The 127473-nt window shown below is 36.2% G+C and overlaps 6 protein-coding genes across 10 annotated transcripts; 1 reads left to right on the top strand and 5 right to left on the bottom strand.

Moving 5' to 3' along the window:
* Nucleotides 1-19036: 19036 nt before the first annotated feature.
* Nucleotides 19037-32035, top strand: LOC126379899 (paraplegin). Of its 2 annotated transcripts, XM_050028889.1 has the most exons (16): nt 19037-19129; nt 19212-19415; nt 19632-19781; nt 20120-20248; nt 20358-20495; nt 21044-21137; nt 21298-21431; nt 21509-21673; nt 21747-21898; nt 23911-24133; nt 24755-24888; nt 25065-25201; nt 25743-25945; nt 26023-26142; nt 31172-31357; nt 31432-32035. In XM_050028889.1, exons 2-16 carry the CDS (start codon nt 19236-19238, stop codon nt 31636-31638), a joined length of 2352 nt encoding a protein of 783 aa, XP_049884846.1. In that variant the 5' UTR covers nt 19037-19129; nt 19212-19235; the 3' UTR covers nt 31639-32035. The 2 variants fall into 2 exon arrangements, with proteins under 2 accessions (XP_049884846.1, XP_049884845.1); XM_050028888.1 differs by lacking the exon at nt 19037-19129 and having other exon boundaries at nt 19145-19415.
* LOC126379901 (uncharacterized) lies at nt 27970-31144 on the bottom strand. Of its 2 annotated transcripts, none has more exons than XM_050028893.1 (2): nt 29306-31144; nt 27970-28092 (listed from the first exon to the last, which is right to left on the bottom strand). In XM_050028893.1, the coding sequence occupies exons 1-2, from the start codon at nt 30881-30883 to the stop codon at nt 28075-28077; spliced, it is 1596 nt and encodes a 531-aa protein (XP_049884850.1). In that variant the 5' UTR covers nt 30884-31144; the 3' UTR covers nt 27970-28074. The 2 variants fall into 2 exon arrangements, with proteins under 2 accessions (XP_049884850.1, XP_049884849.1); XM_050028892.1 differs by lacking the exon at nt 27970-28092 and adding an exon at nt 29060-29193.
* A 207-nt stretch (nt 32036-32242) lies between the features above and the next one.
* LOC126379898 (uncharacterized) lies at nt 32243-79471 on the bottom strand. 2 transcript variants are annotated; one of them, XM_050028887.1, is made up of 11 exons: nt 78979-79471; nt 78043-78091; nt 61984-62171; nt 59732-59795; nt 56362-56558; nt 53546-53677; nt 50756-50926; nt 40075-40315; nt 38011-39021; nt 37440-37742; nt 32243-37117 (listed from the first exon to the last, which is right to left on the bottom strand). In XM_050028887.1, exons 1-11 carry the CDS (start codon nt 79096-79098, stop codon nt 37101-37103), a joined length of 2493 nt encoding a protein of 830 aa, XP_049884844.1. In that variant the 5' UTR covers nt 79099-79471; the 3' UTR covers nt 32243-37100. The 2 variants fall into 2 exon arrangements, with proteins under 2 accessions (XP_049884844.1, XP_049884842.1); XM_050028885.1 differs by having other exon boundaries at nt 37450-37742.
* A 5231-nt stretch (nt 79472-84702) lies between these two features.
* Nucleotides 84703-96651, bottom strand: LOC126379897 (uncharacterized). 2 transcript variants are annotated; one of them, XM_050028883.1, is made up of 4 exons: nt 96575-96651; nt 94599-95859; nt 91722-93603; nt 84703-87608 (listed from the first exon to the last, which is right to left on the bottom strand). In XM_050028883.1, exons 1-4 carry the CDS (start codon nt 96624-96626, stop codon nt 85419-85421), a joined length of 5385 nt encoding a protein of 1794 aa, XP_049884840.1. In that variant the 5' UTR covers nt 96627-96651; the 3' UTR covers nt 84703-85418. The 2 variants fall into 2 exon arrangements, with proteins under 2 accessions (XP_049884840.1, XP_049884841.1); XM_050028884.1 differs by lacking the exon at nt 96575-96651 and adding an exon at nt 96176-96359.
* A 4553-nt stretch (nt 96652-101204) lies between these two features.
* Nucleotides 101205-112847, bottom strand: LOC126380615 (protein SCAI). The gene is made up of 10 exons (XM_050030146.1): nt 112744-112847; nt 112482-112664; nt 111642-111995; nt 111326-111561; nt 110801-110992; nt 110357-110623; nt 110078-110248; nt 102856-103058; nt 101644-101692; nt 101205-101299 (listed from the first exon to the last, which is right to left on the bottom strand). The coding sequence occupies exons 1-10, from the start codon at nt 112845-112847 to the stop codon at nt 101205-101207; spliced, it is 1854 nt and encodes a 617-aa protein (XP_049886103.1).
* A 759-nt stretch (nt 112848-113606) lies between these two features.
* Nucleotides 113607-127111, bottom strand: LOC126380614 (uncharacterized). The gene is made up of 2 exons (XM_050030145.1): nt 127096-127111; nt 113607-114028 (listed from the first exon to the last, which is right to left on the bottom strand). The coding sequence occupies exons 1-2, from the start codon at nt 127109-127111 to the stop codon at nt 113607-113609; spliced, it is 438 nt and encodes a 145-aa protein (XP_049886102.1).
* Between the last annotated feature and the right edge of the window lie 362 nt (nt 127112-127473).

Raw genomic sequence — 127473 nt, 5'->3', positions numbered from 1 at the left:
AAGGAGCATCCGTTTGTTACAGGAAAATGAGATTGGATCCGTTGGTTTATAGGAATAGGAAATCTTGAGTAAGTAATACAGATATTTTTACTATACCCCTAGCTATGATCCGTGACTTTGATCGCATGTAATAAAAATATAATGTTGATTTGATTTATTTGAGTACGGCTTATTTCCAGCCTAAGTTGAACTCTGATTATTATGCAAACGCCTTCACTGCGGGCTCAGTTTGATGGCGTTGTGTTGTGTTTTAGTTTGATTTTAGTAACACGATCTCAATTGCATTCTATAGACAGTAAGTTGTTTTTATTTTACTATTAACCAGTCTAAATTCTTTATTAGACAAACTTGTATAAGTATATGTAATGTAAATCTGGTAGGATTAGGTTGTTTTTCGGCAATTAAATCTACTGAGTAGTGTAAACTTTTCAAAAGTTTTCGTCTTATATTACTTATTTTTTTTATTATCATCTTCCTACATAGTGTTAACCCGTTTACACAGAGACCGCTTATGACATGCATGTGCGGGTTTTACAGAAGCGGCTGCCAATCTGACCATCTAACCTTACCTATATACTTACTTACATAACTGTTTCAATATAAATAAATTAAGAATGATTATTGCTGAACACATCCTTGAGGGGAGACTTGTGCCCTGCAGTGGGACGTAGGTTTATAGGCTGTTTATGTTATGTATGTATTGTTTTGTCTTTAAGTTCCATGTCCTCTGGAACTCTCATGTCTTATTGATAGATACTCAATATTTATTGCTCTACATATATACGTATATTATGTATATCGGACACTATAAAATGTACGTATACACAGCACATTTACCGTTATGTTAAATTGATTTCGAAAAAAAATGCCGTAAGGATGTACAACCAAACACGCAAGTCAGTACACATGATTTACTATTATATTACTATTTTGAGCTGTTAATTTTAACGTTCTCGTACATCCGTGTCGCTGTATCATAAATCATGATAGTAAAGGGTGATGATGGCCCATCGATAAAAATACAGGGTGTTAGTGACATACATACATACATACATAAACTCACGCCCGTAATCCCTAATGGGGTGGGCAGAGCCACAAGTAATCAAAGACAACTTGCAGCCACTGTTGATACGAACATCGTAACGAAAACTTTGAGGGATGATTCCGACTATGATTCCGAGTTGATCAAGTAAAATTTGCCATCACAAAAATATGAAACTGAAAGTAATAAAAAGAAACATAAAGGAATCATGAATTTTGGACGGAAAATTCCACTTGATATCAACTCAAAAGCATGGTCTGACTCATCCCCCCAGTATTCGTTACTATGTCACTAACACCTGTATAATGACGCTACTAGCTACCAGGGTTGATGAGGCTGGTATTCCACCTCACAACCCACACGATAAGAAGAAGATGAAGCTATTCTTAAATACTCTATTAATAATACAATCTTCTATACTCAACCTCCTTAACCGGCTACCCAGAAGAAGGGTAATATTTTCAAAGATGTAAAATCTTTTATTCGATTAATAAGGGCCTTTCCAGGCTACGTTTCCCAAAAAAATATAGATGACGCTATTTAAATTTAACGTGATAATTACCTATTTTCTCATTGCTCGAGGTAAGTACGTAATTATTCAAAAATATAATCTAATGGCAGAGCCATAAATAAAATAAAATGTTTCTTGGTATTTAGATAACAAATACTGAGAATTATTGAGGACAGAAGAGGCAAGATGATTGGACACCTAATAAGACACGACGAATTCATTAAAAACATCATAGAAGGAAAGCTAGAAGGAAAGAGAGGAAGGGGAAGACCAAGAAGAGCTTACATGGAACAGATTAAAGAAAAGGTTAACGTCGTGTCTTATAGGGAAGTCAAGGAATTGGCCTTTGATAGACTGGAATGGAAAATGCTACACCGACAAGAGCGTGGCTCTTAAATTGATGATGATGAGATAACATACGTAAGTATTATGTTGCTTCTCTTTATTTTGATCAGAATAATAATGGATGGAAGATGTGTTGTGCCTGGGTGTAATAAATAGTCATTATTTATACCCAAAAACAAAGATAAAAGATTCATATGTCTGTTATCCATGAAATTAGACGGTTAAACCAAGGCAAATCTGTACAGCGCCATCTAGTAGCTTGGTGAGTCCCCTGTATGTTTTTAGCATTTAAATACCTAGGTACTTGCACAAAATATCTTGTAATATATATATTAAGCATGTATTGCATTGATATTGCTTTTGTAATCGATGCCATTGCAGATAAAACAAATAAAAATATATCAGAACTTTTTTTTTTCTTTTTATTGCAGCAACTGTGTGTTATTCCCGCTCTGTATGAGGTTATCGTGATCCATACTGTTTTACTGTTGCAAAATATAATTCAATATTAAATTTAAATATGATAACAAATAGAACGTATTTTTTAACAATTTAAATGCATATTATTCGTTAAACGCTAATTAACGAAATTAATATTTCAAGTAGATACTGGATTAAGTTTAATAATTGCTAACGGACTCTTTAACTTCCGTTAATTTTCCACTAGTCTGTGAATTCTTAATTATATATCGACTATTTGACAAAGAATACTTCACGGGCTGCACTGAGATAGTGATGAATAACTGCATTTTGATCTCTAAACAATTAATATCTCAAACCCTTATGAAAAATCCTTAAGTATATTATTATTATACACCCTGTAACTAGGTAAACTACTAACGCAATGACTTTTAAAATGCAATTTCTATCACGAGTGAACGATTAATGTTAACTTGCGTTAAAATTAATCTTCCATATGAACACTTTAACTTTGAACGAAGGTAACTTTTTTATACTGGATTGGCGATTAACGAAGTGAACTATTTGATTAAAGGTCACAGATATGTTTAGTCAATCTAATAGAAAATAAGAAGCTACATTTTTTTACGTGACTTATTGTAGATTTTCCGCAAATGGCATTAACTACTTGGCCGGACAGATGGGGAGCATTGACAGCTCTCACCCGGTACAAAATTTAAGACAACAGGTCTGAGAGTGCCCAGTTGGGCGCGAAAATAAAAACTACAACTGATAGAATAGGAGTAGCAGAAATATAGGAACTCTTGGTAACGGGAGGTCAGTTGTATTCGTACCGCGCCTGGCCTAATAAAAATAAGTTCACGTCAACATGTTAAAGTCGATTGGAGGTGCGATAGGGACCACTTAAATTATTTTTCGTGGCGCCTTTACTAACCACGAGCGTGCTCGAGCAACCACGTGGACAGTGTGCGCCGACACTCGGGGAAAGTTACGAGTCCACGAGTGACGGAGAAACACACCAATACCGGTGTACCCACGAACAGTATCGATAATAATCTCTATTACAAGGTAATAAGATCTAACGTAGCGGAAACCATGTCAGGAAAAGCGTTGAAATATGGCGTGTGGAAATGGACACTTAAATTGGAGGTGCAAGTAGACAACTCACCCCCGTTACGAGCGGCGCGATGCCGACCGGTGGGCCTACCGGGCCGACCGGGCCGCGTGCTCCCGGACCACAACAATGACAGACATCAACATGCAGGAACACAAACCAACTCCAAACAAACAACACACATTACAGGAAGGAGCCAAAACACTTAAAAGGAAAGCGACAGAAAGACACAAAACACATAATTTGCCATAGTTGTATATTCCGACGCACCATCTCACGTTATCACCGAGCGCGGGCAACTCGTGAAACTTTTTTTTATTATTGAAAGCAACTTTTTCCGAGGAAACTTTACCGGCGGAACGCTGCAAGCAGAGTGAGCCTCAATGCCGCAGTATCGCAATTAATAGGGGTGGAGTATGCACGTCCGCGTTACAGGTTTATCGATAAAGTAATTTCTTACATCTGTCGGTAAACAAACAAAAACACTGCTGGGCACATGCCCCTTCATAATATAATGGAGCCCACTGCATCACGCTCCTCCACTGCACGTTGATAATAAAATTATAAGTAAGTGTTTAAAAAAACTACTGTCATATATAATAAAAAGATCCGTTTTTAATCTTGGTTTATGTTCTTAGTTAGAACAAAACACAAAATTGAATTGTAAAAGTAGTTAAGTACAATCTTTTACATCAGCAGGGTCGAGTAGGTATATCGTATCGACAAGGGTCCCGTGCTGGGCCGAGGGTGGCCATCACTACGCGGCGCGCGCACCTAGCGCACCACCTCGTCCCCCGCCCGTTTCAGTTTTGATAACAAAGAACCGCACACATTTAAACTTCTCATTAATTTTTAGTTGTACTGCAGTGGAATAGAATTCACACCTTCTTTACATCCTGCTCGGGGCCGGCTGACCCCATCTTGGCAGCGCGTGTTTTATTTATATTGCCTGCTCGGCGCGGCCGCCTCAGCGATTCTCCTCGGTTTGATTTCAAGCCGCGCGTTCGATTCGAGCTTAGGAAAGGTTTCTTGACCTGCTTCATTGATGGCTCAATTTTATTAAAAGTACCAGCATAGCACGCGATTTATTACCTCGGAGGTCGGGACTTGGGTCTCGTTGTAAACTCTGTAATTAAAAAATCTTCTTCTATCGTATAGGTTGTGAGGTGGATTACCAACTTCGTCAACCCTGATGCCAGGGTTATTATTGAGCCGCCACAGGCCCCTGACATGACTCATGTAACGACTACGTACTTACATCAGTAAGTAATAACCGGGACCAACGGCTTAACGTGCCTTCCGAAGCACGGATCATCTTACTGTAATGTCCTAACCAAACTAGGGATCACAAAGTGATTTTTGTGATTTGTCCCTACCGGGATTTGAACCCGGGGCCTCCGGATCGTGAGCACAATGCTCAACCACTGGACCACTGAGGCCGCACTACTGGACCACTGGATTAGAAAATTACTAAGTAATTTAAATAACTCTAGTAGAATTTCCGGAATTCACATCTGTAGATTAACGCATTATCGCTCATTAGTGATAACATAAACTTAATAACTAGATAACTCCTCCCACCGAATAAAAACAATAGCGGCAGCGGACATTTTTCATCAAGGTATTGTGGCACTGTAACCTCCGCAGACTGCCGGTGGCTGTAACCCTGGCGACAACTTTTAATATTGAATTAAAAAGAACAACAGATTTTCAACTTTTAATAGCTTTTTCTTGCCACAATGTGGAATGAAAATTTCATTTTTAAGGTTTCTTAAAGGCATTGAAGTTCATAAATTGTTCGTTGGCAGCGTTTAAGGCACGTAGTGCACGAATAATAAACATTTTACATGGCCGGAAGCAATCCAAAGTACCTACAGAATATTAGCAAAGAGCCTCATTGTTGTAAGCTGTTATTACTCCATTAACTACTACTATTTTCTACGGGAAAGCTGCTTGTTTGATGAACTATTAAATTGACTGTTCAAGAGGGTAGGTACTTTAGTATAAAACGTATTTTTTCCATGCGTATTATCAGCGTAAATGCAAGTTAAATCGTTCCTTTTGGAACATATTTTAACCCTAAATAACGTTAATCGATAACTCGTAATAGAAAATGCAATTTATATCTCATTGCGTAAGTAATTTAATTATAAAAAAGTTGGTTAGGCAATAATTTAAAAATGTATAAAATAAACTTTTCTTTTCTTTTCATTACTTGCAGTATTAATTATTTAAAGATCAAAATTACAGTCATTCATCACTATCAGGTGTCATTTATAATGACAGGTACTCGTAAATGAAGCGCGGTGTGATCCGCGGATTATTTGGCATATAGTAGATAGATACCTGTAATTGTCGATTAAATATGGGATTTGTTGAAAATTAACAAAAATTAACCTAGTGGACCCAGTGTTGTAACTCTTCGGTATCTAATCAAATGAAAGGTTCGGGACTATGGAATGCAATCCCGATCAAGCAAATTCAAGATCCCGAAATTTTCGAGATCTCGTCTAGTTCATAAAAAAATCTAAAGTTAGTATGGCTGAAAACGATGAAAACTGCTTGTTTGTGATAGTGAGGTCAATAAAAACAAAATATTTATTGAAAGAAAACAAAAACCTTCATTTTTCAATATTAATAACTAAATAATTAAGTTTTCTTTGGAAATCAGCATAATCAAAACAAAAAGTAGAACTCAAGGAGATTCGCCCAATCCCGTCAATCTCAAATGAAGTGTCATCATATAATGCTTCGAGATTGATCCCGAAAAATTTGACGAGATCTCGCGAGATCGGAATTGCATTTCCTATTCGGGACGTAGTAATTCAAAATATACATTTTTCCCCAGTTCTTCTTAATTCTTGACCTCATTATTTTTACGCAAATTGGCAAAAAAGTGTAAAAACAAGTTATGCAATGGAATGCGGTAATGTCAGATGCCAATTTCAGAGGAAGGTTGCATTTCTTGTCTGATATACAGAGTGACCTACGATAAAATTTAGTTCTGAAAGGAGGTAAAATTAGACTGAGAAACGGCAAAAAGAGTGAAATTATTTTTATTTCAACGCGATCGACCTATTACTATATAATAAGTACTTAAATCGATTATTTGTGGAAAGAAAAACTTTGATTGCCAAAAAAACCGTGAATATTTTCTAAATCCACTTATTGTAATTTTCGTTTAATTTCACTTTCCTTTCGGGACTGCACTTTATCGTGGGACATACTATATATCTTCACCATTGTTTTACTAACTAGTCTATCATTGGACATAGGCTTCCCTCAAAGCATACATAATACTAGTTATTCACTGGATCTTAGTTACCCTGAGATATGTGCATCCTGTAGGCTTATTTTCTAAATCGGTGAATAACTGAGATCTTTCAAACATCAAAAAATATTCTTTTTAAAACGTATTTATCAACGAAATATATAAAAATATAAGCATTAACTACTTGGCCGGCCAAATGGGGAGCGCTGAGGCTGGGCTCTCACCCGGTTTTAAGAGGGTGCCCAGTTGGCCGCGAACCTCGGCTCAGGGCGTCGTCTGAGAGGAAAATCGTCGACCACGCCGGCGGAGTCGGTATCGGGGTCCTGAAGTGTTTGGTGTCGCCAACTGATTGGCCGCCTTCTAATTATGATTATTTTTTAAGTAGTCCTGTATTTAATATTAAAAAGAGATATTTAATTAAGAAATAAGTCGTATCCTGACTTGTCAGTCAGTTGAATTCCTAAATAGGTATGTTTATTTGTGGTCTGAGTATAACCCCGATACCGACCCCGCCGGCGTGGTCGACGATTTCCCTCATTCAGCGCTTATCGCTATCGACCCACTAGGGTCGATTAATTCTTTCAAATATTTTTCCTCTCAGACGACGCCCTGAGCCGAGGTTCGCGCCCAACTGGGCACCCTCAGGCCTGTTGTCTTAAACGTTGTACCTACCGGGTGAGAGCCTTCAGCGCTCCCCATTTGTCCGGCCAAGTAGTTAATGCCATCTGCGGCAAATCTACAATATGTCACGTCAAATAAAAAAAAAATAAAAAAAAAGGTCTGAGTATATTTGACCATGTGATTAATTAAAATGATGCAAAACTGAAACATTGGCAGCCAAGTACGAGTACCTCACCTCGTCCTGCGTTGACTGTAGGCAGAGTGCTCTTCTGTATTGTGTAGATACCAACATACAGGCGTTCATTAAATTAATGTAATTAATAAAATATGTGTATTGCTTTTAAGATAATTAGATTCAGTACCGAAGTGGTAACAAATTAAACGGATTTAATCATTCTCCTCGTGTTGTGAGATCAACCGAGCTCCTCAACGTTATGGTGTCAGGGTAATTATTGGGGCCATGAAACGACTACATCAAGGGGGTTAAAATGGCCGCATCGAAGCAATTAATCTAAAAAAAACATTATTGCAATTTGACATTTGCGCATATTAAAGTAAATGGGCAATGCAAACAAATGTCAAATAGCAATATTGCTTTCTTAGATGAATTGCTTCGATGTGGCCATTTTAACCCCCCAGTAATTAGTAACCGGGACCGGGACTGGGCAGGGGATTTAATTACTTATCATGGAATATTTGTTTTTTGAATAAGCGTGTAGATTGAACTAACGTACGCGCACAATCCCTTTCGGGATCGTCACACCCACAAGTTGTCAGAACTCAACTACTTATAGGTACTTACCTGTTACACTATGCCACTCCACACGATGTCATGTTTCTAGTAGCGATGCGCGAAGATGAACGATTCTTTCGGATGGGTAGGTATAAAATTATAACAAAAAGCTATCCCAATTATTCGAATAAAAAAGAAAATTGGAATGAAATTGCATCATTCAAATAAAATTTCATCGTCCGCATAAAATAATGAAATGAAACTGCGTAAAATAAATAAATAAAACAAAAGTGGTTATTAATTCCTTTGATTCTTAAATAAGTATTTTAAGCGGTTTTGGTTACAATATTAACGGCATTTGAAGCTATTTGAAACCAATTGATGGCATTAAAGGAATTAATGACATGTTGCAAACGTTAAGTGACAAAAAAATCATTCCAATGAATTATTTCGGTTCAAATATTCGATTATCATTCGAATAATGAATGATCTTTCGAGTAACATGTGAGTATCGAATCATTCGAATAGATAATTCGATTGTTATTTTTTGGAACAATTGCCCATCACAACACGTAGACATCCAAAAAAGCAGTCGAGTAAATAACTCGCATGATGAATCGATACCCACTTACTTAAATACACAAAATAAGTAAGTATACTCAAGTACCTATATAATTAAAATATTTAATATTTTAATCCGGTTTACATACTTAATGGTGCTAATTCCTGTAAATACCATCTAATTTTATTTTAAGTTATATCTGTCATTTTCTTATCCGCCGAAAAGGAAAGGGACGGGTAATCGACAAGCATAAAATTAATGGAACACACGTCAATTTTAAGCACAAATCTAAACCAACCGTCTAAAAATTTTACATCCGTCAATAACCCGTCACAGTTAAGTAGACAGCACGTCAAACGGATTGCATACCAGCGAGGTACCCTTTGATTCGCCCGGGTTATTCATTCATTTACTCATTCTTCCTAAAATTAAGAGCTGTGAATCATCCGTCCCTTTCCTTTTCGACGGATATGAAAATGACGGATATAACTTAAAATAAAATTAGGCGGTGTCTGCAGGAATCGGGGCCTATATTTAATTATGGATTTTTATTAATAAAAGTTTGCTAATTGATATAAATGGTTACCACAGCAACAGCCACGAATACTTGAATAGTAAATGTGAGAAGGGACAGTTATCAAGTGAGGAGTGTATACGTTTTAAGAAGCTCATTATTGTTAATGAAAGAATAAATATTATAGTGAAAATCTTTTTCATTGGACCAGAGCAAAACATAAATATCTACATCATTGATATAAGATCCTAGTGTGTATAAGATCTTAAGCAAAAATGCTATGTTTTATATTATGTAGGTATACAGCTGCTGTTGATGTACCATACTTAATCAATATAATTATTATTAAACAGAACGATCAGTTCAGTGTAATTATTTTCTAGAAGATAACATTTTACAATCGTCACATTGCGAGGTAAAAATCAGATCTCTCAAAGTGCGTAAGCTAATGTCGTTACGTTCATTAGCATAGTGATGTATCAGTCGATATTAGGTGGATCAATTCTATTCTATCTAACAATATATATGCATATATAAAAATGAATTGCTGTTCTTTAGTCTTGCTAAAACTCGAGAACGACTAAACCGATTTGGCTAATTTAGTCTTGAAATATTCGTCTATGTTCATCGGGTCATCTAGTACTTAAATAAATAAATGTTTTATTATTTTATTGACGCTGATGAAGATATCCGTAGAGGTTGACACCGAACAACGAAGTTGAGCAGTGTTCAGAAGTTAGCTAAATTGCATACGATAATGACAAGAGACAACAACATTATGTCAATCGTTTTCATCTTGGCTAAGGCCTAGATGCGGTCAGTTATTGAACAGTAGGAACGTAAGGATAGGTAACGGCCTCCGTGATTCAGTTTAACGTTGGCCTCACGATCCGGAGGACATAACATATACAGCCTATATACGTCCCACTGCTGGGCAAGGGCCACCCCTCAATCAACCGGAGGGGGTATTGAGCATACTCCACCACGCTGCTCGTCTCTATACTTACTAAACACGCTACGTCTAATAACCGCGATCAACGCCTTAATTAGTCCTTCGAAGCACGCAATCATCTACTGTTTCGGTAAATCAGGTGATTGAAGCCTGCAAAGTCCTCAGAAAATGACTTCGACAATGTCTCCATCGGAAATCAAACCCGGAACGCCGATGTCATGTCCGGAGGACACATCCACCAAAAATCACTTTGTGGCTGTGCCTGGTTTGGTCAGGTCGTTTGATCGTTGTTCGGAAAGCATGTTAAGTAGTCAGACTCGGCTACTATTTACTTACTTACTTAAGTAAGTAACCCAGACACCAGGGTTGATAAGATCGGTCATTGATCTACACATCCCACATGAGCGAAGAAGATACGATATGTACGAATACACAACGTGAAGTCGAATAGGTATTGAATAGATATAGGTGTTAAAGCCCGCAGTAAGCCTCGCCTAATGACGTAAGACAATAAGCAAGCCACGGCTTCCGGAGTTGGCTACTAGCCCAAACACCTGTAGTGTAGCTTCATGCTAGAATACGTTTCTTGTCAATTCCTATTCTTACGATCGCGTGAAATTCGTCAAATATCCTTATCGGGGTGAATAGAACCACAAGTCATTAATAAGACAACCTGCAGCCACTTTTGACAGTTATTCACCACAGGATGGTGCATGCTGTGACGACTTGTAATTGAACTTGTGATGCTTGTAATTTCGCACGTGTAGTGTGTAGTTTCGCTTTAATAAATAGGTAAATATCAAATGACCAAATATTTTATACTTCACTCCACTCGTCCACAAACTTTACGACCCACCTGAAGGGTAAAAAATCAAATTTCGACTATCATGCAAGAAGATCCCTTCTTATAACAGAAAACCTAAAAACCTTAGTATGATCGGCTATTTATAAACAAAAAATACTTTTGTATGCAGTGTTTTAAAAGTAATATAAAAATTGCAGTATATCACATAAAATAGGTATACATTACCGGTTAAGTAGCTATGGAATTTGAGAAGCAGTAGAGCTATCGTAGTTATGTGTTTGCAGGTGTAGTAGTTAAAGAAAGTGGAGTTGAACCGGCGACAGCGGTTTATACAAAATGCGCGTTAGGGTCTTTCCATCCTCTTTCTTGTATTCCGTGGCCATTACAACTAACTACCTAAGTACATGTTTGTTCTTCCGGTTTATCCTATAAGTCAGTATTAAAGGTAAAAGCCGTTGTTTGGTAATACATATAATAAATTTGCGGCTTCTTCTTCTATAGTGTGGGTTGTGAGGTGGAGTACCAACTTCATCACCCCTGGTGTCAGGGTTACTATTGAGCCGCCAAAGGCCCCTGACGTGGCTCATATAACGACTACTTATTTACATCAGTAAGTAGTAACCGGGACCAACGGCTTAACGTGCCTTCCGAAGCACGGATCAGCTTACTTTCGGACAATCTGGTGATAAGCCAGTAATGTCCTAACCAAACTAGGGACCACAAAGTAATTTTTGTGATATGCCCCCACCGGGAATCGAATCCGGGACCTCTGGATCGTGAGCCCAACGCTCAACCACTGGACCACAGAGGTCGTTTTGTTTGGGCTATGAAATCACAAATTAGATCTAGGACACGTCAGCGAATATTTCACTAAAATGTGAAGTAAATTCACATTCAATCGTATGGTACAGTTTGAAATAAAAGACGGCCGGCACAACTCTACGGGCCGGCAACTCTCATTAGTGCTCTGTAGAATTTCCTCTAAAGGTACGTACGTGAAAGTGCCTAAATATTTTACTGAATTCAAAAGTAATTTAATGGTTAAACAGTGATGTATGGGGAGAGAATGTAAAAAGTCGCAAACGTATGTTTATTACCTAATCTTTAGGCAGGTAAGATCAGAGTATAAAAAGAATTTGAAAAAGGAAAGTAGTGTGTCCAGTGCCCTTACTATTAAAGTGTTTTTACCATGGGAACATTCCCGTATAAACCTTTGATAGTCGTTATCTATGTATAATATATATTATTACAAAAAGTAAATACAAAGACAACATTTAAAACGTTTTTTTTTTTACTCAGGCGGGTCTTGAACCCGCAGCTCTTGTCAAGCCGGAACGAGCGTGTTAACCATTAAACCACCGGGTTACCCCGCATCTCTCTTATTACCTATAGGTACGGTTGCTTATTCTGTACCTTTCTTTCTAACGATTATGATAGCCTTATTTAGGATTGTAACCGAATGGGCCAAAATTCCCAATGATATTTGACTTCCGACAGAAGACAGGTGGGCGCCAAACTACTCGTTGACCCTCAGCTTGCTTCCCTGATGTGCCTGTGTGTGCCTGAAAGACGAAATGTATTTATTCTCATACATGCTTCTTTGATGATGACGAAATCAGTCTCTTTATAGTTTTTAATAACATAAAACGACAGCGTGTTAAAAATCTCTCTATCATTATTTATGAGCTGCGCTCTGGTCGGTGGAGTAATCACCATTCTTCTCTCCTTTCCGCCAAATCCTTCACCTCCTAAGCTGGTACGCCCCAACATGTACCATCTCTTTTATTTGCTTTAAAACACGTTTTATTTTATAACTATTAAGTTCTGTACGTATGTAGAGCACTTATGTAAAAAAAAACGAAACAATGAACTTGGTGCTAGGTGCACGGCGCCGCCACCTCTTATCTAAAGACGTCATTCAAAGATTAGGTAACTATTTAAAACTAACGCGCCTGGCAGCCAGGATGATGTATCTAGGAGCTGTCACATTATCATAAAATGCCATGACTAAAAGTATATTTTTTTTTATTTATATAATTTATATTTTATGTTCTTATATATTCAAAAATGGCTCAATAAATTAAATGTTCACTACAAAAACCACAGCAACAGGTCAGTGGACAGTCATGTTTAACCGTGTGTAGCTAAGTAGGTACATACGTAAACAATGTAACTAGGTACAAAATTAAAAACCATTATATCAATAATTCCGGTGTAAAAAGTAAACCAAGTAATTACTGACGATTAATCAAGTAAATAGCAATTACCTAGAAATACATTTGCTCCACGCCCCATATCGGTTCGTATTCAGGGTGAATTCGAGCGGAACGTACAACGTCGACTCAGATTCTACAAATGAGTGAGCGAGTTGCACGCTAGATGCAATTAAATTTTTTTTCTTGAGGGCAGCTTTTACTGTGGTGTATCAAACCTAAGTTTTCACTCATTTAAGACCAACTGTTCTTGTAGTGGCATTGAAGAGCTGTTCATAATTCTTGTAGCACATTACGCTGCACTGATGTCTTGTCTATGTAAATATAACATACCTGTTCTAACCTTTGATAATCCTAGTTCTAAGTCTTGTATTGCTTATTGTAGACCCTTTTTCCCTCCCTACTTTCCAGTGTGTCGTATAATGCCACTACACCACAATCTTTCAATAGCTACAATTTGTTTGCTTTCTTCTTCGCTATTTTAAAGCAATCTCCGTCTTCCCGTGATCTGGAAAACTGCCAGACTTTTTACCTATTGGGACCTAATTACCTATCTTCACACGCATACTGCATTTTACCTTTAACCTGTAGAGGCTATATAAGTAGTTGTCAGTCAAAATCACTTGGTTAGTCCACAATATGTGGTCCAAGCGGTTTTCACTGACGATTATTTGTACAGCCACTACGCCATTTCGACCCTCAGCTGACCCTGTGTACGTCATCTTAAAACCTGTCAATATTCCGCACCTTCAATCTTCGACATTTCTTTTCTTGTAGGCACGTGAAGTGCACTCTCCGTCTGTGGAGTTTCTCCGCAAGCACCTTCGTCGTTCCTGTTAGTGAAGTGAACCAACATTTAAAGTCACGCAGCGGAATTTTAAGTCTTAATTCGGCACTAGCTTCTTTAACCGAGCCCGTCCTTGACTCTCGCAAGTTGTCGCCGATGTATCAGATAGGTACAAGCACTCTCAAAACTTGTCTTTCATCTTTTCTTGTGGGAGGTGGTAATTTTTCGGTTTAAATCCGGCACCGATTACCATCTGACGCGTAAAAACCTGTTCTTTGAAGACAGGAAAACCCGCTGAATAGATATTCGGTTCCGTATCTCACGGATTTCGTCTTGTCATGTGTATTTTAGTTATACCAGATACTCGGTCGTCATACACCTTGTCTGCTGTCTAGTAAGGACTACAGAGCTCCACGGCGACTGCAAGAGCCGCTATCACCAGCTATTGATACGAAACGCACGCGCGTGCAGATGAGGTTGACATTTAACCCAGTTACTCCTGAAACTATTTATGGTCTCCGGATTTCGTAATTTTTCAATATGTGTTTTATTGTGGTGCCAAAGTCTTCGGAAAAATAGTGAATAAAATCTATCTCTTCTGGGAAAGCGGGAAAATCATGGCCGTTTAAACGCCCAGTAGGAATATCCACTACTAACATACACAAGGAAATATAGCTGTATTAAAATACAATTTAAGTTTTCTTGGGCACTTTTATTTGCAACATAAACATTTTAACTGTAATATGATAATATTTCTACTATTCGGCAGTGTGATATGTAAGAAAACATGCTTTGGGGTGCAGAGAAACAGTACATTTTTTACAAAAATAATTAGTTTTTTTCTTGCATACAGCACACCTCAGCTGATTTTCTTTATATTCCACCAGATGCTCCATTCTGTCATAACGGGACGTTTCACGATAGTTTCTTGACGTTGGACGTGGACCACGCTTTTCCGTTTTTTGATACGTCTCCAGAGTTCTCCAGTAAGCTTCTTGCTACCGCCCTGCGATAAGTCAGATGATAATATTCGCCACTATCAGCCTTGTACAACTGCCAAGCATTGTGAACAGCCATGTCGAGGCAATGACACATCAATGGAAAATACAATTTTCCCCCCTGATGCTGGTCCTATATTTTGGTCAGCTCAATCTCGATTTTTTGCCCCTCTGGGAATCTATGTGCATTGTGACGGTTCCTTCACTGATATTTTTGATTACGTGGCACTGTCACGGCTATAAGAGGTGTATCACATTCGGTAGGTGCAGTGACATCTGATATAATCTGTTCTGGGGGATCCGCAGCTTCATCAATAGATACAATGCCTGTACATCTTCTTTAGGCTATCGTAGACAAAGGCAATTCATGTTCAATGTCAAAAAATTCGTCGTCTGAATAGATCAGGTCTGCTTGAGCTTTCAGCTGAGATCCTGAAAAACCCAACAATTTGAATCAATATATAAAAACTAATAAATAACTGTGTAATGGTAATAAATGTATTATGAACAAATGTATAACTATTTCGCTTACTAGCTTACCTAGAAGATTATGCCAAGTTACAACTTCTTCGCCTCCAGAATCCTCATCAGTTATATCAGCGTTCGCATTTTCAGGTGGTAAAATAGCTACGCCACTTGGCAATTGATCGTTATCGTCAATACACTCCAGATCTTCGATAATTTCAATCAATCTCAACGGTTTCATATAGCGCGGCCTGGAAAACATAACAGACGTTGATTCTCCTACTGGGCGTTTAAACGACCATAAACTTTCAAGATCAAAATTGATATAAAAAACTCTTGTAAGATACTTTATTTTCCATTTCTTGACTAATATGTACTTACGTCTCAATAAAGCTATAAGTAATAAACAATAATATCTCGAAAAACTAATAAAAACTTACCTCTTAGAAGCCATATTTCGAAATATTTTATTAACTGTCACTTAAAACCGCAAAATTAATTGAAAATAGGCACACAAATAGCATAAACAAGTTACTGTCATGAAGTTTAATTAACACTAAGGAGAATAACGCAGAGATAACTAGTGTAGAAAACATTAATTCTACAAATAATCGAGGGTAGATTTGATAAGTATTGGCGGGCGTTTAAAAGGCCAGTAGGGGAATCTGGGTTAAGTCGGATAACACGTTGTTGCCTTTCTTCCTTTACTGTAGTCCGTTCAATAATGTTGTAAAATGAGTAAAAATATTTAAAAACATTTTTGCAACAGAAACATCGCCAATAAGTTATGCTCGTAGACCGTATCTGTTTGCAATAGCGATCAGAAATTGAAGGCTTTCGAAATATGGAATGCAACAAATAACATCTGCAAAATTCTATTTCTAAGTTGAAAAGTGTACCTGGGTACTGGTCCACCTACGTGCGTAACGTACCTATATGCCTACGTATCTTCTCTATTATCTACGTACTACGTATCAAGTGGAATTTTCCGTCGCAACAGTATGGAACGGAAAATAATTTAAAAAGCACTAAAATTTTCCTGAATTTTCCTAAGAGAAAATCCACTTGATATCAACTCAGAATCATGGTCTAAATTTTAATCATCCCCCTCAGTATTTGTTACGATGTCACATACACAAGTGCATATAAGTAGATAGGGCGTTAGTGACATCGTAACAAATACTGAGGGGGATGATTCCGCTAATTACTCTAAGTTAATGTCAAGTTGAATTATTTTCATTATAATTTTAAAAAAATACATGAATTTTCATCCTTCTCAATCTTAGTCTACGAATAAATAATAAATTTATTCGTAGGTCTTAGTAGTTCTCAGTATTCGTTACGATGTCACTAACACGCTGTACAACAAGAACCGCCAGGGTGGCTGCAAATAGTCTTCTGACGACATGCACGACAATGCAAGTGATTCTGCCTACATTATTTTTATTACATATGGCGCGGCGTGAGTTACATCTGTATGAGTTTGTAGATATACGAGATAGATCCTGTAAGCTTTTCACAATTCAGTGGGCACTTGTGCAACAGACGTGAAAATACTGTGAAACTACCATTTAAGTACAATGTATGCTCCACAGGGCTCCACAAACGAAATTCCTACATGTTGATGCAAGCTTTGTTTGAATGAGTCGGTGAACTGTAACAATTTACCCTTTGAGCGTAGCGGATTCTAATTGTTTTGCTAAGCCTCATAAAGGCACGCCACTAGTAGGTTCGTACTTACCAATGATAAATACTGCTTTTGTCTGCATGTAGGTAACCTACCTATTAACAATTTAAGGTTTCATACAAAATCCCGCTACCGCCTCCATAAGCATGTCCCCCTTTCTCGGATCTGTTTTTGTGTTTTTTTTACGTTTTGTCGTAGGTATTTAGGTACCGTGAATGTTTGATGCATAATCTATGCTAATGAGCAGTTCTTCATCGCGTTAGTAAGCATCCGATCTGTAGTAGTCGTAAGCATGTTGATTTCTTTCCGATTGCCTAAAGAAGGCTTTTGGAAGGGGTAATGCCATCTGGCGGACGATAGCGGCTCTTATGTAGCTGTTAGTGCGAAACTGTAAATTACTCTCATGAAACGGGATAAATTGCAAATGAGTTGCACGCACGCGCAAACCGTCCGCAATGCGGTGCGTCACCAAAAAATTTAAACCGCGATATTGAAACAAGTGTACCTACATCGGGACAGATATTTCAAACATAAACCATAGTTAATTAATAAGCTTCGTTTCTGTCGCAGTAATTAGATATTTTAGTAAGTAATGCATGTATCGGGCAGTAGAGTTACGTAGTATTATTTCTTATTTTATAGTATAAGTAGGTATTTATTATTAATTTGTTTTTGACTTGCTTCTCGTTAGAGCTATTATTAATCACATACGTTTGGTTGCGCGATTACGAAGTCACAGCAGTGGCTGCATACCTACTTATTATTTACCAAATCCAGAAACCAATTTAAAGGCGCCTTTATAATTACCGTCTCACTGGTGCCAAAATCACAGACGAAAATATTGTTTTTATAGTAAAATATTTATTTACCTACCTACAGTTCTAGAAGATGACATTCTTATTCCGGTCAAATAATTGTTTAAGTAAGTATACCTACCTATTATTTAGTGCACGCCGAGTCCCGAGAGTGAACAGACGATAGCTTGCAGGCCCTTTGGTAAGATATTGGTGTTTGGTCACCAAACACACAGGTTCAAGCACAAGTCCATCGACATGTGCTTGAACCTTTATATAACTACTAGCTTTTACCCGCGACTTCGTCCGCGTGGCGTGTTATAAAAGGGAGATCTTTGTGTGTGTGGGAGAAAGGTTAAAAAATGCTTAATTTTATTATTTTTAAATGAGGTTACAGTATAAGTACCTAGTTAAATAATTAATTGTTATTAATTTTTAAATTATTAGTTTATGATAATTTGGTTTAATATAAATTTAGGAAAATACGATCAGAGGAGGCTAACCCTGAAGTACCTATAAGCTTTTGTCTGGAATTCAGAGATGAGATGTTTTTTTCATACAAATGTTTTTTCCCGCTAATTCCCGTTCCCGTGGGAATTTCGAGAATTCCTTTCTTAGTGCACCTCTGCAGTACCTAAGCTACGTCCCTTCCAAATTTCAAGTGCCTACGTTTAGCCGTCTAGGCTGTGCGTTGATATGTCAGTCAGTCAGTTTCTCCTTTTATTATTTAGTTAGAGGCAAACAGTTACAGGTACTTACATAACCAGAAGGCGAATTGCTTCAAAAAATATATCAATGGTGATGAACGTGAAGGTGAAACAAACCAAATTTCTTTCTTTCCTTATTTATTTACTCGGGTCACTAAGGTTGACGATAGAATAGAACCAGACGACATCAATTTATCGATGATCAATCGACTGGTAGTACAACAATCCTAATATCTCAAAAATCTAAGGATTTCTTTGACTCCCGCCTCAAAACAGAAATTCACATTACAGTAAAACAGCAATAGCTAGCTTGCTAACTATCGGCAAGTTGCATACGATGGAAACTTGATGGATACAGTTGCAATGTAAACTACTCTAGTAAACAAAATTGTTCAAACTTATTCGAAAGTCAAAATAATGTAGTGCAATCTACCTACAGCCAGTTACATAATATTATACACATGAAATGTAGCATGTAAGGGTGCCAGGAGCCAAGCCAGAGCAGACCCATACCATAAAAAAGAACAAGTATCCAGGCCATGGAATTAAAAAAAAAGAAAACGTGACGTTTGACGTTTTGATGAAGAGGTTGGTTTTTCTATCTTTTGGAGTTCAGAATAAAAATATTGTATTGTAAATCTTTATAATGTACTTTTGACCTTATTTACAGTAAGTCACGCTACAAAGAGTGAAAATGTTGTCTATAAAAAGATTAAGGACACTATCTGCATCAAAAATTAAATCAAAGACACTCTTTGATTTGAGAAACAATGTAAATGAGAAGCAAATAAATAAACAGTGTTACACAAGTTTAGTTAATTTCTGTAAATCTATATCAGTTTTACATAATCTGACAAACAAGTCAAAACATCCAGTAAGTACAGTTGAATACAGTTTTGACTAATTATACTATTGTAACCCATTATAAAACATGCATGACCATTTTTCTTAAATATTGTGAAATAGTCTGAATTTCAGAATTTAAATTGCAGAAAGCTATTTATAAAAAGTTTAGTTATATAATTACTACCTGTATCATTACTATTGTAATGAAACTATTAAACCAGGGTGAAAATTATTCTGTTTCCAGACACTGTGCCAGTTTAACGCAGAATACAAAGCAGCCTGTGCATTGCTGCAGCGGTCCAACCTCCCTGGTCCAACCTCGATGTGGAACAATATAGGAGTCAGAGGACTGCATACTACACCAACAAACTATGAGAAAGATCCCAATGACAAGGCAAGTTACAAAGCAGCTGGCATTTGAGATTAAGGCTAAAGCGTTATGTTAAGAATTTCATTGTGTTCCTAATTGTTATATCTGTTCGGTGTATTATTCTATTCTATCTTTAAACAGCATCATGAAGGTTCGATATTCTTATTGATTACTTATATTTCATGATATTTCATCAATATTTCTGTTAATTATACTTAATTTTGGTATTATTTGGATTTGGTAATGGTTAAAGCTATGTGAAATGAATTTGAGTTATTTGAGCCTTTGCAAATTATTTAATTTTTGATGGGTTCATGCTTTCTTTGCGATATGAATATGAAAAATATTTTGTATTTTTTTAGGATAAAAAGAAGAAGGAGGATGAAAACATGCAACCGCTTTTCGTAAAGACTATGTTTTGGTTGTTTACAAGCTGTTTTCTTATAGTGCTTAGCTCATTTCTCGTACCAAGTGACAATGCACAAAGTGAGGTAAGGAAATTACTATATTTTTTAAATAGCTTTAGTTTATTATAATTTAATGTAAAATTCTGACAGATTCTATCACATGAGTAAGCATGCATGCACCTTTTTTCAACAGCTGATTCGATATGTATCTTGGAACGAATTTGTTTACACTATGCTGTCTAAAGGAGAAGTTGAAGAACTTATAGTCAGGCCGGATGTAGAGGTGGTGACTATCATTTTACACGAAGGTGCAATTATTAAAGGGAAAAAGGTAAGTGTTTTATTCCACTTCCTGTCTGTATCATTGTCTACTTGTGTCTACCCAAAGCCAATGCTTTGACTTCTTTAAAAGACAAATTGTTTGCCTTCTCTTTAATTAAAAAAGAAACATAATTATTTTTTATCTGTTTTCTTTGTATGTTCCTTGTATCTGTTTTATTGTGTACAAATAAATAATTATGTAATATAATGATGCTACTGATACTATTAACCCGCAACATGATTTGTCTTAGTAAGTGTCTAGATTTTACGTCTTACAAAAAATAGTAAACATGTTGTAAGTAAATGTTAAACTAAGCTCTTTTTATTATAAATAATAACAAGTTGTTACATTTAATAGTGATCATTCCTACCATTTGCCAGAAACTGAAGTACAATATGTATCACTCAATACAATTATGATTATGTAAGTGTTTATAGTGTACCATTACCAGTATAGCCGAGGAAAAGAAGCTGCAAGAAAAACCTCGACACAAGGCCATAGACATTCTTAAATGTCCACTAATGTTTAATTGTTAAACATGTTGTTCATATTTTTAGGCAAACTTCAGAATTTATCACATGAATGTTGGTGATATTCATCGATTTGAAGAGAAGCTTCGTGCAACTGAGAAAAATTTGGGTGTTAAAGAAGGTGTGTACAAATTCAAATTCCTGTTATTTACGTATTATCATATTTTTACTTATTTTTAGTACCTACTACAGTTGCATGTTGTAGTCTCAGGTGGTCCACTATGTTTAATTATTAAAATTATGTGGTGAATTGATAATGTTTTGGTTTACTGTTTTTCCAGGAGTTCGTGTAATATATGATAGAAATGGCAGTGTAGCAGGGAAATTAATTACAACTCTTTTGATAGCTGCCATTATACTCTCTTTCTTGTACTCTACGAAGAGTTTAAAAATGAATATTAACCTCGGAGGTTTTGTAAGTAATATAAAAAATGCAAGACAATACTATCATATTGTTTCTAATATTTATACTGACTTTTTTATTATTTATAGAATCAATTAAGTCGTGCTAAGTTTACACTAGTAGACTCGATGACTGGACAAGGTAAAGGTGTTAAATTCGAAGATGTTGCTGGACTAAAAGAGGCCAAGATTGAAGTAATGGAGTTTGTGGACTACTTGAAACGGCCTGACCGTTATAAAAGTTTAGGTGCTAAGGTAAGCAGTTAAATAAGTTACAAAATAAACCATTTGTGACTAAAATGTATTAAGAACTCAAGTGGAATTTCAGGTGCCCAAAGGAGCATTGTTGTTAGGGCCTCCGGGCTGTGGCAAAACTCTGTTAGCTAAGGCAGTGGCATCTGAAGCCAATGTTCCTTTCCTTTCTATGAATGGTTCCGAGTTTATTGAAATGATTGGTGGTCTTGGAGCTGCCAGAGTCAGGTATGTAATTTTTGTTAGCACTCCATATACTTTTCACAATCTGCACAAAAATTCTCATGTACACTTGAGACATTGCCTGGCTACTGCACACACAAATCTCATTCTTGTGTGCCGCTTTACGCCGCGCTTGCGAGCGAAACTCACGTGCTTCCTTACATTACAGCACGGTTTAAATAGACAAAACTGGCCGACAACACGCAACAACAGCAAATCTTGGAGGTAATCCAAGCTTGCATCAATGTGGAGCAGTGTTTTCATACACTTCTCATCAAAAAAATCGAAACACTTCCGTTTTCATTGTTTCTGTCCGAATTTAACACAAAAAAGAATTCATACGATGAAAAAAAATACATAAATGTATAGCTGGCAGTTTGGCCATTACAGTAATAAGCGAAAATTCTAAATTCAAAATTAGAATTTCATTTGTTTATCTTATAAACGAAATGAATCACTGTTTTGAGACAAATGTGTGTTTAGGGTTGGAGTACATTTAGCGTTTAAAAACTAAAAATTGGCGCCTATCCTTAAACTTTTTGTTTTTTATTTCAATACTGTGACTTTGGGACGTCTGAAAAAAGGTTTTTTTTCTAAAACGTATGGATACTTCGCCCACAGAAGCCGCCCAAGTTGTGGCATTGCTGGATTCTGGCCTTAGTCAGCGTGTTGTGGCTGCAAGACTGCATCTAAGCCTGTCATCTGTTCATAGAGTCTATAAACGTTATCGGGAGACTGGTTTGTTCACGCGCCGTTCAGGATCTGGCAGGAATCGGGTCACTTCTGAGCGAGATGATCGATTTATTGTAACAACTTCTTTAAGAAATCGACGCCTTAACGCTTTTCAACTGCAGCAGCGGCTTCGTGTTGTACGAAGGGTGGCTGTAAGTGACTCTACAATTAGAAGAAGGTTGAAGGATCGTGGACTGGTACCGCATAAGCCAGCAAATGGGCCGAAATTAACTGCAGACCATCGAAGAGCGCGCCTTAACTTTGCACGTGAGCACCTAAATTGGTCATACCTACAGTGGAGCAAAGTTCTCTTTTCTGATGAGTGTAAAATTATGCTGTATGGTAACGACGGAAGGAACAAGGTCTACAGAAGAGACGGAGAACGCTATGCACAATGCTGCATTGAAGAAAAGGTCAGCTATGGTGGCGGTTCGTGGACGGTTTGGGGAGGAATCAGCGCCGACGGTAAGACAGAGCTTGCTTTCGTGTCTGGGCCACGTCTGCCTGCACTAAACTGTCATCGGTACGTCGAAGAGTGTCTCGAGCCTCATGAGATGCCCTATGCACATTTTATTGGCAACGGCTTCATATTCATGCACGACAATGCTAGGGCTCACACCGCGGGCGTCGTACGAGATTATCTTAACGAAGTCGATATCTCTATTATGGAATGACCAGCAAGAAGCCCGGACATGAATCCCATTAAACATCTGTGGGATGAATTAAAGAGACGAATTCGAGCAAGAGATCCTGGCCCAGAAACACTTAGCCAGCTGCAAGATGCAATCCAAGAGGAATGGGACAATATACCACAGCATGTGATCGTGACTCTCATCCGATCGATGAAGAACCGTATGGAAGCAGTAATTAGAGCTCGGGGAGGGAATACAAGTTATTAAATAAACGTTTTTTAGCTTTTTTTTTCATTTACGTGTGTTGTTTTATCCATTTCCTTTATACTCCATACGGAATAAATATGACTCATTTAACAAAATACGAAACCTATGAAAAATTCATATAAATTTAGAACATTAACATTAAGATTTGATAAGCTCATATTACTCACTATTAAACGACATTTAACATTTATTCCTAAATGTACACATTTTTCTGATAATCCTGACAAAACGTAAACTTGCAAGGTGTTTCGATTTTTTTGATGAGAAGTGTATAATTAATTGCGATCTATGCTCTAGGGACAAGTTAAGTTAGATTTAATTCCCAAAACCTCTAATCCTGGAACTTGTTTCGGGACAAGAAGTTACGAAATTCTGCAATCATTTCAGAGACTTGTTCAAAGAAGCAAGTTCTAGAGCTCCATGCATCGTTTACATCGACGAAATGGACGCCGTGGGTCGTGCTAGGTCAACGGGACCCACCTCATTTGGCCCTGGTGGGGGAGAGGGAGAGCAGACCTTGAATCAGCTCCTTGTAGAAATGGACGGCATGAAGAGCAGAGATGGTGTTGTGGTGCTGGCTTCTACCAATAGAGCCGATGTACTAGACAAGGTATCTATTAGCTTACATGGTCTATTACAGGTCTATTATTTTTTTTATACATTGATATATAATGATCATAAAGGCGAAAAGTTATTGACTCACTCACTTGTCACAAAACGTCAGAAACTACAAGTGCTAGGAAACTCAAATTTTACATAGGGATTCCTTTTAGGAGGTTGAAGCCCACAAAGACGGCATTTTGCGAAATTCAACTGCTAAGAGGGTAAAAAGCGGTGGCAGACTTGGATGATTGCAAAATTTCTATAGTTTAAATAGTAGGGTTTCGAACGAAGTCGCGGGTAATAGCTAGTCCGTTTATATATTATATTTATTTTATATCATCTGTGTGGGTACTTAGTTCATTTTGCGATGGATTTACCTCTTGACTACCCCAATCTTATGTTATGTTGTTGAATTATTTTCTAATCCTAAATAAAAATAATAATGCTGTAAATAGTGGTTAAAGTTAATGCTCATGTGTTATTTACATTAAAATGCATCTTACCTACATCTCATTACATTTTCTTGATTATGTCTCTTTCATACTAGGCTGTGTACTATATTACCATCCTGCTGTCATTTCGATTAAGCTATATTTAATGAGCTATAGATATTTACATTATTTTTCAGGCACTTCTTAGACCAGGTCGATTTGACCGTCACATACTTATCGACTTACCCACTTTGCAAGAGAGAGAAGAAATATTTCAGAGGCATTTAAATAACATAGTGCTAGAGGAACTTCCACCTTTCTATGTGAAGAGGTAATCAAATGTACCATGTTATGTACCTTGTGTTTGTACTGTACATTTATAACTTATTTTATTTTATGGATTGTATTTATTTTGTGCTATGAATATGGTTTCAATAGTACATTCACAGGATATAATACTTCATTTTATACTGTATGTATTGATAATGTAATTGTTGCTATTCACAGATTAGCATATTTGACGCCAGGGTTCAGTGGTGCTGATATAGCTAACGTCTGCAATGAGGCAGCTCTGCACGCGGCGAGGCACAAACAAAATAAAGTCAAAGCAGCCGACCTTGATTACGCTATCGAAAGGGTTGTTGGTAGGATAACCATTATACACTGGATTATAGAAATTCTATAACAGCTTCAATTTGTATTCAAAACTAAAATGTGGACTAAGAAATTGGCTAGTTCTGTTGCCGGGTTAAAAACCCGTCTACAAATAACTGTATAAAAAAAATAATGATTGTATGCAATAAGGTTTCATTTTGGAGAAGGTATCCCGGAGTCAGAGCAAAGAGTAGGCTAGTTTCCAACTAGACAATTCAGTTACTTTCTACTAAACGTCCAAACACGAAATTACTATGGAATTTGTGTGAAAAAGCACACTGTGACGTCATAGAAAAGCGTGATAAAATGTCGGACTTATTATTAAGTTTTTCTTGATTTTGCTAGTTTTATATCTGTCCGTTATTTAGTCATCAGAATTTCATAATTGATCTTGAACCTAGTACATAACCCAATTGTTCCAAATGCCCGGTAACAAAACTTGAGTAGAATTTTTTTATCTACCAGTGTAAATGTATGTATCTCTTGCTTAAAGTGTATTTATTTATTTCACTTAGAAAAATCTTGATGCAGGTGGTACGGAGAAGCGCAGCCATGCAATGTCGCCAGTTGAGAAAAAGATAGTTGCTTACCACGAGTCGGGGCATGCGCTAGTGGGCTGGTTGTTGGAACACACCGATGCCTTGCTGAAGGTCACTATAGTGCCACGAACTAACATGGCGTTGGGATTCGCTCAATACACTACGTCGGATCAAAAACTTTACTCCAAAGAAGAAGTATGTACTCTGCGCATATTTATGAACACAGTATATGGATTTTACTTTGTACTATAATTATGTAAATTTCATTTTAGCTTTTTGACCGGATGTGTATGGCTCTCGGCGGGCGAGCAGCAGAGGCTATAACATTTAACTCTATCACAAGCGGAGCGCAAAACGATCTAGAAAAAGTAACGAAAATTGCTTATGCCCAGGTGAATATTCATTATTTTATCCACCTATTTCAATAGTAAGTTGTACTCCAAAAGTTTGGGGCAGAATAAATAATGGTATATCATAATGTACAAGTACTCTTCTGATCTATCACTGGGGCTACTTATTTGTACTGCTCTTGTACAGGTTAAAGAATATTAAAAGGCAATATAGAATAGTTTGTTTCCTTAGAATGACCCAACCGGAAATCCAAGTATTAATCCTGGTTTGGAGGTCAAATCCTCATTACCATAATCCATACATGTATTGTAGCGTGTTAGCCGGTCCTTTTGGTTATAAAATCATACGACGACTTCAATGTAATTAATATCTTTTATTAATATAAACAACACAAGGTAAGTACAATGAGACGACCAAAGAGAATGACATAGACAATCGCGACAGCTGTAGTGATGTGCGTAACTAATAGTGACGTATACAACATCCCCCTTATCAGAAAGAAGTAAAATGATTACAATTTTACAGCTTGACTTGACTTAACACTATAGTTTAACAGTAGCTTATTGACCAGCTAAGACAGACAATTTGTAATTACAATTAAGACACAATATGTTTAACTTAGTCTATACTATTACTAATACTAGACAGCTAAATTTACAGACAGTCCTTCACAGTCATAACAAATATATATATGTATATTTTTTATAAATCTAACTGTCTTGGTGGTCTTATGACTCTTCCACTCCGAGTGCGCATTTGAACCGGGGTAGTATGCTCTTCAATAGACGGAGCTACTGTATGTGACACAGGAGACGTTCTGACATTTGGACTCTTTTGTGACCCTTCAGAAAATTCCATTTGTGGTATCTGTGGTGGCTTCAAAATATGCTGTCTATTTCTTCTTCCTATAAATCCATCAGACCCTTCAATTGTATAGGACCTAGGCTGATCGCATTTAAACTTGACGGTGCCTGTAGTCCATAGCGAATCTGGCATTTTCTTAAAATAGACTTTATCTCCTTCTTTTAGTTCTGGCAATACTTTAGTCTTTCTGTCGTAATAATCTTTCATTTTCTTCTTATTTTCTTCCTTTGTCTTGACATAATCTTGAAATTTGATTGTTTTAGGTTTTAAGTTATTTGTGACTGTAGGCAATTGTGTTCTCAGCGAACGTGACATTAACAGTTGTGCTGGAGATGGTAGATTTCCTCTAGGTGTATTCCTGAATTGAAGCAAAGCAAGATATGGGTCTGTTCCTGATTCGTCTGACTTAGTAAGAAAACGTTTACATATCTTGACTGCTGACTCTACCAATCCATTTGACCTTGGTATGTATGGACTTGACGTGTTATGGTGTATTCCCCATTCAAAAATAAAATTCTTAAATTCTGCAGAGTTAAATGGTGGACCATTGTCTGAGAATAACTCTACTGGTATCCCATGTCGACTGAAGATACTCTTAAGACAAACAATTACTGTTTTGGCGTTAGTACTTGCCACTGACATCAATTCAATATAATTCGAGTAATAATCTTGGACGACTATGAATTTTTTAGACTTATAATCCATGAAATCAACACCAACTTTTTCCCATGGAAGCAATGAGACATCATGTGGAAGAAGCGGTTCAGGAGCATTTGAGCTTCTATGTGACAAGCAAGTATGACATGACTCGACAAGATTTTTTATATCTGTTGACATGAATGGCCAAAATACATGACCTCTGACAAACGCTTTAGACCTTTCAATTCCTAGATGACCACTGTGTATTATTTTCAAGATATCTGGCCTTAATTTTTTAGGTATGACTATACTGTTACTTCTGAAGATTAGATCATTTTCTGTATGTAGATCAAATCTATATTGCCAATATTCCTGTACATCTTTGTGAACTTGAGCTTTACTCGACGGCCATCCTTCTTTACAGTATTTTTTCAAAATCTGTAGACTTTCATCTTCATTAGTGCCTTTGATTAGCCATTGTAGACGTTCTGGAGAGACAGGTAATGACTTAATAAGTAAATTGACATGCACGACCACATCATCATCTAATTCATCTGTGCTTGTTTCTGACAGTGGTGCTCTAGACAATGTATCAGCAATATACATGTGACTGCCTTTCTTGTAGACTACATTTAGACTATATGACTGTATTTTCAACATCATCCTCTGTAGACGTGTTGGGACTTCGACTAAAGGCTTTTTAAATAATGTTATTAACGGAGCATGATCTGTTTCGACCATTACAGTTTGTCCATATATAAATTGGTGGAACTTGACGCAGGCAAAGACTATTGCATATAGTTCCTTCTCTATTTGAGCCATTCTTTGCTGTGACTCCGTTAAGGTTTTTGACGCATAATAGACAGGATGTTGATTTTGTAACAACACTGCTCCGACAGCACAGCTACTAGCATCACTTTGTATGACAATAGGATCATTGACATTAAAATGTGACAAGACTGGGACCTGACATATTAATTGTTTTAGATGACAAAATGTCGCTTCATGATTAGCATTCCACTGCCAATCAGTAGACTTCTTTAGTAACTGACGTAGAATTTCTGTCTCACATGCCATATTTTTAATAAAAGGACTTAAGTAATTAAGCATGCCTAGAAATCTTTGTAAATCTTTTAGACAAGTAGGAGAGGGCATCTCTTGGATTGCTCTGACTTTATCCGGATCGACTGTGATTCCGACTGCTGAAAATATATGACCCAGGTATTTAATACTCTCCTTGGCAAATGAACATTTTTCTTTATTAAATTTGACATTGTATTCCTTGGCTCTGTTGAATACCATATTAAGGCGTTCATTATGCTCTTGTAGTGTTTGTCCACTGACTAAAATATCATCGCTGTATACTGCCACTCCTGGTATGTCACCAAATATTTCTGTCATTATTCTATGAAAGTACTCAGGGGCACAGTTGACTCCATATGGAAGACGTTTGAAGCGATAACGACCAAATGGCGTATTAAATGTTGTGAGGTAAGAACTCTTCTCACTCAATTTACACATCCAAAATCCACTACTGGCATCTAAAGTTGAGTAGAATTTTGCACCAGCGACCTTGGCGCGAACCATGTCTACGGACGGAATAGGATAATGAGTTCTGTTAATCGCCTGATTTAGATTACGGGGGTCTAGACATACCCGTAATTGACCATTCTTCTTTTCGACTAAAATCAAAGAACTCACCCACTCAGTTGGCTCTGTGACCTTGACAATGACATCCATGTTTTCCATTTTCTCCAATTCTTCTTGAAGCCTTTGATGTAGAGCGAATGGTACCTTCCTTGGTGCATCGACTTTTGGCTTGACATCAGGATTTGTACTTATGACACACTCACCAGGAAGACATCCAAGACCGGTAAAAACAGAATTATTATATTCAATTAGTTTAGACAAATTTATATCTTGTGACTGACTTGACTGTGACTGACTTGACTGTGACTGACTTGACTGTACTGACTGACTTTTCATGGCTTCAGGACAAATTACATGACATGACTTTGACTCGTTTTGATTTGTTTCAAATGACAATTGACTATCATTATTTTCTGACATGTGACTATTTGTAGACTCGACACAAAAAACTCTTTTTATTAATCCAATTTCTGAGCAAGTAATTTTACCTAACACAGTTGGAGAATTCACATTTGCAATAACAAAATTAATTTGTTTTGTCATGTAGGTGCCATTCAATTGTAATTTACATTGTAAATTTTGTTGACCTAGTACTTCTAGACTATTACCAGTGTATGACTTAATTTTAATATCAGTTTTAGACAATACCTTTTTGATATTAAGTGAATCATAGACGTTTTTTGACATTATGTTGACATCACTGCCTGTATCAATAATACAATTCACTTGTGACTTATTTATGTTTATATTTATTGTCCACTCACTTGACGATGACGACTGTATATGACCAATGAATAAATCTTGTTTTTCTGACTGTACCTGATGGGTGTTGTTATCTGACTCGACATACTTGACTGACTTCGACTTGGACCGACAACATACTGCAAAATGACCGACTTTATTGCAATTTCTGCAGACTTGAGACAATGCTGGACACTTGTGACGATGGACTTGATTACATTTTGTACAGACTTCCTTTTTTGACTGTTGTTGTTGACTTTTATTTCTTGTATTTGACTTAGACCTTGACTGAGTTTTATTATACATGACTGAACTTTGTTCTGCTGTCAATGCATCTGTCTGATGTCTTGAAGCTAGCATGGCTTTTGCCACTTCTAAGGCCTTGTCAAGATCTAGCTTGTCTTCAAGCAAAAGTCTTTCTCGGATATAGTTGTACTTTTGATGCATGTTGCATATGAACATTATTTTGACAAGACGTTCCTGCAGTTTTCCTAGCTCGCAGTTTTGAGACCTTAGTTTTAGTGCACATGCAAAATCATCCAGCGACTCGTTTTCACTTTGTTTATATGTGAAAAAATTGTGACATTCATAAGTTAGGTTAGCTTTTGGGGCAAAATGATTTTGAAACAACTCGATGAGCTCGTCGTATTTAACTTTGTCTTCGTCTTTTCCGAACGTGTTAAATACATCCACACCTTTTTCCCCAATGACATGTAAAAATAAAGCTACCTTTCTGCCATCGCTTTCTTCATCCATGCCGGACGCGCGCATGTAAAATTTGAAGGATTGCACCCATTTCTTCCATTGTTGTGCTAAATTACCAGTCATCAACATGGGCTGCGGACATGACATTCCCGATAATTTCTTGGGTTTTTGATCTTCCGACATGTTTGTTAGCGGCGAGGCGGCGACTTGTTGACATTACTTATTTCACGACGATGTGAATCCAGTTCACTTACACTTCTGACACCATGTATTGTAGCGTGTTAGCCGGTCCTTTTGGTTATAAAATCATACGACGACTTCAATGTAATTAATATCTTTTATTAATATAAACAACACAAGGTAAGTACAATGAGACGACCAAAGAGAATGACATAGACAATCGCGACAGCTGTAGTGATGTGCGTAACTAATAGTGACGTATACAACAATACATTTTATAAATTTAACCAGGTGAGGATTTACGGCATGTCTCCGACTGTGGGCTTGGTCTCCTTCCCGGACTTGAAGGATCGTGGAAAGAGTCCCTTTAGTAAAACTCTTAAAAACCTCATAGACCTCGAAGCGAGAAAACTCATTGCGCAAGCGTACTACAGGACAGAAGAGCTCTTACGGTCGAATCAGGAGTTATTAAAATCGGTACGTAGCAATGACTGTTGAACAAAAGGAGTAAGATTTAATGTATTTTTTTCAACATGAATGTCATATTTCAGCTTTCAGAGGAGCTACTGAAAAAAGAAACTCTTAACTTCGAACAAGTACAGGCAATTTTGGGTCCCCCGCCGTTCCCGAAAAAGAAATACATAGATCCGGTTGAGTTTGAAAATAGTCTTAAAAACTTGGAAACAGCCGCCACGGCTGAGGAGACCGCCTCCATCGGCGCAGCTTCAGCGAAACCGCCGCCCGAAGCAGGCCTGTAGTTATCTATTTATTTAACCTTATAAAGGTGATTACAAATTGGAGCATTTTTAATTTTGATGTAATGAAATTATTAATATATTCGAGTCCCTGCAACAAGAGACTGGTAACATTCGCTGAGCAGATTTGAAATAGGGCCTTTAGCAGCATGTTCAAATATACAAAACATGTAATACTTTTTATGGCGAAAATACCATTCTCTACTAGAACTTCCGTCTCTAGTATCTAAAACTGCGTTTGCAACTAAACTTAATGTGCTTGAAATCAAATAGTAAACACATTATGCTATGCTACAGTTTGTATGCACTTTTATAATATTTTGTAAAGTACGTATATTATGTGTAAATCCATAAGATTATTAACTAGTCGCAATCTAATAAATACTTAATCATGATTATAGACAGTATTTTTTTTTTGCCTTCCACCCATTGTTTCATAGATTCCCTCGAAACGTTCCGAATTTATAGCGAATTGATAATTTAAATGACTTCGTTCTGATAATCTACATACGTTCTTACAGATAACTTGCTGATAAAATAATAATGTCGAACGTAATTACAAGAGGAACGTGGATGTTGTCAAGTATGGAAGTAATTTACTACAATAAACCTTTAGGGAAACGACTTTATTCACAATCAAAAGGGTAAGACACACGGAGCAAACACCAATTCTTGACAGTTTTGTAATAGATAGGTATACCAAGAAATTACATGTTACAGCTATAAAGTTATATCTAGAAGACTACGCAGTATAATGTGTACAATAAGTTTAGGACTACTAAAACTTACATTAACACAAGACTACCTGAATATTAATATCAAAGAAATCGCAGTCTTTAAATGTAATTAAACATTATAAGTCGTAACGGGACAGTTATTCCCAAACATTACAATAGGTTTAATATCACTAATAAAAATATAAATTCGAAGATAATAATACGCCTGCATTCCAGATGGTCAGTTTTTTTATGATAAAAGCTCTTAGGTGTGTATGTGAGCTGATAAAAAATAAATAAAATAAGCAAATAGAATAAAACATTTATTTTTAAAATGAAATTTTAAGTACGACAACAATATTGCACTAATTTGTAAATAATTGGAACTTTTGTTAGAGCCTTGCGTGACTTAATAAAATAATATTTAATTGTAAAATAATCGTTACTACATTGAATTAAATTATTGGCTCGTAACAATACTGTTTTATTGTGAATCACAACATATATTCGATAAAAATAGATCGTGGTATTTTCTAACAAATAATAAAGGTTTGAACAAATTTTGTAATAATACTAGTAATCTAAAAAAAAGTAACTATGTCTTATAAAGTAACTTAAAATCACCTTTTAAAATATAATGCCTTACTCATCTACAATGTTTTTAAAACAATCAAGGTAATTGGGCGCATTAACTGAATGTGGTATTGAAATTGGATGTATTTGTAGAAAGTTGAACTATAGAACGAACGTTTAAAAAACAGAATTACCAAAATTCCCAATAACTGAAATAAGCGTAGAAACAAATTGACAAATAATAATGAGTGTCAATGTAACTTGTCTAACATAAAATTAGATTTTACTATGTATTACAAATGAATAATAATAAACAGGACTAGTATGCTCCCCTATGCTGCTCTTACCAAGCACGAGTATATAAGATTATTATCGCCAGGAAGCCAACATAAATGCCCTGATACCTGATTTGAAAACAAAATTCACTTGTAGTTTTCTTAATGACATCTGAGGAAAATCAATGCTTTTACGCATTGTGTTTCGATTATTCGGTTGAAATGCGTCTTCAAATAATAACTATATCTTTTAAAATCTACTAATTCCATTTTCTTTATTATAGAGCAACAGTGAAATTATTTATATCATTCTTACCCTACTTTTCGTTATTTTGGTATGCGTTTGTGAAAATGAAGTCTACTTTATTTCTTACTTTAAGGTTATCACGGACTTATGTTGGCGATAGTACATGACTAACACAACAAGAGTTTCACAGGCTCGTATAGATTTTATTGAAAAAAAATAAAAGATGTAAATAGGTACCTTACTAGCAAGCAGCACATTATATTTTAAAAGATACTGATGCAGTTAACGACCCTACTCAATTTTAGATGAAACTGGTTAGATGTAATTCAAGTAACTATTTAAAGCAAAAAATCGAATCAGCCGGTAAAAAATATTATAACAATCACTGAAATATGATGTGTAAAATCGTTTGTTGGACGCATATTAAAAATTATAATGAAATTTTCATTGTACGCAAACTCGATGACAATCAATGGATAATAAAATACTAAGTCAAGTTTTTGAGCACAATGGTTCCCTACTTTTTAATTGGTATGTGATAAAGTAGCTTATAAAGTATTTACAAATTATTTACCATCGTAATATTAATAGTCGGACATATTTAACAAGTTTGTAAATAGCAACCTATTTATGTCCCTAAAATGATAAGGGAATGGCAACAAAACACATTAAATTACAAAACAAACATATTTTATACCAATGAAAAAAAAACGCACATAAATCAAAAAGCTATACAAATTTAGCGACAGTTATGGCAGTCAAGACAGATTCAAGATTGATTATGACCATACTTTACAATCTAAGATCTTACCTACTAAATAGCTTAGACCAAGAAATGAACAACTAACAGTGACAATTTCTGGAGTGAAAGGCCCTACTGGCCACGGGAATGTGATGCTTCCTGACCACGCCACTATTACAAATTTATTTTTCTAATTTATTATTTGAAATAGTGCAAAACAACAATTTCAACAAGTCAGTTTCAAACAGTAGTCTCGAAAATGTATATCGATAGAATCGATGAAAAAAAACATGCGACTGCCAGAGAAAGGGAGTTCCTTATCTTTCATACAATTAAACCACCTATTTTTAAAAACCATAATAGACTTGGCGCGTTAATTCACATACTGATTAGAAAGTATAAATGGAAAAGTATACCATTACTTGCCATAATTATGAACATCCATTTATTATTCAAACTCATAATTTTAAAAACACAACTTGGATGAGATAAGTACCTAAAGTTATTATGAACAAGACGATGTATTGATTATTTTAGATTTGGATTAGGTTAGTTTCGTTACCAAATTGGTTAAGTTAGTATGCTGATAACAACAGCCCACGAAGCGACCGTGCCGCGGGAGCGGCCAGCGAGTGCCAGACCCGAATTCTATCAATTCCAATTATGATTGCTGTTATGCATTTAAATTTTTAAGTGTTTTTATGCTTTTTAATCTTTATGTGTATTAAATTATTTATATTAAAGATATATTTTTTAACAATTTAGATTCAATGAGAAAACGTAATTATTACGCCTTTTATCGTCGTTTGCCAGGTAGCGTGGGCTAGGAAGTATGCTTTCCAGCCACGCCAATTTGGTCAACTATACAGAATTTTCAGGAGTACTGATGGTACCGACATAATATTATCGTTGTTTGTGTGCCAAGTGGTCGTAGCATTGCCTGTCCTGGCGTGGCTAGGAAGTATCAAACTCATAGCGGCCTGGTTAGTCAAGTTGTACAGATTCTGCTAATAACATGTACGTATATTATAGGATGTAACATCTATCGGTTCATGGAGGTACAGTTCTACAATCTGAACATTTATTTAATTAAGTAGTGGTACAACTATTAACCACTACACCTAATTACTAGCATAATCCGCGAAGAGTTACACAGAGTGAAAAAATAGTTTATTATCTGTATAGATGGACATAAGTTATTAGTTCCGCTCTGAATGGTTTCTGAAAGTTTATAGTATACAACTGGGAAATATGGGTAATCGAAAAACTACCACATAAAACAGTTACAACATTCTAACAGAAATTTTAAATTTTCCAATAACATTGTAATAAAATATTTATTTTTCTTCGTCATCCCACCATCAACATTGTTTTGGCGAGGTCAACATTGCTCACACAGAAGGTTTCTAACTATTCACTTTAGTATACATTTAAAAACTTGATTTATCTATAGCCCAGTAACTGTCTCCACGATGCCACTGCCAATTACATATTTTAGCATTTTATTCGTGAACGTTAATAAAACATTGTGATAAAATGTCAACATCCCTCTAATTTAATACACGTAATAGAAATTGAAAAATATTAATCCACGGTCATCATTATACACTTTCATATGTTTAAATCGTCAATTGTCGTCTATGTACTATACATATACGAGTACTATAGTGGTCACAAACAAATCTATGTCGAAACAGTACATTCTAATAAAACTACTACTATTGTATAAACTTAACGTATTGTGATAGTTTTGTGACTACGGATAAGAACAATTCTCCCTGCTTTGTGACCACTATTTATTGTTCTAATGAAGACAAAATTTAGCTACAGCCAAGTTGATTAAATGAAAAAAGGAATCAATAAAGCTGCTCACTGCATGATGTAAGGAGCAGCGTAAGACAAACTGTTTTTTTCTTTAGAATTGGGGCATCAATTTGTGTTTCACACGTTTAATACTGAATTAGTCTTACAAGATAAATAATAATCGAACTCAATACTTAACCGTTCGCTCAAAAAGAGCGACTACTTAAATTTTATCTAATTCCAATAAGTACTTAAAACTATGACTATTTAACTTTCAAATACCAAAAGTTACTGATTATGAGACTCTAATCCTTTATTGTGAACTTTTATGTTCATGGGATTTTTTCAAGCAAATTGCACATTTTTTTTGTATTTGGTATAACATAACGTGGAAATAATTTGTTATAAATAAAAAAAGTAATTTTAATTCTAATTTTATAACCCTAGACTGTGAAAGATTTTTTATGAGACAATATGGCAAATCTAGACTCCTTAACCAACAACACATCAATAAAAAAATAAGATATAATTCATCAAACTCGTAGAAGTAATTTGTACTTAGGTGTAAAAGAAACCTAATGAGTTGTCCAATCGTAATGTAGCCAGATAATTTATTTGTGTAAATGTGACCAAACATATACATAATAAATATATCTCCAAAGAATTCAACATTCTCAATGTCTCAAATAACCTGGCAACATATTAGACAACACAAAGATTACCCAATAAAATGGACTTTGAGCGATATTTCGGCTTTTGGTGATAAAACTTAATTAATGAATATCACAAATAGCCAACGAATACAAACAGAACACCAAAACATTTTATTGTGATTTTTTGTCCAAAAATATGAACAACATGTTCTTGCGAATATTTACTAGACGAAAACTTATAATTTTGAACTCGCGAATATCCTTGCATTGATTACTTATCAATTGTGTTGTTCATATCTCAGAGCCGTTGTAATGTTCAGAAAATGAGTGAATATAAGCGTAAGAAAGCCTGAACATTGGCTGTACTATGTGTACCGTCTATAGCGATATCATTTGAGCATTTTAGCCTCCCACAGTTGTTTGTTTATTCATTTAGATTCTGACGACTTCATCGCTTCAGTAGGATGAAACACCTGTAAAAGAGATGTATTGTTAAATAAGATTTCAAATATGAAATATAAAAATGCGTGCTAATTATTATTTTATATGCAACAACATGTGTAAAATTACAAGCACTCAAGAGTCAAGACGCATGTACAAAGTTTAATGTAGACGTCTCGATTTGCGGAGTTGCAAATTCGGAACGTTCGCAAATCGCACAGTATAATGATATGTTTAATAAATCTGATATTTTTCAATAAAAAATTGTGAAGTTTTAATAAAAAAGAATTATGATTTTGAAAGAAAGTGCAAACAAAAGGTACAAACAAAAAGCGACAACGGACATGGAAGCACCTGTCATCACCTCAACGGGGAGTGAGCTTCTGCGCGGGAGTTGTTGCAGCGTCCTCTCTTGCACGCTGTAGGTGGCCTTCGCGAGCCACTGCTGGCAGGTTACTATGGGGTTCGGTTTCCTGCGGCCGCCGTTGACGCTGTGCCGCAGCGCGCCCAGTGCTGCCAGCCCGCGGAACTCCGACGGAGCAACCGGCGCCGGGGCAGAGCCCCTACGCCGAGACCAACATTCTTTCCCCGACAGCGTACGCCGCAATAATTGTGGAATGGCCGCTGTCATTTCACGCATCTTCTTTTCTTTTGGCGCTACAATAAATAAAAAATAAATATAGTATAGTCCGCTTCATTGCCGATCCGATAAGTGTAAGAAAACATATAGTATTCAGTTGTTTATCACACTGGTCACGATGAAATCAATTAAGAGATTATGTCCTCTTCGAAACGATGTACTACCGTGCGAACGTCAGCCTGGTGACACGTAATCCACCTCCCATTCTAGTGGGGATACCGCGTGAGTTACGTATGTTGCTGAGATTAACTTTATAATAAGGTATAAGAACACATATAAACTTACTGTATGCGACAGTGTCGGTGGGCATCGATTTCCTACGGCGAAGAAGCTGATCCGAAGAGATTATTCCAAGCTGTACTGAAGTCAAGTTGTCTCTAAGCTGACTTCCTAACCCAGGCGATTCGCGCCGAGGCCCCCCCGAGCCCCTTATCAACGGATCAAGATTCTCTTTCTCTAAATTATGTGAACACTCAGTTACATCTACATTATTATTTTCAGAAGCGTCATCGTTATCAGTCTTATCAGTATCATTTCTCTTGAATATATTGCTAAATTTGCCCTCTTTCTTCTCGAACTTTCCAATGTCAGTCTTGGAATATCGGGACGGGTATATGGCGTCCTCATTGCTCGTGTGCAAGGGGCGAGCGGCGAGTGCGTGTGCACGGGCAATCGTTTCCAACGGTGGGAAGGTTTGTTGACGAATCAATTTCCATGTTCCGCCTTCTTTCAACACTGTGTTGAGCCTCGTGGCCTGGACCGGGGTCGTGATGGAGGCTATCGAAGAGTCGGGTAACAGTTTCTCAGTGCTGAGCACCTTCTCTGCGGCGGCGTGCCCGTGCTCGCAGTGTCCACGCACGCTCAGCTGCGAGTGGATGGAGTGCTCGCTGCCCGCCAGGCTGCCGTTACCGCGGCGCGACTCCGCCAGGGACGACGTCACGCTCTTATCCCTGCTCTTGTACTTAGAGTCCTGGAACACATTCAGTGGTACTGAGAACCGTCTCAGTTGTTCCTTCAGTCCTCCTTGTTTGGTAGGGTTCAACGAACTCCTGCGCAGTGGCAAGAGCAACTCGGAACTGCCGGAGATGTTAGTCCCGGAGCACGTCTCTAGATCGTCATCGACCATGTCCGCGTCTGATATCTCTGTTCTTGTTTCTTCAGCAATTTCTTGTGCCACCAACGTTTCCCATTTACTCTGGTTGTACAGTAGATTTTCAAGCATCTGTGCCGATAAATCGTTTTGAAGAAATCTGTGCCATTCTGTTATGAGGGGCGTGACGACGAATTTGAAGAATCCTGAAAAGAGTTGTAATTAATTATTTAATATATGAAAGAAAACGTAATATAAAAAGAGACTGAAATGTAAGAATGTATTACAAATCAATATATAGACCTTTATTGAAACTGAAGTGGGTAATTATACGCCTTTTCCATGATACCTGCAATCCGCACTGTCAATGGCCTCAGCTCGTAATGACAATGCAACAGGTTTATTACGTTTGTTCATAACAGTTTTCCGATAGCAATTTCTTCAATTTCAATAATTCTTTCCCTATAATAAGTTATCCGTGTATTGTATTATAAATACATATTTGTAAAAGCGAATGCATATATTGATTTTATGTTATAAATTGAAGTTTGTGTGGAAGAAATTGCTGTTTAGCAATTAGGCCGTCTATTCTGCTTATGATATCTTTTTCGACCGTTCTGTATGTTATGTTATGTGCAATAAATAATTAATTGATTGATTGTAAGTGCTTACAATTATTGTATTCGAGATTTTTTTATATTTCTATTTTATTTAGCGTATGCATGTGCGTAACGAATTTCCTATAAGAATCCAATATTGTTGATTATTATTATGATATAATATCTGTATTGTTCTACTTGTGCACCTAAACAATCAAATACAATTCAACTATTGTAGAGTTCACAGTAATGTTTATATGATTGAAAAGTACAATAGGCGTCGACTAGTCTGCACACTGCAGGTGTCCATTGGGATTCAATTTAACCGATTAGGTATATCTATATGTCGTGTGACCATAACGTTATGGACACAAATGGTTGATTCAATTACAGAAAAACACACATGTGCCTGCTATAATATGTACGAAGCAATAAAAAGAGATTCGTATGGTTTCGATTGCCGAACAGCTTTCTTTTTCTATTCAGACTTAGTCGTAACAACAACGTATAAACGACCTATTTACGTCCCACTGCTGGGCACAGACCCCTCTCTATCAACCGGGGAGGGTACAGAGTATATTCCACCACGTTACTCTAATAGGGGTAGTCAGGACTCACGGTATATTATGAGTAGTTACGATAAACAAATGAATGTGATACCTGTTTGAATCTTCGGTATCGAGGTGGTGTGTCGGTCGCAGAGGGCGGTGACCGGTAAGTTCAGCCGTCTCTCGTAGTCGCCTTGCCTGAAGAACTCTTCACACACCTTGAGGCTCCACTTCCGGCTGATCTCCCAAGGGCGGCAAGGATTTGATATGTCGGCGCACTTGAGGGCTATCTGCAGGATCAAGTGTCGATGCTCCCTCTTCGTCATGTCAAGGGTATTGGTGTCGAGGTGCCCCTGGAATGCAAACAGTTTTCACTCGGACATACTACTCTAATGACAAAACGTTACACGCTAATTTTTCGGCCGCTTTAATAAAAATAGCAGCATAAATGATTCAAATGATCCAGTAATCTTAAACATGATCGCTGTCCACCAACAAACAAAATTCGCAGATAGAGGGACACAGATAGAAAAAATATTTATGTGCTGCCAGCTGCTTCACGTATTTGCTAGTTGATTCATAATAAATGAAATAAAAAAGCTCCCGAGTATAAAACTACAATTGCAAGTCCAAGTACAAAGCTATTCTTGAATGATTTGACGTCTTTTGAGATGACGTCTACAAGACAAGTGCTTTTTAAACACGTGCACTCGTGGTATGCAAAAAGTGTTAACTTAAAAGCGGTGTTTTGGATAAATTAACTTATTAGACCTGTAAGGCTCCGTTGCGTGATTCCAACAGTAAGGCGACGGCAAGCCGCATGTATAATGGACAGGCAAGATTCGACTAATGCACTGCGGTAACTACCTCAGACCAGACGCAAAACAGAACGAAAATTATTTTTCACAATTGCAATAAACACCAAAAGAATTTAGTTTGAAATGTGAACGTTGGAACTATATTAACAAAACAATGCATTTGTTTGCAAAGAAACTGTCAGAAACAAAAATCTATATTTAGAGATTCGCGACAATGTGGAATGTCGTAACTGATATAATTTTAGATCGGCAGTAAGACGTCGGTCGCAAAATCGGTTTTGATGAGTTTGTGGATCATAATCGTGATGTGTTTGTAGAGTTGTTTGCGAGACAATCGTCACAATTTACGCGCCGCAGGGGACCACTTTTGGTGCTCCACGCGCTAAATATATAGTGACTCAAATACAAACACATCTACAGTACTCATAGTAATAGAACGTATTACGTTTCTCTAAATCAAGGTTTAAAGAAATGTTTCTGTAATAGTATCCCGTCTATGCTTCAAGCTTAATTAAGTTCCGTCTGAAGCCTTTCTGCGTATTATCTGCACGCACTACAATATACGCGAAACTCCTCGTGGCGCTCGACTCGAATATACCTACCACTCGTGAAACCTCGCCTTATTTGATAATATTGTTCTGTATAAAACTTACTTTTTATATCTATACGAACTTAAATAGAATAAGTACGAACTCAAATCGTCAGCTTCAAAAGAATATTGCCTCTCTCTCTATTATGGTTGAAATTTACCGGACACACAGAACACGACATCAATAAGATTGACTAACAACTTCGGTTTAGCCAACTCTGGGCGATCCCGCCCGGAATTTAAAATCAGTAACAGGTGTTTGATTTTTAAAATATCTCTGAAGTACTTAGATTATTTGTTACATGATTGAAAAAAAAAACTTTATAGCCTTTTTAAAAAAAGAGAGTGAATATGAATGTTAGAGATAACAAAATGAACTCGGTTTCTATGAATATTTAGTAACGATTTTAAATCAGCAAGATTGTATTGATAAAGCGAGTTATAAAAGGAATTAAAGGATAAAACCAACGTATTTTCAAATTTCCACACGCTGGTAAGTCACTAACTGCGGTGACAAATATACCTCATCAAAGATTAACCGTGTTATCTAAGTGGGACTTTCAGCGTTACACCTAGACCACACTTCGCGACATCTGTATTAGGTATAACGTCGAGGTTCCTGCTTTAAAAAAAAGTTATTTCTGTACTAAACTTGTTGACAGAGAACTGTAGTATGATGTGTGTCAATCTAACACTTATAGACAGATTGTTCTTTGTTTTTTCAAAAATACGTCAGTATGAATTATAATAAAAATAAGTATGCCCTCTGTATGTACGAGCTAATCACGAGATGCGTTTTTTACTGTATGTGATCTACAATCCTGTAAGAATCCCATACGGTAAACATTATATCGCGGCGAAGTCGAATCGAGTTACTAGTCTATGAAAAATGACTTTAAAGATGTGTCCAAAACTGTAGTCGACTTGTAACTGCGTAATATGACAAATAACACTGCATTTCAAATTCTGAGCAGCCGGGCTTACGTACGTACGGGCACGCGGCTCTAGTTGCGAAACCAAAGTTGCGAAACGTAGGTTATCTTTATCCTACAACGACACGTGCGAATGAACGGCTCACGCTTTGCATTGCCACCATATTGTGCAAACTCACATGATACTCACACTTGTCCTACTCAAAAATATAAACCAACTTGGCCTTCGCAACAACCGCGCCCCTCGTTATTTTCAGCCCACTTCTGCTTGACTTGGTAGAAGCTGTGGATAATCCTAATGAAGGCGCCACCATCCCCTTTGAAATAAGTAACCATTGTTTATTTATGTCACCGGCTATAAGTCGATGTAAGGTTCAAAGTGGTTTGAAACGAATAAGTGGTTACTCCGAAGTATCGATGCAAATACATGGTAATTAAATTATTTATAGGAGACAGCTAAGTAATTAAGCCTTACATATCGACTAAGTCGAGCGTAAAATACTAACCCACAAGAAAAAAAGTTAGATTACGAGACGGTACCTAACTATACTTTCTAAATCGTAGTAGGCAATACTAACCGACGACATTTTATATAAAAACAGCTGTTTACAACACATGAGTCAGTCTAACGGACATAGATTTCTAAATATAAGTTGCGTCAAAAATACTCGCCAATAAATTATTTACTAATACGCGTTTTGAAAACATACGCGCAAATATGTTTACTTTCAGCGTGTGACAGATAATGGACTCTGTCATTCTTATCAGTTATCACGAGTCCGCTTCGGCGTAGTCACCATGGCAACCAATAATCCTGCTCATGTCAGCCCTCCTTTCAGAGCTTTCCCGCTTTCAAGATAAACATACTCAGTTAAACAAAAATGTCCTTTAAAAATTAGCAGAAACAAATTTCTGCGATAGATATTCCTACAGAGATTAATGAATCACAAGAAAACAACCGGCTGATAGTTTTCGTTTAAGGATAAATTGAGAGATTACCACTCCCAACGCCTTTATACGTCCGTCATGTAAAACATAACGCAATAGTCGGCTTAATCGGATTCTGCGACATGCTCGGGAAGAGGAGAGAATTAAAAATGGACTATGATAGCACATTGAAATGTAGGTATGACTTTGCGTATGTTTTTCTTTAATGTGAAGGAAAATTCTATCGGAAAAAATTATATCATCTTCTACCGTTTCTCACGGGGTCCGTTACCTAACCTGAAGATTTGACAAGGCCAGTTATTTACAAAAGGGACTGTCTGTCTCACCTTATAGCCTCGAAGGAAATCCCAGCTCAATAACTACAGGTCAAGCCACGTACTTCCGAAATGTATGTCTCAAAAATGTGGGTTCCTTGCGATGTTTTCCTACACCGCTAAGCAAGTGATAGTCATTTTTGATCCAAACATGAAATAGAAACCAAATTCTAAAATCGTTGGATTAGCTTAATGACTGTATTTGGCTTACATTTCTGCATGTTAGCCATAAAATACACTACCATATTAGGCCTGTGTGTTTATCTAAATACGTAGACTTTACTATTTATAATGCAATTTTACTAGTTAATTAAAATCACCTTTTAGATTCGCGTATCGATATATGTTGTAAATATTATCGTCTAAGGTATGAATCTTTATTAATTCGCCAGTTAATAAGCGGTGACCTTTAGTCAGGAAACTTTATGATGAAGTCCTTTCCGACGGGAGTGTGGATGGCGATTACCTGGAAACTGAGTAATTAATTAATCTTCTAAACTGAGTAATTAGTTCTATCTAAACCTTCGAATATTATGAGTACCTACACGTTCTTCATACATAAACTCACTATCGCAAACTCTAATGGTGTCAGAGGCAGATCTAAAACTACTTGACTGGACAATGGAGTAGTTTCCAACTAGTCAAATCAGTTACTTTTTAAACGTCAAAACACGAAATCACTACTGATTTGTATGAAAAAGCTACCTGTGACGTCATAGAAAAACGTGACAAAATTTCGCACTTATTAATACATTTTGCATTATTAAAATTCATAAATAAATTAAATAGAAAACTTCTTTCTCACCTTTAGATCTGTTTTATTTAGTAATCAGAATTTCATAACTTATCTATGACCTAGGAAACTACCCAATTTGCAGCCATTTTAGATATAAAGTTCTGAGATGATTATGAATTTTATGGTGACAGGTCATACACCATACATAACTTTCGTGCACACAAATAGTACACAAGTTATAATATTATCGTAAATACAGGGTCGTGTTGCTAACCTCCATTTCAAGTATGTAATATCGTTAGTGGCATTGGTTTAACGTATAATCTAACTAAAGGCTTGTTAGCAATGACAGTTACCAGTAAAGGTTAGTTTTCATTTCCTAAAAAATATTGACAATAAAAGCTTCATAATGTACTCGTATTTATGCTTAAAAAATCTGCTAGTGACTATGTTCTTTACCTGACCCAGTTCTTGACGTGAAGTACAAATTTAATATTTGATACGATTCGATTTTCATGTGAAAAGGAAATGCATTTACAGCTGTTACGGAATGTAAGGACTTAGCAAATACAAACAGTGATTCTTCTTCTTTCGTGTGGGTTAAAAGTTTAATCGACCGACCTCAGCAACCCGGGCGTTAGGGTTATTATAATTATAATCGAGCCGTCACAGGCCCCTGACATGACTCATGTGGCGACATAGTAGCCGGTAGTAGTAGTAAAACAATAATAATTTACTAATAGTAATGTTTACAATATTAACTTATAACAAGTGACGATGCTACACTTCCTGCCATGTGGCTTGTCTCGCGTGCGGATTAGCTCTGCTTGTGGCACACGGGAAATGTTTTTCATACTCTATAGGTATACGAACAGAGTACGTAATGAAAAACGTTAACGTGCTGAGTATTTACCGTCACGCGCCGTATTAACAGCGAATACTGAATTGTATCTACAAAGCAATAAATACTAAAACGCTTTATTGCACTTATGTGCAATAGTCAATTTATTATTGACTAATTAAACACAATCGGCAGCCCTATTACTAAATAGCAATTTTGTACAGGCAACTTTTGATTGAAGTGAATATATCGGTGTCCGAATTATAATCTTATGGGCGCTATCTGCAGTTGGACGAAGGGTACCTCACTCGATTGCAGAACCAACTTGTTACCGGCAACCAAATTCCGAATAATTTCCCGCTGGTGGCGCAACCATGGTGTCCTAGTGAGATAGGGCGGTAATCGTTGTTACTAACTACTTGTGGCTCGGATATACCCCAATAGGGGTTACAAACAAATTACCTGCTTACAGACTTGGTAATTTGTATATCGGGTGTAACGACAGACAATTTTGTAGGTAGCCTGAACTTGACCATGGGAATGCCAGCTTTCTTAGGTAGTTAATTACGTTGATTATTTTTTCACCGTAGCGGGGGCAATTTACTAAATGACCGAAGTTCCGCTTGAACGTTACTAACGCGGCAGTTCATATTTGTGATAACAGCTAAACAAACTGTTGCCCGATGACGCACTCCGTAACATCTACACTCGAGCCCTTTGCGATATTTCCAGATTTATATTCATAAAGAAAGCAAATATTTATATAATAAACATCGTTTCTCGAAAAAAAAAAGATCATCAAAGCTGAGAATAACGACGAACAAAAATAACAGAAATGTACTACGAGAATTTTAAAGCGATTAGTTCGAAGCCACTTGTTGGCTCAACTGGAACTAAATAAGCGAGAAATTCAACACAGTGAGGCTACTGCAGCCGTCACATATAATTAAAATCCATTTTGTGTTGGTCTGCAGGAACTTTTCCATTTAGTCGTGTGGTGAATTGAGTGACAGACTGTTTAAAATTCCTTAGCTAAGTTAGCTTCACCGAGGGTAGAGATTTGCACTAACTCAATTTGGCGAGAAGTGTTTTAGGTTGATCTGCAAAATGAGTTTAATACGTTTTTGCCTAGTTTAAAAGAAAAATGACGAGCACAAAAATAGATTTCTTGTGGCTGTCTACATTGAGAATAAAAATAAAGCTACGATATTTAAACGACATTGGCCCTGCTATTCTAGTTGACAGAGCGAATATACGTAGATTGTTGCGTTTTGTTTGACCATTTCCTCTACATCAGCCCCTAAGTACGAGTAAAATATAGCAAGTATTAAACCACCAAACGATGTTGGTACCTACTTAGTAATAAATTTAAAATTGTAGTCACCTGTAACGTTGAAAACTTCAACTATAAATAACTTGGTGTGCAATATAAACTTGCGGTAGCTTCTGGAGTTGTCTTTCAAACGGGAATCGATTTGCACCAAGAAACTTCATATCACAGTAACAAATAAATGACAAGCGGCGCAAGAAGGGCCACGTGACAAGTCGGAGGCTGCTGTTAAGTATATTTTGCATATTTGTGACGTGATAGTGCGTGTAGCCGTGGTATAAGAAGACCAGGTACGCTCAATCCTATGACAAGCCGCCATTGCTAGCCCATTGATGATGTAAGTGTTACCATTCAATTGGAATCTCCATCATTCCAATGACGTAAATTTTATTATTGAAAATTAAGTGAATTACTGACTAATGTATTTAATTACTATTATTTGTCATATATATAAAATAATAATCATTAAAACTGTAAATAAATCTTTTACTAAAAGTACAAAATTTTCTGGGAAAGAAAATTAAAAAGAAAACATTGGATGTGAGTAATTTATTTTTTACGAAATGGCAACGTAAGGTGGGATGATGTCATCTGGGCTAACCTTGAAATGCCTCTATCAGGTTTAAACATACCCGGGGGGTTAAAATGGCCACATCGAAGCAATTCATCTAAGAAAGCAATATTGCTATTTGACATTTGTTTGCATTGCGCACTTGCTTTTATAATAGCAATATTGCTTTCTTAGATGAATTGCTCCGATGTGGCTATTTTAACCCCCTGGTTTTCATATACCATGCGTGTAGCGACACATTTTCGACGCGCAAGTATCTGCGAGATTGTTGAATCGAGCTTACTGCACGAAACTATGCTATCGTGAATGTGAACGCGGCTCTAGCGTGGAATGTATACTTGAGCCATAGTCATATTTTCCTGAAACGCGGTCAGCGGCTCAACGCAGAGCAAACAACTCTTTTTGGGGCGAGCGCGCGTCACACCATAAGTAACGTATGAAATTTGCTTTCTATTAAAGTAATTTGCATAGTATCATGCTGCAACTTAAATTTTTTTTCAAGCATATATAAAGTCTCATAATATAGCTGTAAATTAACGGAATAGAAATGAATGTTTTTTTTTATTCTTGACAACTAAGTTCGTAACGCGCGTAAATACATTATAGAGACGAAAGATACTTACGTAATCGTTTGCTAAACATTGAAACCCGTCTTCAGATTATTATGTTTGCGTGCACGCGCGTAACGAGAGTACTAAATAATAAGGAAGCAAGAGATTAGCTCCAATGGCTCCCTAAATAGTTCAAGAAAGGCGAGGACAACTATCACCCACACAAGGCGAGATCAAAAATTTCTGTGTACTATAATATCCAGACATTTCACTGTGGTTTCCAACACAAATAAAAATACGCACGGACAGTGACCTTGATAATAAAATACAAGCACTACTGAAGATGAGGTCGAAATTAAATTTTAGTACAAAGTACCTGGATTCAGTGCATTGAGTAGTAAAAAGCATTACTGTATGTATGTAAAGTTTGCTCCAAGTCAAAAGCAGAGCGAGTCAGCAATGAAATTGAATATGCTAGGAAACATCTATAATTATTGATGCAAAATTCTTTCAACAATTATTGTTACTTCAATTATTGTCACTTCAAGGTCAGGACTGTGAGTTCTGCCGCATTGTCGGCACACGCCTTTAGCTTGTGGCTTGTACCACTCATCGATTCAGTTTGCGTCGGTGGCGTACGTGTCACGTTTTAAAAGACTTCAACTTTGCTAGCTATTGGAAACACTATCGCGGATTAAATAAAGTTACGGGAGTAACCGAAGAACACTTATTTTTGACGTGACTTATTGCAGATTTGCCGCAGATGGCATTAACTACATGGCCGGACAAATGGGGAGCGCTGAGGGCTCTCACCCGGTACAACGTTTAAGACAACAGGCCTGAGGGTGCCTAGTTGGGCGCGAACCTCGGCTCAGGGCGTCGCCTGAGAGGAAAAATATTTGAAAGAATTAATCGACCCTAGTGGGTCGATAGCGATAAGCGCTGAATGAGGGAAATTGTCGACCACGCCGGCGGGGTCGGTATCGGGGCACTTACACAACAGTGTAAGTATTAAATTATGCTGATTTAGAGATTTATTAAAAAGACGTTACAAAAGATTAAAGGTTAGGTTAGGTTTTAGGTTTATTTTATTAGATTATAAGAAAGAAGAAGAAAGCTTATAACACTGAGTGTCTGCTCGAATCAGCACAAAAATGAAGACATGGCCTAAAGATCTCTGTATTGTGGCCAAAAAAAATAATTGATGCAGTTGCTACGATTAATCATCAACATACAAAATCAAATACTTAAATGAATTAGCAAATTATTCTACCACACTTTATTATTAAAGGGATCAAAGTCATTAGCAAATTAAAGTTAATAGGATTAAAATTCATTGTTCATATACAGCCAGCAATGTTATGAAAGTTTTCCACAGTCATCGAGTTTTCACATGTAATGAGTTGTGAAGTAGAATTGTAAACAAGAATAAGTTTTCGACACCATTGTTGTATTAGTGTCGTTGTAAGTTGAAATAGATACAAATCGGTTTATTAGACTTTCACAGAGCCTGTATTGCAAACAGGACAGGATACTTATGATCTCCACTTGTGAGTGGCCATACATGGAATGGAGCGCACCAAGAAACACATTTCCAAAAAAAATCTCATTTTAATTGTGTTATGATTAAAATTACAGTTACGGAAGATTATTACCATGTTACAGAGTTGGTTACGTTCACAACATGGAGGAAGTATATTTCTCCCAAAGTTGAGTAACGTCGCATAAGATGTTATTTTCCAACATTTCGCATGATTAGCCTAAGTTCATGACAATAGGAAACCATATAATTCGAAAAGTCGTTCATAACATTTCTGTTATGACCGTGAATTGAGTTGCGCACTCCAGTGACAAACTTTACCGTACTTATTGCGAAAAGTCGTAGTATTTTTCTCAGATGGTGTTTGTGATGTTTAAAGGTCATCTTAATTTAGGTTGATCCTGAACCGAATGATGTTTCAAATTTGAATAATAGGAAATCATACAATTCAGTCTTTGATAACTTTTCTGTTATACGACTTACTTTAATCGTATTGTGGTACAATTGTACCTACCATGTTGTATTTTTATGGTGTGGTATTTCAAAAGGATCGGTGTTCCGATAAGAACTGAACAGTTTCAATTAGGTAGTCTATAGAACAGCTCCATTTCATATATCGCCCAGAAGCATTACAAACTTCAATTAATTTTAAATTGAGCTTCAAAACGGAAATGATGCGGAACCAATACCGCCCGAGCTCGTGGACAATCGCTTATTCGTTCTTACAGTATAATGAATTTCCACTGCAGTTAGTATTGTGAAAAGCCTTTTATGTCATCTTGTGTGACTACTTTCTTTCTTCCAAATAAATGTCATTACAAGCGTGCTACTAGATATTACGTAATTGGGAAGATTTTAATATTTCGCCTTCATAAACTTTTTAGAAATAACTTTGGAACCTAACTTCGAACTGACTTTGAATTTTACTTTACTTTCTATTTAAATATGTGGCTTTGTCTGTTGTGTTGTATGTTGACCAACACTCTAGCGAACGATAAATAGATGCTTATTTCACAATCATGAAAAAATACTCATGTACCAGAAAGTCAGTTCTAACATCAAAGATGCCTGTTGATTTTTTGGGATAAGAGAAAATCAAATTCAGTTATAAAAGTAACGTCACTACAACCATATTACATAGCATATTTGTTTACAGTTATGAAACAGACAGTGCTTAGTTGAGCGCTGGTCAATCAAAAGCCCAGTTTTTACGTAGGTAGATTGATGATCTTCGTTTCTAATTAGGCTGCGTTTCTATTGACGCGGAGCTGTGCGGAGAGGAGCGGAGATATGCAGGAATCGAGCAATCACCGTGAGGGAGAGAGTGACAGAGCGTCTTCGTTTCTCGCTCTCTCTAACGCTGTGATTGGTCAAATCCACACATCTCCGCTCTTCTCCACCCGTCTCCGCGTCAGTGGAAACTCGGCTATATCCTTTGTATAGATACTGACTTGAAGAAATTAATATAATTTGCGTGGAATGTTTCCGCAGATTGCCTAGCCAACTTGAGCCTTCAATATTATACAGCAGCGTCCCTCGAGAACGGTCCTTCGTTACATCTATTCGAAACTAAAACAGCGGTCAGTTATTCTTCAGATTTTGATATTGAACTTAAGTAGTTACCTTGAATTGGCTGAGGTATTCCTGCTGCCTGGTGATGTCGGTGGCAAGTATCAGCGAGCTGATCTGGCTCTCCAACTTCTCCTGCATGCCTTGCATCTGGTCCAGCAAGCCGCTCTCGATGAGGCAGCTGATAGCTGAGCGCCAGTGGTGGTTCTCGAGAACCGATGTGTTCTGCATAACACGGTTCATAAATTACGAAGAAGTTTTATTTTAGGTAGAGAATACTGTTTACTTCAGAAGGTTGTGGGATCTTTATTTTACGCTAGTTTAACGTTGGATATAACCACATCTGCGTAAAAGCAACAGCAACAATCAGCAGAGTACGGAAAACTATAGTCGTTTTTCAGATAAAATAAATAGCCAAAGTTTATACTGCATAATATTTAATACATTTTTATGTTTTATATTTTTTGTATTTTTCTTCTTTATACTAAAGAACGCGCGTCATTGCCAGTACGATATGCTCTGAGGAGAATCAATCAGATCATATCGCTACGATATGCAATAGGTAGGTATAAATTATAACATTTCGCATTTAGTAAATCGCTGAATAGTTTCCCGGGCACAGTAACTACTACCCTAGAGGGGCAGTCCGGCACTGGCATCAAAATATTAATATTACCTTCTTGCCTAAAGTTCGAATGCAATTCACTATAAACCAGCGAGTTCCAAATAGCTTTCAGACTAATTAATCTGAAACGAGGTATAGTTAGAAATGTATGAACCTATCACGTAATTTTTCTGTAAAGTTGCTTCAACGGTGCATGCACCCCGCTGCGCCTGGCAGTGCGTCTACCGTATTTAATGGTTAACATGCTTAGACGTTAATTAAATTTTATATTACGAATATATACGTGTAAAGCAACGGTAACATGAGCATAATATGAACTAATGTTGTTTCACATCGCAATAGATATAAATTGTTAGAGCTATTTCTTTAGAATATGCATTTGAAAAGAAAGTGCTCAGTTTATAATAAACCTCAGTGTTTTCATACCATCTCGCACGAAAAGCAAATCCATCTATAGCAAATCACGAAAGTTTTCTCGCCAAAAAACATTAATACTCGTACATTACATATAAGATGAAGTAATAAATATTATTATTATTGCGTATGGCAGACAAATATCCTGCTTGGATCAAATATCCAGCTTAAGATCCCTTAACCAAGTCTCTGCTGCATCCGTCACACAATGCAGCTCGGCTATACCACCTGGGAACCGGTGCAGAGGGCACTCGTTCACTATGTGAGATATGGTTTGATCCGGGTGACCACATTCACAGTATGGCGACTCCTTTAAGCCCCATTTATGTAGGTGATGGTTTGACTTTCCATGGTTGGTCCTACACCGGTTCAGTCGCGTCCAGATTTTTCGCTTGGAGTCAAAGCCAGGGACCCTCCGCGAGGGATCCTGAATGAGGTCCGAATTTGTGCCGTTGAACATGTGATAAATATGAATTCGTATTACAGAATGCATAACACAAGCGACAGTAAGATATATTAAACATGGGTTATGAATCCTCGACGGGTCTTAATTTTAATATGATTTACTATAGAAGCTTTGAAGAGACAGACTTCAAAAACATATCTGGTGAGGCCGTCGCCGTCTTCTTGGCAACTACCTTAATCAAAAGTTCAACCGACATCGCAACGAGATTCTAACATCGATAAATTGAAAAGAAAAGCAAGTAAGTAAAGGAAAGTTTTTTAAGACGACGTTTTATTGTGAACGTCGTAAAAAGCTATTTCGGGATTGGGAATAAGTCGATATTATTAGATTCACAGAAGGTATATACATATATGACTTGAATAATTATATATTTTATATAGGTAATTTGTGAGTACAACCATGAACTCACAAATTACCGTCAAAAGGTACCATTTAGAGTTTGTCTAAGAAAAATCAACCGAAAATATTCGTCTAACTTTAAAAATATCACTTATTCTTTGAGGTCTTCTGGTAAAATACTAAAACTTTCCGAAGGTAAATATATCGTTTTTAAGATATGAGCAAAACATGTCAAAAGGACCTCTTTACAGATTTCATGCTTGTTTCATTTTCCACTAACCTTTACTAAAATTATAACAAACAAGCAAACATCCCGTGAACACTTTCCATTGTTACTTTCTTTATTTATTTTCTTTGCAAAAGGAAAACCAGGTAATATACACTTGCAACTTGCGCAAGTTGTAAATGATTTTCTATTATTGTAGAAATTTAAGTCCTCTTAAATTTCTCTTGTTTTGAATAGAGTATTTTCTTTAGACTCTCCTACTCGTACTCAACCCAAGTTTGTAAGTGAAAGTTGCGGCTAAAGTTAGTAGTTTATATTTTTGTGGGAAATAGAATAAAAATGGATACTGTCCTTCCCTTCTTTTATTTCTCTTTAATTTTTACAATTCCACTTGCCGACAACTTGGCACCGTCCGTATCAAGAGAATATATACATACACGCATAGACAATATCTTATTTAAAAAGAAACTTCCTTCCGTCCCATTCATCAACCATTCTAAATTCGTACCATAAACAATCAAATCCCCATTCATTATACTTCCATAATATTCTCTCTTACTCTAGTCACTTTCCTACATTTTGTTCGATACATAAGTATTAAATAAGTTTCTAATACGATTTTTGATAAGCTTTATTTGTTTATAATTGCGGCTGCACGTAAAATCAATTTACTCTAATAATAATAATATGTCTAATCTAAATTCAACACCCTGAGTTAAGATGTAATGTAAAACATACATAATTATGAAGACATAATATTTCAACTTTGCTTACCCTGTACAAAGCGGCGAGATGGTTGGAAGTAGCAATGAGGAAGGGCTGGTTGACGCCAGGGTGGTCCATGTCGTGGGCTATTGCTGCTAGCAAAGAGGCCATCACCTCCAACGGTTCCAGATAATCCCGGATCTGGTGCAAACGATATATCAATCAGTAATTTAAATTAGTAATTATTGGTCAGCAAAAATTTTGTATCGATCGCCATCGACTCGCAAAGAAGAGGAGTAATTTAAATAAGGGATAGTGAACTTTCTACACAAACGCACATACATAAACTGACGCTTATAATAATTAATGGGGTGGGCCTCAAGTTATAAGAAGATAACCTGCGTAGTGACAAGAAGATAGTCGTATGGTGGTGCAGGTGATCAGCTCATTTAATAGCCCATCATGTGAAATAGGAAAAACATCTCCGTAAGCTTTTCTTTAATTTATAATACACTTCTTAAATTACATTGGTTTTCAATTGATTGGTTGGTTTTCAATTACATTGGCACATACATTGGTTTTCAAACATCGCTAACCCTAAACAAGTTTGTCTCGATTCCTTCATTTTCGGCATATTCCCGTTATCACATTTCGCCGTGCCCGAGAAGATAATCTAAACGCGTTTTATGTTTTTAATAAGCTTTTTTCTGTACTAACTTAATGTGCGGCCATGCGCATGTCACATACATACAATCAGGGTACATACATATTTCTTCAATAATAATTTCTTATAATTACCACCCCAGTTGGCCTGTGCCTAGCAGTGAGACGTATATACGTAGGCTGTTTATGTTATGTTATAATTCGCACCGTTTAAATACGTAGTAGGTTATTAGTTACCAAATTGAAAATTTAAATAGCTTACTAGTCTGCAAATATTTCTCAAATAAACAAAGAACTGGGACAGTTGGTTGGTTGGTATTACTACTTTGTATAAGCAGTGAAACCGTCCGATGGATTATTGCATTTCATAAACCGCAATCATCATTTTGCAAAGTAGATGTTTCGGATACAATAATAGTGTAAAATACAGATTCAGAAATCCCTTTGTGACATAATTATACACCTAGCACAAAGATCCGGCAACAAATAAGAGTTGACGTTAATTTGTTGCTAGTAATTGACTTAGTGTCATGAAATAAAAATCCTAGAAAAACCTACATTCAATTAAAAATACCTCTCGTGAACAATATTCTGCAGCCGGGCGAGAATTTCACAAATTAACGAAGAAAAACAATCTGCCCTAGTTTCCTATAATTAAGAAAAGTTAGCGCCGCAACAATACCGCTAACCGGACTAGTGGCTACTAGTGGTACTATTAAAAATTTTTTGAAAAATGAGCTTTGCCTTTACTTGCGTAACAATCCGAATCTTCCCAAGTACTATGGAACCGTGCACACTGGGTACAAATTGTTCGTCGGGCCAGTATTCTCATGTTTTGATATCATGCAAATTGGTATGACTACCCGTCCAAAGTGCGTCCGGCCCTATCCTTTTAGAACAGAATTTGTAGTGTCGCAAACATTTAATTCTTTCAAATGGCCTCCTTTTAACGGCCTCCGTTGTCCAGCTAACGCATTGGGCTCACGATCCGGAGGTCCCAGGTTCGAATCCCGGTGGGGACATGTCACAAAAATCACTTTGTGATCCCTAGTTTGCTTAGCATATTATTGTTACAGGCTGATCACCTGATAATCCAAAAAGTAAGATGATCCGTGCTTCGGAAGGCACGTTAAGTTGTTGGTCCTTAATAATCGTTACATGAGACATGTCAGGGGCCTTTGGCGGCCCTATAATAACCCTGACACCAGGGTTGATGAGGTTGGTAATTTACCTCACAACCCACACGATAGAAGACAAATCTTTCACCAAAAAAACCGTAATCGCTATCTGCAATGCCAAGCTTTTCCTGTATCGTAACTAGCTAATGACGATGAACGCAGCTCAAGTTTAGCCACAACAACATTAAACTATTATTAGTAAGAATATCCAACACGTCAAGGCGATGTGAAACTTTTTGAAGTATGTGGCAGTTTTCAAAGTAAATCTTGAACTATTTTAAATGCTTGGCTCTTTCAAACTCTGCTTGCATACATAAACTGACATCTGTAATACCAAATGGTGTGGACAGAGCCACTTGTAATACTGTGATTAATCGTATGCCTATACCTATAATACACAATCCCTCTGTCAGTTTTACGACATGCCCGAAAAGATAAGCAGCAGAATGTCTTCTGTTTTATGTCGAACCTAATACTAAGTTTATTCTGTACTTGTGATTTGTGCCCAAAGGTGATAAAGCTAACGCAAGACAGAAAAAAGTAATGGATCGCAGAGACTTATGCGTAAAGCTTATTTGAAATTTAGTATATTTTCTTGTGTTCTTGTAAAGTATATTGCCATCAATGGAGAACAGCTGCTTTTTCTCTTATTGGCTTTCGACTGAAATCTGTTTAAGAGGCTTTAAACCCCAAAATCATTTAATGGGGTTGGTAATACTTACGCATTTAAATTTATTATTTTATTTTATAAGAATTAGGCTTATTTCTATTACTTTTACATTATGTTATATCTATATGATGCCAAGTGATGACAAACGATTGAGTGTGAGCTGACGGCATTTAAAATCTATTTAGGCAGGTATGTGTTTATTTACAGTATTTGCTTGCATCATTTTAACTGTTATATTCTTTTAGAAAATGGAGATAATCAGTAAACACATTTATAAAAGTTCCCGTGTAGATCTTGTACAGGTCACAAAACGATTAAAATTACTCGTACAACGCAATACAAACAAAAGATAAGGGATATACGCGAAGACTCACCTGTTTCTGTTGCAAGAAGCAATGCATGGCTTGTGTGACGTCAGCCGCATGTACTGAATTGTGGTAAGGATTTGTGCTGTGATAACCTTCTTCAATGAGGCTGAATAGTTTCCATGCCTTTGCAGCATCGAGATTGAAATACGATATTAGTCCGTAGATATGGAACAGGTGAACACACAGCACCGGTAGGCAGCGTCCTGCGCAGAAACACAGTTTATTTACTTTCTTTGACAGTATTGTTAAGCTTTGGATCACAATGCGCAGAGAATTACTGGAAGGTTGCTGCTAATCCATTGAGCTCTATTCCGTGCTTTGTAATACGATACGCGCTAAGTAAAAACAGCTCTCTAGGTTCTAGCTATGTAGATCAACAACAAACTTTTAGAGATGAAAAGAACTGATCAAACATCAAATTACGTTTGTTTATTTGTGTTGCTGTTACAAATGCACATAACGATATAAATATGACATTTGTCAAAATATACATTTGTGTTATGACAGGCGACGTTAAATTGCGAACGGACATATTTACGAGACAATAGCAGTATGTCATAACACGAGGCAAGGTTAAGGTAGGTTTGTTGTTTTAGAACACAATTATTCAAGATCTTGTGATTACAGAACATTTAATTTGTACTAATCGCGTAAGACGTTATCGTATAAACCAATAGGTTACATTAACTCTAGGGGGCAAGTTTAGCTCAAAACTAAAACAAAACTAACTGCAAATAAGTCTGTAACAAATATACAAATATATCTATGTATTGAGGAAATAAATAGTTTAATAGACATGCTCTATTTACCTAAATATAAACGTATCGATACAAAAAGGCGCTAGAATCGAAAGCGCATCTGTACTTTCTTAAACAACTTGGCTTTAGACTTATTCAGAAAAGGATAAATCCTTTTAATCCTTGCAAATTAATTTTAATATATTAATAAAAAGCCTTTCAGGGAACGGCTGCATTAGAAGCTCCACAAAGTGCAGACAAGATTTAAAGACCTAAAGGACATTTCTCATTTTTCCAGATAACGGTATTAACTTTAGCTCATTTTTATTTCAGTGTAAATTACCTAGCATTTTTTTTATTATTTTGGGCATTCACAAGTTTGTCCAAGTCCTTAGGTTTTGAACACATGTCATCAACGCCAAGGCTGTCAAAATGTATCGTCGCATTAGTTGTACGTAGAATTTTGTAAGGTCTGACATAACAGATCATAAGACTGATGTCCGTGAAGTAAGCATGTTACAACCATTGTCATCTCGGCGTGTGTTGCAAATATGTACGATTGTTCCAAACGTGTTAATTTGTAACAGGCACACGGAATTGTCATGTAAAGAGGTGTCTGTAAGCTGAATGGTTTGTGAAATTTCTGTTGTTCTCAAAATAGACAATAACTCGCCTGTCCACCTTGTAACCAAAAGGTTTCTAATGTACATAAGACGTGTATGATATCACTGAGAACAGACTGCACATTAGCAATAAACCCTCGACGTACCTAAATCATTTTAATATTGTTGTTGCAGAACCGCTTTAATATTTAAGAGATATATTTAGAGTTTTATGGATTATTGTAAACATCATGATACACATAAAGTCTGGTATATGACATACACATATTATTATGCGACAGCTGCATTACGCCAAAACCAAATTCAAAGTGGTATTTATTGACAGCGAATCGTGTTTGCCAAATTATATGCCCTACAGTTATCGTTTATGTAGCGTGATGGTCGTGTAGTATGTAGCATGATGGACGTGTAGTATGTAGCGTAATGGTCGTGTAGTATGTAGCGTGATGGTCGTGGTAGGTATAGTATGTAGCAAGATGGTCGTGTAGTATGTAGCGTGATGGACGTGTAGTATGTAGCGTAATGGTCGTGTAGTATGTAGCGTGATGGTCGTGGAGTATGTAGCGTGATGGTCGTGGAGTATGCAGCGTGATGGTCGTGGTAGTATAGTATGTAGCATGATGGTCGTGTAGTATATAGCATGATGGTAGTGTAGTATGTAACGTGATGGTCGTGTAGTATAGTATGTAGCATGATGGTCGTGTAGTTATAGTATGTAGCATGATGGTCGTGTAATATGTAGCGTGATGGTCGTGTAGTATGTAGCATGATGGACGTGTAGTATGTAGCGTAATGGGCGTGTAGTATGTAGCGTGATGGTCGTGGTAGGTATAGTATGTAGCATGATGGACGTGTAGTATGTAGCGTGATGGTCGTGTAGTATGTAGCGTGATGGTCGTGTAGTATGTAGCGTGATGGATGTGTAGTATGTAGCGTAATGGTTGTGTAGTATGTAGCGTGATGGTCGTGTAGTATGTAGCGTGATGGTCGTGTAGTGTGTAGCGTGATGGTCGTGTAGTATGTAGCGTGATAGTCGTGGTAGTATAGTATGTAGCATGATGGTCGTATAGTATGTAGCGTGATGGACGTGTAGTATGTAGCGTGATGGTCGTGTAGTATAGTATGTAGCGTGGTCGTGTAATATGGAGCGTTAGACAACGGCCTTATAGTCCGTTCAAAAATGATCTTCATAAAAGGTAAACAAACCTGTTACTACAAAGAATGTTCGAATTTCACCTAAAGTACGCAAAGTATGCTTCTAATAACATCCATAGCACTCAATAGATGTATGATTTCTTAGCTCAATGTGAAATTAACGTAAAATAATGATTAAAAATACATTTTTTCATGTAAAAACAAAAATCAAACAAAACCTCACACAAAAAAGTTGACATCATAAATTCTTGTTAATCTGTGGCTAGCTGTCAATTTGACGATTAGTGATGAGACATTTCATTCAGGTCAGGAAAACGAGTCAGTTCCGTGAATAACTTAAGTGAGTGTACTGTACTTAATAAGCCGAAATGCGCAGAAAAAATGACTTTAAAAGTGAGTTAGTGTAACCACAAAGAAACATACAATATATATTTTAATATTATCATACGAAATATTCAAACAACCCAAGAGAGTCAGTTCATTTTGATAAAATAACTTGAGCTAAAATCAATTCAGCACTTCACTAGTATGCAGTTTGACACAGATAAAAAATATCGGCAGCCATATTTGTTTACCTTTTATGAAGATCATTCTTGAACGGACTATACAAACTCGCACATCAAATTAGGACCAGCTAGCCATTCTTCATTAACAATAGCCAAATTATGAAAGTTATCTCCAATACTCTTCAAATTAACTGTGATCCCTAAAACTAATACATATCGGGGAAAGAATTAATCGGGATTACTCGAATCTCCCATTTGTAAATTGAAATAGGACCAAAATGTTGTAAAAGCAACGCTGTTACCCGTCTAGTATTGGTTTTCTGAGAACACAGTATAAAAACAACATGGTTATTACCGCCTGAGACGTTTTCTAATGTAAATGCATTGAACTTCCACAGGACTGATTGTTCCAGGATGCACTGTAAAAAAAAAACAATGTTGTTAAATATTGTTAAATGTCATAAAAAGCTATCTATTTAGCTTTAATAAATAAATATCGCCAATGAAAAAGTCATGGGTAAAATTAATAATCTTCAGGAATTCGCAACGGCATGCGGCATGGCGAAATAATATTGAAACACATGAAAAAATGTATGCATCTCTATCGTGAAGTCAACCAACTTAATATGAGTGCAGGGCTGCATTAATACGCACCTACTATAGAACAAAGACGTCTGCTTGTTTACCAAATTCTTGGCCCATCGTCAATGACCAGTGCACGAAGGAAGGAATTTTAATACTTGTCAACAGAAATAAACACGCGGTAGGTAAACCGCTGCGCGCACTCCTAAATTACTACTTCCTCAATCTCGTGTAGGAAATAAAAAATGTAGCCTCACACGTACTAACTTATACTACCGTTTTGAAAACACGCTCATTATCAGTAATCGTTTGATTTAGAAGTATCTCTGTGCTACACCATACTAGAAACCTTGCAATAAACGACCGTAACAAACGTAGGTATAACTGAATCATTTGGTGTCTATTAATAAAACCATATAGTTTTTTTCTCTCTCTAACGTGCATGTATCGGTTGTATCTCGCTTCACGGTAGAGTGCCAAAGTGATACTTATTTTGAACTCTATTAAAATTGTTCAATGACCTTAATAATTCATTTATCACCTTCAGCCTAGATACGTTACGTAGAATAAACAAAGCGACTTCCAACTCATAAAATTAATGTAAAAGAAGGAATGAACAATACAATTACAACTTAAATTATAGAAATGAAATTTTCATTCGCAGCATGTTCGCTCTTATATACAGTAAAGAACGTTTGTGACGTCACAGAAAAGCAAAGCGTTAACGAGAATAAAACGCACCGTTTTTCACTCGCATTGCCGTCCTTGCTTGGGCCACTTGGAACGCAGAGCTGTATCTGACAATATGTCACTAGAATATACCTACCTACATAGTGCGTGTGGACGCGTCATGAATACAAACAAATGACATTTAAATTTGTGGCGACGACGACGCTCTCTACAAATACATTGCAATATCGTGAAGGACTGTGGAATGACCATGGTGGGAAAACAATAAGACACAGTATTTATAACCGTACACATATCAAAGCTCGTACGAATTAAGTTATAAATGATGCCGGTTAGAAAAAATCTAAAATTTTCGGACGAAAAAGTATCGTTAGGATTTTTTCGAGTAGTGCATAAAGGGAATGAATCATAGGGAGAGTGCAAGCATACAGGGATTAACCGAAAATAAATGCTTTGATATTGCGGCTTTACTACGCAGCCTTTTAAACCCATGTACGGAGCATTGCATAAATATCGCATAACAAAAGTACTGTCACGGTAAAGTGTGTAATTGCTTGCGACCTCGTCATCTTAAATTGAAAACACAGATTAGCGGTACGTTTCATACCGTGACCAAGAGGTGTATTATAATACCTCAATACAATGCATACAAGGCCAAACAAATGCTTATTAAGGGTGAATTGTGATTTACTGAGACAGGCTAAAAACCATTTATACCGAAACAAATGATATCACGAACGTTAAAAGAAATTACTTTAAACATATTTGAGAAAAAATAGATTGATATAAATATGTGATCACTTAGTATTAGATGAGTCCTAAGATGGCTGAACCATATTTGGACAGATCATTCATTCAGATAAATTTCATTATGTTGGAGAGGACAATGCCCTTGTCACTTTCACAGTCACTTTTACGAAATGCACAATTAATGCTAAGCATCTGAAAGCATTAGCGGCAAACACAATAGTGGCTCATGTACGAGCCACTACTGGCAGCGGTAATAGGTTATTTTACAAATCTTAGTAAAATGCTAATTTAGAAATAGAAGCCAGTCTTTGAACATAAGTATCTCATTTTTGTAATGTAGCTTCTTCAAAGGATCAGGCAGAGTAAATATATAAACTTAGTAAGTAGGTGTGACTAGGATAGAATACTCACGCAAGGCAGGTCTGGTCCACACCTCCAAGTCACGGCGCCATCAACGTGAAAATTTAGGGTGCCGGCAATGTGTCCCGGTGCAAGTACGACGTTTATTTAACAACGTCAACATCAATTTACACGTTAAGTACGACGCCGTGATTTGCAGATGTAGACAGGCTCTATCACACTTACCTGGACTTGTCCGGGGTGTAGGTCGTCTAACAGGGCAACCTCCTGGCACAGCGACCTCGTCATTAGCCTCTTTTTACGCCTTTTGTGCATGGTCAGGAAACGACCAGTACAGAGATTTTTCTTTGTCATATTACTGAGTTCCGCTCGTAAATCCAAAGTCGACGGTGCAGGTTGCCGATTTTCTTGATCTGTGAACAATAAAAACAACAATTTAATGATAATATTAGAAAAAAATCTTTAAAATTGGGTAATGTTTAAATGGTAATTGACCGACCGCGAGGGGAGATATGCTTCGTATCGAGCTATTAACATGAAAATCAGGAATGACTGATTTTTCGATTTAACAACCTGATAGCACAAGCATCTATCGGAACTGTTTATCAAAAGCACAATGTTTACTAAAGCTTTGATAAAAAGGCAACTAATATAATATTTTCAGGTAAGCGTACGTAGTTTAATCTGATATACTTAAATACGTACATTTTTTTTAATAATAATTTTTTTAAAAATAATAATGTATACATTTTTAAGAAACTTCTACAAAGAAGCATAACTTCGGCTCATAAAATATTCTTCGGATCTTATAAATGCTATCATATAAGGTCACGTCTATTTCCCTTAGGGGTAAGCGAATACAATATAATTCTACTTGCTATATACTTGACACACCGCTTTTGCTTCCTCCACTCTTGTCAAAATTTTCATACAAGCTCGCCGGTTTAGAGTACCTACTCTTGACCTGGCCTTTCTTTGAAACGTCCTGAATTGGGTAGTTTCCTAGGTTAAAGATAAATAATGAAATTCTGATTATTAAATAAAGACAGATCTAAAGGTGACAAAAAACGTTTTATTTTTAAAAACTTAAATTTATCAATTTTAATAAAGAAAAATGTAATAATAAGTGCGATATTTCGTCACGTTTTTATGACGTCACAGGTTGCTTTTTCATAATATATAAATTCCATAGTATATTCGTGTTTTGACGTTTAGTAAAAAGTAACTTACTTGACTAGTTGGAAACTACCCTGACCTTCCTTTTCAGAGTCTACCACTTACGTTCGCCACATAAATCTCTCTCGTTATTCTTCTTTTACTCGTTCCCTTCCCTGTGTTCAGGGTCGCGTAAAGGTTGACATTCAAAACGAAACATTAAATAGAGGGTCTCATTTCATTGGCTACCAGAAACACAGCCATGTGTGTTTAAAGATACATTTTGTGACTAATTTTGTTATTTTTTCAAGATTTTTTACCTGACTTCAGAAATCATAATTTTGTCGCTATCTCTTTTTACCCGACTGCGGCGAAACAAAAAGGAGGGTTATATGTTTGACCACTAAGTATGTATATACGTCTGTTCCCTCCTAACTTCTAAACCACTTATCTAACAATTGATGTGGCACAAGAACCGTCTTGATTATCCGGTGGTTATCGGCTATGTAACGTCACACTAAATTCAATGTGGCGCCCTCTAGGGGTCATAAACTAATGAAGATTTTTTTTCTAAGGTATTGTGTTGGGTATCAAATCAATGGGTTTAATTTGCACAATTAATATATGTAAATATTACAAGTTTTTACCCGCGCGTTCGCTTGTATTTAGTAGATAATTACGTTTAATTAATAACTTTACTGTTTAGACATGTTACGGACAGGTTTCACATTCAAATTTTGCATAAATTGGCCGCTCTTCTTCTCTCAATAAAATTATATGGTGTGTACTGGAATCAGCACCATTGACAGATAAAAAGAAACAAACAATCAAACTACGTTAATCACTAATCGAGGAACCGATTAGTATTTTGTTAGTATTTTGAGTATAATAAGATAACTATAGTTTTGTACAATGGAAAGATTAAATAAAACTCAAAAACAGAACGAAGGACAGATCATTGTCGATAAAAAAGGAGAACGACCCAAATATGATCTACACAATGAAAGCACGTTAGTTCAATTAATAAGAGGCCAAAATAATATAATAAAAATATAAATTCAAAAACTAAATAAAACCTCACTACGGAAAAATCGCGCTCTCTTAACAGTACCTACCAAACAAAAAAGAAAATAGTTCTCTGAAATTCTTCCGAATAGTGTATTGTTTTTTTGTAACCGGTTTTTGGTTCTTAAAATCATTTTATTTTTATTTACTTTATATTAATTCTTTTATTTTACTTCATAACTATTTCTAAGGAAGTGGCACACTAGTTAAAAAAATTTAAAACAGAGAAATAAAAGATAAGCAACGAAATACAAAGTTACTGGCAGTAAGTGTAAAATTGTTTCTCTTGTCAAAACAGTGTTGTTGAAGTAGTTGTAGAAGGTCTTTTGAAAACAAATTAAAAGTATAACACCAAACAATACTGTAATGAATACGTACGCTATTCTAAAATAACTCACGAAAAAAAAAACAATCCAATAAATTACATCAATGATTGTACTCACTGCGTTAAAAAAACATGGATAAGAAAAATCTTTCAAAATAAAAAAGTAAAAGACCTTGCAAAGCCTAAGGTATTTTCAATCTGATCAAATCAGTTTTAGACAATTATTGTAGGTGGGCTATGATCCGTTTGATCCATTATTTGCGGTCATATATGTCAGAACCATCGAAACATACGCTCCCTTATTACTCTACATAATTAAAATTACTTCTCTTGTGGCATCTTTCAATGCCACACCACGCATACTCCTCCATTCCACTGCATTAAATACGAATAGAATCGAAAAAAACATAAATTCTTTATTATACTATTGATTACAAGACTGTAGTAGGTAAAGGTTGGTTAATAATTGTCAATAAACTATTATGTAATACTTGTAAGGCTATGCGATAAAATTATACTGCAGGTAGTGGTCGTATAGTAGCGTATAACGAAACGTAGGTGACTGCCGCCGCACACGATGTATATGATGTACGATGGATAGGTATCCTGAAAATTTGAGATCTGAACGATGGATTTGAAGCGATATTAAGAGTTCATAGATAGAATTGCTTCGATGAAAGGTATGGATAACGGGTACAAATTAAAATTAAAATAAAATAGATTAAAATAGATGATGTGTACCGGAATCAGCAACATTGATAGATAAACAAATAAACAATAAAAACGAATAATATAATCATCTTATTATAGCCACCGGAATCTTATTATATCTCTAATATAGCCATAGAAATTGTAGCAACACCTTTTAACAATACGATATCAAAACTCCTGCACATCGATGATTATGTATTTATAAATTGCACTTACATTAGTGTGTATTATCAATTGTGATAACTATCATTATCTTGAGCTATAATTATTTAATTACAATATTGATCGAGTCTTGTTCAATGCACTGCACTGATTGCTACTGAGGAAGTTCATAACCTTAATACGAGTACATCTTTAAAATATAAAACGGACAAAGTTAATAAACGGGAAGGCTGACGTCAAAGCACTATACAGGAAGGTATTTATTTATTTCATCTTACACAGACCAATCTATAATAGATTTTCCCAATACAATAATATTCAAATGTCAATAAATAAAAATAAAAACTAGCTTATGTCAACTTTTGAAATAAAAATAACATTCAAAGCCACACCATGGTATCTGTCTATGTATACGTAATAGATCAATTCTATACCACTGGAGCGTAAAGGCAAAATAATTAGAAATGCAATGGATGCTCGGAAACGGCAAATCACACGCCAAACGCCATCACAAACGTAGCAACGGTTTTCAAGTTCCAACGCTGCAAATCTGAATCCAATTCCGTTAATACCAATCAACCAGGCCGTGTTATTGACAGCCATACCATTGCAAGTTAGCCTGCTTCGTATGTGACCCACCACAGATTTACAACTCTACAGTATTATTAGCATTGTGGTTGACTGCATATAAGCTGTTTTGTCAATTTCGATACCGTAATGGTTTAGCAAAATAAATACAGAATGAAACAAAGCCCGCATGAAAAACATACTCGCAAAAGATTGATTGTGTGTGCACATTTTCCATTAATTAGTAAGCTATAGGTAGTTCGAGCTTAATTGAAAATTACACGACCGATTCATTCCAAAGAGAACGTCGACTGTGAGCCTCTGACAAAACACATATCGTCAGCAAATTAAACTTGACACATAATCACGTTTCGTTAGACTCGTCTTTTCATGGTCTTTTCGTAACCTTAAGTTCTTTAATTACATGTAATTACTTCGTAATATTACATACAAATATCCGTTTTATTCAATTAAAATGTCCGGGGCTTACATAAACATCGTTAAGTAGACAATGACACAAAAATCTGACCAACATCAGTCGAGCGAGATAGATTTGTTGATTCATTTACTGTTTAGGTAATTGAATTTAGAAGTCTCCGAAGCTTACTGATAATCATGTTTGTTTATTTCCGCGAATTTTTTTCTAAAACATTGTCTCATCATGTTACAGAAAGTACCTATTCTACAATAAATTTTAGATCTAGCGCTGCCAAGCTAAACCTTTTCGACCACGGCTATCACCTAAACATCACTATTCGGAAGAATTTCAGAAAATATAGCTATTTTCTTGTTTTATTCTTTTTAGAGCGTGATATTTCCGTAGTCGAGTTTTAGTTTATTAAACTTGTATTTTATTTATATTATTTTGGGGTCTTATTTATTAAGATAATGCGTTTTATGCAAGATTTGGAGATAAAGGCTATCTGGAACATGACATGTCTGAGCAGTTACAGTATCAATTCAACATAATTATCAAGTAAATACAAGCAAATCCGTAAGTAAAAGCTAATAATATGTACATATGTATTTGAAATTATGTGCACATTAAGCCCATTTTACACTCAACAAAAAAGAATCTTGGTCTCATTTTATGTCCTCTTCAAGCCGCCGCCATATTGAATTTAGCGTGACGTTACATAGCCTATAACCACCGGAAAATCAAGACGTTTCTAGTGGCACCTCATTTGTTAAATTCTGAAAGGTGGCTTAGAAGTTAGGTGGTTAACAGACGTGCATACACACATACACAGCGGTCAAACACATAACCCTCTTTTTGCTTCGCCGCAGTCGGGTAATTAAAGGACGACCAATCGTAATATCGGATGTCAAACTTAAACTTTTTAATTTCGCTAGTTAGGATATGCGCTTTTAGAAACAGGTATTCTGTAAAAATTACCTATTAAGTTTCATACAATAACTACCCTTTAAATAGAGGACATACGGATACGGACAGGGTAAATATTATTTTACTGTGATTTTTTATTTTTATTTTTTTTACAACATATTTAATAGACTGCGTAGACTGAATTCTTGGCGATCTATAGACTTTTACATTATCATCATTTATTGTATGTCTATTATTAAACAGAACGATCAGTTCAGTACAATTAGTGATTATATTTGAATAAGATAACATTTTTACAATCGTCTCAAATGCGCGGTAACAATTAGTGTCAAAGTACGTAAGCTAGTGTGGTGGCGTTTATGAGCAGTGATGTATCAGCCGATATTAGGTCGATCGATTCTTTTCTATCTAACACTATTTAACCGTAAGATGGGACGCTGCACTTCTCGTTAAGCGTAACGAGGAGCGCAGCGGGATCAGGCACGTGGGAGTTTCCTCGCTATGTAGTTTTGTACCGAAAAGTTAATAAGAAGTGTCAACTGTGTTTATTAGTATGAGCGCTCTTTTAACTTGCTACCTCCATGCTTACTAGGTCACATGATTTCATTTCATAATTTTGATGTTTGTATAATGTGCAAACACTAGAAATCGGGATACTATTATGGTAACCAGCTATGTGACTGTCTGCCACGTGCCTTTTTGCACTGCGCAATGTGATATTAGGTAGAAACTACTCTTGTTTATTAGCTACACCCAAATAAAAAAAAGCATGAAAAGTAACCTGTAAACTGAAAAGTAAAAACTATTGTCACTGGAAAATAATATCGTGTTTACAAAACAAATTCAAATGGCCAGATTTTAACATATTGGTAACGAGATTTGAGACTTAGAAGTATACTTTACCCAACACAAACATTTTCGGGTAAAATGTCGCCAAAACGAGATCATATCGATCGCAATGTCAAAAAGTTATCAGATCATGAGATCTATATGAATAGAGCCAAGCTTCTAACTCTAGACGCCCTAACTATACAAATTCTAAGTTTACAAACTCTACACGTTAGGCAAAATATGAGCCGTTTCGTTACTACAAGAACTATATAACTGAATGGCACTGAACAGTCAATAAATAACCTTACGCACATGGTGGCGATAGTGAAATAGTTTCTTCAATTTACCCCCACGTACGATGGTAGTGAAACGGCCAAGCCATATATTTTGCCTAACGTGTAGAGTTTGTAAACTTAGAATTTGTATAGTTAGGGCGTCTAGAGTTAGAAGCTTGGGTCTACATGAGATCTGATAACTCCTTGACATTGCGATCCCGATGACACTGTTCTGTACACGCAAGCAGTAGGTAGTTGATCAATGTGTACAGGGGTGTGTGTGTCTGTATTGTGCACTAACTTTTATATGCGCAAATGTCAAATTGCAATATTGCTTTTTAGATGACTTTCTTCGATGTGGCCTTTTTAACCCCCCAGGGCTCACAAGCCGTCGGGTCAATTACATTGACATGTAGATTAAACCCTTAAAAATAGTATGACTGAAACGAAACTTCTTTTGAATGCCCAATCTACTTATACTTTAAAACATCGAGAACAAACAAAAATACCAAATAAATCGCTATCACAATATTTATCTCTCTACTCAAAAACCTATCCAAGATGTCGTCAGGTTCTTATTTGTAATTTAGTTCAAAAGAAAGTCGCAGTGAATCCTGGATTAAAGTATTTTCCATTTCTTATTCACGATATTTTTAAACCTTCTTAGAACTTTCTTGTGCCAGTAATAACCTCTCCGGGAAAGTGCAAGTCAATCACAAATACCCAGCGCTAGTTATGATGACAGATCTGCACTGCAATTTAAATCCCGGAATGGACTATTAATTACTACAATATTTACCCCTAGTATTCCGCAATATAAACCTTCGATTCATATATTGTAGTCGCAAATTGGCGTACGGTACTTATCTCAATTTAAAGACCCTCTTACAATCGGCATCGCAGCGCCTATTCATCCCGCGAGACATGGAGAAGAGAATTTCCACCCGTCAGTAATTGGAGAGGATTCGTAATTAAACTCCAGTAGTAGGTATATAATAGTATCTTCGTAGAAGTAGGTACCACATATTGCAATATTGTTTGACGGACGACGGTACGACGGGACCTACGAACCAACATTAGGATATAAAACAAACAAATTTTATAGATGGCATCTACTTGTTAACATCACTGAATCAATAAGAGTTGCAAGCACATTTTTATTCTGTACCACACTTACATTTTACGCCGGACACAAACTGGACTTATTACTTGTCATTTCAAACGTGCCAATTTATCCTTGAAATCCATTTTTTGTTAATATAATTATATTACTTATGTAATTAATCAAACGGTCTGTTCGGACTAATGTACTGAATACATTTGCACGCAGTTGTTACTGTTAGGTAATATAAAAAAACCCGACGAAAAAGGACTTTTAAAAAGTGAACTTTAGTAATAATAAATAAGATGACCTATTTCTGTCTCCAATTCCAAACCCCGTAAGTACAATCTCAATAAATCTGTCTGTACATTAAGAGTTTTCTGGTTTTCATTTTCTAGAGACAAAACTGTTAAATACTATTTAAATTAAATAGAACGACATGTCGCATTATTTTTTTTTTAAAGTCGTAATCATTAGTTTTGAGGAGTTTGTTACAAAGATTATTATAATGTCTCAATTAATTAAACAATCATGAAATCTATGAATATTAACTTTTCATCGGAAGTTTCAACAAATAATTAATAAAATAAGTAAATACTGCTTTAAAGCGATTGTCTCGGTAGGGATACGATGAAGTAAAGAAATAATATTGAAAATAACCATGATGGTATAAAGATGGTGGTACCTAAAAATATGCTAAGCTATTTATAAGATTGGAGAAAAACATTATTCGATGTGATTGCAAGACGAAAGCTTACGCAGTAAGTTTCAAAATACGACACTATTTCGAAACTCATGCGCATAAAAAGACTTTAGTAAGCAGGTACGTAGTAGGTATTGTAATTTATCTTCAGTCTTCATAAGTCTCCTCCCACTGGCTCCTCCCTCCTCGATGTTAAAAGATATAGGTACCTACTTGAGAAAATTACGCTTTATGTGACAACGAGTTTATAGTTCGGTCAACAAATGAGAAGGGTGTGTAGAGTGCGTAAGTATCCTGAGCGATACTTTCAGAAATGTGTTCAGGGTCTTAACATACTAAAAGTCCCCACGTCTAGGTGACGAGCCGGAGTGGAGGAGGGAGAAAGGCCCCATTTTCTCTAATATCTCAGAAACGGTGCGTCCTAGAAAAAACAGTTCTGTGACTAAATGACATACATACATACATACATCCATAAACTCACGCCTATTTCCCACCGGGGTAAGCAGAGACTATAGAATTCCATTTGCTTCGATCCTGACACACTTCTCTTGCTTCCTCCACAAAATAATTACATTCTTACAATTGTGTTCTTACAATTTTTTCTGAATTTTTCAATAGTTTTCGAGCTACACCCAGGAAAGTGTCAATGAACAAATGACCCCAAGAAGTAGGATATCTTAGAACTGGTGTTTCTGGGGGTAATCTGAACTGATCTAGTCCAGGTGCTATGAGGTTCCCAGTGGGTAAGTAGGTTGGGGGAGTTTTTTTTTAGTGCCTCACGTACCTAATGCTTGATATCTACTACATCTAGCAACTATATCAAGTTTGGCGCCGTATAAATCAACTATATAAAATAGGTAACTTGTCAAACAGTTTTTATTAAAACATTGTTTTGTGTCGCGAAACAGATGAAGAACAAAGTTCAGTTCAGTCATCTTTTAGTTTTTCGCTAATATCTCAAAAATAATTCATCCTAAAAAAATTATACGTTCTACTAACTTGAAGCTCTGAAAAGTTTGTTCCTTTCTTTTTTTCTGAAAAGTCACAGAACTTTTTTCTCCAGGACGCGCCGTTTCTGAGATATTAACTAAAAACCTATAAAAAAATACAACCTTCGACAAGTTTTGTTACCTACGGTCGAGCGTGTCAAACAATTTCTCGCTAAATGCTGAGATCGACATATGTATCGACAAAGCGACGGCCTTGCTCTGGGGATGCGATATAGGACGAGGGTACGGGTGAAACGACAGGAGTTCAAAAACTAAAATGTCCTTGTACTTTTGTAGCGGAAAATCAGGACAATGTTTGCAAAACAAAACATCTTTCTTTAAGAAAGAAGCTAGGTTAGAGATAATAGAGAAATCGCAAACATTTTCAATCAAATCACTCCTAATCATCATCATCAGCCCATTAACGTCCCCACTGCTAGGGCACGGGCCTTCCCTATGGATGGAAAGGGAGAACGGGCCTTAAACCATCATGCGGGCCCAGTGCGGATTGATGGTTATTAACGACTGCTAATGCAGCCGGGACCAACGGCTTAACGTGCCTTCCGAGGCACGGAGGAGCTCGAGATGAAAACTTTTTTTTTGTGGTGACCCATCCTATGACTGGCCTTTGCGAAAGTTGCTTAACTTCAACAATCGCAGACCGAGCGCGTTTACCGCTGCGCCACCGAGCTCCTCAATACTAAGCTATAATTATGTTACTAATATTAAGCATTGTACTTAGAAATAAATGATTAAAAATTTTCAATCACATTGCGCAATGATAAACCTTCTCAAGTTACGTAACTTAACATATTTCATATCAGATGGTCTGTAGCAGCCGCACTGTAACTGTGCGTTGTTGTTGCAAGGATCTTAAAGTCGTCGGTCGAATTTAATGCACTCTTGGCCTGTCGAGAGCGCCTTCCGTCGGCGACTTTACTTTTCTTTAATTTCGTTTTAAAATAGACTAGCGCTGCAAATTCAGTTACAGAATCATTCTGAAAATGTTTTCGTTGCAGAATCACTTGAAAATGTTTATTTGTCCGACATTTTTTCCTGGATTAATAAATTACTTAGAAACGGTAAGTAAATAACCTTTAAGCACATGTTATGTATTAGTTCAGATTTCAATATTCAGACGTAAACATTTTTTAATATAGTATTTAAAAATACTATAAGTACTACTAAACTATAATACTATACTTTGTTTTAAGTTACCGCGTTTAGTGGGGATATGAGAGATGGGAGTCTCATATCCCCATTTAAACGCGGTAAGAACCCGTTATTGGTGCTAATTCCTGTAAATACCATCTAATTTTATTTTAAGTTATATCTGTCATTTTCTTATCCGCCGAAAAGGAAAGGGACGGGTAATCGACAAGCATAAAATTTATGGAACACACGTCAATTTTAAGCACAAATCTAAACCAACCGTCTAAAAATTTTACGTCAGTCAATAACCCGACACATTAATTTAGTCATTCTTCCTAAAATTAAGAGCTGTGAATCATCCGTCCCTTTCCTTTTCGACGGATATGAAAATGACGGATATAACTTAAAATAAAATTAGGCGGTGTCTGCAGGAATCGGGGCCATTATGTGCTTTAATTATTATAATACTATACTACCTAGAAGCGAAGTAATTTTTCACTTCAGTTCAGTGCTAGTCAAAGCTTTCACAAGCTAGATCGTCATTGCTACGGATGTGCTACACAATCAAGTGCGAGTTAAATTGTAGATTCATTTAGTTAGGGATATGTATTTCTTGTCCCGCTTATCTAAACGAATTAACATATAGTCGCAACGTGATGTCCTAAAATTACTGCGTAGTACATTGTTGCCGAAAGAAACCGCAAAATTCAATTTCACAAACAAACAGGACTTAATTAATAAAATAAACATTATACAGCATAAGCATCTGCACTGAAGACTTACCTAACTAAAATCTTACTTACTTAGTGAAATAAAGTAAAAAAAAAAATACGCATACGTATCCAGAAATATCTGAGGTTGAAAATTAAGAAGTCGCATGTCGAAATTATCCATACAAGTTGCAGGTAAGTAGATTTGTATTTCAATTAGATGTTCTGCATTTAAATGGAAACTAGAGTCCGAAGATAACCTTCCGTTCAGCTAGGATAACTAAATGAAACGCGTCTTCGCAGCTTATCCCATGTGTACTCAATAGGATTGGGATTTCACAACAATAAAACCGAGAGGACTGTTTCACGCGAGGATGCACATAATGTAATAAGGTCATTTGAGGCGGAACACATACTTTTGCATTACATTTGTTACATGAATCTTACCGATTTCAGTCGGGAACACAATTTTAACTTAATAAGTCGTAACTATATCCACCTTATTCAAGTGACAACTGCAGTATTTGTATTCTCTGTGTATTCCAGACCCTGTAGCACGCGCACGCATATCGCGCGCGTTGCGTTATATGAACCAACGCTATTGACTAAGCGTTAAACTAAAGCAATTCCATTGGTTCAAATTCAAATCTATATTATTATATATTTATTAAGTATGTAACATAGTTACACTTTCAATCATCATTTTTCACATATCCGCCTAAAAGTACTGCAGCTTCTCACAACTTGTATGTATAGCCGGGAATAAGAATCTGCAAGAAAAACCTCGCACCTAGGGGACCTAGAGGTTCTTTAAAAAATAAAACACAAAATATTGTTAAACAGTTAGTCATTTGCCTGCTCAATTTCAGTTCCCAGACAGTTAATCCCGTGCATTTATATACCTATTTTAAATAATCACTAACCTTATAATAACCTTTTTTACAAAGTTTCTGTTTAATTATTGTTTCAAACTGTTCAAAGGTAAATTCTGAATGTCAATGGGTTCAAATATCGCGTCGCACGCGTTATACGGTTGCCGTTTTACTATTTCTGACAACGAGATGCTGATATTTAAAACTGAATAGACCATTTGTATAACTCTAATAAGTTACCTAAATCCTTTTTTCGATAAAAATCAAATTGGTTCACTTCTACTGAATGGGGCCAATCAAATTCGAAACAAATTCCCGCTCATTTCAATGGCGGCTTTATATATAGTTTTATGAATAGAATACATATTTTTTTAACGGAATCCATCACCACTGCTTGGCAACATGCTGCAACCTACCCAGTGTTTTAATCGTCGAATAGTATTAGAGTTTCTTTCGGAAATTAAATACCGATAACAACGATGACGAAGGTGATAGCGCATTGTACGTAATTCGATAGGCAGCTGTGATTCTTTTCTTTTTATCTACTCGTGCCCTAGAAGTATATTATTATCACGGGAAATGTGACGAGTGTGTAAAACAAGATAAAATTTTGTAAGCAGGCCTGATTTACTTTGATAAACAAGTTATCGATGTTATCTAATGATGACCTGAATTGTAATCGATACATTTTTTAAGAGTTGATATATTTTACAACGATTTCGTGTAATTAACATTAGCGTTATCACGACAATAGTAATGTCACAATTCTACTGTAACGTGTCTTTATGTTTTGTGTTTAAATACATTTGCAATGTTTTAATTCGTATACGAACTATATTAGCTGAGGTTTGAGGAATCTTGTGTATGGTAATACAAAATGTTACGACTTCGTGGAGCACACTCGCCACCTAAAATTATTGTAGAAAAAAATGTGGGAAAAACTAAGTAAACATGCGGGTAAATATGGACCCAATCTATAGATATCAAATTATGGCATTAAACGTTATTACAGAGGTGTAACGCAGCGGGTGCTTCATGACGGATAGAGGCGTAGTGGTAGAAACTGCAAAGAAACGGCGTGATGATTTGGACGCTTGTCGAAGGGACTGGCCGGAGTGCGCACAGGACCGAGAAAAATGGAGAGGGGAGGCCTTTGCCCAACAGTGAGATCGTACTTATAGGCTTAATTAGTTTAGACAGAGATAAGAAGAGGAGCTCGGTGGCGCAGCGGTAAACGCGCTCGGTCTGCGATTGTTGAAGTTAAGCAACTATCGCGAAGGCCGGTCATAGGATGGGTGACCACAAAAAAAAAGTTTTCATCTCGACCGTGCTTCGGAAGGCACGTTAAGTTAAGTCGTTGGTCCCGGCTGCATTAGCAGTCGTCAATAACCACCAATCCGCACGGGGCCCGCGTGGTGGTTTACGGCCCGATCTCCCTATCCATCCATCCATAGGGAAGGCCCGTGCCTCAGTAGTGGGGACGTTAATGGGCTGGTGATGATGAAGAAGTTTACTTAAGCAAGTACCTATCTATGCTGTAACGGTAAAAATATATCGATACCGATCCCGCCGTGGGCGACGATTTCCCTCATTCAGCGATTATCGCATTCGACCCGCCAGGGTCGATTAATTCTTTCACATATTCTTCCTGTCAAATGACGCCCTGAACCGAGGTTCGCGCCCAACTGGGCACCCTCAGGCCTGTTGTCTTAAATTTTGTACCGAGTGAGAGCCCTCAGCGCTCATCATTTGTCGGGCCAAGTAGTTAATGCCATCTGCGGCAAATATACATTAAGTCACGTTAAAAAAAAGTGTCATACGAAAGTATGCTAGCAAAGAACTAATAAAATTATTATGGACTCTACCGTCAAGTTTAGGTATATATGCATACATATGTATGCCATACACCGAATTAGGACCTGGGGGGTTAAAAAGGTCACATCGAAGCAATTTACCTGAAAAGCAATATTGTTATTTGACATTTGTTTGCAATGCGCACTTACTTTTATACGCGCAAATGTCAAATTGCAATATTGCTTTTTTAGGTGAATTGCTTCGATGTGACCTTTTTAACCCCCCTGTTCTGTGATTAGATTATACACCAATAAGTTTAATCACACGTATTTTCGCAAGATATTTGAACACCGGCGGTGACAGCCCACGGTCCACGATGAGACTTTAGTTGGTAGGTATACAACATATCTTTTGGTAGGCAATTTTATAAATCCGGTCGTTATGAATAGTGGCCTCCGTAGTATCTTAGGAATAGTAATAAAACAAATCAAATGAAGGCGTTCACTTGTAAGTCACATAAAAATAAAAAAAGTTCTCTCGTGTTTACAACCAGATCCAAATGATAAAAAAATATAAGTTTAAAAACTAAAAGCCGACTACGGAAAATTACGCATTAAAAAGTATGAAACAAGAAAAAATTTATCTGAAATTCTTCCGAATACTTAGTAATGTTTAGAAGATAGCCGTGGTCGTATGCCGTGTTAAGTAAACTCTTAGGACAATAGGCATTCGACCACACCTATCTCTTTCCAACTACACTTCAAGAATTTCCCTTATCGCTCTCGGCCCACTAGAGTCAATTAATTCTTTTAAATATAATCCTCTCAGACGACCCAAAGGTCGCGCCCAAATGGGCCTCAGCACTCCCCATTTGTCCGGGCAAGTAGTTAATAACATATAATATAAGTAGTTAAGTACATTTAGTAACGTCAAAAAAAATCATAATCATTTATTATAATATAAAATAAATTTAAAAAGTAAAACCCGATGAATACGTAAATCGATTTTAGTTATTAATCTTACCTATATTTTTATTCATAATCATTTTGGAGTTATAGTATTGTTTTATTATTAGTTTAGTTATATTATTTGGAGATAAAACTTATCTGGAACATGTCTGAGCGGTTATGCCAATTCAAATTAATTATCAAGTAAATACAAGCAAATCCACAGGTGAAAGCTAGTATTATGTACATATTTAAAATGTGCAAATTAAGCCCCTAGAGGGGGGCCAACCCCGCAATGAGGGAATTTCGAGGCTACATTCCCAAAAAATAGATGGTGCTGTCCATCTGGACAGTTAACGTGATAACTATCTATTTTCTCTTTACACAGGTACATAAATATTCAAAAATATAATGTAATCACACAAGCATTATAAATATAATTGTTGCTTCATATTTGGATCAGATTATCTATTGAATTACGTTGCCACCTATACATACTGTTGCTATATTGTATTTGGATCAGAATAATAATGGGTGGAAGATGTGTTTTGACTGGGTGTAATGAAAAGGGACAATAGTACCCTAAAACAAAGATTTAAATGCATGTCTGTTATACATGAATTTAGAAGGTAAACGAAGGCAAAACTTTTGCAGCCCTCAATATTTTTTGGGAATGTTAGCCTGGACAGTTTGTGATTTAATTCAGGGACAATACAATACTGGCAATAAATTTATTTTATTCTTATTCTTATTTAGTGTGATTTTACATGCCTTTAACCACTGCACCATCAAGAAGCTTCTCAGCAGAAGAAAGTATCACTACACTTTATTTTTGAAATTTTCATCTGTGCACCATACCTAGCGGTCAAACACACTACCCTCCTTTTGCTTCTCCGCAGTCAGGTAAAAAATAAGAGTAAACAATCATCTACTTTACAAGAATTAAACACATTTTAAAAATATTGCAGTACCAAATACTCATTATTAAATTTTACAATACGTCTATCTCATTTCTGTTGAGTAATCATGCCCATATTGACTCGGACACCGAGATATACATTTTGAACACTTATATACATATATGGAACACCTATGATATGAAAGGTATTGTTATTTGTAACACTTTATGGAAACTCTTTTATTTTAGAACAGTTGTGGAATTGTAAAAGACACAAGTGTTTGTTTGTTATATGCCAATACCAAGCCATCAGAACATATCATAATATTATAAAGTTGTAAAATCCAATATCCTTTTAAAATCCAAACCCTTGAATGGAAATCTGGGCATTACAAAGTTAAGATAGGTAAATATCAAGAGTTTACACTCCCCAACAAAGGTACTTGTGACAAAATGCATGCACGCTGCATCAAAGTATAATTATGATTGTTGAAAAGAACTTACTCATTATTATTTTTTCAAGATGTTCCAAAGCTTTACTAATTTACTTGTCACAATACCTAATAAGTAGTATGAGTATACTCAAACTCATTATTGCAAAATATTTTATAAATAATATTGTAATTTTCCTTTAATGAGATATGCTAGTTACTTTAGCGACTATGCAATTGTAATACTTACTTATTTCCTCTTGTTCATCGGACAATTCTGATGACCTGTCTTCAATTTTCTGTAACAACAAAAGAGTGGAATTACAAACTACTTAAACATAAACTCAATATTTACAGGGAGTTACTTAGGTATTTTTTTATTACATAAGTAGGTTATCACTTATGATTTAAAATGTAAATTTAACATAACATGTAATAAATATTAATGTATTAATAAAAAAATTAAATACCTATTTTTATAACCTCAGCAAAACTTGTTTTAAGTGAATAATAGATAGGTATAGGTATATTCAACTATCCAGTCTGTTTAGACGAAAAAGAGAAGTAGGTAGGTACAATAATACAAACATAATAACAAACAGGTACCTCTAAACAAAACAAAATACATCAAAGAACTAGTTAGAGAGAAAGCATTTGAATACAGATTTGTGTACTCCAGGTGTGCAGGCCATGTATAGGTGTAGACATTTAAGCACCAGTGAATATTACTTGGGTGAAATTCTAACTTTCACTTTGACAAACATACAAGATATGTTTTGATTGTATAGTCTTGAGTAGCTAAACAATAGCTATACACTATATTTTTGATATGACAGTTGAAATAACTATATACATTATCTTGGTGAATGACATATTGAAAACATCAAATCATAATGAAATCAACAACCATGTATGTGGTTTAAGTGTGCAAGCATAATACAGTATACCTATCTACAAGATGAACACACTACATCAACACACACACACATGCTGGCAGAGTATACAGTAAATAGAATAATATTCCTATTAACAAATACAAACAACAACTTGATTACCTTGCCCATGACATGACCAACACTACTGACACTTATCATTAAAATAACACCTTAAATATGAATGAAAAGCGCATAAAGAACCAAAGCATTGAGTTTTAATTGATAGCAAGAACAATCCTGGAAATATTTACCAATGTATCCTGGTCGCCAAGTTCCCTGTAGTAGGATTCACTGCTACCTCGTCGGCTCCCGACACACATTGCTCGTCGCAGTAACTGCGACAACAACGAGCAAAAGCCACATTGTTGCATAGTTCTACTTTATTTACGAAACTAACCAACGACCCAACTATCTTCCAACTCAGAAACCGAGAAGATCGACACACCGAAAGATTTATCTCATTCACCCTCCACTGGAGATCCAAAAGTCTTTACATTTTGAACTATTCAGCTGTAATTTGTACCACGAGGCGATTTATGAGAGTCCAACTGTATCTCATGGTAACCTAGGGTACTTAAATTATCGTTCAGAACAATTTTAATAAAATAATATTGGATGGAACAATACACGACAAGCGATTAGCGAAGACAGACTGGCAATGGCAAATACAAGAAAGACAAGAAAAGGCGCGCGGCGGGCGCGAGCCACAGACAGCCGCGGCGGCGCGACGAACGAACGTACCGTACGTACACCTACAACGAAAATACGATTCGATTCGCAGGCCAACCAGCGCGAATCATAATTCACGAGAAGGCGAGCCGAGCGAACGATTCCTGTCCCAACCCAAGTGGAACGAACTGAACTTATCTGTTAGAGATGGTATTATCTATCTCAGAGATGTAAAAATACCACGGACATTTTATTTAATACAATACACGCTAGCTACCACAATAAAATAAATTATTTTTGAAAATAAATGGAATAGTTCAGATAGATACGTAGGTAATAATAATACATGCTAAATAAAAAAGAATTAGAGTTTAAGTTACTAACTGATCAAACGTAAAAGAAAGATGAAAAAAAATCTTTAAAGATTATCTTCTTTAAAATTATGAAACAAAATTTGAGTTTTAGACAAAAATATGAGTTTCCACCATATCGATTAAATCGTCTCGGTCGTAACGTAACACTATCGCTTCAAATATGACGACATGCTAGAATGCAGTTGGAGAAACATGGAACGTAGAATGATACTATACGATTTGACAGTTCGATTATGAGAAAAGCGCCCTCGGCAATGGTAAATATAAAGTTGTATTGTAAATTCAGTATATTTTTGGTGCTGATTCCTGTATATACTATCTAATTTTGTCATACCTGTAATTTTCGTATACGCTGAAAAAAGAAAGGCATAAAATTTATGGAATATAGATGTCAATTTCAGGCAGAAATTTAAACAAGAATTTAAAAAAAAACTAGTAGAAACCCCTTACAAAATTGTATACTGGCCAATAATCCGACGACAGAATTACGTTGACAACACATGTTAAACGGGTTCCATATGAGCGAGATGCCTATCTTATTCACCCGGGTTATTCATTCATTTAAAAAAATAACAGTCATCAATCATCCGTCTCTTTCCTATACGGTGGATAAGAAAATGACAGGTATAACTTAAAATAAAAGTAGGTGTCCGCAAAAATCGGGGCCAATGTTTATTTCATTTGAGTTTAGTTTATTTTACAAAAGGATAGCATGGTGTAATGAAATGTACTGGGGAGTTCAAATTAATATAAAATATTCCTATTTGACATTTGTTGACATTGGTGCTAGATTGGTGCTAATTCCTGTAAACATCATCTATCGTCATCATCATCGCCGAAAAGAAGAGGAACGGTAAAATTTATGACGGGTGTTTTCTTTTTCATCCGTCCCTTTCCTTTTCGGCGGATAATATAATTGACCAGGTACTTACAACAAAATAAAATTAGCAGGTGTTAGCAGGGTGTCTATAGGAATCGGGGCCATTACGCACTTACTTTTGAACGCTGAAACGTTAAAATACAATATTGTTTTTTTATGAATTGCTTCAATGTAGCCTTTTTAAACCACTTGTCTATCTTTTTTTTTCTGTAATTTCTGTAATGTGATCCAAATATTAAGCAACAATAGGTAATAATTATTTTTATATTGCTTCTGCCATTATATATTATTATATATTTCTCAAATATTTCTACTATTGTTCGTTTGGTTTGCCTATCGTAACAAATATTTGACTTTTTCATTGATGCAGTAACTAAACGTAGTGCTTGTCAGATTAGGTCGTATGGTGGTGTGTCACTAGCAACGCCATCTATCCAAGTTATTTTACGTTTCATTCTAAATGCGTCCTCATTAGAGATAATGAGAAATATGCATTGCAAATTATGGGGTGCTTAAAAATTCGCAATACACGCACTGTTGAATAAAATATACTGTGTACCACTTCATTTTAAATAAGCTCGTTAGATGGCACTTGAACAGTTTATTTTTTAAGATATATACTGCCATCTTACGAGGGATAGAATTTTAATGATTCTGCTATTCGATAATAGATGGCGCTATGCGATATCATTTTACATAGTCGCACTAAATGTAGTGGTTATGTTACTGTAAAAGCTCAAACTGCAGTAAATCCTAAGATATTCCAATAAAACCTAAGATCTACCAATTCCTAATGGTAGATGTCCCAAAAGGTTTGCGATTCGAACTTTTAACTTTCCGTTGGTAAATCTTAGGATTTACATTAATGGCACGGTAAATGTTGAAAAACAAAACATGTCCTAACGTAACTTGCTCAGCGCTTCGATTTGTACTTGTGGTTGCCGTCCCTGCTGATTCAGTTAGATAAATATGATAGAGATTGAGATATTCAGAGATATACGATATAAGTTTTTTCAAAATAATTTAAATAAGTTGGTATTAGTTTGTACTTATTACTATCATAATAATATTGATACCTTTATAATACTATGTAAGTACCTGTTTTGTCTAATAGTTCATTAAAGTAAATAATTAAGAGTCACTTATAAGTTTTATTCCTAAAACCAACATCTACCAACTGACATTGGTAATATAATTATATATATTGAATTCGAATGGTAAAAGCTTGAAAATATCGTCGTATTATCAGAATTACTTACACTTACTTACATCTTAAGATTTTTTTTGTCTTTGATTGCACAGATCGGTAGAACTTACACATAATTATTATATAGAAATATTTTTACCTAGTTAAATCGATAAGAAATTTATTCAACAATAGGGTACTCTTCTTCTTCTGTCTGAGATCATCAACCCTGATATCAGGGGTATTATTTAGCCGCCGAAGTCTCCTGGCATAGTCCATATAACGACTACCTACATTATTAAGTAAATAAGTAGTAACCGACCGCTACCTAACGCACCATCTAAAGTACGGAATCATCTTATTCTTCGGAAAATCATGTTACTATAATATAAATATAGCCTATGATGTCCAGGGAAATTCGTCACAAATTAGTGTTTTTCTTTGTTAACGTGTCCCACCAGGGTTCGAACCCAGGATGTCTGGATCGTATGTATTTACTATGAATAAATTATTAACTAGCAACTGGATTGCAAAGGTTTCCCCTTTGAGCGTCTACTTCTGCGTATATTCTGCCCATCAATCAGCCGCGTTCTGTGCATAAATAAGACGAGCCTACTTCCATTTTAGCATAGCAGAGTTTTGCTTACGTCCACTATAACCATGGAATAGAAGAAATAGGTTGGAAAAGGCCGTAAGGCGTATTTTGTACGAGAACCACAGTCGCCGATTCAACCCCAATGTTTCCTATTGCGGCGCAGGTTCCATAGCAACTTTACCGTTCGTTAGTAACAGCATCCAAAAGTATTTACTTATTTATATAAACGGCTGATTAAAATAAGCTTTTAGCTTACATGTGATAAGAAATCCTCCTTGCATGATAGTCGATGTTTGACTTCTTGCCCTGTCATAATGACACAAGACGACATTTACAAGATCAAAGACTTCATCTTACTTACGAAAAGTTTTAAACTTTATGAAAAGTCGCTTTCTAGAAATATTCATTTTTTCCAGGTCAATGGAAAAAATTACAAGTTTGTTTTTATTGAAAACAAATTAATTATTGAACATAATACCAGCATTGTTAAACCCGACATGGGTTTATCATGGGAAGCGACTGGGTTTAAGTGCGAATAAATCTTGATTTTTATGTTCTCGTTGCCTCACCCGGTGCAACATTTAAGACAACATGCCTGAGGGTGCCCAGTTTGGCGCGAACCTCGGCTCAGGGCGTCGTTCGAGAGGATAATATTTGAAAGAATTCATCGACCTTAAAGGATCCTTGATTTTTATGTTCTCGTTGCGTTGTTTTTACGTACCTACTTACGTTTACCTAGGTATAAGTAGCTTTTCTATTGACATTTTATATTTTACTTTGTCGGCTTAGGAGATATTCCTCATTAGGTATTTGCTATGTTCTACATCTTTTCTATATATAAGAAGCGTGACTAACAGTGGAGCTTGTATACTTACTTCTAACTTCTGTTACTATTACTTACTTACCTGATACTTACAACCTTATGTTTGGGGACATACTTCATTGAAATGTTGACTTGGATGAATGCAGACCGATGTTCTCGTAGAAAAAATCTTGATAACGGGTGCGCAGAGCTATCAGAAGTGGTAAAAAGATAATTATGTAGGTACTCTTTGCATGTTTAACATTCTACTGTTAAAAAATATAATTTTATAATAAGAAATAAGATAAAAAAAACGTGGCGCGTGCTATGATTGAAGTCATGCTGACGCGGTCGCGAGAACAGCAACTGATATTAGGTACCTACTCGTATGTGCAATGAAATATATCTACTATACTGTCACAAGTCCACCTGCAATTTCTTGTTGCTACGCGGCTGCGACTAGACTGATGGAAAATTTATTAGCCAAGACAAATCATTGCCTCGAATTACACACATCCGTTACCATTGCAGTAGTAATATTGATTCTAGGACTAGTACCAATGACTAGTGCCTACAAGTTACCTCGGTCTGATTGATGTGTCTAGGAATAAAAAGTTTGCCAATATATCACTATGATTTATGTGAAAATATAACCAAAACAATTAATTTATAATGTTTCTTTAGCAAATAAAAATTTAATAACACTCAACAGTAGCGACACCAGTAGGGCTAACATGCGTAAGGTGATACAATTTTGTCACGGTCATTTTATCGATTCTGACGTTATAATTACTTAATTATGCATGTAGTTTTGTTGATTGGTGCCAATATGTGAACCCAAATAAGTCGTGTCGTTCTGTCAAAATACGAACAAAATCACCTGGCACGCTTGTTAGGGAAACAAACAAACTAGTCGATTTCGACAAAATTTATTGAGTCGATCGATAATTTTATCATGTTGTGCATGTTAGCCCTGCTGGAGTACGCCATTGAAGGCTTTTCTGTGAAAAATAAGATATTATTATTAATGTAATGTTGTTTTTGTAATGTGGGTTCAGGCTATCTCAATAAAAATAAAATTATTTCAGTCTACGCAGATTGTAAACGTACGCGGCCTTTATGATTTTTGAGTACGTTGGCACATATCCAGTTAGATCAATGAAATTGAGAGTAGGTATTTTTAGTTTCTGTTGTGTGTATAGATATGTCTAAATGTCTTAAGTTTAAATAAAAGTGGCATTTAGTTAGAGTGCGTTTTACCACGATCCCGCCTGATCTTAAGCAGCGATGTGGTCTCACGTGTAGCACCCAGTGCCTATTTAATCTTGCCTTGTAAATCCGCAAATCCATACCCAGAAGCTGAAGGTACCGTGTCATTGGTACAGGCATATTCCGGAAAGCAGGAGACAAATTGAATAGGCTCTTTTTAGGCTATTCTTTATTATTTTGGGAATTTATTAAAAAAAATATTGTATTTTAGTCCAACTTTATTTTATTACAATTACACAACAAAAGAAATTTACAAAATGCATAACACCACCCACACTATAAGTACATTGTTATTAATCAGTGCGGATCAAATACTTTAATAATTATACAATACAACTAAATAACATAGTGTAGTTTGTTAATATTTTATAATTATTTGAAGGCTAGGGGAACCTGATAGATATATTCTTCTGACACATAACTAAGTATTCCACTTACTAAAGTGAAGATAATTATCAAAATAATTTTCTGTAATGAACCCAGATAGATTTTGACCATCACTTGTGGAGCAACGCATTATCGTTCTAACAACCATTTTAAAACACATTCTTTCACGCACGTGTTTCAATGATGTTTGAATCATCTAGGACAAACCTTAGTATTCCCTTCTTCCCGGAAGCGGACCCAAAGTATTAATATTCTGTAAGTAGACATCATGAAGGTAGGGAATAAGTACTTACGTATTTAATAAATTAATTATGAATATGTCTATAAATCTACGTACCTATTGCTTGTTTTAAATATTAATCTGTATTGGAAAGTCTGGATTACACGAAATGCTAGAATATTTGTTTTCAATTCTACGACACTTTCGTTATTGTTTCGTGACTTTTGGCTATAATGATTAATAGATGTTAATACAAGTAATCTACCTACTTATATGTTTTTAAATAATCTTGTAAGTAGTTTATATTTGTCACTGTTTGCTATCTGGAGGATTGAAAAATTCCCAATGATGATGATGAACTGTTCGACTGTCGCTAAGTCCAAACATTATTAGCCCCGCAATCAGCACTAAAAATATTACCAATGCCATTTGAACGTCCTTCTTGTCTTCATTTCCACTAATGTAGGACATGAAAGAATTGAAAATGTGTCGCAATGTTCTACTAATAGAGTTATGACAAACGCGTATGAATTGAGCACCAGCCTCAGTGATGGTAGGTTCGTGACCTCTTACTGGAGGAGGCATACGTCGCGGCGATGGACGAACTCTGCCTTCATCTGAACTTGATTCACTGTGAGGAGCTGCAGGCTTCCTCTTAGCTCTTCGCGTTGTTGTTGGTGGAGACTGGTGTTGTGATTCATGGAATTCAGTAAAAGGACGTTCTCGTAACGACCTAGCTCCGTACAATGGAGCGGGTGGCATAGATAAATCTTGCAGATATGAGTATAAAAGCGGCGTTAAATCTGGAGGTGGGGGCCTTTGAGGTGGAAGCGAATCATCAGATCCCGCAGGCCTTGGTGGTGGGGAAAGAGATTGCTCGTCTGATCTCGGTGGAGGAGGCGGTGGAGATTGCTCTCCTGACCTAGGTGGTGCTTGGGCTTGGCTATCCTCTAAGGATGATTTACTCACCATTTTGCTTTCTTGTGCTTCTTCTGTTTGGGTTTGTCCTTCTCTGCTTATGGGTCTTTGCTGTTCACTTACGTCATGAATTTGCGACGCAGACGTTTGTGTCGTTGTTATTTCTGCAAACTTTTTAACGATTTCGTCTATAACGGATTGAGAAAATTCAATACCACTGACAGAAATGTGCCCTGATTTGGAATCTAGTTCTGTTACTTGTAAAGTCATACCTTCTATATCTGATACCAGTATTTTACTAGCTTGCAGTTCAGAAACGTTTAAACGCCCCACGTCTAAGTCTCTTACTTGAAGACGTTGCGTTACTAAATTATCTATCTGAACGTCCCTACTACTAGTGTCAGTTACTCTTTCAAGGGCTCTATCCTCATTCGGCAATGGCATATTTTTAGAACTCTTAGCTTTACCTGACGTGCCTCTAGACCTTGGAAGTGGGGGTACGTCTGGAATTTGAGATTCATCGATATCTATATGTTGAACAGTAAGAGACGCCTCTGTTAACATCTCCTCTCGTTCATTTATTCTCGTGGGACTTGAAACTCGTCTCTCTACCAATATAACTGTTGGTGATGTACGACCTAAACTTGATTTTGATAATTCAGATATTTTAGGATCTGAAAGTTTTAATGATTTATCTGATCTTGAAGTAGGGCGTGAGAAACGTGGGCTCTCCACAGCTTTACTTCGACTTTTACAAGCCATGGAATCCTCGTCAACGATGTCTCGTAGTGAACTTGATATTGATATGTCCAGATTTTCTTCCATACCTAATTCAAAATCCATGTCATCAGGAAGAGGATCCGTTTGTGTAGAAACTTCAATTTCTTCAATTTTCGATGGTTCTTTAGAAAAATCAATAGGTAGAGACGTTACTGCAGACCCGATTTTATGTTCTGGCTCAGAATCACAGACTTCAGTTTTTTTAGTTTTGTCTTTTTTGGATAATCTTGGAGGCCTTGGCGGCGGTGGTAAAGGTCTGTCTTTCATTTTATTTAAAATTTCACCAGATTTCAAATCTTTGTGTACATCTTCGATGGGAGGTTCATCAATTTCTACATATTGAGTTAGGTCAGCACTCACAGATCTTTTTGAGAAACTATCTAAAGTAACGAGACTAGTTGAAGACTTTTTCCTTGGCGGGCGATCAGGAATCATAGGTTTTGACGGACCTACAGTGTAATATTTACGCTCGGAGCTGTTACTTTTGCGGCGCCTTACAGGCGGCGTTTTGCTCTTTGAGCGTCTGATAGCCTTACTTGGCGCGTAGGGACCTTTATCTACCGTTGCATATCCTGGACTCTCGTGACGAATCTCTCTGTCACCTGGCGTATCATCTGTTTGAGGTAGATGCGTATCAAGAGTTAAGGATTCAGCACCGTGTGAAGTTCGGTCATCGTCACAAAGCGAAGTCCCTCGCGAGCTTCTAGAGCGATTACGACGTGGTGGTACTGGGCTATGTTCAGTAACAGTAGTTTCGGTCCGAGGCACAATGTATTCATGCTCAGTTCGATATACTATTATCTGAAATGATAAACGTTTAATCACATTACTAGTAGGCTCTTAAACAGCAAAAATGAGTAATGTTGCAGGATATGAAATAATTAGGCAGCGTTGTTGTGGCTAGAATTGAGAAAAAATTTCTTCTATGTTAGTAAGAATTAATAAAAGACAACCTACTTACTACAAGATTTAATTTTATGAGACGAATGACAGTCGGAAGAGACAATCTTAGCCAAACATACCTTACTAATTTATAAGGTGATGTGTTTCAGTCAGCTAGGTAACGCTGCGTCAGTAGATGGCGTTACTTCTGCAGTTTTCGTATTTTTTTCCATTTATTCGTTTAGTGTTGAGTTCTGACCCAGTGAAATGTTAAGTGGCGAAATCTTACATACATTATCTTTAAGTAAAGCTACAATTTTGAAGTATTTACTGAAGATATCATATTGAAACATTGCATCAAAAGTTGGTGTCATTTCAATTTGTGTACAAACACGAAGCTGTCACACACACATGCGAACTAGGTTAGCTATTAAAAGAGATGCATAATTTGAAGTCTACTTCTAACTTCTAAATGGCGCATTTGGTAAAGCAGTAGCCGCCATTCTTAAGGTTCACGGTTCAAACCCAACTGCATGTTTTAATTGTTTTTACTTTTTGTATTTTTTTTTTACAATTGAATTTGGCGAACCCGTCTATTTGTTACGGAATTTTCAAAAAGTATCACTTTTACCAATAATAGTATAATTAAGTATACAATAATTTACTTTGCACTAAAGTACCTTCCGTAATTTCCGTATTTTTTATTTTGTAAAATTCTAACAGGCATTAATCGCATCAGTGAACATGCGGCTAACTAAAAAACTACTGAACGGATTTTCATACGGTTTTCACCAATGAGTAGAGTGATTCATGGGCGTGCTTTAGGGTTTATAATTTATACAAGTATTTTTTTGTATAAAATGGTTCAAAAATGATGATGAATGTCAAACATAATTATCGTTACAAATATAGCCGACTTGGAGCTTTCGGCGAAAACGCTGCCTGAGCCCATTGAGATATAACAAAACAACGTATGGTTGAATTGTTCCTCTTTTGTAGGTATACCGAAAAGTCCACAATATGTCATAATAATTATATTGTGTATAAAGAATTGTGTATATGTATTGTATGATTTTACAAATAACGATCACAGTACAGTAATAATAAGGTAGATTTTTCCTAAATTGCGTAGGTTCAAACTTTGTCGCATCGCGTTTGAAAGATGTAATAGCGCTTCAGGACGTCCCGCAAGCACGGCGCTGATGTCGCAGTATCCGCATATAATTATTATGACTTGTCATTTAGTTCCAATAAAATCCGCGGGACTTCATACGTATGTCAGTGACAGCTGGTGATAGCATGCGGGACACTTAGCACCTAATCGAATTCTATGTTGTTTTCGCGCCCAGTCCAGACGACTCACAGCGCATTTCTGGACATATATTTACGCGTGGTGTTTATTGTTAGGTTAGTTAGTTCAGGTTAGGACGTCTTTTTATAACGAGGACGTTAAAAAAAGACGAGGCTGGGACGTATTGAAGTAGTATTTCCATATATACGCGGCCTGAAATGGGCTGTTTCGGGGACCTGAACTGGTTGCTGTCGAACTTATTATCACGTTTTCTTGATTAAAATTCATAAATAAGTAAAATAGAAAAAAGATTTTCGTTAGTTTTAGATCTGTCATGATGTCTGTGATGTTTGTTTATTATACATAAGAATTTCAAAATTTATCTTATTTTTTTTCCCAAAGGGCAAGGCAAAGGGAACTATGAACATACAGCCATGTCTTGTGTTTTTTTTTCTTGATGATGATTAATGAAATGATGAAACCTAAGCCCCCACCCTCGGAGCAGACTCCTACTCCGAACCCCAAACGAAGTAAGCGGCTTGTTGGCGCATAGCGAAAATAGATAGGTGTACACTTTGTTTATTGAATATTCCGATTTAATAATACTATCGGGAATGTTTTCCGACTAATGTGATCATTAACCACAAAACACCACTTCGTATTGATTATTTAGATTATTCAATGAAGAAAGCAACCTTCCCGTTCCCGGTCCCACCAAAAAGTCCGCGGCAAAGAGAATATAAATAAATCTTTATGTTGGATGGAAAAACAATTAATTATAAATGACTACTATTTAGGCCGGCAAATGCAACAACTTCTTTTTTGATTTGGTTTTCCCCGAAGGGTAAGGCAAAAGGAACTATGCCCATACAGCCATTTCATTTTATGTATTGATTTTTTATTATAATATATGTCCTCTTTTAAAACACGGTATTTACCCATTATTTAAAAATGTTTAAATAAGATACGTTATTACAAAAATATTTTTCCAATATTCCTTTTCTCAGATTGTAGTATTTTTAGTTTTTTATTTATATTTATTCTCTTCATACAAAATCTCTTTATAAATTGTCACTGACATTCTATTACACTTGTCAAGTAGTCAAAGCCTTTAGAAAAAAAAACTATCACGCACACAAACTAACATTGACACCTCTACACGCTCAGCAAATACACTGTAATCTGCACCACTACAAATGTAGAATTGATCAAAATTGAGGGGTCTGAAATATGGTACTTCTCGTATTCGGACCCTAAATTTTTGTTAGTTTGCGAAAATAATACACCAAAATATTACTATTTATCGGTTTTATAACAATATTCCTCTATCCGTTTTCCTGTAGCACTGCATCAACTTTTGTATGGAAAACGAATCACCGCGGTCTATTTCATAAAACAAAATTCTAAATTACTTACAACGACAATTCTGTGTGCTTACATTGCAGAATGTGTGATTATAGATATCTTGCAGCGTTACGTAACGAATTGTCGTTGTAATTAAATTTACAATTGTAGGTTTAATGAAATAGGACCCAGGTTAAAATTAGACACTAAATATTTTTACGGTACTAGATGAAGCAGTAATAGTGGTATATCTCGGTGCTCCGGCTTACTACTACAAGAAATAGAGTGATCTTGTATAAGTTATAAACATACGTAATATATAGTGCCATAACATCTATTAATGTAGCAATTCAGTCGTAATTTACATTTGATTTTTATTGCTATTCTAAAATTAAGTTGGTTAATTTGTTCATTTCAAAGGCGGCAGATCCATAAGCACAATGTATTAGGTTTTGCTTTTTGGAAGTATGCCAAACGTGTTACTGGTGAACGCATTTAACTGTAATATAGTTTTTGTTTATATAATTGAAAAAATAAAAAATGTTATCTATGACCATTCTTAAGTATTACAACAACATAATTATTATTTCTTATGGCTTTTTTACTTAAAATTTAGAAATGTGTTGTTTTTCTCACCAAACTACTTTTATCTAATGGGTAAAATGTTTATCTATCTTTTCCCTCATTCAGCGCTTATCGCTATCGGTCTGCGAGAGCTCTCAGAAGACGTCCTGAGCTGAGTTTCGCGCCCAACTGGGCTTCTTCAGGCCTGTTGTCTTAAGTGAGACGCCTCAGCGCTCCCCATTCTTCCGACAAGATAGTTAGTGATATTTGCGGCACACCTACAATTAGTCACGTCAAAAAAAATGTATTTACAAGTATTCTATAACACATTCATGTAGTAAGTAGCTATAATGTGTTATTAATACGATAAGTCTCTTTGTAAAAACATTTCTTGTTAAAAATGAAGAAACAATGTTAAGATAGGTACGTTAGCAAGTTTTTAGATACTAAATCATACTACAACTACATTATTACTGTTATTATACTGTAATTTCTAGGTTAATTGATAATCCAGAAATGACTTCCATCAGTTAATACTTTGACGAGTAGCAAATAATCGTAATCAATTAATGAACATAAATTAAAAACTTGACATTGATTCCGGGTGATTAAAATTAGCTTTTGTTAGTACTTTGAAAATAATTCAACTAAAAATATCCAAGCAGTGAATGCTGCCCAAGGTAAAAAATATTTCTAAATTATAATATGTATGTTTCTTCCATAAATAAAATTGTTAAAGGGTAAAGGCGATAAGTAGTATAGAATTATTAGAATTTCGCGAAAGGAATTAAAAAATAATGTTAATAAGGGTATTTTTTCAGAAAGGTACTCACATCTTCTACGGGCTCATGAGACTCTTCCCAAATTGCACTGGAATCTACTACGTCTTTCACGTCTATTAAAGATGAATGTTTAAAGTCCTTGCTCATTTTCTTCTTTCTTTTTGGAGGCATTGGTAGAGTTTGTGACTGTATCGGAACGTTCTCAGGATATTCTAAAACTTCATCATTAGCATATTCATGAATAGAACGTAAATCATTAGTTGGAGAAAAATCTAATTGATCGCATTCGTTCGTTTCTAAATGTTCATCGGGGAGTGCGTGATTCATTTCTTGATCTTCGGGAAGCCCTAAGTCTACTTCACTAAATTGCATACTAGCATGTACACTGTCGTCAATGTACTGAATAGGTTCTGATGGTTCTTTTTCCTTTTTCTTGCGTTTTGCTCGTGACGGACGCACCGGCGGGAATGTATAGTAGCCATCATCTTTATCATTCAAATCTTCGCTTGAATACCGCATCGGCTCATTATCATCAATCATTAGCTCTGGATCCGCATCTGGTTCATTGGCATACATATTTTCGTTGCTAATCCCGGAAGTGCTCCCCATTAATGCGAGGACATTCTTTGGGATTTTAAATGCTTGTCGTATTTCGTCGCTTAAATATTCTCTAACTTGAATATTTTCGCGAGAAATTCCTCTCGGTCGTACAAAAAATTCGTCATTATTTATTTCGTTTATAACATGTGTATATTCTTGGTTTGACGGTGAAATATCAGGTATAGACGCTGCATTACGACTGTCATTGAATTTCTGTGTTTCAGGGTCACTTATGTATTCGGCGTCCAAGTTATCAAAATCGTATGTAGTGTCGTATGGTTTTCTTTCTTCCGATTCATTGTCCACATTTCCATACTCCCTAGGCTGTTGTGGGCTATCTGGGATATACGGTGCGTTTTCAGGTTGACTTTTCTTCACTCGTGTAAATGTAAATATAGGAGGTGGAGTATCTTCCCTGTTTAAAGTAGGTGAAGATGACGTTTTTGGGAGCTCAGACTTCTTTTTCCGGCCAAATAATCTAGGATAAGTTTTAGCTTCGAATTCTACAGTAGCAATATTTCTTAAATCGGAACTCGATCCCGTAGTTTCCACTTTGTATTCCTTCTTTTTTCCCAAAGAAGGGAAATTCATTTTTGGCCTATCTGGCATTTTAAATTTAGGAAGATCTGGAACATTAAACTTCGGCCTTTCTGGAAGTGTAAACTTTTTACGATCTCCAAAACTCAATTTTTCAGATATATTAATTTTTTTGAATTTTGGACGATCAGGTAAACTAAATTTTCGTTTATCTGGCAAAGTGAACTTAGGTCTGTCAGGCATAGAAATTTTTGGACGCTCAGGCATTTTAAATTTTGGTCGGCTAGGTAAATTAATTTTTGGTCGTTCTGGCATTGTAAATTGTGTATTTTTCATATTTTGTATTTTAGTTTTCAGTTTTCCAGCCTGGGTCTTTAGTTTACCAGTTCCTTCTTTAATTCGCTGTTGAATTCTGCTATCCAGACTTTCTACATTTTTAGTTCGATTTTCCCGCTTTAATGGGAGATTTTCTAATGCCGATGAATCGACCTGACTCGTACTAACTTCACATTCTGTTCTTGATACAGTTGACGGCGTGTTTACAAAGAAGCGATCTTCTATGTCTTTTTGCAAAGCTTCGGCGTGTTCTATTTCTTCATTTTTATAATCGCCTATGTTTTCTTTTTCCTCCGTTTGTTCATCTTCGTCTGATGCCGGTTGCAAGTATTTACGTTCTAGTGAGGTCGTACTAGATAACTCGTCATCCGTTTTTACCATCGTAGTTCTTTCATCTACACTTGGGGCATTGTAAATAACATTTGGCGGCGGTTTCTCGATAATTTCATATTCGTGATCACTGAAAAAAATAATAAAATACTATTGAACTAAAAACTAAAATAACATTAGTTAAGACAAAACTAAATAGAACTATATTCGCATTTTATAGTATTAATAAAATACTTTAATCGCTGCATAACATAAATACAAAATTCGCGAGGCAAAGTGAGATATTTATTTACTATGAAGGTAATATGGAATAAATCGCAAAAATTGAGTTCGGTCGCACAAGATTTGAGTTATATTTATACTGCACACGCATGTTATTTGAGTCACAATTAGGCCAACCGTCGGTGCTCGTTTTAGCCGCAGCAGTCACCGGGCAAAATATTTTCAAGTGGTTTTAAATTTATTTCTCAGCTCGTAATTTCAGCTATAAAATTGTCATCAAAGTGTCAAAAAAGTACGCGACCGACTTACCTCTCATACGATATAAAATTGCTAGTCCGCGAAGTTGGTCTAGTGCCTACTGGATTGACTCTTTCCGGTAGTAATGAATCACATTGAAAAAATTGACAAGCACATCGAACATCTGGCGTGTATACCTGGACACTGCCTTCCCTTGTAGGCCTTATAGGCTTCTCTATCGGAGTTCCACCTTCTGATGTCCATCGCCGAAGTGTACTCATAACTATTAACTACCGAAAAGAAATCAGAATCCAGGGCATATTAATTTACACCTCCCGAGTGAACTACATTAGTCGAACGGACATTTTTTTCCCGGACAATGAGTCATAAATGTGCTTGTGAAAGCCGAACAGTAAAGAAACTAATCGCTGGCGTGAAAGCAACCGCGAGCACTGATCACTGATGACAATTTTAAAAGCTTGCCCAATGTGCAGGAAGACGACGCGACGGCTGGGCTATATTTATCAGACAGTCAGAAGCTAGCGCGATAGCTTTACATGTATTGTAACACATCTGTTATGTCACAGTTACGTATTACAGACACTTAGCATAATAATAAAAATATACAATAAAATTCAGGGATCGATAAAATATTAATTTACTTGCCTGCTGGGTTTAGACCATTCACTGCTGACGAGTTCAGCTTCATTCCTTTTTCTTAAAGTTTCTCTTGGGCTAGGACTGGGCGAAGTTTCAATTGGTACTGTTGTCTGTTCCTCAGTTACCTCTACGATTTCTTCGTCTATAATTTCTGTAATGGTGATATTGGGTGAATCTGTTTTTGGTCTGGGTTCGTCGAATTGGTTTTGGAATATTTCATCTACATTAGGTTCATCAGGATCCATTTCGTCATCTAATAGCAATGCTTCTTTGTTAATGTCGTCTTTTTTATGTAGATGTTCCATTATATGTTCTTCGGGTTTGAGAGAAGTATTATCTTCTACCACTAAGCTTGGGTCTTGAGACGCATTTGATTTCTTTTCAGTTAAACTTTCGTTTTCTTTGTTGCTGTTAGATTTTCTCTCATCTTCGACATTGTCAGTGTCAAGTTTTTCTATATCTGGAGAAAAATGTAGGGATTTATCTGTTTCCCTGCTTTTTTCTTCGATGTCTTCGTAAATATGTTCTTTCTTTTTCCTTGGAGGTGGTGTTTCCATGCTCATTGTTTTACTCATTTCATCTGAATCTCCCAACTTAATGGCACTGAACTTTTGTCGGCGAACTGCTCCAGGTGATGATTTTAATTGTCTTATTTCCTGAAGATTTTCATTTTTCTTACGCTTAGCTGACGGAGATTTTTCATTTTCAGTCCGCTCTAGTTTATGTAGTGTCTTATCAGCTAAATGTTTAATTTTGTTTACTAGAGGATGACAACATTTCGTTTTTTCGCGGGTTTTTGTTACAATGTAATGCTGCTCAGGTGCACGACGTTTCAATATACTTTTTGGTGAAACATTTTTAGGCACTTCCACAGGTGTCGCTAAATGGCTACTTGTTTGGTTTTCTGGTTCCTTTGCAATAGCTTCATTTTCAGAATCAATTGACACTTCTTTGGAGAAATTGGGTATATGCACTCCTTCATCTTCACCTTCTTCTCCATGTTTACGACTACTGCCTGGTGAAGAGTCGAGATTCAATATTTTTTGCACATCCCTGTCCACTGGAGAACGTGTCCGAGATCTTGACACTTCTCGAGACATACTTCTTCTTGGAGTGGACTCTCGGATAATATCCTCGGCTGTTATTTCACCTTCCAGTGGTACTTTTAGCAGATGTGTCCAGGGGTAGCCTCCTGCCTCACGAGCTCTCCTTACGTCTTCCCATTGATATGTTTTGATTGGCACCGGCGGGGATATTTTTTCTTGATCTGGTGACAATTCAGATTCCATATGTTTGAATAATTATTAGAACTGTACTGATTAGTGTAAAAGAAAAACTTTGCCGGATATCGTCCATGGAGTTTACTTTCTTGACTGATTATTTAACATCTTTATCACGTGAATCCAGCAAAGATTTCACTTTTTTCACCGCTAAACTAAGAACACAACATTTCGTTTCAGTGTAAGCATCTGCAACTGAAAACACGTTGTGTTTGCGTGGGCTTGTGTGGAAATAGGTGTGAACAAGTTGTGTACTATGGAAACTGTTGAACGGATAATTTTGGACTAGTACTGCGGCTTTACCTTGAAGCGTACGGAACACTCTCACTGGATTCACATCACCACCCTTTGTATTCTATCTTTATTTCTGCAGGATTCACTTGTCGTTTTATTTTTTTTGGTTTCTATAATAAGATGATCTGTGATCGTTTTTGATTATAAGATGATCGGTACAGAAGCTCCGGTCAACTGGCCGACACGTCTCGATCCGAGCAAGCGCGCTAAATATAAGATTGAGCTTGAATGTATTTTTGGTTAGTATTTCGCGTCATCAGTAATGCAGGACGGTCTTAGTTATATTCAAAGAAAACTGAATACTCTCTGTATCTGTACAAAAGTTAGTAACCCATTAGTTCATAATGCAATTGCTTTAGAAACTGTATATCGTATAACGAATAAATGCGTTTTTAAACATCTAAGTACCTTTCCTTGAACAAAGTCCAAATCGTCTGGCAGATTTGTGGTGGTGCGTCATCGTATGGTGCGGACACACTGCTGAACGTGATTATTTCATTTACAAATGGAGGTTATGTAATGATTAAGGTTTACTTACGATTTTCTATTAGCAGAAGCGTCTTTATGACACAAAATGTTTTGAAAATCGTGCCGCACGTTATCATATTCTAAATACCTAGTACTTAAATAAAACCATAATAATGGAATCAATATTCATTTAATGATGTTACATCAATATTTAAAACCAAAATTGGAACATATAATTTTTAATACAGATTGAAACATTGTATATATTTCTGAGCCGTAAATACTTACATATTAAACTTTAATTTGCGATATTTTTATTAACACTGAAGTGACTTATATCGTAATTTTAACCCTGATCAAATTTTGGTAACAAATGAGTGGAAGGGTCTTAGACTTCAATAATAATGTATAAAGTACAGTAAAACATAGACGAAGGAGCTTTTTTGACAACAAGTAGGTAAAGATCAGGCTGCTAGGCCTAATTAAATTATCTGTGTATAAACGAGCAAAGGATAACCCAATGACAGATTTTAATGAAATTAAATAATAGTATAGAACAAAATAATTTCAATCAACATAATATACAAAGGAATTACTAATTTAAATATCTTATATTTAGGTACGCGAGTTTAAAAATACCTATTTAAAAAAAAATATCATTTCAGCTTTTACCGTATTAAATATTAGTATTCATCATATCGTAGTATTCATGTTCTGTGTAACAATTATACGAAATAAAAATTATGTACAAATATCTGTGAGTATATACCATACATAAATATATAAACTTTATTAGATATTATTTATATTACTTGTGTGCACAGATACAGGGTTGTCTGGGAAAATTGAGTAGCTAACAGAGAATGGATGTACCTACAGACCAACAATCGAATTATATAGGCCATTTCCTTTATTTGAAATGGAAAATATATTAACATAGAAGACGGCCATTATTCTAATGATTGTACCTAGGACAATCATGTGAATATTAGGTATGTAATGTTAAGTATAGCTGACAAACATAGTATCATTATCTTTAACAGCTATAAAATGGTATATCATGTTAATAATGGTTAACTTTTAGTATATCAATAACGACTAGTTTTTCCAATACCTATCTGTGCATCAAGCCTTAATTGAACCATTGCTTAGAAATCATGACAGCTTTCCTTTATTTACCTATTATATAATTCTACTGTCTTATAATATGTGTAAACAATAATATAAAGGTTTTCGTATCCAGGGTGTCTGCAGATCAGTGACCAATACTTTACATCCGAGAACGAGTCTTAGCAACGATACAATGATGCGCTAGATGCAAGTTGCAACATATTCAGGATATATTGGGAAGAGAAGGATTTTGCATTATATCTTACAGTTACATAACTACATGCTCCATAATTACAAGTGCATTGTATACTTTATTTTAAGGAAACTTAAATGAACAATAACATTTGTAAAATTCTATTAGAGCATACTTACAAAACAAAAGTTATGTAGGTAAATATGACAATAGAAAAAAGATCATTTTATTCATTATTAATTCAAATGTAAACTTCGATAAATTTCTAATAATACATTTAAGATTCATTTGATAATCTAAATTTATAAATAACACCTTAATATTATTTAAATAGATGAAATTCACGTTTTGCACAGTTATTTACGAATAAAGAAACTGTTATTTAAATATTGATAGTGCAGCCGATTCCAACAAACCAAAGTAGCTAATCTGATGAAAGAGAATGAATTGAAAATGAGTAGGTGGGTTTTTCATTCGGTTTTCGCTGTTCATTTGGAAGGTTAATTTCAGTACCAATACGCGTTTGTTTGTTTAAAACTTCAAATAAGTAAATGTATGGTAAGTTCCAACAGTCTGTCGAGGTTTCGCCCTTCGCCTAATTGACGTTAGCGCTCTAACCCATTTGCAGATTAGAAAATTTCAGTAGTTAGAATATTAAGTACTTATAATAGGTAGGATTTGTTGGAATCGCCAACGTTGTTTTATGAATTTTCTTTATTTATCAAAATATAATTAGTAGTTATCAAGCAGTTATGTTCAAATACTTACGAGTACTAGCTACACATACAGATCAATTCCGTTGAGCAAACAAGTAAGGTCATACTCGTACAGTATGTTACAATTTTAATATTCGTCGCTCGGATCATCGCTATTAGTAAGTGGATAGCAGCAGGCGCTCTTACTAGCGATATGCCGTTCCCGGGAAAGTTCCCAATAGGAGAACGTTCCTAGTAGAAAAAAAACACGCCAAACTTATGTATAAAGAGCTTTGTTATCTAATTTTTAGGCAGATAAGACCAGAGTCCAAAAAATAATAATTTGAAAAATAAAAGCAGCCAGGGCCATAACTATTAAAGAGTTTTTTACAACGGGAACATTCTCACTCTGGGAATATTCCCGGGATCGGCTCATCACTGGCTCTTACGCCCAAAATCAGAAAAATATTTATAGTAGCTACCTACTTTTTTCACCATTGTTACCTTACTCGTCGATAATAATTCATATAAGTATATGCATTTAGTAAATAATGCGGTATTAACAGATTTATTATAGTCGTATATATGTATATTAACAGTGCTCTTTAACATCGAGACAGGTATAGTTATAATTATATTTACGTGCAGGTAACTTGTTTAGGTATAAGTAATACAATTTGATTATGCTTGCCTCTAATAATTAGTTTAGTCTACTAACGCGTTAACTTGCGGGATTTTATTGCAATATTATTTATCTAGAGTGTAGTGGACGCGACAATGTTAGTTGGATAACGCGTCCTTCAATGAATATGAATAAACAGGTGTTTTACATGGCCGGATTGCAATGTCTGTTTTGCTTTTGACAACTCCAGAAGGAACCTGATGTCGCTACTGATTTTTTTATCTGCTTATGCCCGCGGCAGAGGAGGAAGGGGTCACAATTACTAAAGTAATATTGTCTGAATGAAATGCCTATATATATCCTATATACCTACTACATTTCCCGAGTTGTCATAGAGAAAGAAATTCAATGCCTGATCTAAGGAAAGCGAAAATAAAATCAGATTTTTTGTTCGTTACATGTACTTACCTCTTTTTAATTAAGTAATTACTTGTACATAACTGGTTTAACTAAGTAATATAATGAAAATGTCAGAAAAGAGTAAAATGGCAGTGTAGTATTCAGTTGAATGTTTAATAGTAAGTAAGTAAATAGTATACGTGGTACAAGTATATGAAAATGTATATTTAGTTAATGTGTTAAATATTCAATTTGAAAAAACTACCAGCCGCCTAAATACAATTTATAATACAAATACAATGAATATATCGTGAGAACAAGTATAAGTATCTAAATTCTGTATCATTTCGCAGAAACGCATTTTTTGGCAAATTCATTTCGTAAAATCATAAATACGCTTTTCATCAGGCATATTTTCGTTATGCAAGTTATCCCATTGCCAACACTTCTTGCAACTTTTTAAATAGTTATAATATTATTATTTATGTCAATCATTGTTGTGTGAGTTTTGTTAATGATGGGGTTATGATGGTAAACGTCGGCTCGTAACTTAACCGATTTCGCAATGAAGTGATCTATTGTATACTAGATTATCGCCCGCAGCTCCGTCAAATTTCACACCAGCGCAGTAAAATATACGTACTTACCTACCTACTGATAATCTGTCAGTCAATTTATTAATTAGTAAATGAAACTGATGACATATTACACCTTAACTACTTGTGACTTTGCAATGAATAAATAAATTAATATGCGAAACGTTGGTGGCCAATCGAAACATTTTGGGCAACTTGTGTACCTAACTAAAATGTGCGTTAAACGTTTGGCGACAAGACTTACATTTTTGAAATTCTTAATCTATGGGGACACTGTATATTTAATGTACGATGAATCATAAGCCCTTTTTTTATTGACATGTAATTATCGCATTCACGGTATAAGTACCCCATACCTTATTGCACCTGAATTGAGTGTTTTTTATCAAAAGCAATGGTATACCATCGGATATGATAGCACATAAGCAGGCTCTTTATTCCCACCAGATACTTTTAAATACAACATTGGAAAGGTAACTGAATTTGAAAGTGGCTTTTCGGCTTTTTCAATGCTAAATAGGACGCAATGATTTTAACCTAAAACTAACTTATCTTTATTTAATATTTTTAGATGAGCAATTAGTAAATAGTAAATAATTCATAGGTATTTTTGATAAAATTGTAAAACATTCCTACGTTGCATTTATAATGTAGGTACTCAGTTTTTAACGTCTATTTACTTTAGTAATAATTTTCATACTTATAAGTAAGTACTTACATTTATTTAAACCCGATGACATGTATGTTATACTTTTGACCACAATAATGTATTACAATTAAGCATTTGAAATAGTAACTTGTAGTTGTTAATAAATTGTGCTATTTTATATTTTTATAGGGATAAATGTATTCCTGAATTCTACACCCTAGCTAATGCAATTCGCCGCCCCATTTGCCTACAGGATGACATCGAGTAGTTATTTTTCTGCAGTAAATTCGTTAATATTCAATATTTTTATTGTGTTTCTGCAGTTACTTCTGTCCGCCACTGTACTTTTGCTTCGTACTTAATGTTTTTAGTTAACAAGCACTCGCACGTTGAATTCATCCCTACAAGTATAAATAAGGAAGACTAGATGGCCAGAGTTAAAATGAGAAATACCAGTGTTCCAGTATGTCTTTGAGGAAGACAAGTCCAGTACGCAGAGGTGGGATAATTCATGAGCGATTTTATACACATCAATATTTTCTTCTAAAGCCAACTAAGTAATCGCATCAGCAGATCTTATATTTAATCTATAGTGAGTATTTATACAGCAGACGTATATTTTAATTGTGATTTCATTGGTTGTTCAAATGAAACGACGCTCTTTTTATTTCGTGAGATGGTACTTGATTGATGTAGGCTAATTATTCTCTGGGAGGAGGCCCGCCGCCGCCGCCACCGCCGCCACCGCCGCCGCCGCCGCCCCCCGCTGATGGATCGTGGAAGTGACTGCGTACCTGTGAAAGAGTGCATTTTAGAACTACTTATATGCCATTTTTCACAGGGTCCGCTTACCTAACCAGAAGATAGAACAAGTCCGATTTTTTACAGAATCGACGGCCTATCTGATCTTTGACCTTCCAACCCGGGAAGGTAAGAATTGTAGAATAATTATTATTTTAGAATTTTAAGTAACACAATTATCTCGCGGATGACAACTGCCAGTGATTAGACAAAATGTGTAATGGCGAGTTGTGTGAGAAACAACGATAAACAACATGATTTTGAAAATGTTTTACTTACCTGTCAGTTTTAGTATAATCTGGTTATGCATGCCAACAGTCTTTATTTCCCCTATTCCCACTAGTCTTACCGAGTAGTCAATAGACTTACCGACTTGCCAGTGGTTCTACCGGTAAGTCTAGTGGGAAGGAAATTCCCAGAAGTTCAACCAGTAAGACCACTGGGAATGGGGTCTTTTTATAGGAAACCTACTTCTATAGCGCAAATCGGCGCAATATCAGCAATGACAGATATTATAGTATATATTATTACGAAAAAAAAAATTTCTCTTTTAAATATTAATGTATTATTGGTTTATGAATCCAGACTAAACAATTAAATTATACCTTTAATATGGTCCATCATGGGTATTGATACTATTGATTAAAAATTGGTGGCTGATTTTTTAAAATACTGTAATAAATGCCTAAAAGAGATTAATTATTATTTAAAAAGAATAACATCTTTTGATTATTATAATAAAATTCGATTTGTTCTTAATTTTCAGTTTCATACAGCCAAAGACGCCCACTTTATAATTTCTACTCTTTTGGTGAATATTCATATGTAATTACAAATAAATTTGTTAAATTAATAATTACTTAATGTCAAATAATTTAAATAATATCATTTATATAACGGCCCGGCAACCGGGATTCCTAATTTGAAACATAAGACTGTTCTTGAAGATGCTTTTTCTATAGCTAAACATACTAATATGTGTAAATATTTGACATGATTATATTCTTCATCAAGTTATATTTAATTATTTTAAGTAGAAAAGTTTTTACAGTTTCAACTTATAACGATTCTATTGAACTAGATTCTATCATTTTACAAACGCGTGGACGTTGTTTTCATCTTCTCAGGGACGTCAGCTATTATTTAAAATGCTTACCTGTAAATGAGCTGCTACATCCAAGATTATGTGTATTAGCGTCGGGTGTTCAAGGATGTCTTCAGGTATGGGGGGAGACGACCGAGGCAGATGCGTGCGCGCACGGAATGACCGGTGCAGGCGCAATGTTACTTCGCAGAAGATGAAACGGAGCAGCAAAAGACGGAGGAAGTCGTCACCCATAAATACTAGATAATTGATGTCTAAAACAAAAGGAAAAAATAAAATGATAGTCTATCGTAAACTACTATAAAATTACGCTTAGACAATCATAATTATTGTGTAATTAATGACATACATAATATCTTATTTAACTACTCTATGGCTATTAACTTGAAATACTTATATAAGTTGTACAATTAAAAGAAATATTTAAAAAACTCTGATGAAAGGATCTTTGCAGATCAAACCATTAGAAAATCCGAATGTTTGAAAGGGTAGTTTAAGTTCGTTATAAGTTTTGCGAACAACAAACCAATGGGCTGCGTTTTGATCTATAGCTGCTGCAAACCGAAATGTTTAATGTGATTTAATTTTACAAATAGCTTTCGCGCGGATAATGACAGAATTTACAAACATTCACATACGGTTATTTTCGCTTATAATTGACCTTAGCCAATTTCATTCTATCCTCGCTACGGTCTCGGTGGTCCAGTGGTTTGAGCGTTGAGGTCACAATTCGGAGGTCCCGGGTTCAAACCCCGGTGAGAACATATCACAGAAATCATTTTATGATCCCTAGTTTGGTTAGGACATTAGAGACTGATCAACTGATTGTTCGAAAGTAAGATCATTAAGCCGTTGGCCCCGGTTACTACTTAATGATGTAAGTATGTAGTCGTTACATGAGTGATGTCAGTCTTTGGCGGCTCAATAGTGACACCACGGTTGATGGGGTTGGTATTCCACCTCACAACCCACACGACAGAAGAAGAAGATTCTATCCTCGTAATTATGTTTAAATACGTTTGAAATATCAATTTTATTTTCAGCTATGCCACATACTTTGAGTGTAAATTAAATTATATTATAGTATTTGAGTATAGTTTTTTAGCATTAGGAAGGAGAGAGGAATGAAATTTTCGTATGTTTTTAAGGACAATTAAAAAAAATCTTTTCAGAAGAGCCCCAGTTATTAATGCGACTTTTTTATAAACCATTTAAGTGTTCTTGCATTAATACTATTTAGTCAAAAATACATACTTTTGAAATAATTGAGAAAAAAGGCGTTTGGCACGAGAAGAGAGAATGAATCTACAGTGACACTAACATATACATAACCGTACGGCTGCCTGTAGGTACTTGTACGGAGTGTATCATGTATAGTGTTGGGTTCTTACCCGGAAAATTCCCGCGTTTTGGGAATTTTCCCAATTCTGAGGGAAAAAACCCGAAAAATTCCCATTTCAAGGGAAAATATTTTTTATCGCATATATTTGTATTAAAAGTAAGGATTTCCAACAAAGACCATTTAAATATAATGTATGCCTACTTATGCCCAATTTATCTTCTGTCGTAGTGTCGTATGAACTCTTAAAAAACTTAAAGGAGATCATCGGATTTCGGCCCAGAAGTCAAATTGCCGGCCAAAAAATAATTTTGCTATATTCCGTTTGATCTTATCCATATGTGCATTTATTACTATGGCACCAAAGCTGTAGGGTCAATATCTTCGGTTTTATTCGATTTTAAAAAACTGTATTTTTCATACATTTTTGGTGAAAATGTAAAGTGCCGGCCAAGTAACAATAATGGTATAATATCCTTAGAACTTATCCGTTTGAGCATTTATTACTATGGCACCAAAGCTGTAGGGTCAATATTTTCGGTTTTATTCGAATTAAAAAAAAACTGAATTTTCATACATTTTTGGTGAAAATGTGAAGTGCCGGCCATGAAACAATATTTGTATATCCCGTTAGAACTTATCCATTTGACCATTTATTATTAGGGCACCAAACGTCTATGACCATTATTTTGACTTTTGTTGGACTTTACGTTATAGTTTCTGTGTGAAAAGTGCCGGTCAGCAAAAAACACAAGTCAAAGCTATCGAAAAGATACCTGTAAACATTATTCACTATGACAAAAACGTGTATATGACCATTAATTAGTTTGGCTTTTGTTGGATTAAAAAAAAACTAGTTTTTTGATTCATTTTGTATAAAAATAAAATATAACAGGCGCGTTGTTTAAAGGATCGTCAGAATGTTTATTACTATGGCATTAAACGACTATGACCAATATTTTGAACTTAATTCGATTTTCCAAAAATAAAAAAAAGTTTTATCTAGTGATAATGGAACTATCTTGCTAAAGGCGTAATATGGTGGTCGTCTTTTGAAAAATAGGTTTGCGTTTGACCACTACCTTACCTGATGGTGATACACGCTTAAGATACTACTTTTTTTAAAGAAAAGTGTATACAAGGAATAAACAGTGGGGTGATAGAGGTACCTACTATGTTATCGGCCGAGTAGCACCAGGACATTGTGATAGGCATACTTGCAAAGTACAACTACCCGACTCCTGTTTTCCCTAACAGATACTTCAGACGTCATGCCAATATACGAGTTTCGTCACTAGATGGCCGTAACGTTGAGTCGAATGCAAAAACTACAGCCAACGTCATATCTAAAATCAGATAGTATTAATATAGAAGTTCACCTAACAACACACAAAACAAAAACACAAAGTATTTATCTGACTAATAACTAGTCATTGGGAAAGCTCTGCTTGTTGTCATTGTTAAAATGTATAAAAAAAAAGTTTTATTAAAAAGTCCAATAAAAGCCAAAGTCGTCATTTGGTAGTATAGTAAAAATACGTCGTTCAAGTCGTTTACCAAAAGATTTGACTTATTTTGTTTCGCTGGCTGACATTTTCCCATTTGAACCAAAACGGAAAGAGAGACGAATAAAAAGTCAAGATAACGGTCAAAAATGTTTTGCGCCAGATTATTAAATGTTCTAAAGGTCCTTTGTAATCCGCCGTACCGCATTTTTTACCCAAAGCACTTTATTTTCATACAAAATAAATAAGAAATCAAGATTTTTAAAATACACTATAAGCCAAACTAATGGTCATACAAGTTTGGCGCTATAGAAAAAAATGTTAACAGACATCTACTCGATACTCTCAACATGATATTTTTGCTGGTCGGCATTTTTCACATTTAAACTAAAACGTAAATTCCAATAAAAGTCAAAATAATGGTCATAGATGTTTGGTGTTATTAAAAAATATTGAGAAGCAACTATTAGACAGATTCAACGTATTTTTTTCGGTGGCTGGCATTTTAACATATTAACCAAAACTGAAAGTCCAAATAATGGTCATAGAAGTTTGGCGCCATACTAATAAATGTTCTAACGGTCCTTTGTAATACGCCTGTATACCTCTTTTTCCCAACGGACATAATATTATTTTTTACAAAATGTATGACAAGTCGAGATTTTTAAAATCCAATTAAAGCCAAACTAATGGTCATACACGTCTGGTGTCATAGTAAAAAATGTTCAGAACAATCTACTCGAAAGGTTTGACACATTTTTTTTTCTCTGACCGGCACTTTCAAATTTCCTTTGTAATATATTTTGAATGGAATGTTCGATTTTAATAATTCCATGCAAAGATATCTACATATTATAGGATATATAGGATGCTTTTGACACGAGAGAATGTCATCATCGAGGAGCAACATGGTTTTGTGCAAGAAATTGGGAGGCACGAATACCTACAGATATTATTTACTTGGACTATGAAAAAGCTTTTGATCGAGTTCCTGTCACACCATTGATTGCTAAATTAGAGCCCTTTGGAATCAGAGGCAATGTCGTGAAGTGGATTGAAGACTTCCTGTCAAATCGCACATTCTCTGTGCGCATCGGAGAATCATACTCTGTTCCCAGAAAAGTCCTCAGCGGTGTGCCGCAGGGATCGGTGTTAGGACCTATTTTATTCAGTATCTACCTTACAGATCTTAAACATGGTATCATGTCTGATATATCACTCTTTGCAGATGACACGAAAATAACGGGGAATCCACTTATTAGCCATAATTAATCCAAGATGATCTTGATAGAGTAATTGCTTGGACCCGAGATTGGCTAATCACATTAAACGTAGACAAATGCACTGTGTTGCATGTTGGCAGCAACCACCCCACGTTGAGTTACACCATTGACTCAAAACCTCTCGAGTGTGTTAAAAAACAAAATGACCTTGGCATAACGATAACACATAATCTAAAGTGGGACGAACACATTATTGGAATCACTAAGAAGGATAACTCCCTCTTATACATAATTAGAAAAGCTTTTTATCATATAGATACGGAATTGTTTCTTAGGCTTTACAAAACTTACTTACGTCAAACCGCTGTTAGAACATGGGTTTCAAATATGGAGACTTTACTATCGGAAGAACATTGCACTACTAGAGAGAGTCCAAAGAAGAGCAACAAAGATGGTGACAGTACTGGCTGGCCGGAGTGGACCTTAGCGGGGGCCGCAGGACTTTCACCTCTGGCTTGACTTCATTGGCCAGCCAGAGTGGGGCGTTAGAGCTATACGCTCGCAGGGTGGAAGTGAAAGATGCATAAGTCGCGAGTTGGTAAGGCGGGTAAACCGCCTCGCAGAAAGCGGTGTACACCTCTTGACACCCTGAGATGCTCACAACCATGTTGCTGCCTTGCCGTCCAGTCGCGTCGGCTACATAGGTGGCCCAACCAGTGAGTGACGAGTCACCGCCTGCCCAATGTATCTCTGTTATTAACATTAGTCGAGCAGGCGCCATAGTCCCCCATAGCCCCAGTATATAGGTTCACTAACCCCCAACCCAATAGCCCAGTTCCTTTTGTTCCCATAATCTGCAATAGTCCTACACGAACCAGGGATTGTCTTTGGGTGCACTCCCATAGTGCATACAGGGATAATCGCCGGTTGGTGTCACAACTCATTTAGAGTAAATTGTCTTAAGGGGCCTCTACGTGTTGGCTTCGGCCCCACGCACGCCTGCCAAAAGTCCGGGACTCCATGACAGACCCGACCCGAGACATGGAAACGACATACAAATAATAATAAGATTAAAAATAATTAAATAAAAAATTTTTTCCCATGATTCGGGAATTTTTCGGGTGTTTATTTTATTTTCCCATATTTTCCCGATATTTTTTCTTTCCCACCCAATTTTTTCTTTCCCTGCCCATCACTAATCATGTATCATTATGTATCATAATTAATATCATGTTTATCATGTATCTTGTATTTTCCTACGGAAAATTCCACTTGATATTAACTCAGAATCATGAGCTGATTCACACCTATATTGGTATTACATACCTACATAAACCCTTTCATATTCGAATATAAGGATACGGAGACGGAAATGCATTTCCGGCGCACTTCCTGAACAACTTGCTCGACGTTGAGTGTTAAATTGAACCTATCTACTGTTTCTCTTCTTACAATGGGTAAGTATAAATATTTACTTCATTGATTTTAATCTTACAAGCTGATGTGATTTTGTTCTGAATATGACTACCTACGATAATCAGGGAATAGAAGAAAAAGATTGGAAGGGCAATGAAAGCGCGAAACACGCGCCATGTACAAGTATGAGCAAATAGTTATATTGCAACTTTGCAATCCCCTCGTCCGTAAACTTTACGACGTACGGAATTCCGTAAAAATGTATTAAAAGGTTGTTTTGTGTAGGTATTATAAACAAATATTGACTTTCATGCAAGGAGATCCTTCCTTATCACAAGAAAGCTAAGTACGATTGGCTATTTATTAAAAAAATACTTTATATAATTGCACCTTGTTTTAAAAGTTTACGCGGTTATTATCATAATTAAAGCACATAATAACGGGTTCTTACCGCGTTTAAATGGGGATATGAGACTCCCGATATTTCGACACTGTTGCAAGTGCCATGATCACGGGATGACTGATGAGATTGGAGTGGAGTAGGTAGATCCATAATTTTCTACGGGCAGACATATCTGTCTACCCTCTTTCTCTGCCGCTTGTTTATGTTTTTGATACCGGAATGTTCGGAACCATCTGAACTCGCACGAAACTCACTACGACAAACCGCACTCACTGTGTCCTCACGTTTTTTCACCACATTAGGCCGTTTCAAGCTTTTTACAACACCTACTACTGGATTCCACATACTCGACAACTTGAACCCGTCTTCCCTGTGTGAGTATGTGGAATCCAGTAGTAGGTGTTGTAAAAAGCTTGAAACGGCCTAATGTGGTGAAAAAACGTGAGGACACAGTGAGTGCGGTTTGTCGTAGTGAGTTTCGTGCGAGTTCAGATGGTTCCGAACATTCCGGTATCAAAAACATAAACAAGCGGCAGAGAAAGAGGGTAGACAGATATGTCTGCCCGTAGAAAATTATGGATCTACCTACTCCACTCCAATCTCATCAGTCATCCCGTGATCATGGCACTTGCAACAGTGTCGAAATATCGGGAGTCTCATATCCCCATTTAAACGCGGTAAGAACCCGTTATTATGTGCTTTAATTATAATTGCACCTTCTCATATAAAAGAGTTGATCCGGCGACAGCAGCTCTCATACAAGATCGGCGTTAAGGCCTTTCCAATCTCTTTTTTATATTCCGTGACGATAATTATTTCCCATCGCAAAATTATGGAATTAAAAATAATTTAAAAAACATGAATTGTGCGGCAGAAAATTCCACTACTTATTAACTCAAAAACTGAATCATCTCACTCGGTATTCGTTACGATGTCAATTACAACCTCTATATGTACTAAAATAGTGATAAAGCACCAGGCATTATTATTGTTACATGAACACAAAACAGCTTTAAATACTTCTAAGGTACTTATATAACTATCACAAGAACTTTGCTTTAAGTACTTAGTAGTCGGCTTACTTGCCAAAAATATTAAGCATTCAATAAATATTTTTGTACACCACATTTTGTACCAATATATTGTAGCAAGAAAACATTACGATTAATATTTTATAGTTTTCACCAAGGTTATGATTTTTCTGTTCCAATATCTATCTAATACTTATTAAAGAAATAGATTATAAAAGTAAGTAAGTAATGACTTTTAAAAGTGATGGCAATCTTTAATAATTTAATTACTGGAGGGTTAAAAGGTGTTCTTAATTTTGACTAGCCCTCTTGCGCTAATGATTCTTACTAAAATAGGAAATTGTGTATTTACTTACCAATGCGGGTTCGAGTAATGAGGGTCGACGCTTCTCCCATAAATGTATCAACTAGTACTTGTCCCCGATCCCAGTGAACTAAAGGCATTGTATGGATGTCACAAAGATAGCAGATTGCAGTCAGCGGCGAATGCAGGAACAGCGTGAACAAACTGCCTTGCTGTCTGCGATCTATTGGAAGAAAACCAAAGAATTTTATTTATTATTAGACAGGTATAATAGACGGTAAAAACACAACAGTGCTGCAGGTGAATTGTGACGTATAGAAATTCTACTAACCAGTGAATGGTGCCGGTAATTCCAACGGCGACATCAATATGACCAACGGCTGTCCAAAGTGGCGCGGAATGTGTTGAAACACATACGAGTTGTCTGAGTCAATGATCATGAACAAGGGTCTTCTCGTGAAGGGATGTAAATCACCAGGATGCAAGCATTGCAGCTCCTTATGTTTGTTTGGTGGCGGACCTGCTTTGGGATCTTTATTGCAGTCCCTATAAATGTCCGTTTTTGAAGTCGTTATCAATCCACCAGTGTCGTAGCCCACTGAAAAAATTATATTATTCCATTAATCATCATTCTTTGATCTTGGTTATAGGATGTAAAATGTAAAAAGAACCATCAAAGTAAATGAGTTATAAAGGATCTAGATTTAAAGCCAAAGAGGAATTAAAGAAACTAACCATAGAATTATTCTATTATGAGATTGTTATTGGTACTTACGATCTTCGGGGTGTTTCGACGATTGTACGATTTGTCCATCTGCCGAGATGTAGAGAAGCAAGGCTCCTCCGGGTGGCAAATCGTTACATCCACTAGCCAAGTACACAAGAACCTGACTGGGGGATGGTTTGAAAAGTAAATATTTGTGAGGGTTATCCTTTGAAGTCCTCGGTCCATTTTCTAAATTGTACCCTAAAACAAATGCATTACGTCGAATGGTAGATATGCTTAAGGAAAAACCCAAGTTAACCTACATATTTATTTTATTATTCAGTGCAGAGGTGTTAATATAAGTCGCTTTGCAGAAATCATCTTATCAACAGCAATAAAAGACTGTACCAAAACTTCGCTTTGGCAGATTACCTACTTACGTTTCTACTGGCATTTTTATAATTTCACAATGAACATTAACGCATATGTTTGATTGAAAATTGTGACAAAACATATAGATTTCGCTAGCTAGGGATGAATTTTTTTTTTAAATACTATTTTATCCAAAGATTGTTGTACTTAATTCTAACTTACCTTTCGCAGTCGGAGCGTTTGGAGTGGATATGAACCGTTGCCGCGGGGAGTCATCATACATGTGTTGTATCTCTCCTGATGGTTCTCGCTCTAAGGTTTGCAGCATTCTAAACATGTCCATAGTAAGTTCTGAGAATTTCACTTGCTGTGAGCTGCTTCCGACAATCAGGACCTCTAAGAGGGTTAGGTTCATCTGAGGCGATCGTTCCACGGGAGGTGTTGTAACAGGACAAAGTCTACAACAATGATTATGTGTTCTTTAATAGCCCACTGACAACGGAAACGAAACAATGTTTCTTTATTGAAGTTCACTTACCTATGTGAGAGCACAACAGGATAATTGTCCGGATGTATCACTGATACAATTGGCTCCGCTTGAATAAACGCTTTGACTTCGTCAACGACTACGGTCCACTCTATCTGGTCATCAGGGTCGTAAGTATTTCCATATTCTACTATTTGTCTATCTAATTCTTTTATTAATTCTTTAACTAATTTAATTTTCTTTAATAGTAGACATACTACTATGAATCTAGCATAGTATCTTAATTTTTTAACCATGAGTTCGCATTTATCTTCCTTGCACGCTTTTGTGTAATAACAACGGCCTCTGATGGCGTAATAGAAGGAGAAAGCCTCGTTGAGGTAATTAGTTTCGCTTGTCCGGAGGCTGAAACAATAAATCTTATTTATTTCATATTTACACAACACTTACGTTCATGCAATATGCAGAATTCGAAATATAGTGCTGGAGGGAAGAAGATGGAAAAGACAAATTAAGACAGTACCTACACGACAGAGATCGTATTACATTTTATGTAGAGATAAACCACAAAGTCGATTTTGAATCGTTACAAAAATAATTTAAACTCATTGACCTAATGTTTAAACTGACTGTACACAACATCATAGAAACGAAATTAAAAAGAAAGAGAGGAGGGTGAACACCGAGAAGATCCGGAGACCAGCGCAATGTCATATTTACTAAACAAGTCAAGGGTCGTACCTTACAAAGGGTAAAATGTTTATTGAATGCGCAGTTACAAATTATTGAGGACAATTTATTGATACTCATTATCAGTTGTATCATAATAAAAATAATGTCAACTCAGTGCAGTGAGTGTATACTATATGGATAATATTATTAAGTACTTACTAAAAGTGATAGTAAAGTTGGCCGATCTTCGAGGCTATCTCGCCAATTTGCCAACGTTTGAGTCCGTATTTAGAATCCAGTACAGCTCTGTGTTGTTGTTGAAATTTCCATAATTTTGTGTATACGTCAAAAGTACGGCCGAAGTAGGAATGCCACTGTTTATGGCCATATTGTGGGAGTTCTCTGCAAAATAACAAGAGTATAAGAAACAAGAGCATGATATGCTCAAAGCTAGTTATTTTTTTCTGTATACAAAACATACCTTAGTCCATTAAAAAGTTGCTTGGATTTCTCGAGTAAATGACAAAATTCAATGATGATTTTGCGCTCGTGCTCGTCGAGCGCATTCCTTTCCATTCTCCCCATGGGTGTTTGATTCCAGGGGTAAAAATCGTCGTATCTTGGATAGTCTGGTGTAGTCGGACTAAGAGGAGTGGAGTCATAGGAGCCAATATGCTCAAAAACTTTCGGATTGATATCCGATATTGTAAAAATATATCTCCGTGTTGATTCCCCTGGTGTCACAGGAGCGGGCGACGGTGGCTCGGGTCCAGTGTAGAGAATAGATTGGAAATCAGTATCGTATAGAGTATACTGTTGATACCGCCGCTCACTATCAACAGAACCCGAGCAAATAGGCACAGCAACTGTTATTGCTTCTATATAAGAGTTCAACACAGTTTGTGGTACTCGTTCCTGGTGGCTCAAGAGTAACGAAGAGCTAGACGTAAAATCTACTGTCGAAGATCTTCTTGATCGCTCAGGGGAGGAGGATTCAAAAGAAACTTTTCGAAAAGCCTTTCGACGTGATGGCCCAGCCTCATTTAAATCATAATATTGAATATATTCGCTGTCGGTTGTTACTCGATGTGCACCAGGAACAGCGTCCTCATCATCACTTTCATCGAAATAAGGATCTAACGGGAGATGTTTTTCCCCCGGACTACTTGGGGGTCGGCGGGCCTCGTGTACGAATGAAATAGATTCTTCCTCTCTTTTTTGTTGACTTCGACTAGAAGCTCTCTCGTTTTCATTAGTACTTAGCTCTACAGCGACATCACCATGAGCATCTAACTCTTGCAGACGTTTGATTAATTTCAATATGGCCGCGTCGAATATTGCTCGTCAAGTGCGCCCATTATCGTCAGCGTCGGTCACTGCAACGCTGGCCGGGGTATCAGTAGGAGTCGCTTGAGGTGCCTTCGTAGGTAAAAGCTCTGTAGGTATGGGTTTCGTGGGTAGAGGCTTTGATGGTGTGGGTTTGAGGATGGGTTTTGTTTTTTTATAAGGACCACCTTTAGAAGGTCCTCGTCGCGGTTCTGGATTCGGTAGTGGTTCGGACTCTATCGGTGTTCGCCTCGGTGGCGGTGGAGGTCCTTCGTCCCCTCTTCGCAGGCGATATGTGGCTGTAGGTGGTGGCAACTCTATGAGCCTTGGCAACTCAGAAGATTGCCGCAAGATCCCCGGAGCAGGAGATACGTTGGAACCAGGATCGTTCACTAAGGAACGACTTAGCTGACTTCCCTTTGGCGGTATTGGTGTCGACACTGTTTAACAAAAATAATTAATAATTAAGTATTGCAAATATCTTTAGGCGTAAAGTATTTCATCAAATGGTTTATGTACCTTTTCAGGTAAACATTTTTAAGTAGTTGAATCTTAGGATAAGCTGGTCTACGAGCACGCGTCTGGTAAAAGTACGCAATGCCAATATCCATGAAGGTGTCTACGCTACGCCGGTAGCTTGGTAAGTTGGAGCTGCTTTTCGCGAAAAAATAAAAAGCCTAAGCCTAAATAGTTTAACTTCTTTTCTTAAATATTTATACATTAGAGAAGATTAGATTGTGTTTTCCAAAATGAGAGGAGTGGTGACATGAATTCTCTTCTTGCTATAAAGGTCAAGATGTGAATTTAGAAGTATTTTGTCTTGGGTACGCTTATAAACTCACTTGTGTACCTACTCTTAATTCAAGAGCTATTGTATTGCAAAATAAAGTATTAGAACATGGCTTTTCTACAATTGCATATTTGCGTACTCTAGGGTGATCCTAGACCAGTTTACCCAACAGCCATATTTTGGCCTAACATTTGAAAATAGTTTGTAAATAATTGAGAAGTACTTATACAAGGTACTGAAAATAACAATAGTAGGTACCCACACTATACTAATTACTTAATTAATTACAGATGATTTTATAATAATAGAAAATAATTACAACCGATACCTACAATTTTTTGTGACATACTAAAATTGGAAGAGATTTAAAATTTTATTGGCTGTAGTTTATTTTCGCTTAGGTAATTGGCACTAAGTATGTTTACCTACCTATTATCACAAAGGGTTAATATTTTTTTAAAAAAGGAAGGCTTCGCTCGTTATATTTAGTTCAAACCCCGACTACGGAAAAAACGCGTTCTAAAATTTATGAACCAAAAAATATTTCTCCGAAATGCTTCCCCGCAAACAAAAAAATATGTATATCTAACATCACCGAAAAGGTAAAAGGTTGTTCATTTTTATAAAGTACTTACCAAATAGTTATGTTTCAAGTTATGTTCAAATAGTTATGTAGGCATACTTACCTACTACGTATTATTGACATAATGGTAATATTGTCGTTTTGGTACATGAAACAAAACACTGTACTAATAAACAGAGGATGTATGTAGGATTAGGCCTTCTTGTCATAAGTATGTGTCTAGTTATAACAACACTAAGCAACCAACGGAAATCGAATAAATAACGGATACTCAATTGGTCTACTAAGTAAACAGGGACTGACTTCGGTCTACTATGTTTACGTCATTATATCAATATCATAGTTGAAGTAACATTCGTAGGTATTTGAAGCTTAAAAAAATTCAAGTAGGTACCTTTTCCTTTAGCGCTGAGTACGTGATAATTATTACGTACGAAACCAGAAGAGGCCTAAGGCACGATTTATTAAATTGTCTCTATGATTTCGTAGCAAAAGTGGCTGCAAGTTGTCTTCTAATAATAATATTTATTTCGCTTCACAAACTTGTATTTACATGATTGCTTACCTTAAACACATTATTATATTACCAAACAACAATTCTAAAAACATAAATACTTTAACTTGTGTTAAAGTTCTGATTGCTAATTGCTCTGCCCTGGGGATTTCATGTGAGTATATGTACTTACTAGCTTTTGCCCGCGACTTCGTCCGCGGGGCGTGTTATAAAAGAGAGATCTTTGTGTGTGTGGGTGTGCATATCAAATTTCAAGCATCTAACTTATGCAGTTTTCATACAATTTTTTTCCCGCTAACTCCCATTTTTCAAAATACAGCCATAACTAAACTTTATATTTACTAAGGTATTTTTTTGAAAACATCTATCTTACGCGGTTTCGATTTTTTCATACAAATGTTTTTTCCCGCTAACTCCCGTTTCCGTGGGAATTTTGCAATATCCTGTTGTAACTAAGCTATAAGTTAACTAAGGTACCTGCATGCCAAATTTCAAGCGTCTAACTTAAGCGGTTTAGATTTTTCATACAAAAGGATTTTCCCGCTAATTCCCGTTCCCGTGGGAATTCCGGGAATTCCTTTCTTAGTGCACCTTTACGGTACCTAAGCTAAGTTCCTTCCAAATTTCAAGTGCCTACATTTAGCCGTTTAGGCTGTGCGTTGATATGTCAGTCAGTTTCTCCTTTTATATATTTAAGATTAGATACGTACTTATAATGTATGTTGTGTTTTAAGAAACCTGTTCAAAAATATAGGTTTCGGTTAAGTATGTGTACTGTGTCTTTTGATCCGACTTATTAGTAAAAGCCACTCAACGCCCGACGAGGCACGTCAAAAAAAACAATGGTGCAGCTGTTGTATTGTTCATCTATGTAACTAAGCACCATTGTTTTTGATACCTACTGACTTGACTTGCTTGTAAATATAAAATAAATTTTCCAATAAATGCTTTAAGTGAATATTTGGCTCTTTTTAGATACCTACAAAAACTTACTTCCACAATCCCTATCGGAATAGAATTTAACAATATTACCATTATATTTTTAATGATTGTTCACCAAATGAGTAATTGAACTTAGTAATTATAAGTAGCAACATCTTAGTATTTTACAACGCTAATCTACTACTAGATGATATTGATTTATGCCATGATCATAGTGTAGTCTGAGACATGTTCGGTTTGACCATGACGGTCAAACTTTTACCATTATACATATCTTCTCCAACAAAATGGTAAATCTCTAAGGCAGTTACCGTAGGGTTCATTTTGATATCTACTTCGTTATCGAATCAGGTGGTGTATTTACTTCCCTTGTTGCTTTAATACGATTGTTTAATAAAAAGCCATAGGTATGCAGCGACACGTCGGGAAAGTCGAGAAGCCGGCCAAAATCATACTTATATGGTAATTACTCGGCGACTAGTGGGCTATAAATATTTTAGCTACAAAATGCAGTAAATGTTTGAATTAACAGCTCAGTGAACGTTAATTTACCAATATCAATAATAATCACAATAATCGACATACAAAAATATGTTTACTCGAGGTAACATGGATAAGTGTTAAGTACCGAAGTCGACGATTACCTAAAGCGACGCGAAGTAAGTTGCTGGTAACAGCTAGTTATCAAAATTGAATTCAGAATGTTCTATAGTAAGTGTGTTTTTTGTTTTACAGCCAATATACGCATAGTTCCTAATTATGTTTTGTATGAACTAGATTTCAATCAATCTGCAGGATAAACAGCAAACAGAATTAACAAGCTTTGTGGCGTGACCCGCCACGATCATCATGTTATTTGTTGACCTTCCATTGGGAATTATGAAATGTTTCAAAGCAACAGAAATGTAGTGCGTTATCAATTTATTATTAATCTTTTAGCATATTTAGTAGGAAGTACCTAATTATTTGTCGATCGAACACTCCATTTTGAGCCGTAGTATACTAAAACGTCAGCGAGGTGAGAAACGTTTAGTTTATGTGAGTATTCTTAAGAAAATGTTTCTTAATGTTTAAATATCGAGATTTTACCAGCAACACAAACAAAACATAGCATCACGCCTGTAACACCAAAGGGGTAGGCAGAGGTGTATAGTATATAGGCGACTCCTCGCCAGCTATGTTTAGGTAAGTCCCATGTAATAGAGTGCGAACCTATTACCATTGTAGCCGGGTAAAAACCCTAGAAACCACGTGACATCAATTATCTGTGAACCAAACATGAATTCAAACTCAAATTCGGATTCAGTGGTTTACAGCCCGAGCCCAGATTCGAATCCGTCACCCTACGTGGTAAGTCACGCCTTCTCCAGAGACGCCAGCTATCACAGATAGGTACACGGATCGCGGGGATTCACTGGTCGAGATTTTACGACGATTTCGGTTAAGTACAAGTAGGAATATTTTAAAACCAAATTTAATTGTATGTATATTTCTTTTTAACCTGGAATACACTTAAACTTAAGTAAGGAGTTGCATCGTGTATATATTATGTTACGGCTAATACCCGAAGTGCGGCTACACCTAGTTATAGCCGTTTAGGACTAGGTGTAGCCACCTACTCTTGGTTAAACCTAGTACTAGCCGATTGTTTTCGGGTAAAACTAGGTCTAGCCTTCATCATGCCGGCTACAACTGGATCCAGCCATTCCCTGTTGGATTAAATTAGACCTATCCGGTATCATTCCGGCTAGAACTAGGTCCAGACAATCCCTGTTGGATAAAACTCAGATGAGTGTCCCGCCAAGCCTTCCGCCCCGCGTCACACTCTTGATCACAGCATCTGCTCAGCGGCGCGGGGTGGAGGGCATAGCAAGGCACTCGCCTCTGCAGGTTGTGAGCGCCAGGTGCTGCTGATCTACTGCAGGTCTACTAGCGAGTATGGCTCACAGCGTCTGCAGCAGCAGTGCGTGTCTTAGTTTTATCTAACAGGGATTAGCTGTACATAGTTGTAGCCGGCATGCTATCGGCAGAGCTTTGTAGATATTAAAAAAACATCCAATAAAAAGAAACGTGGAGAGATTTTTTATTCTTATAAATCACATTGTAGTACAATATTAATTTAATATAATAGGAACAATCAGGAACATTTTTTAAACGACAATAGTTGCATATTATAATTTAAAGAATGTTATTATACTTAATCTATAATAGATGCCACTGCAAAACCAAATGTGGCAACAAAAAGTGCCTCTGCAAAGCTACTGGTATTTTGTGCAACTCAAAATGTGACTCAAGTTTAAGTTGTTCTAATACATAGTTATGTTACTTTATAAAAGTGTGATTTAAAATAAAGTATAAAGACGTAGTTATTAACCTTGTATACTTGTGTTATTGGACTAGGTAAGTACCTTCAGCTGGATTAGATTTCAACTTTTGGTTGAATGATAGGTAGATATTTTGAAAGAAAAGAGTATTTATTATTAGAGTACACCACAGTAACAATACAAAAACAGTAGGGGGAAAACGTTCCTCAAGAACAATATAGACGGCGCTGTACACATTTTTCTTCGTTTAACCTTCTAATTTTATGGATAACAGACATAATGCATCTTTTATCTTTGTTTTTGGGTAGAAATTTCTGTTTTCATTATACCCAGGTAAATTACATCTTCCACCCATTATTATTCTGATTAAAATAAAGAGAAACAACATAGGTAACAACATAATATGCATGATGTGTTCCAAATAAGTATTAAGCAACAAATCTTTATAAAAGTATATGCTTCTGCCTCAATATATGTATTTTCGAATAATTATGTACCCGAGTGATGAAAAAAAAGGTAATTATCACGTTAAAGCTGTACAACGCCATCTATATTGTTGTTGGTGGACGTGCTCAATAAATGCATCCTCAATAGATGTTTACTAGTGAGAACAAAGGGTTTCTGCAGGCCCAGCTTTTTAACATCGTAATACACGGTTTTCCAGACACATTAGTTAAACAATGAAGATTGGTTTTTAAATCCCCATTGTGAACTTGTCACTTGTATACCTGACACCCCTTGTCGTGAACCATAATTAATCATGTAAGGTCACGAATTATCTGAATTCTGAATCACATTCCAAAACTGAAATGTGTCATAGTTATATGAAATACCTATGGGGCAAAATACCCACAAATGGGCAACGTGCCCATAGCTGTATAAATATAGGGTAAAAAACCCACGATATTAGAATATGGGGTGAAACCCCGCGAATGGCCTCCAACCGCCCCTTACAGCCATCCCTGTCCACCTGATAGAATTGATAAATTCATCTGATTACCTGATAAATCACCACAACGATATTACCTACTGCAATGTGTTACTGTTTGTTTTACTATCCGTTTTACTGTTTACTGTCTATTGGTCTCTTTATCGATTTATATCGGATAATACAAATATAGCATAACTGCTATCTAAGTAATTAGGAAAATATATAAGTACCTATTATAAGACTTAACTGAATATTCTTCCTGCGCATCGACAGGAAGTCTAATAAAACTGTTGTTGATTGTTATATCTGAAAACACACTGTTTCTTCTCTAATCTGTTTCTGAATAACCTGAATATTGACTGATTTTCATTCTCTGCTCTTAATGCACCTTCATTTGTTCTCACAAATTATTTAGTTTTTTCGTAATGACAGCCCGCCAAAAGCATCAACTTTTTTCTGGCCAGTGTTGTTATGTTATGACAAATATATAACCTACAAATCGATTACTCACTCGAGTAAAAATAAAATCGATATGATGCATTTTAATATTATTGTGAATTTGATTATTTAAATTCGAGAACTGATTACAACTGTAAAGGCTTTTTAATTACGGACTATGTATGTTCTATCACTGAACATAATGTGCATCAGAGACGCGAGCATCGAAGCGAGTAAGTAATTATTGCAATTAATGCCTTGTATCCGCTTGTTAGTATAAAATATTCATGGCTGAGCATTTTGCGGCATCACAGGCAAATCAATACTTTCAATTTCAAATAAGAATTTTTTTATTTTTATAAATATCTTCTTGTTTAGGTATCATAATCCTTAAAATCCTAGGAATTATGAAGTGGAGATGAAGTCGATGGAAAACATTTCAAGAAAAAGATGAGAAGTGCACAGTCTTAGTTTCATTAAATAAATGTACTTATTCTATTATTTTATTATGCTTGGGAGCTAATTATAATCTTGTAGAAAAAAATCAAAGATCATTGTTTAGATTTACGTAATCTGAAAGCGGGACAGATGTGTTCACATGTATACGTAGTAAAATTTCTCGTATTTAACCCGCCGCCTTCTCTCCCTCCACTTAGACTCGGTTCCTAGACGTGCGGTAACTTTTGTTATGTTAACTCCCTTTAAACATCCTGAACACATTTTTAAAAGAATCTCTGGGCAACTTGTTGACCGACCTATGCCTGTCTGTCATTAACGGCTTCCGCACTCCAGTCGTTATGCAGTCGGGCCCGGCTACTATTTACTTAAGTAAGTATGTTTTCGTTACATGAAGCACGTCAGCAGCTTGACACCAGGATTGATGAAGTTGGTCATCCACTTCACAACCCACATGAAGAATATAGCGATGAAATGGCAAGTGAATGACAACAGTAGCCGCATATTTGACAAACAGCATGCAGTGTACTATCAGTTTATTACCTATTTGAACCTTTGACATAAAACATTCCTGTCCAACGGCAAATCGAATCAAACCTCAAACGATAATTTACATTGGACGCACAATTTCAATTCTCATCAGATGCTGACATCACAATTTCATCTATCCAAACTTGTTCAAAATTGAAATACGGTGATACGACTCACCACCTATCACCGCTGGTCTAACAGAAAGCTCGATGACGCGTGGGTACTTTCGTCAGTTCACCACGCACTGGATGTACCTCTGTCTACCCCGATAGGAAGTATAGACCTAGTCATGAGCTTATGTTGTTATGTTAAAAAACCCCGACCCAAAAGGAAAAAATACCTTTAAAAACAGAAAATTATAATTTTTGTTTACCTATGCTTCTATATTTCCTAATATCGTCACTGGAAAGGCAAAAATACGTAAGTACCAGGAGGCCATTTCGGGAAAAAGTCATTTAAAGTATTTTTTCGTTTTTTTATCGTTATTTTTTACCAATTTATCCAATTTATATAACGTCAACGTAAGATTAGGTACATAGTTTTTTTTCATTTTCTATATCTAGTAATACATTGGCCCCGATTCCTGCAGACACCGCCTAATTTTATTTAAAGTTATATCCGTCATTTTCATATCCGTCGAAAAGGAAAGGGACGGATGATTCACAGCTCTTAATTTTAGGAAGAATGAATGAATGAATGAATAACCCGGGCGAATCAAAAGGTACGTCGCTGGTATGCAATCCGTTTGACGTGCTGTCTACTTAACTGTGTCGGGTTATTGACGGATGTAAAATTTTTAGACGGTTGGTTTAGATTTGTGCTTAAAATTGACGTGTGTTCCATAAATTTTATGCTTGTCAATTACCCGTCCCTTTCCTTTTCGGCGGATAAGAAAATGACAGATATAACTTAAAATAAAATTAGATGGTATTTACAGGAATTAGCACCATTATAACATTGACTGTAATATAACGATATTGGCACTTATGTAATTTTGTTTTTTTCAGAGACGATATGTATTCACTGACCTGTTGGTAAAGTAAACTAAGTCCAGTTTAATTAAAAAAATGAAATTATCGATTTAATATTTGTTCATAAGTATTTTGCATCGCGCGTTATATGCGGGATCCATGTTACGCCTACAGATTGACACGCTTGCCACTTACACTATTGATGAGAATACTAATCAAGATCAATGAAATGAGCCCAAGGTCAACAGAATTAACGTAATCGTTATGTTCAGATCCTACGACAACTATTTTGCCGGCTCTTTCATCAGACCCTGGATAACAATCAGCAACCACTAGGGCTAGGTTATCCTCCGCGGCGTCTCACACCTTCCCGCCCCGCGTAAAGGGGCAGAAAATGTTGTATTGGCAACTAACGCCATGACTGCCCTCCGGTCCGCGGAGGCTTGTAATACACAGAGAAAGAACCGCATTCTTATTTTTGTTAAAAAAGAATAAAAAAAATATCTTAATTAAAAAAGTATTGGATAGTTATCGTTAAATGATGAACTACTACTCGTACTTCTGACATATTTTTTTATTGTTACAACTTGGTTACAACTGTCAAGTAACCAAGTAGCGAAGATATCGCGTATCGGCCAGTAATAAATAAAAAAGGTCTTCCTATAAGCGGAGTCAACTCTAATGATCATGACTATTATACGTATGAGAGCTACCGCATGAAAACCCGCACCTATCAAAAGTGGCTGCAAGTTGTCTTTCAGACTGTGAATTTGCTTATTAACCGACTTCAAATTAGAAGGAGGTTGTCAATTTTATAATGTATATTTAACTGTTTATCATCTTTATTTTGTGATTCTACCGACGATGGATGTTTTGTTGCCGTCGACGGAAAAAAAAATCATGTAAAACATTTTTATAATCACAACAGTATCGGAATCCCGGAGGGAATACAATAGAAGCTACTAGGAACTACGCACATTGTCGTAATTTACAGGCTACGAGAAAACAATGTTGCCAAACTAAAAAAATATATATTTATATATTATTAGCCTATACAAGTCCTACTACTGGGTACAAGCCACCCCTTAATCAACTGGAGGGGATATGAAATATTTACCACGCTGCTCCATTGCGGGTTGGTAGAGGTGTTTTACGGCTAGTAGCCGGAACTAACGGCTCAGTGTCTTCCGAAATGGAACCATCTTACTTTTTCGGACAATAAGGTGATCCAACCTGGTATGTGACATATCCTATCCAAACGAAGAACAAAGTCACAGAGGTGTTTTCGATAGTGTCAGAAAGTAAGTATATAAAGCGATAAAAAACTGTCGACTTTATTGGCGTGGTTATAATACGGCACTTAGGCTTAGTAGGTATTACTAATAACTATTGATTTATAAATATGTTACTATAGTAACTTAGAACAGATACCTACCCTGCCGGCGGCGTAGTCGGCAGTACTCTTCCCATCATATCATTTCAAACAATTGCCTGAGCCAAGGTTCACGCCCTCCTCCAGCATCCTCAGGCATATAAAATAAATAATTATAAGCTGACGACTATATTTCCAAGAACCCACGTTTCACCTTCACGCTTTCGGGCTTGTTGTCTAAAAATGTTAATCATGTGAGAGCCCTCAGTCATCATCATTTGTCCGGTCTAGTAGTGAATGCAAACCGAGCCTAAACTACAATAAATCATGCTGAAAAAGCAAACTTCCTAATACGAGTATATTAGTAGAAGCACTGTTGCCGCCTAAACGTGGCACGCCGCGCCGCGTTTCCATAGGTTAGATTAGTTAGATTAAACCCGTACAGTAAGTATAATTTTATTTGTCCAACGTAACAGATACGTTATTAACCAATATTAATTTCTGCTTGTTTTATTCTTATTATCCCCTACTGGGATGGAGGACCCCAGATGCTCGAATTTCCATTCGCAATATTTAGTCAAATTCCGATTCAAAATATATTTATCCAGTAGGTAACATAGTTACATTTTGAATCGTAATTTTTACATAACGAACTTGTCATCAGCTTAAAAACTACTGCAGGTTTTGAATTATGGTAGGCTCTGTAGCTTTGGAAATATAATTTCGCATACAGATAACTATAATCTTATTATAGAAATGCACATCCATTGTCATGAAATTGAATGTAATATAGGCCTTGGTATCGGTTGCTTTTACCTACTGAGAAAAAAACATTTATAAATATATAGGTATAGCCTATATACGTTCCACTGCTGGGCACAGGCCCAAAAGGAGAGAAGGGGAGAGAATGAAGAAAAAGCATCATCATCATTCATCATCTCTTGTCGGTGTAGCATTCTCCATTCTATCAAAGGCCAATTCTTTCACTTTTTTATAAGACACGACGTTCACCTTCTCTTTAATCTGTTCTAAGTAAGCTCTTTATGGCCTTTCCCTTACGTTCTTTCCTCGTTACTTCCCTTCTATGATGTTTTTAATACATTCTTATTAAGTGTCTTATTAAGAAAAAAACATTATTTCAAAAATAAAGAAAACCCAACAAATGAAAAAACAATTTCATTATAAGTGCGTTGATGTACGCAAGGTTTTGTAACTCCATCCCCTCCCGTCTCTGGTGATAAGCGGAAAGACCTGAAAACATGCTTGTGCCATCCCGGCGCGGCCGGTCGTAGTTGCGAATCTCGGAGAGAAGGGAGAGACGGGCCGATTTTTTTGACGTGACTTATTATAGATTTGCCGCAAATAGCTGCGGGCTCTTCCCGATACAAAATTTAAAAAAATAGGCCTGAGGCTGCCAATTAGGCGCGATCCTAGTGAGAAATCGTCGTCCACACCGGCGGGGTCGGTATCGGAATTCTAGAGTGTTTGTTGTCGCGACCTGATTGGCCGCCTCTATAGCTAGAGTAATCGGATCGTCGCGTCGGAGTCGTATATTACGTCCTATAGGCACCGATACTTTTCAGTACTGTCCCTAAGCGGGATGTATTCGGAAGGGGCAACTACCAAAGGCTTTGGGTGGTGCGGAGCAGAAGCGAAAAACGTTTTGAAGCTAATTTGAGCCATTGGGCAATGATTGACAGAACTAGAGATGGGCCGATAGCAAAAAGCACTAAAGGAAAACGTGGAACCCGCCGGCAAGTTCGGTATTGGCCCCAATTCCTGCACACACCTCCTAATTTTATTTTAAGTTATTCCCGTCATTTTGTTATCCCACGAATAGGAAAGGGACGGATGATTGACAACTGTTAATTTTAAAATGAATGAGTAAATGAATGAATAGCCCGAGCGAATCAAATAAGTTCTCGTTGGTATGCAACGCGTTTGACGTGTGCTGTCAATATAATTCTGTCGAATTATTGACCGATGTAAAATTTTTAGAGGGTTGTTTTAGACTTCTGCCTAAAATTGGCGTGTGTTTCATAAATTTTATGCCAGTCGATTACCCGTCCCTTTCTTTTTCAGCGGATGAGAAAATGACAGGTATAACTTAAAATAAAATTAGACGGTGTGTAAGTACAGGAATTAGCACCATTGGGAAGGTAAAATGATTGTAGGTGCGGTTGTATCAGTCATTTATAATTATAACAATGATATTTTCCATTATTGCACTGGAAAAGTTACCTATAGGCATTGATTTATATGGGTAACTATGTTACGTAGGTACCTATCGATTGATTTTTCGGATGTTGTTAGGGTAGATACCAAACATAACAAACATAAGTCGCAACTAAATCGCAATTGGAAATGTAAGGTATTTTTGTAGGTATTTTTATTATATTTTTGGATGTAAATGTTATTTATTATAAAAATGTTGGTGCGTTGTTTTTTTTCAATATCTCTTACAGTAGGCTGAATGACGTTTATACCTTCTTCAAAAATTTTATTTCTCTGAGACTAATGAAGTTAACGCAGCGCACGGGCCGACGAGAGCTGGCTGGAGTGTGCGTGAGACACCGATAGTAACTGTTCTTTAAGTCTTATGGAACTTTAAACAAGGACGGCAACATACTACGTAGGTACTGCTGCATGTAAGCTAATCATCTTCGTCCGAGATACTCTTGTAATTATAAATCGAACTTCACAGGTAAGTTCGTTTGATTCTAAAATATTCTCGATTTGATTATCGCAATATGTCAGCTCCGATTAGTAATCTGACTAATTAGAGGTATTCCCACGTAAAAAAAAAACAATAATAGACTTTATTAACAAACACTGAAAAAAGTATGGCAATACTAGTTTATAATAAGTAACACGCAATTTTTGTGGCTATCGTTACGGTTACATGTTTAATTTCAGATACAGAAATATTACAAAAGTACGTATCACATTTGAAGTACTTCCTCTCACCACAATGCCTACAAATGACACATAGAAAAGATTTTTAAAAATTGCAAGGGTGTATATTAACAAAAAGTATATAAAAGGTAAGTTCGTGCCTACGAGTACTTTCAGATTGTTTAGTCTCACATTGATGGCCTCCGTGGTCCAGTGGTTGAGCTTTGGGCTCACAATCCGGAGGCCCGGGTTCGAATCCCGGTGTGGACACATCACAAAAATCACTTTGTGATCCCTAGTTTGGTTAGGACATTATAGCCCTATCACCTGTTTGTCCGAAAGTAAGATGATCCGTGCTTCAGAATGCACGTTAAGCCGTTGGTGCCGGTTACTACTTACTGATGTAAGTATGTAGTCGTTACATGAGCCATGTCAGGGGCCTTTGGCGGCTCAGTAATAGGTAACCCTGACACCAGGGTTGATGAGGTTGGTATTCCACCTCACAACCCACACGATAAGAAGAAGTCATGATCACGTTAAGAATTCACTATTTGCTCAAACAAAACTTGTACGTTGTATATTGACACTCCGTCAAAAAGTAGGTAAAACAATTATCAATTGAGCAGGTAGTTACCGGATATAATTTAGAAAGTAACGTTTATTAATAATTTAAAAACAATGCAATAGTAAGTATAAGTTTGTAAGGTTTAAAACAGCTAGGTACTTATTGGAAAAAAAAACACATAAAAGTAGAACTTACTCCTTGATTTCTTCATGTTTTCAAGCAATGTCGTTATTTCAGGAGTCTCATTGATAAACAGAGTTCAAATGATTCACACTGACACTATTTAACTAGAAATGCAATAAAGTTCCAACGTAAAAAATATAAAAAAATGAAGACAAATAAAATAAAATTGGAAAGCTAATACCAGGAAATGATGATTATTAATAATTAAAGTGGCACTGTTTATAAATATTATTATGACAATAAGTATCGGGTACGTAAGGTTCGCGACGTCGGTCCGGGATGAAGATCCACAGGTGACTGTGGGAGCTGTACTAGCCGACTGGCTCCGGCCAGCCGATAACACCCTCGCAACAGGTACAGTCGAGTTCACCTAAACAACCTGGGCGCGAC

This window comes from Pectinophora gossypiella, chromosome Z (genome assembly GCF_024362695.1).
Source record: "Pectinophora gossypiella chromosome Z, ilPecGoss1.1, whole genome shotgun sequence".
Taxonomy (NCBI): Eukaryota; Metazoa; Arthropoda; class Insecta; order Lepidoptera; family Gelechiidae; genus Pectinophora; species Pectinophora gossypiella.
Note: the sequence above shows the minus strand (reverse complement) of the source record. Positions and strands in the feature narration are given on the sequence as shown.

Coding starts and splice junctions, on each gene's coding strand:
- LOC126379898 (XM_050028885.1), bottom strand. CDS start 79,098: ATGCAACAATGTGGCTTTTGCTCGTTGTTGTCGCAGTTACTGCGACGA. Junction 50,927..53,545: donor ATCTCGCCGCTTTGTACAGG/GTAAGCAAAGTT, acceptor CGTGTTATGCAG/AACACATCGGTTCTCGAGAA. Junction 37,743..38,010: donor CACCGACACTGTCGCATACA/GTAAGTTTATAT, acceptor TATTTATTGTAG/CGCCAAAAGAAAAGAAGATG.
- LOC126379901 (XM_050028892.1), bottom strand. CDS start 30,883: ATGTCGGAAGATCAAAAACCCAAGAAATTATCGGGAATGTCATGTCCG. Junction 29,194..29,305: donor TCACAGAGCCAACTGAGTGG/GTGAGTTCTTTG, acceptor TTCCGTCCGTAG/ACATGGTTCGCGCCAAGGTC.
- LOC126380615 (XM_050030146.1), bottom strand. CDS start 112,847: ATGGGGAGAATGGAAAGGAATGCGCTCGACGAGCACGAGCGCAAAATC. Junction 111,996..112,481: donor CAACTTTACTATCACTTTTA/GTAAGTACTTAA, acceptor TTATTGTTTCAG/CCTCCGGACAAGCGAAACTA. Junction 103,059..110,077: donor CATTACTCGAACCCGCATTG/GTAAGTAAATAC, acceptor CTTTTGTTTTAG/ACATCAATTATCTAGTATTT.
- LOC126379899 (XM_050028889.1), top strand. CDS start 19,236: ATGTTGTCTATAAAAAGATTAAGGACACTATCTGCATCAAAAATTAAA. Junction 21,138..21,297: donor AAATTTGGGTGTTAAAGAAG/GTGTGTACAAAT, acceptor CTGTTTTTCCAG/GAGTTCGTGTAATATATGAT. Junction 21,432..21,508: donor ATATTAACCTCGGAGGTTTT/GTAAGTAATATA, acceptor TATTATTTATAG/AATCAATTAAGTCGTGCTAA.
- LOC126379897 (XM_050028883.1), bottom strand. CDS start 96,626: ATGACGCACCACCACAAATCTGCCAGACGATTTGGACTTTGTTCAAGG. Junction 93,604..94,598: donor GAATGGTCTAAACCCAGCAG/GCAAGTAAATTA, acceptor TATTTTTTTCAG/TGATCACGAATATGAAATTA. Junction 87,609..91,721: donor CTCATGAGCCCGTAGAAGAT/GTGAGTACCTTT, acceptor TTATCATTTCAG/ATAATAGTATATCGAACTGA.